General features: G+C 38.5%; 1 protein-coding gene across 1 annotated transcript; it reads left to right on the forward strand.

Moving 5' to 3' along the window:
* Positions 1-66,824: 66,824 nt before the first annotated feature.
* LOC311186898 (zinc finger X-linked protein ZXDB-like) lies at positions 66,825-69,317 on the forward strand (the record flags this gene model as incomplete). The annotated part of the gene is made up of 1 exon (XM_084258107.1): positions 66,825-69,317. Exon 1 carries the CDS (start codon positions 66,840-66,842, stop codon positions 69,315-69,317), a length of 2,478 nt encoding a protein of 825 aa, XP_084114233.1. The 5' UTR covers positions 66,825-66,839.
* Between the last annotated feature and the right edge of the window lie 74,862 nt (positions 69,318-144,179).

Below are 144,179 nucleotides of genomic sequence, written 5' to 3' on the forward strand. Positions count from 1 at the left end.
TTCCAACTATCTTCTCTGATCATAAAGGCATCAAACTAGAAATATATCATGAAAAGAAAACAAGAAACCCTCCCTCTTCATCGAGATTGAAATCCACACTACTGAAAGACCAGTGGATAAAAGAGGAGATCAAAGAAGATATAAAAAATCCTTTGAGTTAAATGACAATAAGGACACAACTTTCCAGAATGTATAGCATATAGCAAAAGCTGTAATGAGGAAAGTATATAGCAATACACATGAAGAAACAGTAAGAATGCAAAGAAACAACTTATTCTTCTACCTCAAAGTGCTAGAAAAATAACAAAAAATAAACCCAAAAAACAATAGAAGAAAGGGAATAATACAAATCAAAGCAGAAATAAACACAATAGAAATTAAATATAAATCCAAAATATCAACAAAACCCAAAGTTGTTTCTTTTAAAAAATAAACAAAATAGACCTCTAGCCAGGCTCACAGAGAAAAAAAGGGTGAAAACACAAATAAATAGGATCATAAATGAAAGAGGAGAAGTTACAAAACACTCAGAAGAAATGAAAAGAATAATCAGATTACTATGAACATTTATATGCAAACAAATTAAACAATCTAGAAGATGTGGACAAATTCTTAGAATGATATAATCATCCAAAGTTACATAAAGAAGAAATACAATACCTAAAGAGACCAAATACAATCAGTGAAATTGAAACACTCCCCCAAAACAAAAGCCTGGGACCAAAGGGCTTGACAAATGAATTCCATCAATTTTCACGAATGAACTAGTGGCTATGCTACAAAAACTCTTTCAAAAATTTGAGAAAAGGGCCTCCCTGGTGGTGCAGGATTTTGAGTGCAGCGATGTGAAGCTGTGCAGCCTCTGCAGCGTAGGTTCGATCCCATGTCCACATGGCGCAGCGGACCACTCCTGTCTCACCCGCTGTTCCCCTCAGCAGTGTATTTCAGTCAGTCTGCCTGTTCTGTTCCCCACTCTGTCTCTGGTGATTCCTCTCAGCCTCCCACACATGTGGCCTATATCCCAGTTCTTGTATGCATAAATAAAATACATAAATCTTTTAAAATTTTTGAGAAAAAATGAATGCTGCCAAATACATTTTATGAAGCCAACTAATACCAAAACCAAAGACAATGCAAAAAAAAAGAGAAGTACAGGCCAATCCCCTATGAACACTGATGCAAAAATCCTCATTAAAATCCTTGCCAACAGAATCCAACAATGCATCAAAAGGATAATACAGGGTTCTCTCTGGTGGCCTAGGGATTAAGTCTCAGCACTATTATGATATCACTGCTGTAGCCTGAGTTCGATCGCCAGCCTGGGAGCTGACCCACATATGGCGCAGCAGACCTCTCCTGTCTCGCCCTCTGCTCCCCTCAGCAGTGTATTTCAGTTAATCTACCAGTTCTGCTTCCCACTCTGTCTTCGTGAATTCCCTCACCCTCCTGCACCTCTGGGCTGCCCCCAGTTCTTCTATGTAAAAATAAATAAAACCTTTTTTCTAAAAAAAAGATAATACACCACAATCAAGTGGGATTTATTCCAGTGGCACAAGGATGGTTCAACAGCTGAATACCAATTAATGCATCCAACACATCAAAAAAAAAAAAAAGAAAAGAAAAAGAAAAAGAAAAAAACTTATGATCATATAAATAGATGCTGAAAAACTATTTGACAAGATTCAACATCTATTTATGATAAACGTCCGAAATTCTCAGGATAGAAGGAACATACCTTAACATGATAAAAACCATATATGACAAACACACAGCCAATATTATTCTCAATGGTGAAAAGCAGAAAGCCTTTTCTTTACCAATGAGGAACAAGACAAGGTTGTTGACTCTCGCCACTCCTTTTCTTTTCCTTTTTTATTTTAATGTTTATCATTTTTTTACATTTTTAGACAATATTTGCTTCCCCCCACCCCTTCAGATTGAGACCCCATAGAATTTCCTTCCCCAAGGCACCCATGCACCATCACCCCAGTCCCCTGTGCTCCTCCCTCCCTCCCTCCCTCTCTTCCCTCTCCCTCCTTCTCCCCTGCAGTATGTCTCTGGTTTATAATTGTCTGTCTTTGCTTTGTTGTGTTTTGTGCTGTTATTATTTTTTCACTGATATCTTATGTGGTTCCTCAGTATTCCTGTTATAAGTGAAACCATCCTATATTTTTCTTTTTCCTTCTGGCTTATTTCACTGAGCATAATTCCTTCTAGCTCCATCCACTTTGCTGTGAATGGCATGAGTTTATCTTTTTTGATTGCTGATTAATATTCCATCGTGTATATCTACCACATCTTCTTGATCCAGTCATCTATTTTTGGGCATTTGGGTTGTTTCCAGGTTTTACCTATTGTAAATAGTGCTGCAATAAACATAGTGTACAGGTGCTCTTTTCAGTCACTGTTTTTGTGTCCTTTGGATAGATCCCTAGCAGTGGAATTGCCGGATCATATGGTAGCTCCATTTTTAGTAGACTAAGGAACCTCCAGACAGCTTTCCACAGTGATTGGACCACTTTGCACTCCCACCAGCAATGTAGGAGAGTTCCTTTTTCACCGCATCCTCGCCAACATTTGTTGTTGCTTGTTTTTTTGATAAGTGTCATCCTTACTGGTGTAAGGTGGTATCTCAGTGTGGTTTTGATTTGCACTTCCCTGATTATAAGGGATGTTGAACATTTTTTCATATGCTTGTTGGCCATTTGCATATCCTCTTTGGAGAAATGTCTTGAGTTCTGCCCATTTCTTGACTGCTTTGTTTATTTTGTTCGTTAAGCTGAGTGAGTTCTTTGTATATCATTGTGATCAGTCCCTTATCAGTTGGATGGAGTGCAAAGATTTTTTTTCCCAGTCAGTGGATGTCTCTCTGTTTGGATTAATGTCTCTTTGGCTGTGCAGAAGCTTTTCTGTTTGATGTATTCCCAGGTGTTTATCTTTGCCTTCACTATCACAGCTTTGGGTGATGAGTCTTTAAAGATGTTTCTGAGATGTATGTCTTGTGGTGTTTTCCCTATATTTTCTTCTATATATTTTATGGTTTCAGGTCATATGTCCAGTTATTTTGTCCATTTTGAGTTGTTTTTTGTGCACAGTGAGAGGTAGTGGTCTAGTTTCATTTTTTTGCATGTGGGGGTCCAGTTTTCCTAGCACCATTTATTGAACAAACTCCCCGAGTTCCATTGCATATTCTTTGCTCATTTGTCACAGATTAGTTGTTCATATAAGTGGGGATTTATTTCTGGGCTCTCTATTTGGTTCCATTGGTCTGTGTGTCTGTTTTTGTTCCAGTACCAAACTCTTGTAATTATTATGGCTTTGTAGTATAGCTTGAAGTATGAAAGTGTGATACCTCCTTTCTCCTTTGTTTTCATCAGTAGGGCTTTGGCTATTCGTGTTTTTTTTGTGGTTCCATATGAATTTCATCAGTATTTGTTCTATTTCTTTGAAGAATGTCATTGGGATATTTTTATTGGAATAGCATTGAATCTGTATATTGCTTTTGGGAGGATGGCATTTTAATAATGTTGATTCTTCCAGTCCATGAGCAGGGGATGCCTTTCCATTTCTTTGTGTCTTCTTCAATTTCTTTTAACAGTGTTTTATAAGTTTCTTTGTATAGGTCTTTCACCGCTTTTGTTAGGTTTATTCCCAAGTATTTGATTTTTGTGGTTTCAATTATAAAATGGATGGTTTTCTTGATTTCTTCTTCTTCCAATTGATTGTTTGTGTATAGGAAGTCTACTGATTTTTGTGTGTTGATTTTGTATCCTGCTACTTTACTGAACAGGATGACTATTTTGAGTAGTTTTTCTGTGGAGTTTTTTAGGGTTCTCTCTATATATTATCATATTGTCTGCAAATAGTGATAGTTTTACTTCTTATTTCCCTATCTGGATTCCTTGTATTTCTTTCTCTTGTCTTATTGCCCTGGCTAGGACCTCTAGTATTATATTGAAGAGGAGTGGTGAGAGAGGACATCCTAATCTTAAACAAAAGGCCTTCAGCTTTTCGCCATTGAGAATATTGTTGACAGTGGGTTTGTCGTACATGGCTTTCATCATGTCAAGGTATGTTCCCTCTATCCCGAGAATTTCAAGTGCCTTTATCATAAATGGATGTTGCACTTTGTCGAATGCTTTCTCAGCATCTATTGATATGATCATATGGTTTTTATTTTTCTTTTTGTTGATGTGTTGGATTACACTTATTAATTTTCATATGTTGAACCATCCTTGTGGCCCTGGGATGAATCCCACTTGATCCTGGTGTACTATCCCTTTAACCCATTCATTGTTGGATTCTGTTGGCAAGGATATTGTTGAGGATTTTGGCATCAGTGTTCATTAGGGAGATTGGCCTGTAATTTTCTTTTTTGTGTGCTGTCTTTCTTTGGTTTTGGTATTAGCGTAATGTTGGCTTTGTAGAACGTATTTGGTAGTAGTCCTTCTTTTTCAAATTTTTGAAAGAGTTTGTGTAGGATAGGCACTGATTCACTGCTGAACATTTGGCAGAATTCATTTGTGAAGCCGTCTGGGCCTGGGCTTTTGTTTTTGGGGAATGCTTTGATTACTGCTTCAATTTTGCTGCTTGTAATTGGTCTGTTTAGTTGTTCTATTTCTTCTTTGTCCATCTTTAGATGATTATATCATTCTAGGAATTTGTCCATCTCTTCTAGGTTGTTGAATTTGTTTGCATATAAGTGTTCATAGTAATCTCTGATTATTCTTTTGATTTCTACTGAGTCTGTTGTGATTTCTCCTCTTTCATTTGTAATCCTATTTATATGTGTTTTCTCCCATTTTTTCTTTGTGAGCCTGGCTAGAGGTTTGTATATTTTGTTTATTTTTTCAAAGAACCGACATTTGGTTACATTGATCTTTTGGATTGTTTTTTTTTTAATTTCCAATTTGTTTATTTCTGCTTTGATTTTTATTATTTCCTTTCTTCTACTGGCATTAGGGTTTTTTTGTTGTTCTTTTTCTAGTTCTTTGAGATGTGAGATTAGGTTGTTTCTTTGAGTTCTTTCTTGTTTGTCATTGTGAATCTGTATTGCTATGTATTTTCCTCTTATTACTGGTTTTGCTGTGTCCCATACATTCTGGAAAGTGGTGCCCTCCTTGTCGTTCAACTCAAAGTATTTTTTAATTTCTTGTTTGATGCCCTCATTAGTCCAGTGGTCCTCCAGTAGTGTGGATTTTAATCTCCATGAAATGGGAGTGTTCCTTGCTTTCTTTTCAGGATTTATTTCTACCTTGATGCCCTTATGATTGGAGAAGATAGTTGGAATGATTTTGATTTTCATGTATCTGTTGATGTTTGTCTTGTGACCCAGAATGTGATTGATTCTGGAGAATGATCCATGCACATTTGAGAAAAATGTGTACTTGGATATTTTTGGGTGCAGTGTCCTATAGATGTCTTTTTTTTTTAAATAATAAATTTTATTTTTATATTCCCCCATACAATTGCAACTCCCCATTCTGAACCCAATCCCTCCCCTCCCGCCCCCCACCCCCCAAAAAGTGTCTCTGGTTCATAGTTTTTTGTTGATTCTGATTTTCACTTTCTTATAGTTATTCATTTTCCTGGTCCCTTATTTAAGTTTTCTAGATTCCTGCTATGAGAGAGACCATCCGGTATTTTTCCTTTTCTTTTTGGCTTATTTCGCTGAGCATGATCCCTTCCAGCGCCATCCATGTTGCTGCAAATTGCATGTGTTTATCTTTTTTGAATGCTGAGTAATATTCCATGGTACATATGATCCAGTCATCTATTTTTGGGCATTTGGGTTGTTTCCAAAGCTTAGCTATTGTAAATAGTGCTGCTATAAACATAGGGGTGCAGGTGCTCTTTGGAATGGATGTTTCTGTGTCCTTTGGGTAAATACCTAGGAGTGGAATTGCTGGATCATATGGAAGCTCTATGTTTAGTAGGTCCAGAAATCTCCACAAAGCTCTCCATAGTGGTTGGACCAGTTTGCACTCCCACCAACAGTGTAGAAGAGTTCCTTTTTCTCCACACCCTTGCCAACATTTGTTGCTGCTAGTTTTTGTAATATGTGCCATTCTCACTGGTGTAAGATGGTATCTCATGGTAGTTTTGATTTGCATTTCCCTGATGACAAGTGATGTTGAACATTTTTTCATATGCCTGTTGTCCATTTGCATTTCCTCTTCAGAGAAGTTTCTTTTTAGCTCTTCTGCCCATTTTTTGGCTGGATTATTTTCTTTATTGTTGCTGAGTCTCATCAGCTCTTTGCAGATTTTTGTGATCAGTCCTTTATCATTAGTGTTGTGTGCAAAAATGTTCTCCCAGTTGGTGGGGTTACTATAGATGTCTTTTAAGACCATGAGTTCTATGTCTTTATTTAGGGCTCTAGTGTCTTTGCTTATTTTTTGTCTCATTGATCATTGGTATGAGTGGGGTGTGGAAGTCTCCCACTATATATGTATTTTCTTTAATGTCTGTTTTCAGAGCTGATAATAATTGTCTAATATATTTTGGTGCCCCTTCATTGGGTGAGTATATGTTGATGAGTGTTATATCTTCCTGATGTATTATCCCCTTGATCATAATGTAGTGTTCATCTGTGTCTCTTTTCACCTTTTGTAATTTGAACTCTATTTCATCTGATGTAAATATGGCTGTTCCTGCCTTTTTTTTTTTTTTGGTCCATTTGCTTGTAGGATTGTTTTCCAATCTTTTACTTTCAATGTATGTTTATCTTTTGTGGTTAAATGTATTACCTGGAGACAGCAAAGGTCGGATATAGGTTTTTATCCAGCCTGCTACTCTGTGTCTTTTTATTGATGAGTATAATCCATTTTACATTTAGAGTTAATATTGATATGGTGGCATCTGTGTTTGCCATTTTGTTTGTCTTTTTTGTGATTTTATTCCTTGCTTTATTCTGTTCTTTTTGTTCATTCCTCTGTTGATTTTGGCTTTAGGACTTCCTGTAAAACTTTTTGGAGTGGGGTTCAGTTATAGTGAATTTCTGGAGTTTCTGTTTGTCTGAGAAGGTCCATATTTTTTAATTGTAGAGGAAGCAGAGCTTTGCAGGGTAAAGTATTCTTGGTTGGCATTTGCTGTTTTGAAGTTTGCTGAATATGTTACTCCATTCTCTTCTTGCCTGCAATGTTTCTTTGGAGAAGTCTGAAGTTAACCTGATTTTTTTTCCCTTATAACCTGATTTGTTTTCATTATTTTTTCCTTGTCTTGGACTCTTGCAAGCTTTACTATTAGGTGTATTGCTGTAGTTTTCTTTTCATTGTGGTAACTGGGTGATCTTCTTGCTTCTTATATGTCTACATTCATCTCCTTTATCATGCTTGGGAAGTTTTCTTCTATTAGCTCCTTGAATAATTTCTCAGTTCCTTTGTCTTTCTCCTTACCTTCTGGAATGCCTATAACTCTTACATTTCCTGTCTTCATGGAGTCTGATAATTGTCTAAGAGTATCCTCACACTTCTTCATTTGCACTTCTCTCTCCTTTTCTCTTTTGGCTCTTTTTATTTCTGTATCTTCAATAGTACTGATCCGTTCTTCCATTTCATTGATTCTGTTTTCATTGCTTTTCCCAGAATTCTTTATCTCCTCTAGTAATCTTTTAATCTCCTGCATTTCTTTCCTTTCCTTTCTAAGGTCTCAATTTCATTCATCAATTCAGTGATCATTTGTCTCAAATCATTTCTTTTCATTTTCTTTCTACTTTTTAGTCATGATTATCATTAATTCTCTGTCTGATAGGCTGAGAATTTCTTCCATGTCATTGTTGAGCTGTGGTATCCATATTTTGTTTTGTGGTGTGTTCTTCTATTGGCTTGCTTGTTTATTTATAATTTTTCTTCTCCCTGTTGTTTGCTTTGTAATTAGTTCTATGCGTTGGGATGTTGTGCCACTGGTGTTGGCAGGCATCTCTTGGGAGTGCTCCTTTAGGGGTGTTGGAAACAGTTTACCAGACTGAGACCAGCACTGGTAAGCCAAAACTCCACCAGGGTGTTGATGCTGTGTTGCTGAGCGCTGTCCCTTATAGTTCCCTCTCTCTGTATTTACTCAGTTCCAACAGGGAATCAGCTAGTTGGTGATTTTTTTCCTGGTCACAAGATGGCGCCAGAGATTCGTACTTGCTGACCTGTGCTATTTTCCAGTGGTTCTCTGAGAAATGGTGCAGGGGAAGTGGGGGCGGGGGTGGGGATGAAGGTGAGCATCTCAACACAGGGCTCTCATTCAAGCTGGGTGCTTTGTCTGCTCCATGTTTACCCGGTGCTGTGCCCGCAGCTGTATGGATCCCGCACCCTGACTTCTGCACTCTAGGCCTCATTTCCAGGGCTATCAGATCCAAATCGCTGGCTGTCACCCTGTGCAGTGCCTGCTGCTATGGGTCGTCCCATGACCCAGATCCTCATCTGGCTTTGAGTTCCAGGATGGGGTCGTGCTCCATGCCTTATTTCCCTCCTTAACCCCGTTTGAGTGGCCCACCCTCTTTCAGAGCCTGAGGGTGTTTTTGGGATCCCTGGTTTCCAGCTATTAGGATGTTGGTGGGTTTTTTTCTGGTCATAAGTTGATGCCAGAGATCTTTCCTACTATCCTTCTAGAACTGTCCCCTCCCCCCACCCCTCCCCGTGGGTCCAGGGGAACAGAGTGGAAGTGGCGTGGAGCGCCTCAATGGCTTGGGGGTGCTGTGTCTGCCCTGTGGGTATCCCATGCCTCGAATTTCATGCCCTGGGTCTCAGTTCCCAAAGCCCTCATTTCCAGGACGTGGGCTGTAGTCCAGTTCAGTGACCGCAGAAATGGTGCTCCCCTCCCCTTCCCCCCATATCTGGGCACCAGGTTTCTTATTGAGGGACATTCACCTCAATGAGGGCTCCCCAGTGTCTCCCTGCAAGCCAAGGTTGCAGGCCGGGGACTTGGCAGCCAAGATCCCCAATCCGTGTATGATTTTCGAGCAAGCAGCTTTTCCGCACAAGCTTACTGGCTGGCCTTGGGCTATTTGTAGGTCTTCATGGAGTCCTTATCTTCTTCTAATGGCATCTGGAGCATTTTGCTCAGCTCCGCAGTGATTCCTGCCTGGTTCTCCACAGTTCCAGTTCACAGGGTGCAGTGCCTGAAATAGTTCCTTTCCACTCACAGTCTCGCTTGATGTGTGGTTTGTTCTTGGTTGTTTTCGTTTGTTTGTTTCTTTTCCTCCTTTCTGTTGGTTAGAGAGTGCCGACTTTGTGGGTGGAGGAGAGTTGCCGGGTTCTGAACTTTCCTGCCTTCTAGTCCTCTTTTATGGCAACTTTCTTCTTCAGGCAGTTTACCAGATTGGCGCCTTCTTCTTTCCTGTCACAGTTCTTGCAGGGACCTCCTGATTTTCCTCCCTATTAACTTTTTTTTTTTCAATGGGAGGACTTACTCATAGCATTTCCCCACCACCATGTTGAACTCTGTTCAACACTGTTTTTCAACATAATACTGGAAGTCCAAGCCAGAGCAATAAGACAAAAGAAAGACATAGAAGGAATCCAAATAGGGAAAGAAGAAGTAAAACTATCACTATTTGTGGATGATATGTTAATGTGCATAGAAAACTCTAGAAATTCTACAGAAAAACTAATCAAAAAAATCAACCAGTTTAGTAAAGTAGCAGGATATAAAATGAACACACACAAAAATTAGTACCCTCCCTATATACAAACAATCAGACTAAAGAAGAAGAAATCAAGAAAACCATTCTTTTTATAATTGAAACAAAAAAATCAAATGTTTGGGGAAAAAACTAACAAAAGTAGTGAAGGACCTATACAAAGATTTTAAAACATTGTGAAAAGGAATAGAAGAAATGGAAAGACATCCCTTGCTCATGGATTAGAAGAATTAACATTATTAAAGTGGCTATTCTACAGAAAGCAATTTACAGATTCAATGCTATTTCAATAAAAACTTCAATGACATTCTTCACGGAAATAGAACAAATATTGATGAAATTCATGTGGAGCTACAAGAAAACCTCAAACAGCCAAAGCTCTTCTGACTAAAACAAAGGAGAATGAAGGTATCACACTCCCAGACTCCAAACTATACTATAAATCCATAATAATTGAAACAGTATGGTACTGGAACAAAAAAAGACACAAAGACCAATGGAACTGAATAGAAAGCCTAGAAATATAGCCACATTTAGGTGGGCAACTAATGTTTGACAAAGGAGCAGAGGATATGCAATGGAACAAAGACAGTTTGTTCAATAAATGGTGCTGGGAAAACTGGACCACCATAAGCAAAAGAATGAAACCAAACATTGCCTCACACCATGCACAAATACCAACTCAAAATGGATAGCAGAACTGAACATAAGAGCTTACCATAAAATAGATAGAAGAAAATATAGGTAAAACACTATATGACTTACATCTCAGTAACATCTTTAAAGACACATTGCCCACAGCAAAGAAACTGAATGAAAAGATGAACAGCTTGGACTACAACAAAGAGCTTCTGTACAGAAGGAGACATTAACCAAAACAAATAAACACTCCACTGATGGGGAGAAAAATTTTGCACTCCATGTAACTGATAAGGGACTGATCACAAATATCTACAAAGAAATTACTCAACAAGATCAAAGTAAACAATCCAGTCAAAAAAAAAAAAAAGGGCAGAAGAACTTAAAAGACACTTTTCCAAAGAGGAAATGCAAATGGCCAACAAGCATGTGAGAAAATGTTCAACATCCCTCAATCCCTCATAATCAGGGAAATGCAATCAAAGCCACAGTGAGATACCACCTTACACCAGTAAGAATGGCACATATTGAAAAAACTAGCATCGACAAATGCTGGTGAGGAATCGTTAAAAAGAACTCTCCTGCACTGCTGGTGGGAGTGCAAACTGGTCCAATCAGTTTGGAAAGCTGTGTGGATGTGCCTCAGTCTATTAAAAATGGAACTACCATATGACCCAGCAATTCCACTCCTAGGAATTTACCTAAAGGACACAAAAACATTAATTCAAAAGGATACCTGCACCCCTATGCTTATTGCAACACTGTTTATAATTGGTAAGCTATGAAACAACCCAAATGCCCCAAAACAGATGACTGGATCAAGAAGAGGTGGTATATATACATAATGGAATATTATTCAGCAATCAAACATGGATGGAGCTAGAAGGGATTATGTTCCATGAAATAAGTCAGAAGGAAAAAGAAAAATATAGGATGGTTTCACTTATAGGGGCAATATTGGGGAACCAAATAAGGGATCAGGGAAAAATAATAATAATAAACAAAGCAAAAAATTAACAGACAACTATAAATCAGAGACATTGTGCAGGAGGAGGGGAGGGAGCGGGATCAAAATGAGTGCCGGAGGGCACAAGAGCCTAAGGTGATGGAGCACAGGTGAATTGCTGGTGGGAATTCTATGGGGACTCAACCTTCAAAAGAAAACAAACATTGCACAAAAATGAACAATGATGGGCCTCCCCAGTGGCACAGTGCGTTGAGCGCAGCGTCTTGAAGCTGTCCGCAGCCTCTGCAGCGTGGGTTGGATTCCTGGCCAGCCAGGAAGATTCCCACATGGCGCGGCAGACCACTCCTGTCTCGTCTGCTGCTCCCCTCAGCTGTGCTTTCAGTCCTTCTGCCTGTTCTGCATCCCCGCTCTGTCTCTGGTGAATCCTCTCACCCTCACGTGCCTCTGACCTGTATCCCAGCTCTTGCATATATAAATAAAAAATCTTTTAAAAAATGAACAGTGATGTAAAATATAAATGAATAATTAATAAATAAAATAAAAATATAAATTGATATTTATTTTTATGTTTATTTTTTCAAATAACCTTATTTTTTTCACAGTATAAAATTTCTTCCCTCAGGTGTGGTCACCATAGTTTTCCCATCACTAGAATGTCCACAGTCCTCCAGTACAATTCACCATGCTGTCCTCCCTCTAAACATTCATTTTTCTCCTCTCCCAGTTTTTTCCTCCTTCCCCTCCTGAGTGACTTTGTTTTTATGTGTATGCCTTGTAACATCTCTTCTTTCATTTCTGATTTTATTTATGTGAATTCTTTCTCTTTTTTTCTTAGTGATTCTTGCTAAAGTTTTTTCCATTCTGGTTTTTTTTTTCAAATAAACATCTCTTAGTTTCATTGATCTTTTGTATTTTCTTTATAGTCTCTTTTAAATTGATTTCTGCTCTGATCTTTGTTACTTCCATCTACCTATTAAATTTGGGATTTATTTTTCTTTCTTTTTCTAGTTATTTGAGGTACAATTTTAGGTTATTTAAAAAATGTTTTTCTTGTTTCTTTATCACTATGAACATTCCTGTGAGATCTGTTTTTTTTGTGTTTTGTTAGATTTTCTTATTCTGTATTTCCATTTTCATTTCCCTCGAAGTATCTTTTCATTTCCCCTTTGACTCATTGTTTGTTCAGTTGTTTGATGCTATTTAATTTCCACATATATTCTACATTTCCAGTTTTCTCTTTAATTGACTTCTAGTAGTATCTTTGTGTTCAGAAGTTATTTGATATACTTTTAACCTTTTTAATTTGTTAAGGCTTCATTTGTGACCTAACATATGATCTATCATTGGAAAGCTACATGTGCACTTTAGAGGAGTGTTTGTTCCATGGCCCTTCCATGAAATGTTCTGTATAGTTTTTAAATTCATCTTGTCTAATATGTTATTTCTTACTGATGTCCTATTTTTCATATCAGTGGGTCATTAAAGAACTCTGCTATTTTTGTTTTGTTGTCTACTTTCATTATTTGATAATATATATTTTTTAATTTAGGTGTTCCTACAGTTTTTCATAAGAAATTTTGATATCCAATAATCAATGTCAAACATTGAGGAACACAGTGAATTATTAAATGCCAATAATACTGTACTATATATTCATTTTTAAAATAAGTTTTCTGAGACTTTGTTGTCAAGCTAAAAATGAATGAAATAAATTTTATTTTTCATTTATTTAGTATGACAAATCCTACTTTGATAATTGTTGCACCTCATTATTTGTAATTAAGTAATCAAATGTTATAATATAATGAATGTTTTATTTATTATTACATCGTCAAATTTATATGTTGTTCCCTCTCATATCAATTGGCAAAAATATTGAAAAAAATAGGGTCAACTGTAGAATATATGGGTATTTTTTACACTTTTCAATGTTCACTTATTCCTAATTTTTTGTGTGTTTCATTAATTTATGGTACATCTATTCTGTGAAATTAGAATCAGTCTTAAAGATGATTTAAAGTTTTATTATAAGAATACTATTATCATTACCATCCTTTCAGCTGCTACTTAGAATCAAGCAGTCTTTTTTTTTTGTGGCACTCCTCATATTTTATTTATTTTTGTTTTTTTACATCATAGTTCATTTTTAAACATTTGCATCCCCCACCCCCTCAGGTGTAGTCCCCATAGAATTTCCTTCACAAATACACCCATGCACCATCACCTCAGTCCACTGTGCTCCTCCCTCCCCCCCTCTGATCCCTCTCCTGCCTCCTCCCCTGCAGTATGTCTCTGAGTTATAATTGTCTGTTTTTGCTTTGTTGTGTTTTGTACTGTTATTATTTGTTTACACTGATGTCGTATTTGGTTCCCCTATATTCCTGCTATAAGTGAAACCATCCGATATTGTTCTTTTTCATTCTGACTTACTTCACTGAACATAATCCCTTCTACCTCCATCCACATTGCTGTGAATGGCATGAGTTTATCCTTTTTGATTGCTGAATAATATTCCATTGTGTATATATACCACATCTTCTTGATCCAGTCATCTATTTTTGGGCATTTGGGTTGTTGCCAGGTTTTACCTATTATAAATAGTGCTGAAATAAACATAAGGGTACAGGTGTTCTTTTGAATCAATGTTTTTGTGTCCTTTGGGTAGATCCCTAGGAGTGGAATTGCTGGATCATATGGAAGCTCCATTTTTAATAGACTGAGGAACCTCCAGACAGCTTTCCATAGTGGTTGGACCAGTTTGCACTCCCACCAGCAATGTAGGAGAGTTCCTTTTTCACCACGTCCTCATCAACATTTGTCCTTGCTAGTATTTTTGATATGTGCCATTCTTCCGGGTGTTATAGTAGTATCTCAATGGGCGATTGATTTGCATTTCCCTGATGTTGAACATTTTTTCATATGCCTGTTGGCCATTTGCATTTCCTCTTTGGAGACATGTCTTTTAAGTTCTTCTGCCCATTTCTTGACTGGATTGTTTACTTTGCTTTTGTTGAGTCATGTGAGTTCTTTGTATATGTTTATGCTCAGACCCTCATCAGTTGTATGGAGTGTAAAGATTTTTTTCCCAATCAGTAGGGTGTCTCTTTGTTCTGGATAATATCTCTTTTGGCACTCTTAATAATAATGTATAATATTTCATGTTATTGAACAATTATGCCTTTAAATGCAATGGGTATAATTAACATTTTAGATATGAGAGAAGACTCAGAGGTACACTATTTTCTAACATTTGGTGAAATACATGGGTGACACTGGACATGAAACTTGTTTTTTCCCAAAAAGTGTCCTCTTATCCTCTAGCAAAGATAAAATAATAAGCTCAATGTATTTAAATATATACTTGTAATTATAAATGGTGAGAAATCAGTATGTTTGGTGGAATTTGATTTTTATTAAATATATGTGCAAATAATGCATCCATTAAAAGTTACTGCTCACAATTCTCCATGTAAAAAATACTAATATATATATATGAATTTGTTATTATTGTTTGTTTCTAAAGGGTCAAGCATTGTTGTATAGTAATAGTTTTTGGTATGTAGCAAGATATTGATATTTAAGCAAATATCAATATAACTAGGAAGGAATATCCCATAAACATGAAAATTGAAACATGGAAAATTTCCCTTCCCTTAACATTAGGATGGTATTGATATATAAGCAGCTGATCAAAGTGCTGTGCCCCAGGTCTTGATCTTACAAGAGGTGCCTAAGTATGCATACACAGGCACTGCTAAATTTTATTGAAATTGGAACAAAATGGGAAGACCAATGGCTTAATTGTAAGTGTTTAGCATCAGTAACATCCAGAAAAACATCAATCATTGTCCAAGGGTAGCCATACCTTTAGTAGTGTTGGACATTCTCAAGTTGGTGATGACCATGGTGAGTTATTTCTGGGGATTCTGTGAGATATCCTGATATCTCCATCTGATAACTCATTCTGTTTAAGAAAACAGAAAGACTGTTATTACTATTCCAATGACTAGATTAATGTGAGGTTTTTTTTGCACAAAAGAACTGGGGTGCAGGCCAGAGGTGTGTGTTGGGGGAGGGGGTGAGGGGATCCACCAGAGAGAAAGTGGGGAGCAAAACAGGAGGATTGACTGAAATTCACCACTAAGGGGAGCAGTGGGTGAGGCAGGAGAGGTCTGCTGTGCCCTATATGGGTTAGCTCCCTTGCCAGGGATCCAACACAGGCTGTAGCAGAGATAGCACTGAGATTACCCCCTAGGCTACCAGGGAGGCCCTATATGGTATTTTATTATTTTCCTTATCTGAAAGATAAGAAAATATAAGTTAATGTAGAGTATCATTGATCAGTAATTCCTAATTTTCTTTTCTTTTTTGTTTTTTTATTGAGGTAACACTGGTTTACAATACTGTATACGATTTAGAGGAATTGGTTCATACTTCCTCAGATGTTTTTCATCTGAGGATGAAAAACAGCATATCTACCATCAAAGAACCTACAGTTATTTACCTTAACATATTGGTCCTCGGGCCTCCCCGGTGGCGCAGTGGTTGAACGCTGGGTTGCAAAGCAGCCCACAGCCTCTGCAGCGACGGTTCGATCCCCGGCTGCTCCCCAGCCACCGGAGGAGGGTCCCACATGGCGCGCAGACCTCTCCTGCCGCCCGCTGCTCCCCTCAGCAGTGTACTTAGGTCCTTCTGCCTGCTCTGCTCCCCACTCTGGCTCTGGTGAATTCTCTCACCCTCCTGTGCTTCTGACTGTACCCAGTGCTTGTATAAATAAATAAATCTTAAAAAAAAACATATTGGTTCTCTTCTCACCTAATTTCCATCCTTACTATAATCAGTGGATGAGTGTGTAAATGTATGTATGTATATAGAGAGATAGATATTGATATACACACAACGGGAAATGTGCATGGCCTTTTATGATAGTAATGTTCCATAATTTATTCCCCTATTTATGGTCATTTTAGCTAGATTACATATATTTTGTCATTATAAATGATGACCGCAATTATTATTGCCAAGTGAGAAATGATGATTATTGAGTATTTAATATATTAGAGCACTAGATACAATTTAATCTTTACTCACCCATTGATCAATATTTAATTTCTATAATTTGACTATGTGAAAATGTGGTATGAACATAGAGTACATATATTCCTTTCAGTTAGAGATTTTTCATTCTTTGGAAAAAAACTCAGAAGTGGAATAGTTGGATCATATGATATTTTGGAATACTGGTCTTTGAGTAAAGATGAAATCTTGCCATTTGTGACAAGATGAATGAACTGTAAGAGTAGCCATCACAGCTCCTGATTTTTGAGCCACCACAACACTTGCAACCCAGCACACGGGGGTTCCGGAGCTCAGTGCATAACCTAGTATGAACCAGCTATGATGGACAACCACATCCAGGCTGGGCTTACAGAAAAGAAGTGGCAGTTTGGGGGACATGCAGGTCAGGTTTAAGCATGATAGGCAGCATTCAGATACAACAGAGCTTGCTAGCCCAGTTCCAGAATGAGAGAGTATAGGGTAGGTTGGATGCACTACTGGGGTTTCAGTTTTGAATCCCCAACAAGTTTTGAAAACAGACCAAACTGGTTCAAGCTCCCACTGGAACCAAACAGGTTCAAGCTTACAATGACACTAATCAAGTCTTAGAAACATCTGGTTTGGAAAATGGACCAATCAGTTTTGAAAAGCTGGTATCCTGGCATGTACAAAAAATATCATGCACCCCCAGGGTCCCATAGCACTAACATCAACCTGCCAAAGTTCCTCTGCCTTCTGGTGGGATTGTCAGTCCAAGTCCATTGGCTTTTTCGTGTGTCAACACTTGGAAATCTCCAAATTGTGGTCCTTTTTCTTCCATGATTCTGCTGCCTCTGTGGTCGTGGGCTGGTCCTTGCAGGCCGTATCATCCTCCACTTGAGGTCTCCTCTTGCAGCTCCCATACCTTGTCCACTCCCTGTGCTCCTGCAGTGTCTTTAGCTTTTCTCAAAGCTCTTGGACTTTCACCACCTCCTGTGCTGCTGTGATGCTTCCAGCATTGTCACGGGCTCACAGTCTGGTACTCCTCATTCCCTCCTGAGGCCTTCGGAGGGCTCCATACCAGTCTGCATCGAATCATCTTGCCCACTTACACCAAATGTAGGGGCAGGAATGCCATAGGGCAGGATCTGTGTGCCCAGAGCAGATGGATAAAGGAGGGTCCTGGAGCCCCTTATGGCTTTTTCAGGCTTTTATTGGGATTTTACCAGGTACATGGCCGGCAGGGTGGCAAGGGGACCAGGAGGCTGGCAGGCATCCTAGCCTCCAGAGAATCTTCACTCTTTCTGGGCTCTCTGGCATTCTCTCATGGTCTCGTTCTCTCTCTTCTGCTTCTCTTTCTGGTCCCATTCCCCTTGATGCCACCCTTATAAGCCCAGTCTCTTGGCTCAGGCGCACCTACCTATGCATTTAATCTAATAGTGGGAGGGTGAAAAAGCCTGATACTTTTTACTTACCCTACAAGGTCAAACAGAGAAAGTCAAATATCATATGATTTTACTGATATGTGGGTAATGTTGGTCACAAAGGAAGTGTAAAGTGAGAACAAAGGCCATAAAAATTGAAGCATATGAATTATCTTCTGGGGGCCTCCCTGGTGGTGCAGGTGGTTGAGTGACGCACTGTGAAGCTGTCTGCAACCTCTGCAGCACTGGTTCAATCCCGGCCGGCCAACGAGAATCCCACATGTCGAGTCAGACCTCTCCTGTCTCGCCCGCTACTCCCCTCAACAGTGTATTTCTTCAGTCTGCCTGTTCTGTTCCCCACTCTGTCTCTGGTGAATCTTCTCACCCTTCTGCGCATCTGGCCTGTACCACGGTTCTTGTATAAAAATAAATGAATCTTAAAAAAAATTAAATATTAAAAATAAAATATTTTCTCTGATCAAAATGTTTTCAAACTAGAATTCAACCACAAAAAGAAGACTGGAAAAACCATAAATATTGGAGACTGAATAACACATTACTGAGTGATTATTGGGTTAATGAGGAAATAAAAAATAAATTAAAAAAACAGCTTGATACAAATGAACATGAGGATACAGCTTACCATAAGCTGTGGGACACAACAAAATCAGTACTAAGAGGGAAGTATATAATAATACAGGCTCATGTAAAGAAACAAGAAGTATCTCAAATAGATAAACTTACCTCATATGAAAAGTAACTAAAAAGATGAACAAAACCAAAAGGCCGTAGAAGGAAAAAAAAAATTGGAGCTGAAAATCAAAATAACATAGAAATTTAAAAACCCAAAAGATCGGGCCTCCCAGTTGCACAGCGGATTGGGCGCTGTGCTGTGAAGCTGTCCGCAGCCTCTGCAATGCCTGTTCGATCCCCGCCAGCTAGCGAGAATCCCACATGGCGCAGCAGACCTCTCCTGTCTGACCCGCTGCTCCCCTTAGCAGTGTACTTCTGTCCTCAGCCAGTCTGTTCCCTGCTCTGCCTCTGGTGGATCCTCTCACCCTCCCGCACCTCTGGCCTGTACACCAGCTCTTGTATAAAAATAAATAAATCTTTAAATAAATAAATAAAAACCCAAAGATTAATTAAACACACTAATGGTTCTTTGAAAAAAATTAACAAAATAGAAAAATTTCTAGCTACCCTCAAAAGACAAAAAGTGAGTTAAAGCCCATAATTTGAATCAGAGATTAAAGAGGGGGCCCTCCCCTGGTGGCACAGTGGTTGAGTGCTGGGCTGCGAAGCTGCCTGCAGCCTCTGCAGTGCCGGTTTGATCCCTGGCCACCTGCGAGGGTCCCGCATGATGTGCAGACCTCTCCTGCTGCCCACTGCTCCCCTCAGCAGTGTATTTCGCCAGTCTGCCTGTTCTGTTCCCCGCTCTGGCTCTGGTGAATTCTCTCACCCTCCCGTGCTTCTGACTGTACCCAGTGCTTGTATAAATAAATAAATAAATAAATAAATCTTTTAAAAAATACAGAGGGGATGTTGTTCAGAAACACAAAGCATCTTAATAGATTATTATGAACATTCTTTTTATTAAAATAAATTTTATTTTTATATTCCCCATACAATTGCAACCCCCTTATTTTGACCCCAATCCCTCCCCTCCTCCCCTTTACCCCCCATAGAGTGTCTCTGGTTTATTATGAACATTCTTGTCAGTAATCTGTCTAACCTAGAAGATATGGAAAAATTCTTAGAAATATATAACCTTGTGAGAATGACTCAAGAAGAAATAGAAAACTTAAACAGACCAATTATAAGTAAGGAAATTGACAAAGTAATCAAAATGTATCTCAAAAAAAAAATAAAAACAAAAAACAAAATTCCAGGACCAGATGGTTTCACTTGTGATTTCCACTGAGACTTTAAAGATGAAAATAAAGAATGTTTCTAAAGACACTTTATGAGACTAACTTTACCTTGATACCTCAACCAGACAATATATATCTCAAAAAAAGAAAAATGTACAACACTATACCTGGGGAAATTAGATCCAAAATATCTTGAACAAATCATAGCAAACCAAATTCAACAATGTTTTTAAAGCACTTCATCATGACCAAATGGGATTTATTCCAGGAATTCAAAGATTGTTCAACATCCGAAAATTAATCATTGCAGTTCTCCATATCAAAAGGAAAGATAAATATCATGATCATATCTATATATACAGAGAATGGATTTGATTCAATACCAATTTGTATCAACAAAACTAAATCAATGGGGATAGATGGGACACATGTCAACATAACAAAGGCCATATGCACAAATACTTTGTTACCATCACTCTCAATGGTGATATAATGAAATCTTTTCTTCTAAGATCTGGTACCTGGCCTCCCTGGTGGTGCAGCAGTTGAGCACTGGGCTGCGAAGCTGCCCAGGGCCTCTGCAGTTACCGGTTCGATCCCTGGCCACAAGCAAGGGTCCCACATGGTGCGCAGACCTCTCCTGCCATGCCGCTGCTCCCCTCAGCAGTGTATTTCATCAGTCTGCCTGTTCTGTTCCCCGCTATAGCTCTGGTGAGTTCTCTCACCCTACCACGCTTCAGACTGTACCCAGTGCTTGTATATAAAAAAAATAAGATCTGGTACCAGCAAGAATGTCTACTTTCACCACTACTATTCAACATAGAACTTGATGACCTATCGTGAGAAATTAGGCAGGATAAAAATATTTGGGAAAGAATAAACAAAATTCTCAGTATTTCCAAGATGACACAATTGTATACATAGGATGCACTACAGTACTAATTGAAACAATCAATACTGCAATGCGGCAGGTTATAAATCAATTTACAAAGATCAGTTGGATTGTTGTTGCAAACAACAAACTAAAAGAGAAAGAAATCAAGAAAACAATACTATTTATAATTACATCAAAAATATTTCAAAACCTAAGAGTAAACTTTAAAAGAGTGGTTTAGGACATGTGCAAAAAACTAAGATATTTTTAAGATATAGAAGAAGATGCAAAAAAATGGAGAGAAGCTTCCTGCTCATGGATCAGAACAATTAGCATTGTTAAAATTGCCATCTTACCCAAAGCAATAATCAAATCAAATGTAATTACTATGCCTGTTTCAATGGCATTATTCAAAGAAATATAACAAACATTAGTGCATTTCATATGGAACAACAAATGATCTTGACTGGCCAAATAAATCCTGATGAAAATAATTAATTGTATTATATTCCTGGACTTCAACCCACAATACACAGCTATGGTAATTGAAACAGGATGGGGCTGGAATAAAAACACAGAGATGAATTAAATAGAATTGAGAACCCACAAAAAACCAATACTTATATAAATAGCTTATTTGTGACAAATGATCCAGCAGCATATAAAGGAGAAAGTGTGGTGAAGACTTTAGGGGCACTTTGCTGATGGGAAAATTATGGTGACTATACCTTTCCAATGAATGAGTAGGCCTATATGGAAATATTTCCCATTTTAGAAACACAACTAATAGCATGCCTAAAAATTCTTTTTTTTTCAGTTTCTTTTTTTTTCAAATAATAAATTTTATTTTTATATTCCCTATACAATTGCAACCCCCCATTCTGATCCCAATCCCTCCCCTCCCGCCGCCCACCACCCAAAAAGTGTCTCTGTTTCATAGTTTTTTGTTGATTTTGATTTTCACTTTCTTATAGTTATTCATTTTCCTGGTCCCTTATTTAAGTTTTCTAGATTCCTGCTATGAGTGAGACCATCCGCTGTTTTTCTTTTTCTTTCTGGCTTATTTTGCTGAGCATGATCCCTTCCAGCGCCATCCATGTTGCTGCAAATTGCATGTGTTTATCTTTTTTGAATGCTGAGTAATATTCCATGGTATATATGTACCACATCTTCTTGATCCTGTCATCTATTTTTGGGCATTTGGGTTGTTTCCAAAGCTTAGCTATTGTAAACAGTGCTGCTATAAACATAGGGGTGCAGGTGCTCTTTGGAATGGATGTTTCTGTGTCCTTTGGGTAAATACCTAGGAGTGGAATTGCTGGATCATATGGAAGCTCTATGTTTAGTAGGTCCAGAAATCTCCACACAGCCCTCCATAGTGGTTGGACCAGTTTGCACTCCCACCAACAGTGCAGAAGAGTTCCTTTTTCTCCACACCCTCACCAACATTTGTTGTTGCTAGTTTTTTTTTAATATGTGCCATTCTCACTGGTGTAATATGGTATCTCATGGTAATTTTGATTGGCAATTCCCTGATTACAAGTGATGTTGAATTTTTTTCATATGCCTGTTGGCCATTTGCATTTCCTCTTCAGAGAAGTTTCTTTTTAGCTCTTCTGCCCATTTTTTGACTGGATTATTTTCTTTGTTGTTGTTGAGTCTCATCAGCTCTTTGCAGATTTTTGTGATCAGTCCTTTATCATTAGTGTTGGGTGCAAAAATGTTCTCCCAGTTGGTGGGGTTTCTCTTTGTTTTGGTTATTGTCTCTTTTGCTGTGCAGAAGCTCTTTAATTTGATGTAGTCCCAGCTGTTTATCTTTGCCTTCACTATCACTGCTTTGGGTGATGTGTCTGTAAAGATGTCTTTGATGTGCAAATCACGTAGTTTTTCGCCTATATTTCCTTCTATATATTTTATGGTTTCAGGTCTTATGTCTAGTTCTTTAATCCATTTTGAGTTGATTTTTGTGTATGGTGTGAGGTACTGGTCAACCTTCATTCTTTTGCATGCAGCGACCCAGTTTTCCCAGCACCATTTATTGAACAAACTTTCTTTGCTCCAATGCATAGTCTTTGCTCCTTTGTCAAAGATTAGTTAACCATAAATCTGTGGGTTTATTTCTGGATTTTCTATTCGATTCCATTGTACTGTAGGTCTGTTCTTGTTCCAATACCATGCAGTTTTGAAGACTATGGCTTTGTAGTATAGATGAAGTCTGGGAGTGTGATGCCTCCATTCCCTTCTTTTTTTTCAGGAGAGCTTTGGCTATTCGGGTTTTTTTGTGATTCCATATGAATTTCATCAATAATTGTTCTATTTCTTTGAAGAATGACATTGAAATTTTGATTGGCATAGCATTGAATCTGTATATTGCTTTTGGTAGGATGGCCATTTTAATAATGTTTATTCTTCCAATCCATGAGCAGGGGATGTCTTTCCATTTCTTTGTGTCTTCTTCTATTTCTTTTAACAGTGTTTTTTTTTTTATAGAGGCATGTTTTTATTTTTATTTATTTGTTTGTTTGTTTGTTTGTTTTGTTTATACATGCACTGGGTACAGTTAGAAGCGCGGGAGGGTGAGAGAATTCACCAGAGCCAGAGCGGGGAGCAGAGCAGGCAGAAGGACCAAAGTACACTGCTGAGGGGAGCAGTGGACGGCAGGAGAGGTCTGCGCGCCATGTGGGACCCTCCTCCAGTGGCCAGGGAGCAGCCAGGGATCGAACCGGCACCACAGAGGCCGCGGGCTGCTTTGCAACCCAGCGCTCAACTGCTGTGCCACCGGGGAGGCCCTCTTTTAACAGTGTTTTATAGTTTTCTTTGTATAGGTCCTTTACTCTTTTGTTAGATTTATTCCCAAATATTTGATTTTTTTTGTTTCAATAATAAAAGGGATTTTTTTTTGATTTCTTCTTTTCAGATTTATTGTTTGTGTATAGGAAGGCTACTGACTTTTGTGTGTTCATTTTGTATCCTGCCACTTTACGGAACTGGTTGATTAGTTGAATTAGTTTTTCTGTGGAGTTTTTGGGGTTCTCTATGTATATTACCATATCATCTGCAAATAGTGATAGTTTGACTTCTTCTTTTCCTATTTGGATTCCTTGGATGTCTTTCTCATTTCTTATTGCTCTGGCTAGGACTTCTAGTATTATATTGAAAAGCAGTGGTGAGAGTGGACATCCTTGTCTTGTTCCAGATCTTAATGGAATTGCTTTCAGCTTTTCACCACTGAGAATGATACTGGCTGTTGGCTTGTCATAGATGGCCTTTATGATGTTGAGGTATGTTCCTTGTATCCCAAGAATTTCAAGGGCTTTTATCATGAATGCGTGTTGCACTTTGTCAAAAGCTTTCTCAGCATCTATTGATATTATCATGTGGTTTTTATATTTCTTTTTGTTGATGTGTTGGATAACGTTGATTGATTTTCGGCTGTTGAACCATTCTTGTGTCCCTGGAATGAATCCTCCTTGGTCGTGGTGAATTATCTTATGGATACATTGTTGGATTCTGATAGCTAAAATTTTATTGAGGATTTTTGCATCAGTGTTCATTAGGGAGATTGGTTTGTAGTTTTCCTTTTTTGTGTTGTCCTTGTTTGGTTTTGGTATTAGTGTAATGTTGGCTTCATACAACATGATTGGTATTGTCCCTTCCTTCTTAATTTTTTGGAAGAGTTTGTGAAGGATAGGCACTAATTCGTCTCTGAATATTTGGTAGAATTCATTTGAAATCCATCAGGTCCTGGGCTTTTGTTTTTGGGGAGGATTTTGATTACCATTTCAATTTCGCTGCTTGTATTTAGTGTGTTTAGGTGTTCTATTTCTAGCTTTGGGTGATTGTAGAGTAGTAGGAATTTGTCCATCTCCTCTAGATTGTTGAACTTGTTTCCATATAACTGTTCATAGTAGTTACTAATTATTCTATAGATTTCTGTTGTGTCCCTTGTGATTTCTCCTCTTTCATTTGTGATCCTGTTTATGTGTGCTTTCTCCCTTTTTTCCTTTGTGAGCCTGGCTAGGGGTTTGTCTATTTTATTGATTTTTGAAAGAACCAGCTCTTGGTTTCATGGATATTTTGGATTGTTTTTTTAGTTTCAATTTCATTTATTTCTGCTTTGGTTTTTATTATTTCTTTTCTTCTACTGGTTTGGGTTTTTTTTGTTGTTGTTCTTTTTCTCGATCTTTGAGCTTCGAGATTAGGTTGCTTCTTTGAGTTCTTTCTTGTTTCTTGATGTGAGCTTCTATTGCTATATATTTTCCTCCCATTACTGCTTTTGCTGCATCCCATACATTTAGGATATTGGTGTCCTCCTTGTCATTCAATTCAAAGAATTTTTTAATTTCTTCTTTGATCTCCTCATTAGTCCAGTGATCTTCCAGTAGTGTGGTTTTTAATATCCATGAGGTTGGAAAGTTCCTTGCCTTCTTTTTATGGTTTATTTCTTGTTTGATGCCTTCATGGTCAGAAAAGATGGTTGATATGATTTCAATCTTTGTGTATCTGTTGATGTTTGTCTTATGGCCCAGTACGTGATCGATCCTAGAGAATGATCCGTGTGCACTTGAGAAAAATGTGTACTCCCCTTTTTTGGTGTTTAGTGTTCTATAGATGTCTGTTAAACCCAAATGCTCTAGGTCCTTATTTAGAGCTTTAGTTTCTTTACTTATTTTTTGTCTTGTTGATCTATCCATTGTTGATAGTGGTGTGTTGAAGTCTCCCACTACGTATGTTTTTTCTCTGATGTCTGTTTTCAGAGAGGACAACAGTTGTCTGATATATTTTGCTGCTCCTTCGTTGGGTGAGTATATGTTAATGAGTGTTATTTCTTCTTGAAGTATTTTCCCCTTGATCATAATGTAGTGACCATTGGGGTCTCTTTTTATTTTTTTGAGTTTGAAGTCTATTTTATCTGATATAAGTATAGCTGTTCCTGCTTTCTTTTTTGGTCCATTTGCTTGTAGGATTGTTTTCCATCCTTTAACTTTGAGTCTATTCTTATCTTTTGTAGCTAAATATGTTTCCTGGAGACAGCAAAAGGTTGGGTTTTGTTTCTTAATCCAACCTGCAACTCTGTGTCTTTTCATTGAAGAGTTTAGTCCATTTACATTTAGAGTTAATATTGATATGTTAGCATCTGTATTTGCCATTGTGTTTGTCTTTCCTTTGATTTTATTTATTTATTCTTTTAATAATTTTTTTTTTCATCTCCTTCTTCATGTTTGGGGAGTTCTCTTAAATTATGTCCTTGAATATTTTCTCTGTTCCTACATCTCTCTCCTCTCCTTCTGTTATTCCTATAACTCTTATATTTCCTTTCGTCATGGAGTCAGATAGTTCCCGAAGTCTTTCTTCGTTCTTTTTCCTTCGTATTTGTGTTTCCTTTTCTGTTTTGGTTCCTTTTATTTCTGCGTCTTCAAGAGTACTTATTCGTTCTTCCATTTCCTCTATTCTGCTTTCATTGCTTTTCCCAGAGTTCTTTAGTTCCTCCATTAATTCTTTGATCTCCTGTGTTTCTTTTGCTTCCCTCTTTACAGACTCAATTTCATTCTTCTGATAGTTGATTATTTTTCTCATATCATTGTTTTCCTTTATGACTTCTGTCACTTTTTTAATCACGGCAATTTTAAATTCTCTTTCTAGAAGTCTCAGAAGTTCTTCCAAGTTACTGTCGTTGTCATCAGGGGGGTGGTTTTCTTTTTGTGTTGTGCTTTTTTCCTGAGGAGTTGTTAGGTTGCGTGTGGTTCTTCTACTCCCTACTGTCTGTTTTCTATTTTGTCGTATGCATTGGGACACTGTGCTGCTCGGACTGGCCGGCATCTTGGGTGAACTTCTCCACTCCCCTCTGGCACATCCAGGAGCCATCTCTGGCTTCTGAGGGAACTTTCTGCTGGTTTCAGGCAGTCTTTACTGAAGAAATGTCCGTGTTCTAATATGGCGACGCGGCACGCAGTCCCTGTGCATCAGGTCTCAGGCACACTCTTCTGCGCTCCCGGTCTGCCCTGGCCGTGGGTGCCTGTTCCCTCTGTGGGCTCAGACTGCTGGTAGGAAGGGGCCTGTCATGGGCTAACTTCCCAGCTGGCCACTGTCTCCTCCGGGAGCCTTCTGCCCTTATCAAGCAGTCTTAAGAAATTTCCCTGTTCTATGGTGTGTTAGTGACTTTATTTTCCTGGTCACTAGGTGGCACCAGAGATCTCTCCTATTGTCCTTGGGGGCCTGTTTTTCGCCCCCACCCCCACCCCGTGGGACAGGGAACAGAGCGGGAATGGTAGGGTAAACCTCAACGTCTTTGGGGTGCTGTGTCTGCCTTGTGCCCCACCGTCTTGGAGAACCCACACCCCGAATTCCATGCCCCGGGTCTCAGTTCCAAAGCCCTCAGGTCTAGGACAAGGGCTGTAGCCCAGTTCAGTGGTGCGGGAATGGCGCCTTTTGCACCCCGCTCCCATGCCTGGGCGCCTGGTTCCTGCTTACTTAGTGAGGGACTTTCACCTTAGTGAGGACCTCCGCGCGTCTCCCCGCAAGCCTAGGTCGCAGGCGCGGGGACCTGGGCAGCCGTGATCCCGATCCACGTTTGCTTTTCAAGTGCGCCAATTGCGCCGCTTTTCTGCGCAAGCTTACCGGCCAGCCTGGGGCTGTGTGCGGGTCTCCAGAGTCTGTTGTTCTCTAATGGCGCCTGGAGCCGTTTGCTCACCGCAGCGGCGAATCCTGCAGGGTTCTCCACAGCTCCCATTCACGGGGTGTGGTGGCTGCAGTAGTTCCTTTCCACTCACAGTCCCGCTTGATGCGTAGTTTGTTCTTGTTGGTCGTTTTAGTTTGTTGTTTTCCTCCTCTCTGCTGGTCGGAGAGTGCTGACTCTGTGCGTGGGGGAGGGGAGCAGGGTTCTGTGCTTTCCTCCCTTCTAGTCCTCTTTTATGGCAACTTTCTTCTTCGGGTAGTTTGCTGGAGTCGTCTGTTTATCTTCCGTGTCCCAATTCTCACTGGGACCTGCCGCTTTTCCTCCCTATTAACTTTTTTTAATGGGAGATCTTACTCGCAGCGTCTCCTTGCCGCCATGTTGGTCCGCCCCTTCCATGCCTAAAAATTCTTAATTATATAAATCATGAGGAAATAAAACTCACTTGCTGCACAAGTCACTCAAACATTGTAAAAACACAAAATCCTAAGTACTACAACTATAGAAACTTTAGAAGATGGGAATTAGATGTTTTCAAACTAATCCTGATTTAAGATCTCAAAACTCATCAAGAGACTTTAGAAGTAATCAGTTTGAAAGGAATCACTATAAAAATAATCCTATATTAAGAATAAACAAGGCATGGTAGTACCACTTGAAGGGGAGTGGGGGAATCCTACAGTTCTATATTGCAAAAATTATGTAAACCAATATTAACTAAAAAATATTAAAAAGAAAAAGTATAATATATTTTAAGGAGAGAATAAACCAAGACCACAAAGCTAGAGTCACAATACTAAGCACAATCCTCAGCAAAAACTGCTTCCTTGCGATCACTGGGTATTTTCAATAGACAATGGGAAGTACCAAATAACCACATCCTGCATAACCATAATAGAAAAAACAGTTGCTTCTCACAACAACAGGAAGGCAATTTCCCTGATGTTGAGCTCAAACAGGGAAACAATTAACCCTACATCACATGGACCATTAATAAACAAATTTCCATAGATACCAATAAAAACACTCTTTTCACTACCTTCTTGTGTATAAAGGCTCCCAATTTTCCTTTCCTTTTATTTATTTATTTATTTGTTTGTTTATTTAATTTATTTATACAAGCACTGGGGTACAGTCAGAAGCGCGGGAGGGTGACAGAATTCACCAGAGCCAGAGCGGGGAGGAGAACAGGCAGAAGGACCGAAGTACACTGCTGAGGGGATCAGCGGGCGGTAGGAGAGGTCTGTGCACCATGTGGGACCCTCCTCCATTGGCTGGGGAGCAGCCAGGGATCAAACCGGGGCTGTACAGGCTGCGGGCAGCTTCGCAACCCAGCGCTCAACCGCTGCGCCACCGGGGAGGCCCATGGCTCCCAATTTTCAATCATTAAAACTCCACTTGTTAATCCTAAGCTAACCCACATAAATATTAAGTGCCTAAGAAGAATAATAGTTAAGGAATATCAGATGTAATTATACACTTTAAAATATCAAACTTGAGAGGGTATTAAACAAATTAATTTATGAAATAGCTTGTTTACATTGGATCAAGTATTACTAAAACTCGGGAATATAAAAATGCCCCAAAGTTTTTCATTCTTGTAATTGAGATTTCTAAGGCATAATGATTTTAATTAAGGTATTTGACTACATATTTGATACCCCTGTAAGAAAAATAAAAAGGGCTTTTAAAATAGTATTGAAAATGATGTGTTTTTGTTAAATGCTAATAACACAGCTGTTTTAGGACATTCTGTCTCCTTTCTGAATGGAAAAGACTATATGGGACAAACTGAGATTTACTTAAAAATACAAAATGTTTGTGGGGAAAAATGTTATATTCAATTAGCCTTACTAAAAATAAATTGTTATTATAAGGGTTTTAAAAATAAACTTTAGGGAGTGGCACCCAAGGCCAGGACAGACTGGGAGCACAGAGGAGTGCGTACCTGCATCGCCATTTTAGAACAGGGAACTTTCTTCAATAAAGACTGCTTGAAACCGGCAGAAGGCTCCTGGCAGAGCCAGAGGTGACCTGGGAAGTTCACCCACACCAGGCCCCTTCTGGCCAGCAGTCCGAGCCCAGGGTGGGAGTGGCACCTAAAGCCTGGGCAGACTGGGATGCAGGGGAGTGCGTACCCGCATCACCATTTTAGAACAGGGGTCTTTCCTCAAACCAGCAGAAGGCTCCTGGCAGAGCCAGAGGTGAGCTGAGAAGTTCTCCCATGCCAGGCCCCTTCTGGCCAGCAGTCCAAGCCCAGAGGGGGAGTGGGCACATGGCGGGGGCTGACCTGGCTCATGCAGGGGAGTGCGTCCCCGCATCACCATTTTAAAACAAGGACCTTTCTTCAATAAAGACTGCATGAAACCTGCAGAAGTCTCCCCGCAGAGCCAGAGGTGAACTGGAAAGTTTGCTCACTACAGGCCCCTTCTGTCCAGCAGTCCTACCCCAGAGGGGGAGCAGGCACCCACGGCCAGGGCAGACTGGGCGCGCAGGGGAGTGCATCTCTGCATTGCCATTTTAGAACAGGGACCTTTCTTTAACAAAGACTGCTTGAAACTGGCAGAAGGCTCCCCGTGGAGCCAGAGGGAGAAGGTTCCCTGCACAGTCAGAGGTGAGCTGAAGGCCCCAACAAGCCTGATCCTGCCTGGCAGGAAGTTGGAGCCCAGAGAGGGATCCAGTTTTTTTGAACCCTGAGTGCAATCCAGCTGCCGCACCACCAGGGGAGTTTGTGGGACTTCAAGACACACCTTTGTAATTAAACACAGAAGGAGGAAATGTTCTGTGACAGCGACCATTAAAATACTCAAAGTACCACTGCCTCACTAGACGTCTGGCATAACAGTATTTGACTCATTTGGACCACCAGTTTCTGAAACCCCACTAAGAGCACACCAAAAAGATGCTGGCCAGTACCAGGTCCACAGTGTCCCAATGCATACGGCAAATTAGAAGACAGGCAGCAGGGAGAAGAAAAACTACATGCAGCCTAGAAACTCCTCAGGAGAAAGACACACCACAAAAAGAAAACCACACACCAGATGGGAACGATAGTGACTTGGAAGAACTTCTGAACTTCCAGAAAGAGAATTTAAAATTGCTGTGATTAAAAAAATGACAGAAGTCATAAAGGAAAACAACGATAAGGGAAAAATAATCAACGACCGAAAGAATGAAATTGAGACCCTAAAGAGGGAAATGAAGGAAATGCAGGAGATCAAAGAATTAATGGAGGCACTAGAGAACTCTGGGAAAAGCAATGAAAGCAGATTAGTTGAAATGGAAGAATGAATAAGTACTCTTGAAGACACAGTAATAAAAAGAACCAAAACAGAAAAGGAAAGAGATGTACGAAGGAAAAAGACAAAAGAAAGACATCAGGAACTATTTGACTCCATGAGGAAAGGAAATATTAGAGTTATAGGAATCCCAGAAGGAGAGGAGAGAGATATAGGAACAGATAAAATATTCAAGGAAATAATTGAAGAGAACTTCCCAAACATGAAGGAGCTGAAAATAGACATACAAGAAGTAAGAAGGACACCAAACTTCCATGATGAAAGGAAAAATACAGCAAGACACATAATAGTAAAGCTCCCAAAAATCCAAAACAAGGAAAAAATACTGAAGCTGACAAGAGGGAAGAAACAGATGACATTCAAAGGAAAACCAATCAGACTGACATCAGACTTCTCCAAAGAAACACTATGGGCAAGGAGAAAGTGGAGGGACATAGGCAACAGACTCCAAGAAAACAAATGCCAACCAAGAATACTCTATCCCACAAAGCTTTCCTTCCTCTATGAAGAAAGAATAAGGACCTTCCCAGACAAACAGAAACCCTGGAATTTCATTACAACTAAACCCCCATTCCAAAAAATACTACAAGGAATCCTAAAGTCAGAACCAACAGAGGGATGAATAACAACGAAAGAAGGCCAAAAAAATGTTATTAAAAGAATAAATAAATACAACCAGAGGAAAGACAAACAAAATGGCAAATACAGATGCTAACATATCAATATTAACTCTAAATGTAAATGGACTAAACTCTTCAATGAAAAGACACAGAGTTGCAGGCTGGATTAAGAAACAAAACCCAACCTTTTGCTGTCTCCAGGAAACACATTTAGCTACAAAAGATAAGAATAGACTCAAAGTTAAAGGATGTAAAACAATCTTACAAGCAAATGGACCAAAAAAGAAAGCAGGAACAGCAATACTTATATCAGATAAAACAGATTTCAAACTCAAAAAGGTAAAAAGAAACCCGGTCACTACATTATGATCAAGGGGACAATACTTCAAGAAGAAATAACACTCGTTAACATATACTCACTAAATGAAGGAACACCAAAATATATCAGACAACTATTATCATCTCTGAAAACAGACATCAGAGAAAACACATTTGTAGTAGGAGACTTCAACACACCACTATCACCAATGGATAGATCAATGAGACAATAAATAAGTAAAGACATTAAAGCTCTAAATAAGGATCTAGAGTACTAGGGCTTAACAGACATCTATAGAATATTAAACCCCCAAAAAGCAGAATACACATTTTTCTCAAGCGCACACTGATCATTCTCCAGGAAGACCACTGGACTAATGAGGAGATAAGAGAAGAAAGTAAAAAATTCTTTGAGTTGAATGACAGGGAGGACACCAATCTGCTAAATGTATGGGATGCAACAAAAGCAGTAATGGGGGGAAATATAGAAATAAAGGCTCACATCAAGAAACAAGAAAGATCTCAAAGAAACAACCTAATCTCAAAGCTCAAAGAACTAGAAAAAGAACAACAAAAAACCCTAAAACCAATAGAAGAAAAGAAATAATAAAAATCAAAGCAGAAATCAATGAAATCAAAACTAAAAACACAGTCCAACAGATCAATGAAACCAAGAGCTGGTTCTTCGAAAAAATAAATAAATAGACAAACCCCTAGCCAGGATCACAAAGGAAAAATGGGAGAAAGCACAAATAAACAGGATCACAAATGAAAGAGGAGAAATCACAATGGACACAGCAGAAATCAAAAGAATAATCAGAGATTACTTTGAGTAGATATATGGAAACAAGTTCAGCAATCTAGAAGAGATGGACAAATTCCTACAACTCTACGATCACCCAAAGCTAGATAGAGAAAAAATAGAACAACTAAACAGACCAACTGAAATAGTAATCAAAAACCTCCCCCAAAACAAAAGCCCAGGACCTGATGGATTTACAAATGAATTCTACCACACATTCAGAGACGAATTAGTGTCTATCCTTCACAAACTCTTCCAGAAAATTGAGAAGGAAGGGATAATACCAAACACATTCTATGAAGCCAACATTACACTAATACCAAAACCGAACAAGGATAACACAAAAAAAGAAAACTACAGGCCAATCTCCCTAATGAACACTGATGCAAAAATCCTCAATATAATTTTAGCTATCAGAATCCAACAATGCATCCATAAGATAATTCACCACGACCAAGTAGGATTCATTCCTGGGACACAAGGATAGTTCAACATAGGACAATCAATCAATGTCATCCAACACATCAACAAAAAGAAATATAAAAAACATATGATAATATCCATAGATGCCGAGAAAGCTTTCGACAAAGTGCAACACCCATTCATGATAAAAGCCCTTGAAATTCTTGGGATACAAGGAACATACTTCAACATCATAAAGGCCATCTATGACAAGCCAACAGCCAGTATCATTCTCAATGGCGAAAAGCTGAAAGCATTTCCATTAAGAGCTGGAACAAGACAAGGATGACCACTCTCACCTCTGCTTTTCAGTACAATACTGGAAGTCCTCGCCAGAGCAGTAAGACAAGAGATAGACATCCAAGGAATCCAAATAGGACAAGAAGAAGTCAAACTATCACTATTTGCAGATGATATGATAATATACATAGAGAACCCCAAACACTCCACAGAAAAAATAATTCAACTAATCAATCAGTTTAGTAAAGTGGCTGGATACAAAATCAACACGCCAAAATCAGTAACCTTCCTATACACAAACAATAAATCTGAAGAAGAAGAAATAAAAAAAATCCCTTTTATTATTGATAAAAAAAGTCAAATACTTGGGACTAAAACTAACAAAAGAGGTAAAGGACTTATACAAAGAAAACTATAAACACTTTTAAAACAATAGAAGTAGACACAAAGAAATGGAAAGACATCCCCTGCTCATGGATTGGAAGAATTAACATAATCAAAAAGGCCATCCTACCAAAAGCAATATACAGATTGAATGTTATTCTAATAAAAATTTCAATGACATTTTTCAAAGATGTAGAACAATTATTGATGAAATTCATATGCAATCACCAAAAACCCTGAATAGCCAAAGCTCTCCTGAAAAAAAAGAAGGGAATGGAGGCATCACCCTTCCAGACTGCAAACTGTACTACAAAGCCATAATCATCATAACTGCATGGTATTGGAACAAGAACAGACACACAGACTAATGGAATCGAATACAAAATCCAGAAATAAACCCACAGATTTATGGTCAACTGATCTTTGACAAAGGAGCAAATAATATACATTGGAGCAAAGAAAGTTTGTTCAATAACTGTGCTGGGAAAACTGGGTCGCTACATGCAAAAGAATGAAGCTTGACTACTACCTCACACCATGCATAAAAACCAACTCAAAATGGATTAAAGAACTAGACATAAGACCTGAAACCATAAAATACATAGAAGGAAATATGGGGGAAACACTACATGATATGCACATCAAAGACATCTTTACAGACACATCACCCAAAGCAGTGATAGTGAAGGCAAAGATAAACAGCTGGGACTACATCAAATTTAAGAGCTTCTGCATAGCAAAAGAGACAATAACAAAAACAAAGAGAAACCCCACCAACTGGGAGAACATTTTTGCGCACAACACTAATGATAAAGGACTGATCACAAAAATCTGCAAGGAGCTGATGAGACTAAACAATAACAAAGAAAATCATCCAGTCAAAAAATGGGCAGAAGAGCTAAAAAGAAACTTCTCTGAAGAGGAAATGCAAATGGCCAACAGGCATATGAAAAAATGTTCAACATCAGTTGTAATTAGGGAAATGCAAATCAAAACTACCATGAGATACCTTCTTACACCAGTGAGAATGGCACATATTAAAAAAACTAGCAACAACAAATGTTGGCAAGGGTATGGAAAAAAACGAACTCTCCTGCACTGCTGGGAGTGCAAACTGGTCCACCCACTATGGAAAGCTGTGTGGAGATTTCTTGACTTACTAAACATAGAGCTTCCATATGATCCAGCAATTCCACTCCTAGGTATTTACCCAAAGGACACTGAAACATCAATTCCAGAGAGCACCTGCATGTTTTTAGCAGCACTATGTTTTTAGCAGCACTATTTACAATAGCTAAGCTTTGGAAACAACCCAAATGCCCAAAAATAGATGACTAGATCAAGAAGATGTCGTACATACACACCATGGAATATTATTCAGCATTCAAAAAAGATAAACACGTGCAATTTGCAGGAACATGGATTGAACTGGAAGGGATCATGCTTAGCGAAATAAACCAGAAAGAAAAAGAAAAATACCAGATGGTCTCACTCATAGCAGGAATCTAGAAAACTTAAATAAGGGACCAGGAAAAAGAATAACTATAAGAAAGAAAATATCAAAATGAACAAACAACTATTAACCAGAGAGACTCTATGGGGGGTGGGGGGTGGATAAGGAGGGATTGGGTTCAAAATAAGGGGGTTGTGATTGTATGGGGAATGTAAAAATAAAATTTAAATAAAAGAAAAAGAAAAATACCGGATGATCTCACTCATAGCAGGAATTTAGAAAACATAAATAAGAGACCAGGAAATAGACTAATCAATTTAAAGTAAAAATCAAAATCAACAAGCAACTATATAACTATAAACCAGAGACACACTATGGGGGGGGAGGGAGGGGTGGGGAAAGGAAGGGCTAGAGTCAAAATAAGGGGGGAGGTGCAATTGTATGGGGGAATATAGCCAAAACGAGAATGCATAAAACCATCCCTGTTATAATTGAAACAAAAACAATCAAATACATCGGAATAAACCTAATGAAACAAGTAAAGGACCTATGCAAAGAAAACTATAAATCATTGCTAAAAGAAACTAAAGAAGACACAAAAACTGGAAAGATATCCCCTGATCATGGATTGGACGAATTAACATTATCAAAAAGGCCATCCTACCAAAAGCAATTTACAGATTCAATGCTATTCCAATAAAAATTTCAATGACATTCTACTTTTTTTAAATGTAAATATTTCATTTTATATAATTCTTATGTCTTTTTTCAACTTTGCACAATGGTATCTCATTGTAGTTTTGATTTGTACTCCCCTGATTATAAGTGATGTTCAACATTTTTTCATATTCTTATGGACCAATTAGTATTTTTTCTTTTGAAAAAGTGTCCTTTTAGTTCTACTGCCCATTTTTTGACTGGATTATTTTCTTTGTTTTTGTTGAGTTGTGTAAGCTGTTTGTAGATCTTTGAGTGTCTTATCAGTTGTATGGTGTGCAAATATTTTTTCCTAATCCATGGGGAGTCTCTACATTTAGGTTATTGTCTCTTTTGCTGTGCATAAGATTTTTACTTTGATATAGTCCCAGCTGTTTATATTTTCTTTGCTTTTGGGGATGAGTATTCAAAGATGTTTCTGAGGTGTATGTCATGGTGTTTTGGCTGTGGTTTCTTCTACATATTCTATGGTTTCAGGTCTTATATCATTTTGAGTTGGTGTTCATGTCTGTTGTGAGGTGGTAGTCTAATTTCAATCTTTTGCATGTGTCAGTGCAGTTTTCCCAGCACTGATTGTGGGAGAGACTTTCCTTAATCCAGTGCATATTCTTTGCTCCTTTGTCTTAGATTAGTGGTCCGTATATGTGTGACTTTGTATCTGGATTTTAAATTTGATTCCATTGATCTGTGTGTCTGTTTCTGTTGTACTACCATTACTGCATTAATAATTAAGGCTTTGTAATATTATTTGAAGTCTAGGAGTGTAATGCTTACATTTTCCTTCCTTTTAGTCAGGAGAGCTTTGGGTAAATGATTTTTTGTGATTTTATATGAATTTCAGCAAAATTTGTTCTTTTTATTTGAAGAATGCCATTGAGTTTTTTTTTCTTGGAATTTCATTGAATCCGAGAGCTGCTTTTGGTAGGATGGCCATTTTTTTTTTTAATTTCAGAATGCTTTTATTCAAGTTAATGACAGTTTATTCTTTCAAAACAATATATTCAAGTATGACACAGAGCTTCCTTTAGTTTCACAATGTTATATGACTTAAGGCCATTGCTGGTCAGTGGTCTGCAGAGTTTGTGGCTGGGTGAGTTCAGGGCTATTTGTAAGACTGAGGTAATTTTTGCATTTTTTAAAAAGATTTATTTATTTATTTATTTATACAAGTATTGGGTACAGTCAGAAGCACGGGAGGGTGAGAGAATTTACCAGAGCCAGAGCGGGGAGCAGAGCAGGCAGAAGGACTGAAGTGCACTGCTGGGGGGAGCAGCGGGCGGCAGGAGAGGTATGCGTGCCATGTGGGACTCTCCTCCGGTGGTGGCCAGGGAGCAGCCGGGGATCGAACCGGTGCTGCAGAGGCTGCAGGCAGCTTCGCAACCCAGCGCTCAACCGCTGCGCCACCGGGGAGGCCCCAATTTTTGCATTTCTAATAAGCAAGCAGTTTCTTTCTTTGATCTTAGCTCTTTTGGATAAATATACCAGAGGATAATTTATGCTGCCTACTAAAATCAAATTTCTGTTCCTCCTCTTTATTTTTTGGCCTGAAAAAGCTTTTTTTTTACTAAATTAATTAATTTATATATATACATATTTATTACATCATGGTTCATTTTTTGTACAGTGCTTAATTTCTTTTCTCAGGTGTAGTCCCTATAGCATTTCCACCACCAATTCACCCGTGGACCATCACCATAGTCCCTTGTGCTCTTCTACCCCTCATTTTAATTCCTCTCCCTTCACTGTAGAATGTCACTAATGTATAGTCTCCTGCTTCTTTTTGATTTGTTTTGGTTTTTTGTTGTTATTATTTTCCCTGACCCCTTATTTAGTTCCCCTATATTCCTCTTATAAGTGAAACCATTCAGCAATTTTATTTCCTTCTGAATTATTTCACTGAGCATAATGCCATCTAACTCTATCCATGTTGCTGCGAATGGCATGAATTTATCTTTTTTGATTGCTGAATAGTATTTTGTTGTGTGTGTATAACTCATCTTCTTGATCCAGTCATTTATTTTTGGGCATTTGTGTTGTTTCCAAATCTTCCCTATTATAAATAGTGCTGCAATAAACATAGGGGTGCAGGTGTCCTTTTGAATTAATGTTTTTGTGTCTTTGGGGTAGATCCCTAGGCGTGGAAATAATGGGTCATATGGTAGTTCCATTTTCAGTAGACTGAGGAACCTCCACACAGCTTTCCATAGTGATTGGACCAGTTTGCATTCCTACCAGAAGTGTAGAGGAGTTCCTTTTTCACCACATCCTCGCCAGCATTTGTTGTTGCTAGTTTTTTTTTTTTTAATATGTGCCATTCTTACTGGTGTAAGCTGGTATCTCAATGTGGCTTTGATATGCATTTTCCTGATTATGAGAGATGCTGAACATTTTTTCATATGCCTGTAGACCATTTGCATTTCCTCTTTGGCGAAGTGTCTTTTAAGTTCTGCTCATTTTTTCACCGGATTATTTTTACTGACTCATGTGAATTGTTTGTATATCTTTGTGATTAATCCCTTATCAGATGTGTGGGGTGCAAAAATTTTCTCCCAATAAGTAGGGTGTCTTTGTTTTGGTTATGTCTCTTTTTCTGTACAGAAACATTTTTTTTAAAGATTTATTTATTTATTTATACAAGCACTGGATACAGTCAGAAGCGCAGGAGGGTGAGAGAATTCACCAGAGCCAGAGTTGGGAGCAGAACAGGCACAAGGACCGAAGTACACTGCTGAGGGGTGCAGTGGGTGCAGCAGGAGAGGTCTGAGGTCTGCACGCCGTGTGGGACCCTCGCTGGCTGCCAGGGATTGAACCGGCGCTGCAGAGGCTGCAGGCAGCTTCGCAGCCCAGCACTCAACCACTGCACCACTGGGGAGACCCTGTACAGCAACTTTTAAATTTGATGTAATCCTAGCTGTTTATCTTTTCCTTGACTTTCATGGGTTTGGGAGATGAGGCTTTAAAATTGTTGCTGAGATGTATGTCTTGTGGTGTTTTATCTATGTTTTCTCTACATATTTTATGGGTTCAGGTCTTATGTTCAGTTCTTTCATCTATTTTGAGTTGATTTTTGTGCATGGTGTGAGGTAGTGGTGTAGTTTTGCAAGCATCATTTATTGAACAAAGTGTCCTTGTTTCATTGCATATTATTTGCTCCTTTGTCAAAGATTAGTTGCATATATGTGTGTGGCTTTGTTTCTGGGCTTTCTATTTGGTTACATTGGTCTTTGTGTCTGTTTTTGTTGCACTACCATACTGTTTTAATTTATCATGGCTTTGTAATGTAATTTGAAGTCTGGGAGTGTGATACCTCCATTCTCCTTTGTTTTAGTTAGGAGAACTGTGGCTATTCAAGGTTTTTATTTTTTTTGTGGCGCCATATGAATTTCATCAATACTTGTTCTATTTCTTAGAAGAATGTCATTGATTGGACCAGTTTGCACTCCCACCAGCACTTCAGGTGAGTTCCTTTTTCTCCACATCCTCACCAACATTTGTTGTTGTTGTTGTTGTTGTTGTTGTTTTAATATGTGCCATTCTCACTGGTGTGAATGGTATCTCATTGTAGTTTTGATTTGTATTTCCCTGATTACAAGTGATATTGAACATTTTTTCAAATACCTGTTGGCCATTTGCATTTCTTCTTCAGAGAAGTTTCTTTTTAGCTCTTCTGCGCATTTTTTTTGACTGGATGATTTTCTTTGCTTTTGTTGAGTCTCCTCAGCTCTTTATAGATTTTTGTGATCAGTCCTTTATCGTTAGTGTTGTGTGCAAAAATATTCTCACAGTCAGTGGGGTTTATCTTTGTTTTTGTTATTGTCTCTTTTGCTGTGCAGAAGCTCTTTAGTTTGATGTAGTCCCAGCTGTTGATCTTTGCCTTCACTATCACTGCTTTGGGTGATGTGTCTGTAAAGATGTCTTTGAGGTGCATGTCATGTAGTGTTTCACTTATATTTTCTTCTATGTATTTTATGTCTAGTTCTTTAATCCATTTTGAGTTGTGGAGACTTCTTGAACTACTAAACATAGAGCTTCCATATGATCCAGCAATTCCGCTCCTAGGTATTTTCCCAAAGGACACAGAAACATTAATTCCAAAGGGCACCTGCACCCGTATGTTTATAGCAGCACTATTTACAATAGCTAAACTATGGAAGCATCCCAAATGCCCAAAAATAGATGACTGGATCAAGAAGATGTGGTACATATACACAATGGAATATTACTCAGCAATCAAAAAACATAAACACATGCAGTTTGCAGCAACATGGATGGAGCTAGAAGGGATCATGCTCAGCGAAATAAGTCAGAAAGAAAAAGAAAAATACCGGATGGTCTCACTCATAGCAGGAATTTAGAAAACCTAAATAAGAGACCAGGAAAAAGACTAATTAATACAAATTAAAAATCAAAATCAACGAGCAACTATAAACCAGAGACACACTACGGGTGGGTGGGGGGGTGGGGAAAGGAAGGACTAGTGTCAAAATAAGGGGGGGGTGCAATTGTATGGGGAATATAACCAAAATGAAAATGCATACATTGTGCAAAGTTGAAAAAAGACATAAGAATTATATAAAATGAAATATTTACATTTAAAAAAAGTAGAATGTCATTGAAATTTTTATTGGAATAGCATTGAATCTGTAAATTGCTTTTGGTAGGATGGCCTTTTTGATAATGTTAATTCGTCCAATCCATGATCAGGGGATATCTTTCCAGTTTTTGTGTCTTCTTTAGTTTCTTTTAGCAATGATTTATAGTTTTCTTTGCATAGGTCCTTTACTTGTTTCATTAGGTTTATTCCGATGTATTTGATTGTTTTTGTTTCAATTATAACAGGGATGGTTTTCTTGATTTCTTCTTCTTCATATTGATTGTGTGCATATAGGAAGGCTACTGAATTTTGTATGTTAATTTTACTAAATTAAATTAATTTTACTAAATTAAATTTTACTTTACTAAACTGGTTGATTGTTCTAATTAGTTTTTCTGTGGAGTTTTTGGGATTCTCTATGTATGTTATCATATTGTCCGCAAATAGTGATAGTTTTACTTCTTTCCTTATTTGGATTCCTTGTATGTGTAGTTCTTCTTATTGCTCTGGCTAGCACTTCAAATATATGTTGAAGGGCAGTGGCAATTGTGGACATCCTTGTCTTGTTCCTGATCTTAAAGGAAAGGCTCTCAGCTATTCGCCAATGAGAATAATATTGCCTGTGGGTTTGTCATATATATGGCTTTTATCAGGTGAAGGTATTTTCTTTCTATCCCGAGATTCTCAAGGGCCATAGTGTTTTATCAGAGAAGTCTGGTATTAGCCTAATCTGTGTTCCTTTATAGGTTATCCCTTCCTTTATTCCATTAGCTAAATTTTTTGTGGTATCTTGGAAATTTTACTATTATGTGTCTTGTGTAGTTTTCCATTTTTCTAGGTAGCTTGATGATATTTCTTCTTGTATTTCTATGTTCATTTCCTTATTCAAGTTTTGGATTTTTTCCCCATTATTTCCTTAAATACTTTTTCAGTTCTCTTCCTTCTCTGATCCTCTTATTAAATTCCTATGACCCTAATATTTCCTTTCCTCATGGTATAAGATAGTTCTAAATGTGTTTCTTCATTCTTTTTTCTTTGTTTGTCTCATACTTTTCTGTCTTGCTTCTTATCACTTTTTCATCTTCCCATTAACTAATTTATTCTTTAATTTGATTTATTCTACTTCCATGGTTTCTGTTGAATTGTTTGCCTTCTCTTGCAATTCTGTTATTTTCTTGAATAAAGTTTCAATTTAGATCTTATGCTTGTTGATTGTCCTTCTCATAGTTTTCATTTCTTTTTCTGAGTAGTCTTTGTATTGTTCCAATTCTTTAATTTTCTTAATCATTGCCATTTTGAACTCTATGTCTGATATGTAAAATAGTTCTTGCATGTTTGTGGTTTTGTTCTCTGGGTTTCTTTTCTCTCTGTGGTGCATTGTTCCACTGAGTGCTTCGCTGGCTATTTGTGTTTTTATATTTTCCCATTGTTCGTTTTAATTTTTATCTGCTGTTGTTGGGGGTTTTGTTGTATCTAAGTCATTCTCTCTCATTAGTCTGTGCATTTACATGATGGTAGGCACAGCTACTAGGGTTTTGCAGGATCTAGGGTGAGGCTAGCGCCTCCACTGAAGGATTTCTCGGCCTAGTTCTGATGACCAGTCGGACTGGGGTTGTGTCGGGTTGTGATGCCATGTCTCTGGGACCTCACTTGCCACTCAGAAGCTGTTGCTCTGAGCCCACTTGTGATGGCTGGGAGGGTGGATGGTTGCTGAATATCACTGATATAGACCAAGCCCTGTAGAGCCTGGGCTGGGCTGTTTTATTTGAAACCACTAGATGCTGGGACTGCAGACAGGGTTATTTACCAGGGGATTGCTGAAGGTCCTTGATATAAAGCAAGGTCCTGCACAGACCAGGCTGGAACATGCAACTGCTCCTGAGGTGTCATTTGGTTGAGATCTGGATGGAATGCACTTCCTGTTTACAACAAGGAGACCATGTTGAAGGGGTAGGTACTTCACAGCCAGGGATGAGGCATGTACCTGCTTGAGAGGTGCTGAAGCTGAGCACTGAGTGAGATGTACTTCCTGAGTATGCGGGTGTGTGTGTGTATGTGTGTGGCATTGTGGGTGGGGGTTGCTGAAGTTCCCTGATGGACAGCAAGGTCCTCTTTGGCCTGGACTATTTCCTGTGTCTGTTCCCAAATCACTGGTGGCTTAGTTTTTACATCTTCTTTTTCAATTTGGATTTATTTTAGAAATTCTCTTTCCTAATTGCTCTAGCTATGATTTCCAATACTATGATTCACAGATAATGGACATCATTATCTTTTCCCCTTATGCTAGGGGAGTAAATTTTAGTTTTTCACACATTGAGTATGTTAGCTATAGTTTTATTTATTTATTTTTTTTTTAAAAGATTTATTTCTTTGTATACAAGAGCTGGGGTATAGGCAGATGCGCGGGAAGGTGAGAGGATTCACCAGAGACAGAGTGGGGAGAAGAAGAGGCAGACAACCGAAATATACTGCTGAGGGGAGCAGTGGGCAGGACAGGAGAGGTCTGTCACGCCATGTGGGAATCTCCATGGCCAGCCAGGAATAGAACCAGTGCTGCGCTCAACCTGCTGCACTACTGGGGAGGCCCAAGCTGTAGTTTTGTAATATATGACCTCTATTTTGTTGAGATATGTTTCTTTTATTCCCTATGCATTAAACTTTGTCTTAAATGAATGTTTGTCTTTTCAAATACATTTTCTACATCTATTCATATTATTATATGACTTTTATCTTTCATTTTGTTGATGTGGTGAAGGTGAATAATATTTGATTTGCATCTGTTGAAACATTCCTACACCACTGGAATTAATTACACTTGTTCATGATGTATGGTTTTCTTAATGTGTTGCTTTGTTCAATTTGTCAAGATTCTCTTGTTTTGGGGTCAAGGTAACATCAACCCTGTAAAATGCATTTGGGATGATCCTCCACCCCTTTAATTTTTTTGAAGACTTTGGGAAAATAGAATTATTTATTATCTAAATATTGGCTAGGATTCACTAGTGAAGCCATCTAACCTGAGATTTTTTTTTTCAGCCTAAGTAAAATTTTGCCTATGCTTTTGATTTCTCTGCTCATGTTTAGTCTGTTCAATTTATTTTGTCTTCATTCAGTCTTGGCCATTTTCATGTTTCTAAAAATGTGTGTATCCATTTCTTCTAGATTGTGTCTTCTCTTATGACTCATTGTAATTCTGTGGTGTCTTTTGTTAATGTTCCTCTTTTGGTTCTGATTTTTCTTATTGTCAATTTCTTTTATTTTTTTCTCATGATAACCTACTTAGGGGTTTATAAATTAGGTTTATCCTGCCATAGAGACAATTCCTTGTTGGCGCCTTGCCTTGTGACATTGGAACATTTCCTCCTTCCGGGATTAGCTGTGCTCCTTTCGGTCCAGTGCGCATGACGACCTCCAGCGCACCAAATAAGGTCATGTGTGTAATCATTGGCTAGGCACTGTTGGCCTGCTTCTTCTGCTTTTCCCCGGCTATAAAGCCCCGCTGAAACTGAAAATAAATGAGACATGCTTTAGCTGAACCGAGTGTACGTGTCTCCCTCCGTGGTGTACCCCTGTTCTTTCAGGCCACTGCTCTCCCCCCGAGAACCTCGTTGATCAGTCCGTGGGCTCGGACAATTCCTGGTTTTACTGATCATATAAAAATATTTTTGGTTACTATTTCATTTATATATGCTCTAATTAAAAAAAAAATCCCTTCTAGTGACTGTTGGTGCCTTTGTTCTTTAGCTTTTTCCTTCAGATAAAGGGTTAAATTGCTTATTTTGGATTTTTCTTGCTTATTTATGAGGGTCTATATTGCTAAGAACTTGCCGTTATACTGTTTTTGCTCTATCCCATAGGGTCTGGTAGTTCATATCATTATTTCAAGGTTAACATCAGCTTTGTAAAATGTGTTTAGGATTGTTCCCCCCTCTGTAAATTTTTTTGAAAACTTTGGGAAGAATAGGTATTATTTCTTATCTAAATATTTGGTAGAAATAACTAGTTGAGCCATATATCCTGGAATTTTTTTAACCTAAGTAGAGTTTTGATTATTCATTTGAATTCTTTGCTCGTGTTTGCTCTGTTCAATCTATCCATTTTGTCTTGATACAGTCTTGGGTATTTTCATGTTTCTAGGTCATCCCATTTGTTAGCATATAGATGTTCATAGTCTTCTATTACAGCTCTTTATATTTCTGTGTCATTTTTTGTAAATGTTCCTCTTTGGGTTCTCATTCTTCTTCTTGGCATTTTCTCTTGTTTTTTTTTTTTCCATGATAACCTACTTAGGTTTACCTTGTCATAGAGACAATATGTTCCTCTTTTGGTTCTGATTTCACTTTTCTTTCAAAAATATCTTCTTGGTTATTATTTCATTTATATAAACCCTAATTAAAAAAATAGTTGTGTCTAATGAATGTTGGTGCATTTGTTCATTTTCCTTTAGATAAAAAGTTAAATTGCTTATTTTGAATTTTTCTTTCTTATTTATGAGTGTCTATATTGCTAAAAAGTTGTGTCTTTTTTAAAAGATTAATTTATTTATGCATACAAGAACTGGGGTACAGGCCAGAAATGCAGGGGGTGAAATGATTCACCAGAAACAGAGTGGGGAACAGAACAGTCAGATTGATTGAAATAAACTGCTGAGGGGAGCAGCGGGCAAGTCAGGAGAGGTCTGCTGCGCCATGTGGGTTGTTCCCTGTCCTGGGATCGAGCTCATGCTGTAGTGGCTGAAGATTGGTTTGTAGGTTGCATCTTAACCTCTTGTGCTACCAGGAAGGCCCGGAAAAGTTGTGTCTTAATACTGTTTTTGCTGCATCCATAGGCTCTGGTAGCTCAAATCATTATTTCAAGGTTTCTAGATGTTACTTTTGTGTTGGGATTTCTTACATAACTCAAAAGTTACTGAGAACATTCAGAACATTTTTTTATTCATCATGTTGTGATTGATTTGTGGTTGATGTAGCATCATGTCATTGTAATTATGAAAGAAGTTTCATATGATTTCAGTCTTCATGTTTATTGAGACTGGTTTTATGTCCCAGCATATAATCTTCCTTAAAAATATTTCATGTGCAGGGCCTCCCTGGTGGTGCAAGGGGTTAAGAAATGTACTATGAAGCAATCTGCAGCCTCTGCAGCAAGAGTTTGATCCCCAGACAGCCAGGGAGCAACCAAAATGGCGCAGCAGACCTCTCCTGACTCGCCTGCTGCTTCCGTCAGCAGTGTACTTCAATCTGCCTGTTCTGTTCTCCGCTCTGTCTTTGGTGAATCTTTTCACTCCCCACATCTCTGGCCTGTACCCCAGTTCTTGTATGCATAAATAAATAAATCTTTAAAAAATGTTTCATGTGCACTGGGAAGAATGTATATTTACTTCCTGGCATGGAAAATTTTACACATGTATATTAAGTGCATCTGGTCCATTACATCACTTATTTTCTTTCCTTATTATCTTTATATGCCTACCCCAGTCTTGCACATTATGCCTAATTTTTTTCAAAAAAAGTCCCATTTAGTGACTGTTGTTGTTTTTGTTCGTTTTCCTTCAGATAAAAAGTTAAATTGCTTGTTTTGAATTTTTCTTTCTTTTATTTATGAGTGCCTATATTGCTAAAAAGTTGTGTCTTTTTCTAAAGACTTTTTTAAAAAGATTTATTTATTTATGCATACAAGAACTGGGGTACAGGCCAGAGATGCAGGGAGTGAGATGATTCAACAGAGACAGAGTGGGGAACAGAACAGGCAGATTGATTGAAATACATAGCTGAGAGGAGCAGAGGGTGAGTCAGGAGAGGTCTGCTGCACCATGTGGGTTGCTCCCTGGCCTCGGATCGAGCTCATACTGTCATGGCTGAGGATAGGTTTGTAGGTTGTGTCTTAACCCCTTGCACCAGCAGAGAAGCACAAAAAATTGTGTCTTAATACTGTTTTTTGCTGCATCCCATAGGATCTGGTAGCTCATATCTTTATTTCAAATTTTCTAGATGTTTCTTTTGTGTTTTGATTTCTTCCATGACTCAAAAGTTATGGAGAACATTCAGAACATTTTTTGTATTCATCATGTTGTGATAGATTTATGGTTGTTGTAGCTTCATGTCATTGTAATTATGAAAGAAGCTTGATATAATTTCATTCTTCATGTTTATTGAGACTGGTTTTGTGTCCCAGCATATAATCTTCCTTAAAAATGTTTCATGTGCACTGGGAAGAATGTATAATCACTTCTTCACGTGGAAAATTTTATATATGTATATTAAGTGCATCTGGTCCATTACTTCACTTACTTTCTATTCCTTGTTATTTGTATATACCTTCCCCAGTCTTTTAAATTAAGTTTATTTTTTTAAAAAAGATTTATTTATTTATGCACACCATAACTGAGGTGCAGGCCAGAGGTGTGTGGGGGGGTGTGAAAGGATTCACCAAAGACAGAGTGGGGAATAGAACAGGCAGATTGACTGAAATACACTGCTGAGGGAAGCAGCAGGGAAGACAGGAGACGTCTGCTGTGCCATGTGGGTTATCTCCCTGGCCGGGGATTGATCTTGTGCTGCGGTGGCTATGGATAGCTTCATAGTGCTGCGACTTAATCCCTTGTGCCACCACAGATGCCCTCAAATTGTTTACATTTGCATTTAGATATGATATGAGTCCTTTGAGTAGATACCCTAGGAGTGGAATTGCTGTATCATATGGAAGCTCCATTTTTAGCTGTTTGAGGAAATTCCACACAGCTTTCCATAGTGGATGGACCAGCTTACATTCCCACCAGGTGTGTAGGAGAGTTCCTTTTCCTCTACACCCTCGCCAACATTTATTGTTGCTAGTGTTTTTGTTTGTTTGTTTGTTTTTTTGATATGTGCCTTTCTCACTGGTGTAAGATGGTTTCTCAATGTGGTTTTGATTTACATTTCCCTGATTACGAGTGATATTGAACATTTTTTCATATGCCTGCTGACCATTTGCATTTCCTCTTTGGAGAAGTGTCTTTTTAGCTACTCTGCCCATTTATTGACTGGGTTGTTTACTTTATTTTTGTGGAGTTTCATCAGCTCTTTGTAGAGAAAAAATTTTCTCCCAATCAGTGGGGTGTCTCTTTGTTTTGGTTAATGTCTCTTTTGCTGTACAGAAGCACCTAAATTTGATGTAGTCCCATCTGTTTATCCTTTCCTTCGCTATCTTTGCTTTGGGTGATGTGTCTTTAAAGATGTTAATGATGTGTATGTCATGTAGTGTTCCACCTATTTTTTCTTTTATATGTTTTATGGTTTTAGGTCTAAAACATTAATTCAAAGGGATACCTGCACCCCTATGTTTATTGAAGTGCTATTATCAGTAAGTAAGTTATGTAAACAACCTATATGCCCCAAAATAGATGAATGGATCAAGAGGATGTGGTATATATACACAATGGAATATTACTCAGCAATCATAAAAGATAAACTCATGCCATAAGCTGCAAAATGAATGGAGCTGGGAGGGATAATGCTCAGTGAAATAAGCCAGAAAGAAAAAGAAAAAATACTGGATGGTTTCACATATGGGAGGAATGTAGAGGATCCAAATAAGGGATCAGGAAAAAAAAGTTATAATAAAGTGACAATCAGAATCAACAAGCAACTATAAACCAGAGACATTCTGCGGGGGCGGGGGGGAGGGGATCAAATGGTTGGGAAGAGCACAAGGGACTATGAAGATGGTACATAGATGAATTGGTGGTGGGAATTTCATGGGGACTATAACTGAGATGAGAAAGCATACATTGTAAAAAAAATGAAGAATGATGTAAAAATATATAAAAAGATAAATAAATACAATTATTAAAAATACAAAATAAATGTGAGATTTCTGCATGGTTAATTAGAATGGAGTAGCTTTTTTATCCAACAAGTCATCCTGTGTCTTTGCTGGGTTCATACCATTCACATTTAGGGTGATTATTAATTTATATAGCTTAATTACCACCATTCTATCTTTTGTTTTCTGGTTATTTTGCCTTTGTGTTGTTTCTTTTTCTATGTGTCTACCTGCCTTTTCATTTTGATGGTTTTCTCTGGTAGTTTTCTCAGTTTCTTCAATTTTACATCTAAATATCTCTGCTCCAGAGTTTTGTTTTTTGGTTTTCATGAGGGTTGCATAAACCTTTCTATATTAACATAGTCTGTTTTTTGTGCTGGTATCAGCTCATTATTATTTGAGTATACAGATTCTATTTTCCCTCTTCTTTGTTGTTCTATTTTGTCCATATTGTTATTTTTTATACTTCTGATATATACTTGTTCATACTTCTGATTCTTTACTTCTATTTATCACTTTGCACAATGGTTTGTGTTCTTTTGTCTTAAGGCAGGTTTGGTGATGGTAAACAACATTAGCTTTTTTTTTTCTTTCCTCAGTAACTCTTTCAATTTCTCCAAAATATTAAGATAATAATTTCTCAGGGTGGTGTATTCTTGTCTACCACTTTCATCTTTAGAATCATGAATATGTGATTCCATGCTATTTTAACCTGTAGGATTTCTGTTGAGAAGTCTGATGAAAGACTGATTGAGGTGCCTTTGTATGTTACTTGTTTTTTCCCCAATAGCCTTTATTTTTTCTTCTTATTGATGACATTTAGTAATTGGAACATGTTGTATCTTGGTAATTGCATGTAGTAATTTGGTTGCTCTATCAGCTTCCTGGATATCTAATTTTAGTTTTTTTTTTTTCCTTTCTTTGGAATAGTTCCCAGCTCTTATTTCTTTGCATGGTATTTCTAGTCCCTTATTTCTCTCATTAACTTCTGGAATACCCATTATTCTTATGTTTCTTCTTGTAATGGAAGTGATGGTTCTGGTAGCATTTATTTATTTATGCTAAGTCTTATTAGTCTCCCTTCTTCCATTTGGGTCATTTGTAAATTTTTATCTTTAATTCCAATGATTCTTATGCTAGCTAAACTCTACTTACTTTGCTTTTCATGCTTATTTTCCTTTTGTTCAGTGTCCCTTTTTGTACCTTTTATTTTTTTTCATTTTTTTTTTTTAGAAAAGAACATGTTTATTTTCTTTTTTTATTTAAAAATTTTCTTTTATATAATTCTTACATCTTTTTTCATCTTTGCACAACGTATGCATTTTAGTTTTGGTTATATTCCCCATACAATTGTACCTCCCCCCTTATTTTGACTCTAGTCCTTCCTTTCCCTGCCCCTCCCTCCCCCCCATCAAAAACTGAATGGTATTGGAACAAGACAGACACACAGACCAATGGAATCGAATAGAAAATCCAGAAATAAACCCACAGATTTATGGTCAACTAATATTTGACAAAGGAGCAAAGAATATGCACTGGAGCAAAGAAAGTTTGTTCAATAAATGGTGCTGGGAAAATTGAGTTGCTACATGCAAAAGAATGAAGCTTGACCACTACCTCACACCATGCACAAAAACCAACTCAAAATGGATTAAAGAACTAGACATAAGATTAGAGAACAACAGAGACTCTGGAGACCGGCACACAGCCCCGGGCCAGCCGGGGAAAAGTGGTGGCTTGAAAAGCAAACACGGATCGCAGCTGCCCAGATCCCTGCGCCTGCGACCTAGGCTTGCAGGGAGACGCGCGGGGGCCCTCACTGAGGTGAAAGTCCCTCACTGAGAATCAGAAACCAGGCTCCCGGACACGGGAGCGGGGTGCAAAAGGCACCATTCCTGCGGCCACTGAACTGGGCTACAGCCTGTGTCCTGGACCTGAGGGCTTTGGAACTGAGACCCGGGGCACGAAATTCGGGGTATGGGTCCTCCACGTCAGTGGGGCACAAGGCAGACACAGCACCCCAAAGCCGTTGAGGTTTTCCCTACCATTCACACTCTGTTCCCTGTCCCACGGGGTGAAAAAACCAGCTCCCAAGAACAATAGGAGAGATCACTGGCACCACCTAGTGACCAGAAAAAAAGTCACTAACACCTTTCTTCAGAAAAGACTGCTTGAAACCGGCAGAAGGCTCCTGGAGGAGCCCGTGGCCAGCTGGGAAGTTAGCCCACCCCAGGCCCCTTCAGACCAGCAGTCTGAGCCCACAGGGGGAGTGGGCACCCACGGCCGGGGCAGATCGGGCACGCAGAAGAGTGTGCCTGAGACCGGACATGCAGGTAGTGAGTTCCGCATTGCCATTTTAGAACAGGGACATTTCTTCAGTAAAGACTGCCTGCAGAAGGCTCACTCAGGAGCCAGAGGTGAGTGGGGAAGCTCACCCAAGCCAGGCCCCTTCTGGCCTGCAGTCCAAACCCAGAGGGGGAGCGGGAACCCACCGCCGGAGCAGACCAAATGCACAGGGGAGTGTGTACCCACATCGGCATTTTAGAACAGGGAACTTTCTTAAGTAAAGACTACTTGAAACAGACAGATGGTTCCTGGAGGAGCCAGAGTGGGGTGGAGAAGCTCACCCAAGATGCCAGCCAGTCCTAGCAACACAGTGTCCCAATGCATATGACAAATAAGAAAACAGACAGTAGGGAGTAGAAGAACCACAGGCAACCTAACAACTCCTCAGAAAAAAAGCACACCACAAAAAGGAAACCAACCCCCAGATTGCAACGACAGTAACTTGGAAGAACTTCTGAGCCTTCCAGAAAGAGAATTTAAAATTGCTGTGATTAAAAAAAATGACAGAACTCATAACGGAAAACAATGATCAGAAAAAGGAAATTGTATCCTTTAAGAGGGAAAACAATGGTCAGAAGAATGAAATTGAGTCCCTAAAGAGGGAAGCAAAAGAAATGCAGGAGATCAAAGAATTAATGGAGGCAATAAAGAACTCTGGGAAAAGCAATGAAAGCAGAACAGATGAAATGGAAGAACGAATAAGTACTCTTAAAGACACAGAAATAAAAAGAACCAAAACAGAAAAGGAAAGAGATGTACGAAGGAAAAAGACTGAAGAAAGACTTTGGGAACTATCTGACTCCATGAGGAAAAGAAATATAAGAGTTATAGGAATACCAGAGGGAGAGGAGAGAGATGCACGAAAAGAGAAAATATTCCAGGAGATAATTGAAGAGAAATTCCCAAATGTGAAGAAGGAGCTGAAAATTGATATACAAGAAGCAAGAAGAACACCAAACTTCCACGACAAAAGGAAAAACACAGCAAGACACATAATAGTAAAGCTCCCAAGAATCCAAAACAAGGAAAAAATAATGAAGCTGACAAGAGGGAAGAAACAGATAACATTCAAAGGAAAACCAATCAGGCTGACATCAGACTTCTCTGAAGAAACACTACGGGCAAGGAGAGAGTGGAGGGACATAGTCAACAGACTCCAAGAAAACAGATGCCAACCAAGAATACTCTATCCCGAAAAGCTCTCCTTCCTCTATGAAGAAAGAATAAGGACCTTCTCAGACAAACAGAAACTCTGGAATTTCATGACGACTAAACCCTCACTCCAAAAAATACTACAAGGAATCCTAAAGCCAGCACCTCTGAGGGACGAATAACAACGAAAGAAGGCCAAAAAAAAAAGTTATTAAAAGAAAAAATAAGTAAAATCAAAGGAAAGACAAACACAATTGCAAATACAGATGCTAACATATCAATATTAACTCTAAATGTAAATGGACTAAATTCTTCAATAAAAAGACAAAGAGATGCAGCCTGGATTAAGAAACAAAACCCAACCTTCTGCTGTCTCCAGGAAACACATTTAGATACAAAAGATAAAAATAGACTCAAAGTTAAAGGATGGAGAACAATCCTACAAGCAAATGGACCAAAAAAGAAAGCAGGAACAGCTATACTTATATCAGATAAAACAGATTTCAAACTCAAAAAAATAAAAAGAGACCCCAATGGTCACTGCATTATGATCAAGGGGACAATATTTCAAGAAGAAATAACACTCATTAACATATACTCACCAAACTAAGGAGCACCAAAATATATCAGACAACTGTTGTCATCTCTGAAAACAGATATCAGAGAAAACACATACGTAATGGGAGACTTCAACACACCACTATCACCAATGGATAGATCAACAAGACAAAAAATACGCAAAGAAACTAAAGCTCTAAATAAGGACCTAGATTATCTGGGCTTAACAGACATCTATAGAACACTAAGCCCCCAAAAATGGGAGTACACATTTTTCTCAAGTGCACATGGATCATTCTCCAGGATTGATCACATACTGGGTCACAAGACAAACATCAACAGATACACAAAGATTGAAATCATATCAACCATCTTTTCTGACCATGAAGGCATCAAACTAGAAATAAACCATAAAAAGAAGGCAAGGAACTTTCCTACCTCATGGAGATTAAAAACCGCACTACTGCAAGACCACTGGACTAATGAGGAGACCAAAGAAGAAATTAAAAAATTCTTTGAATTGGATGACAAGGAGGGCACCAATATCCTAAATGTATGGGATGCAGCAAAAGCAGTAATAAGAGGAAAATATATAGCAATAGAGCTCACATCAAGAAACAAGAAAGAACTCAAAGTAACAAACCAATCTCGAAGCTCAAAGATCTAGAAAAAGAACAACAAAAAAAACCCAAAACCAGAAGAAGAAAAGATATAATAAACACCACAGCAGAAATAAATGAAATTGAAACTAAAAAAAAAATCCAAAAGATCAATGAAACCAAGAGCTGGTTCTTCAAAAAAATCAATATAATAGACAAACCCCAAACCAGGATCACAATGGAAAAAAGGGAGAAAGCACAAATAAACAGGATCATAAATGAAAGAGGATAAATCACAACGGACACAGCAGAAATCAAAAGAATAAATAGTAACTACTATGAACAGTTATATGGAAACAACTTCAACAATCTAGAGGAGATGGACAAATTCCTACAACTCTACAATCACCCAAAGCTAGATAAAGAACAAATAGAACACCTAAACAGACCAATTACAAGCAGCGAAATTTAAATGGTAATCAAAAACCTCCCCAAAAACAAAAGCCCAGGACCTGATGGATTTACAAATGAATTCTACCAAACATTCAGAGACGAATTAGTGCCTATCCTTCACAAACTCTTCCAAAAAATTGAGAAGGAAGGGACAATACCAAACACGTTTTATGAAGCCAACATTACACTAATAACAAAACCGAACAAGGACAACACAAAAAAGGAAAACTACAGGCCAATCTCCCTAATGAACACTGATGCAAAAATCCTCAATAAAATTTTAGCTATCAGAATCCAACAATGTATCCATAAGATAATTCACCACGACCCAGTAGGATTCATTCCAGGGACACAAGGATGGTTTAACATCAGAAAATCAATCAACGTTATCCAACACATCAACAAAAAGAAATATAAAAACCATATGATAATATCAATAGATGCTGAGAAAGCTTTCAACAAAGTGCAACACCCATTCATGATAAAAGCCCTTGAAATTCTTGGGATACAAGGAACATACCTCAACATCATAAAGGCCATATATGACAAGCCAACAGCCAGTATCATTCTCAATGGTGAAAAGCTGAAAGCAATTCCATTAAGATCTGGAACAAGACAAGGATGTCCACTCTCACCACTGCTTTTCAATATAATACTGGAAGTCCTAGCCAGGGCAATAAGACAAGAGAAAGACATCCAAGGAATCCAAATAGGAAAAGAAGAAGTCAAACTATCACTATTTGCAGACGATATGATATTATACATAGAGAACCCCAAAACCTCCACAGAAAAGCTAATTCAACTCATCAATCAGTTCAGTAAAGTGGCAGGATACAAAATCAACACGCAAAAGTCAGTAGCCTTCCTATACACAAAAAATAAATCTGAAGAAGAAGAAATCAAAAAAACCATCCCTTTTGTTATTGAAACAAAAAAAAATCAAATATTTGAGAATAAATCTAACAAAAGAGGTAAAGGACCTATACAAAGAAAACTATAAAACACTGTTAAAAGAAATAGAAGAAGACACAAAGAAATGGAAAGACATCCCCTGCTTATGGATTGGAAGAATAAACATTATTAAAGTGGCCATCCTTCCAAAAGCAATATACAGATTCAATGCTATTCCAATCAAAATTTCAATGTCATTCTTCAAAGAAATAGAACAATTATTGATGAAATTCATATGGAATCACAAAAAAACCCTAATAGCCAAAGCTCTCCTGAAAAAAAAAAAGAAGGGAATGGAGGCATCACACTCCCAGACTTCAAACTATACTACAAATCCATAATCATCAAAACTGCATGGTATTGGAACAAGAACAGATATACAGACCAATGGAATCGAATAGAAAATCCAGAAATAAACCCACAGATTTATGGTCAACTAATCTTTGACAAAGGAGCAAAGACTATGCATTGGAGCAAAGAAAGTTTGTTCAATAAATGGTGCTGGGAAAACTGGGTCGCTACATGCAAAAGAATGAAGCTTGACCACTACCTCACACCATACACAAAAATCAACTCAAAATGGATTAAAGAACTAGACATAAGACCTGAAACCATAAAATATATAGAAGGAAATATAGGCGAAACACTACGTGATTTGCACATCAAAGACATCTTTACAGACACATCACCCAAAGCAGTGATAGTGAAGGCAAAGATAAACAGCTGGGACTACATCAAATTAAAGAGCTTCTGCACAGCAAAAGAGACAATAACAAAAACAAGGAGAAACCCCACCAACTGGGAGAACATTTTTGCACCCAACACTAATGATAAAGGACTGATCACAAAAATCTGCAAAGAGCTGATGAGACTCAACAACAACAAAGAAAATAATCCAGTCAAAAAATGGGCAGAAGAGCTAAAAAGAAACTTCTCTGAAGAGGAAATGCAAATGGCCAACAGGCATATGAAAAAATGTTCAACATCACTTGTCATCAGGGAAATGCAAATCAAAACTACCATGAGATACCATCTTACACCAGTGAGAATGGCACATATTAAAAAAACTAGCAACAACAAATGTTGGCGAGGGTGTGGAGAAAAAGGAACTCTTCTGCACTATTGGTGGGAGTGCAAATTGGTCCAACCACTGTGGAAAGCTGTGTGGAGTTTTCTGGACATACTAAACATAGAGCTTCCATATGATCCAGCAATTCCACTCCTAGGCATTTACCCAAAGGACACACAAACCCACATTCATAGGTTGTTTATTGCTAAATATGTGTGCTTTTCACCTAGGTCATCCAATTTCTTGGTGTACTGCTTATCTCTAATTCTACTCTGTCTACCCTTTTTATGCAAAATTGGAGTGATAATCCACATTCACTTCTGATTTTAATAATTTGAGTCTTCATTTAGTTAACTGAGCTAAAGTTTTGTCAAATTTGTGCTTTTCTTAGATCAACTGTCACTGTCATTGATTGACTCTTTTCTAATTTTTTATATTTTATTTCATTCATGTCTGATATAATCTATGATTTCCTTATTTCTGCTGTGTTTTCCATGTTTTAGTCCCTTTGTAAAATGTGTTTCTTGATTTGGGATCTTTATTCACTTTAAAAATAAATGTTTATCACAATAAGTTGTCTTTCATACTATTGCTTTCTTTTTTTTTGTAAATAATTAATTTTATTTTTATATTCCCCATACAATTGCAGCCCCCCCATTCTGACCCCAATCCCTCCCCTCCCGCCCCCGCCCCCCTAAAAGTGTCTCTGGTTCATAGTTTTTTGTTGATTTGGAATTTCACTTTCTTATAGTTACTCATTTTCCTGGTCCCTTATTTAAGTTTTCTAGATTCCTGCTATGAGTGAGACCATCCGGTATTTTTCTTTTTCTTTCTGGATTATTTCGCTGAGCATGATCCCTTCCAGCGCCATCCATATTGCTGCAAATTGCATGTGTTTATCTTTTTTGAATGCTGAGTAATATTCCATGGTATATATGTACCACATCTTCTTGATCCAGTCATCTATTTTGGGCATTTGGGTTGTTTCCAAAGCTTAGCTATTGTAAACAGTGCTGCTATAAACATAGGGGTGCAAGTGTTCTTTGGAATGATGTTTCTGTGTCGTTTGGGTAAATACCTAGGAGTGGAATTGCTGGATCATATGGAAGCTGTATGTTTAGTAGGTCCAGAAATCTCCACACAGCTCTCCACAGTGGTTGGACCAGTTTGCACTCCCACCAACAGTGCAGAAGAGTTCCTTTTTCTCCACACCCTCACCAACATTTGTTGTTGCTAGTTTTTTTAATATGTGCCATTCTCACTGGTGTAAGATGGTATCTCATGGTAGTTTTGATTTGCATTTCCCTGATGACAAGTGATGTTGAACATTTTTTCATATGCCTGTTGGCCATTTGCATTTCCTCTTCAGAGAAGTTTCTTTTTAGCTCTTCTGCCCATTTTTTGACTGGATTATTTTCTTTGTTGTTGTTGAGTCTCATCAGCTCTTTGCAGATTTTTGTGATCAGTCCTTTATCATTAGTGTTGGGTGCAAAAATGTTCTCCCAGTTGGTGGGGTTTCTCCTTGTTTTTGTTATTGTCTCTTTTGCTGTGCAGAAGCTCTTTAATTTGATGTAGTCCCAGCTGTTTATCTTTGCCTTCACTATCACTGCTTTGGGTGATGTGTCTGTAAAGATGTCTTTGATGTGCAAATCACGTAGTGTTTCGCCTATATTTCCTTCTATATATTTTATGGTTTCAGGTCTTATGTCAAGTTCTTTAATCCATTTTGAGTTGATTTTTGTGTATGGTGTAAGGTAGTGGTCAAGCTTCATTCTTTTGCATGTAGCGACCCAGTTTTCCCAGCACCATTTATTGAGCAAACTTTCTTTGCTCCAATGCATAGTCTTTGCTACTTTGTCAAAGATTAGTGACCATAAATCTGTGGGTTTATTTCTGGATTTTCTATTCGATTCCATTGGTCTGTATGTCTGTTCTTGTTCCAATACCATGCAGTTTTGATGATTATGGCTTTGTAGTGTAGTTTGAAGTCTGGGAGTGTGATGCCTCCATTCCCTTCTTTTTTTTTCAGGAGAGCTTTGGCTATTCGGGTTTTTTTGTGATTCAATATGAATTTCATCAATAATTGTTCTATTTCTTTGAAGAATGACATTGAAATTTTGATTGGAATAGCATTGAATCGGTATATTGCTTTTGGTAAGATGGCCATTTTAATAATGTTTATTCTTCCAATCCATGAGCAGGGGATGTCTTTCCATTTCTTCTATTTCTTTTAACAGTGTTTTATAATTTTCTTTGTATAGGTCCTTTACCTCTTTTGTTAGATTTATTCCCAAATATTTGATTTTTTTGTTTCGATAATAAAAGGGATGTTTTTTTTTTATTTCTTCTTCTTCAGATTTATTGTTTGTGTATAGGAAGGCTACTGACGTTTGCGTGTTGATTTTGTATCCTGCCACTTTACTGAATTGATTGATAAGTTGAATTAGTTTTTCTGTGGAGTTTTTGGGGTTCTCTATGTATATTATCATATCATCTGCAAATAGTGATAGTTTGACTTCTTCTTTTCCTATTTGGATTCCTTGCATGTCTTTCTCTTGTCTTATTGCTCTGGCTACGACTTCCAGTATTATATTGAAAAGCAGTGGTGAGAGTGGTCATCCTTGTCTTGTTCCAGATCTTAATGGAATTGCTTTCAGCTTTTCACCACTGAGAATGATACTGGCTGTTGGCTTGTCATAGATGGCCTTTATGATGTTGAGGTATGTTCCTTGTATCCCAAGAATTTCAAGGGCTTTTATCATGAATGGGTGTTGCACTTTGTCGAAAGCTTTCTCAGCATCTATTGATATTATCATGTGGTTTTTATATTTCTTTTTGTTGATGTGTTGGATAACGTTGATTGATTTTCTGATGTTAAACCATCCTTGTGTCCCTGGAATGAATCCTACTTGGTCGTCGTGAATTATCTTATGGATACATTGTTGGATTCTGATAGCTAAAATTTCATTGAGGATTTTTGCATCAGTGTTCATTAGGGAGATTGGCCTGTAGTTTTCCTTTTTTGTGTTGTCCTTATTCGGTTTTGGTATTAGTGTAATTTTGGCTTCATAGAACGTGTTTGGTATTGTCCCTTCCTTCTCAATTTTTTGGAAGAGTTTGTGGAGGATAGGACTAATTCGTCTCTGAATCTTTGGTAGAATTCATTTGTAAATCCATCAGGTCCTGGGCTTTTGTTTTTGGGAAGGTTTTTGATTAACATTTCAATTTCGCTGCTTGTAATTGGTCTGTTTAGGTGTTCTATTTCTTCTTTATCTAGCTTTGGGTGATTGTAGAGTTGTAGGAATTTGTCCATCTCCTCTAGATTGTTGAACTTGTTTCCATATAACTGTTCATAGTAGTTACTGATTATTCTTTTGATTTCTGCTGTGTCCGTTGTGATTTCTCCTCTTTCATTGATGATCCTGTTTATTTGTGCTTTCTCCCTTTTTCCTTTGTTTGCCTGGCTAGGGGTTTGTCTATTTTATTGATTTTTTCAAAGAACCAGCTCTTGGTTTCATTGATCTTTTGGATTGTTTTTTTAGTTTCAATTTCATTTATTTTTGCTTTGGTTTTTATTTTTTCTTTTCTTCTACTGGTTTTGGGTTTTTTTTTGTTGTTCTTTTTCTAGATCTTTGAGCTTTGAGATTAGGTTATTTCTTTGAGTTCTTTCTTGTTTCTTGATGTGAGCTTCTATTGCTATATATTTTCCTCTTATTACTGCTTTTGCTGCATCCCATACATTTAGGATATTGGTGTCCTCCTTGTCGTTCAATTCAAAAATTTTTTTTTAATTTCTTCTTTGATCTCCTCATTAGTCCAGTGGTCTTCCAGTAGTGTGGTTTTTAATCTACATGAGGTAGGAAAGTTTTTTGCCTTCTTTTTATGGTTTATTTCTAGTTTGATGCCTTCATGGTCAGAAAAGATGGTTGATATGATTTCAATCTTGGTGTATCTGTTGATGTTTGTCTTGTGCCCCAGTATGTGAACGAATCTGGAGAATGATCCGTGTGCACTTGAGAAAAATGTGTACTCCATTTTTTTTGGGTTTAGTGTTCTATAGATATCTGTTAAGCCCAATTGCTCTAGGTCCTTATTTAGAGCTTTGGTTTCTTTACTTATTTTTTGTCTTGTTGATCTATCCATTGTTGATAGTGGTGTGTTGAAGTCTCCCACTACGTATGTGTTTTCTCTGTTGTCTGTTTTCAGAGAGGACAACAGTTGTCTGATATATTTTGGTGCTCCTTCGTTTGGTGAGTATATGTTAATGAGTGTTATTTCTTCTTGAAGTATTGTCCCCTTGATCATAATGTAGTGACCATTGGGGTCTCTTTTTATCTTTTTGAGTTTGAAATCTGTTTTATCTGATATAAGTATAGCTGTTCCTACTTTCTTTTTTGGTCCATTTGCTTGTAGGATTATTTTCCATCCTTTAACTTTGAGCCTATTTTTATCTTTTGTAGCTAAATGTGTTTCCTGGAGACAGCAAAAGGTTGGGTTTTGTTTCTTAATCCAGGCTGCAACTCTGTGTCTATTTATTGAAGAGTTTAGTCCATTTACATTTAGAGTTAATATTGATATGTTAGCATCTGTTTTTGCCATTGTGATTTTCTTTCCTTTGATTTTATTTATTTATTCTTTTAATAACTTTTTTTTTTGGCCTTCTTTCATTGTTATTCATCCCTCTGAGGTTCTGGCTTTAGTATTCCTTGTAGTATTTTTTGGAGTGGGGGTTTAGTTGTAATGAATTCCGGAGTTTCTGTTTGTCTGGGAAGGTCCATATTCTTTCTTCAAAGAGGAAGGAGAGCTTTGTGGGATAGAGTTTCTTGGTTGGCATCTGTTTTCTTGGAGTCTGTTGATTATGTCCCTCCACTCTCTCCTTGCCCGTAGTGTTTCTTTGGAAGAAGTCTGATGTCAGCCTGATTGGCTTTCCTTTGAATGTTATCTGTTTCTTCCCTCTTGCCAGCTTCATTATTTTTTCCTTGTCCTGGATTCTTGGGAGCTTTACTATTATGTGTCTTGCTGTGTTTTTCCTTTCGTCGTGGAAGTTTGGTGTTCTTCTTGCTTCTTGTATATCAATTTTCAGCTCCTTCTTCACATTTGGGAAGTTCTGTTCAATTATATCCATGAATATTTTCTCTGTTCCTACATCTCTCTCCTCTCCTTCTGGAATTCCTATAACTCTTATATTTCCTTTCCTCATGGAGTCAGATAGTTCCCGAAGTCTTTCTTCGTTCTTTTTCCTTCGTACTTCTCTTTCCTTTTCTGTTTTGGTTATTTTTATTTTGTGTCTTGAAGAGTACTTATTCGTTCTTCCATTTCATCTATTCTTCTTTCATTGCTTTTCCCAGAATTCTTTAGTTCTTCCATTAATTCTTTGATCTCCTGCATTTCTTTTACTTCCCTCTTTAGGGACTCAATTTCATTCTTCTGACCATTGTTTTCCCTCTCTAGGGACTCGATTGCATTCTTCTGATAGTTGATTATTTTTCCCTTATCATTGTTTTCCTTTATGACTTCTGTCAGTTTTTTAATCACGGCAATTTTACATTCTCTTTCTGGAAGGCTCAGAAGTTCTTCCAAGTTACTGTCGTTGCAATCTGGGTGCTGGTTTTCTTTTTGTGGTGTGCTTTTTCCCTGGGGAGTTGCTAGGTTGCGTGTGGTTCTTCTACTCTCTACTGTCTGTTTTCTAATTTGCCGTATGCGTTGGGACACTGTGTTTTTGGGACTGGCCGGCATCTTGGGCGAGCTTCTCTGCTCCCCTCTGGTTCCTCCTGGAGCCATATGTCAGTTTCAAGCAGTCTTTACTGGAGAAAGGTCCCTGTTCTAAAATGCCGATGTGAGGACACACTCCCCTGTGCGCCTGGTCTGCCCCGGCGGTGGGTTCCTGCTCCCCCTCTGGGCTTGGACTGCAGGCCAGAGGGGGTATGGCGTGGGCGGACTTCCCCCGCTCACCTCTGGCTCCTGAGGAAGCCATCTTTACTGAAGAAATGTAGTCTTTACTGAAGAAATGTCCCTGTTCTAAAATGGTGATGTGGGACACACTCCCTGCACGTCTGGTCTCAGGCACACTCTTCTGCGCACCTGGTCTGCCCCGGCTGCGGGTGCTCGCTCCCCCGTGGGCTCAGACTACTGGTCGGAAGGGGCCAGGCGTGGGCTAACTCCTCAGCCACTGGCTCCTCCAGGAGCCTCTGCTGGCTTCAAGTCGCTAGGTGGCGCCAGAGATCTCTCCTAGAGCCCTTGGGGAGCTGATTTTCCACCCCGTGGGACAGGGAGCAGAGCGGGGATGGTAGGGTACACCTCAATGGCTTTGGGGTGCTGTGTCTGCCTTGTGCCCCACCGTCGTGGGGAACCCACGCCCCTAATTTCCTGCCCCGGGTCTCAGTTCCAAAGCTCTCAGTTCCAGGATGCAGGCTGTAGCCCAGTTCAGTGGTGCGGGAATGGCGCCTTTTGAATCCGGCTCCCTTGCCTGGGCACCTGGTTCCTGCTCACTCAGTGAGGGCCCCGGCGCGTCTCCCCGCAAGCCTAGCTCGCAGGCGCGGGGACCTGAGCTTGCTTTTCAACTGCACTGCTTTTCTGCGGGATCCCAATTCCGGTCTGCACCGCTTTTCCGCGCAATCCCGGTCCCTATCCGCGTCTGCTTTTCCAGCGGGCGCTTTTCCTTGCAAGCTTACCGGGTGGCAGGGGCTGTGTGCTGGTGCTGGTCTCCTCCTGAGGGGTGGGGGGTGGGGTCTCTCTTTAATGGCGCCTGGAGCTCACCGCCGCAGGGGATCCTGCAGGATTCTCCACAGCTTCTGTTCACGGGGTGTGGTGGCTGAAATAGTTCCTTTCCACTCACAGTCCCGCTTGCTGCGTCTTTTGTTCTTGTTGGTCCTTTTAGTTTGTTGTTTTCCTCCTCTCTGCTGGTCGGAGAGTGCCGCCTCTGTGGGCGGGGGAGGGGAGCACGGTTTTGCGCTTTCCTCCCTTCTGGTCCTCTTTTATGGCCACTTTCTTCATCGGGCAGTTTGCTGGAGTCACCCGTTTATCTTCCGTGTCCCAGTTCTCACTGGGACCTGCCGCTTTTCCTCCCTATTAACTTTTTTTAATGGGAGATGTTACTCGCAGCGTCTCCTCGCCGCCATGTTGCTCCGCCCATTCCTTCATAGTATTGCTTTCATTGCACCCCATTAATTATGATGTGCTGTGGCTTTGATTTTGTTGTCTAAACATATTTTCTAAATTTCATTTTATCTCTTCATTGATCATTATTTGTTTGTGAGTAGTTTGATTTCCTCATACTTGTGAATTTTCCAGTTTTACCTTTGCTATAGATTTCTACTTTTATTCCACTTTGGACGGAAACAATTCTTTGCATGATTTCAAACTTTTCAAATTTATTAAGAGCTTTATACGTTATAACATATGTTCTATTCTGAAGAATGTGCCAAGTGCAGGAAAAAAAATGTTCATCATCATTTATCATCTGGGAAATTGAAATGAAAAACTACCATGAGATACCATCTCACACCTGTGGGAATGGACCCTATCAAAAAGACTAGACACAACAAGTGTTGGGTAGGATCTGGAGGAAGAGGAATCCTCTTACAACACAACACTGTAGGTGGGAATGTGGACTGCTCTAGGCTATGGAAAACAATATGGAGGTCTCTCAAAATATTGAAAATAGACCTAACGTATGATACAGGGATTATTCTCCTAGATATCTACCCAAATTATGCAAAAACACTAGTTTGAAAATAAACAAACATGAAGAAGCATACACAAATATGTGGAACATGCACTCATATGATCATTGTAGTGCTTCTTAAAATAGCTAAGTTATAGAAACAAACGTAGTGACCAAGGACAGAGAAGTGGATTAGAAAACATGTGGTATAAATACACAATGGAATACTACTCAGCTATAGAAAAAGAAGATGCACTCTTGTCATTTGCAACAACAGTGATGGAATTGGGGGAGGGGCATACTGTTAATCAAAATAAGTCAAAAGGGGAAAGGCAAATACCAGATGATTTTATTTATATGTGGAATATAGAGACAGCAGGATGAGGGTAGAAACAAAGACGACAGGGGGTACAGTGGATTATGGTGGAGGGTTTAGGGGTGCCTTGGTGGTAGATGTGGTGTGGTGACATGCATCTGAGAAGGGGTGATCCTTTGCCTTTGAATCACATACAATATTGTAAACCAATGCTGCCTCAATTTAAAAAAAAAAAGATATGCCATGTGTTTTTGAGAAAAATGTGTATTTTTTTGTTGGTGTGTACAGTATTTTCTATATGTCTGTAGATTCCATTATGGCTGAAACCTTCTATAGCCTTATTTATCTTTTGTCTGGTTGCGCCATTGACTAATGAAAGTGGTCTTTTGAAGTTTCCAAACATTACTAAAGAACTGTTTTTTGCTAGTCCTTCTTTTTTGAAAAAAGTTTTATTTTTCGTTTACTTATTTTTTATTTACTTTTATTTATTTATTTTTTATTTACTTATGCATACAAGAACTGGGTGTGGGGGCAGGATGGGCACAGTGCAGGTTTTCTAAGATTCAAGCAGACTGGGGTAAAGGAGAGTCCTGGAGCCCTCGGTGGGTTTCTCGGGCTTTTATTGAGCTTTTACATGTAGTGCAGCAACCAGGTACACGGCAGGCAGAGATGCAAGTCTTCACTCTGGGCTTCTCTGGTGTTCTTTTTCCCCTTACTCTCACCTACCTCTTCCACTTCTTCTTCTGTTGGTGACTATCTCAATAATCCTCCTATGGCTCACAGAAGTAAACAGCACAACAATGTAACAACTGCAGGTACCCCATCAGGCAGGGCAATCCTAATGGTGGGAGGATAGAAAAGCCTGAAAACTATTTACCTTACACTGGGGTATAGGCCAGAGGGGTGTGTGTGTGGGGGGGGGTTTGAGGGGGGTGAGAAGATTCACCAGAGACAGAATGTGGAGCTGAACAGGTGGATCTATTGAAATACAGTGCTGAGGGGAGCAGCGGGTCAGACCTAAGACGCCTGTGGTGCCACGTGGGTTAGCTCCCTGGCCGGGGATCAAACTCATGCCACAGTGGCTGGTGACAACTTGATAGTGCTGAGACTTTAACCCCTGCACCACTAGGGAGGGCCTCTCTCTCTTTTTTTTTTTAATTAAAATGTCCTATTATGGGAAAATTATAATATATTATTGGGGCACATTAAAGATGCTCTTATTAAAAGGAGAGAGAGACCATACCCATGAATCAAGTATTCAATATTGAAAAAACAGTCAAATTTAAAAGTTAAACACAATTCTATTTAGAATCACTAACAAGTTTTTGGTTGAGTTTTCTGATGTATTGATCATGTAAATGGAGTCAAAATGGGCCAAAGGCAGCCAAGAAACTTTTGAAGAACATGGAAGAAACGATCAGTGTTATTCAAATATCAGGATTGACTATGGACTCTGTAGTAATTAATAGAGATACATGATATTTCACATGGATCGATGAGGCCATTGCACTTATAAGACAGCATAGAAACTAGCCATTACATAGGTAGATGATTTATGACATATGAGGTGCTGCATATCAGTTAGAAAAGGGCAGGCTTTTCAATATGAGGTCCATGGAGACAACTGGATATCCACGTGAAAATAAAAATGTAATGCAACCTTACTCAACACCATACACAACCATGACTTGCATGTGGATTAAGATATCAGTGTGGAAGGTAAGACTCTCCCCGTAAATAATTTTAGAAAACAACACAGATATTATTTTCATGGCCCCAGGGTAGAGACAGATTTCTTAAACCGAAAGTGACTATCCACAAGGAAAAGAATGGACATTTTGACTATATTATAGCTGAGCTTGTCCATCTACAAAGCACAGCATAAGCAAGTGAAAATGTTAACAGAAGAGTAAGGGGATATTTTGGTCACACACATAAATACCAATGGACTAGTATTTGAAACACATAAACAACTCACTAAATCAGTAAGTACAAGAGAAAATCGAGTAGAAAAATGATTGAAAGTTTGAACCTGACCAGGTCTTTCAGAGAAGAGAAAATTCAAAAGGCTTGAATGAGAATGTGCATGAGAATGTGCAAAAGCTTAATAGTAACAGTCAAAAAACAAACAAACAAACAATATGGCGATACTTGGTGCTGGTCAAGATGTGTAGTAGCAGGACCTCTCTATGCTACTGGCTGGATTGATTGGAAATTATGGAAAACATCTGCATCATTTAGAAAAGCTGAAGATAGGCATACTGTTTGGCCCAGTGACTTTATGTACAGGTGTCCCATGAGAACTACCCAAGAATGTTCACTGCGGCATTGCTCACAATAATAGTCCAAAACCAGAAATGCCGTAGTGCACGTCCACTATTGAACGGTATAATCGTCATCACTTTGCTAAAATCATACACTGGAATGCTAGCCAACAATGGAGACAAATGATCTACAGCTACTATGAACAACATGGTTGAGTCTCTTAAATAAGTATGATGCAGAGTGAAAGAAGCAAGCCATGAAAGGAAGCACACAGGGTGGTTCTGTTTAAGTAATTTCATATAAACTGTATTGTTTAGGGGTGTGTACATAAGTGGTAACACTACAAAGAAAAGCACTGAAAATGTCACAAAGTCTCGATAATGGTAATATCCATATGGGAGGTTGTGGGCTGTAATGGGGAGCAATACAGTGGCTGGCTGTATTCTGGAAGGCTGTGAATGGTCTATTTCTTGGCCATGGTCTTGGTTACATGGCTATAATCTTTTATAAATTATCAAAACCTGGGCCACCACACTTAAATGCAAGCAGGCACACGGGGATTACTGGACATGGTCAGTTATCTGTGCATTTTTCTCAGGAGAGTCCCTTGCAGTGACTTAGTGTTTAGCCTTAATTTTTCACTGGTACTCACATTTAACTGGTACTCCTCTCCAGAGACTTCCACTGCTAGAGGATCTAGAATAAACTGAGGAAGGTCCTCCTTGGGCAGTGAGATAGGACACGAAATTTACCATGGGGTAGCCAGAGGTGGAAGGGCAAAGTGTTGGTTTAAGTTGTGCACTGTATCGGGAGAACCCAGGAGTTGTTGTGTTTTCCCGATTTCAACATAAGTGGTTTCATCGTCCAGACTTTGCATTTCTAGGCTGAACAGTGGTATTGTGTTTTGGCACTACTTCTTCCTCATTCTGGTCCTGGTTACATGAGTGTTAGCTAAACCTACCTCTGCATCAGTAGGACAAAAATCATTAACTATGTGGCAAATGTTCCTGAGCACCTTACTCAGGACAGTACTGGATATGGCAGTTCGGTGTGTGCGTGTGTGCGTGTGTGTGCGTTCGTGCGTATGTGGATGGGGGGCAGGGCATCATTTTTAGTACGAATTACTAGCACTATGGTAGGTAAATATCGACACAGTGCATTCTTTCAGGAATTTCCTGTCATCAGTCTAGCCCAGAAACAAATTTTAACACAGGAAAAGCACTAAGCACCATGCTTAGCACTGGGAGGGGATGGGGTGGCTTACTTTGGTGTATACAGCGTACATGCCAAGTGTGTTTACCCTTTTAAATTGCATTTAGCAGATAGATACCTAGATATCCCAGCACCATTTATGCTGGAATGAGCTGTCATTTCTCTAGTACCTTAGAAGACCTCCTTGATTTCCTAGGAATATTAATCGTGGCACTTATTTACGCATACCGGACACTGCCTCTGGGCTTTCTATTCTGTTCCAGAGACCCGGTACCAGAATATTTAAATCACTGTGGCGTTAGACACGTTTTAATATCTGATAGGGCCAGTTTCTGCGCATTGCACTTTTTTTTTTCCCTTTCAGGATCGTGTTCAGGCCCGCGGCAGGGGGCGGGGTCGCGCCTCCTCCGCGGCTCTGGTTCCAGCCCAGGCCTCACGGACGCGGAGATGGAAATCCCGAGGCTGCTCACGGCTCGCGGGACACGACGGGGCGGAGGCGCTGGCAGCCCCGCGGGCGGCGGCCGGGTCCACGGAGGCCCCGACCCGCGGGCTGGCCGGGTCCCCGCGCGCCGCCTCCTGCTGCTCCGGGGCCCCCAAGATGGCGGGCCGGGACCGCGGTGCGAGGAGGCCCGCGCGGCCTCACGGGGCCCGGGCCCGGGCCCGGGCCCGAGCCTGTTGCTTCCGAGGCCTAATCAAGCTGGCGGCGGCGGCGGCGGCGGCGGCGGCGGCGGCCGCGACGACTTCTTCCTGGTGCTGCTGGACCCGGTGGGTGGCGACGTGGAGACACCGGGCTCTGGCCAGGCCTTAGGGCCCGTATGGAGGGAGGAGGCTGAGTCAAGCCCAGGGCTCCAGGGGGGTGAGAGCGGCTCAAACCCCGCGGGCCTGCCTGCGCTGGGCCCCCGTTGCTTGTCAGTGGCCCCAGTCCGGGCCCCGATCCCCTCCCCAGGTCTGGGCCCAGCTGCGGCCTTCGCGGGCACCGTCACCATCCACAACCAGGACCTGCTGCTGCGCTTGGAGAACGGCTTCCTCACCCTAGCCACGCCCCCGCCGCCAGCCTGGGAGCCCGGAGTGGCGCCTGCCCTGCAGCCTGGGGGTCTAATCGCTCCGCAAGCAGGGGCCCCGCACGCTGCGCAGCCGGGCGACTGTCCGGACCTGCCTCCCGACCTCCTGTTAGCGGAGCCGGCCGAACCCGCACCCGCCCCGGCGGCGCCTGAAGAGGAGGCGGAGGGCCGGGCCGCCGCTGAGAGTACCCAAGGGCCGCTGGGCCCGGGCCCGGGCGCGGGCGTGGTGCTGTACCTGTGTCCTGAGGCGCAGTGTGGACAAACCTTCGCCAAGAAGCACCAGCTGAAGGTGCACCTGCTGACTCACAGCAGCAGCCAGGGCCAGCGGCCCTTCAAGTGTCCCCTGAGTGGCTGCGGCTGGACCTTCACCACCTCTTACAAGCTTAAGAGACACCTGCAGTCGCACGACAAACTGCGGCCCTTCGGCTGCCCTGCCGACGGCTGTGGCAAGAGCTTCACCACGGTGTACAACCTCAAGGCGCACATGAAGGGCCATGAGCAGGAGAACTCATTTAAGTGCGAGGTGTGCGAGGAGAGTTTCCCCACCCAGGCCAAGCTCAGCGCCCACCAGCGCAGCCACTTTGAGCCTGAGAGGCCCTACCAGTGTGCGTTTTCCGGCTGCAAGAAGACATTTATCACGGTGAGTGCTCTGTTTTCCCATAATCGCGCCCACTTTCGGGAACAGGAACTCTTTTCCTGCTCCTTTCCTGGCTGCAGCAAACAGTACGACAAAGCTTGTCGACTGAAAATTCACCTGAGGAGCCACACGGGCGAGAGACCTTTCCTTTGTGACTTTGATGGCTGTGGCTGGAACTTCACCAGCATGTCTAAGCTCTTACGGCATAAAAGGAAACACGACGATGACCGGAGATTCATGTGTCCTGTGGAAGGCTGTGGGAAATCTTTCACAAGGGCCGAACATCTGAAAGGCCACAGCATAACCCACCTGGGCACAAAGCCTTTTGTGTGCCCAGTGGAAGGCTGCTGTGCCAGGTTCTCTGCTCGAAGCAGCCTCTACATTCACTCCAAGAAACACTTGCAGACTGTGGACACTTGGAAAAGCCGTTGCCCAGTCTCCACTTGTAATAAACTATTCACATCCAAGCACAGCATGAAGACACACATGGCCAAAAGGCACAACCTGGGCCAGGAACTCTTAGCTCAGCTGGAAGCTGCAAATTCTCTTACGCCCAGCAGTGAACTTACCAGCCAGGGACCGAGGGATCTCAGTGATGCAGAGCTAGTGTCTCTCTTCTCTGATGTGCCTAGCAGTAGCTCTGCTGCAGTGCTGGACACCGCATTGGTGAACGCTGGGATCTTGACTATTGATGTGGCTTCTATGAGCTCAACTCTGGCAGGGAACCTCCCTGCTAATAATAATAATAATAATAATAATAATAATAATAATACTGCCTTAGGGCAGGCTGTGGACCCTCGGTCCTTGATGGCCACCAGTGACCTTCCTCAGAGTCTGGATACCTCCCTCTTTTTCGGAACGACTGCCGCGGGTTTTCAGCAGAGCCCCTCAGATGTGGATGATGTCTCCAGTCTAAGTGCAGGGCCATTGGGATCTCTGGGCTCTTTGGCTGTGAAAAACTCCAGTCAAGAGCCCCAAGCTTTGACCCCCAGCAGCAAGCTAACAGGGGACACAGATGCTCTGACTCCTTCAAGCACTCTTTGTGAAAACAGTGTCTCAGAACTACTGACACCAACCAAAGTGGACTGGAACGTAGTGCATCCTGACTCTGACTTCTTTGGACAGGAGCAAGAAACCCAGTTTGGATTCTCCAATCCCCCAGGGAACCATGGTTCTCAGAAAGAAACAGATCTTATCACAGTGACTGGCAGCTCATTTTTGGTATGAACTAACTATTCATTCCTCACCACTTTTATTAATTACACTCAATTTTAAGGATATTCTGGACTGAATGTTTAAAATGCAGTCATTTTTTCATAGGTTTGACAAAGAACAGAGCCCTGGGCTACAAGTTTGGAGATTTAAATTCTGATCTTGAGTCTGGAACTGTCAAGTTGGGTGACCCTGAGCAAGTCACTTAACCTATCTGAGCCTTAATTTCCTTATTTATAAAATAAGGTGTTTCTAATGTCTTTTTCAGCTCTGTACTTTCATGATTTTGTGCTCTTTCTGGAAAAAACTTAGGACATTTTACAGTGATTAACTATTGCATGTGCTTCTAATGTAATGAAAACTGCATTGAGAGTTAATGATCAGAGAACATGAAACTGTTGTTTAACTTTAAAAACTTAATGAAAATTTTACAAAATGCCAAAAGATTTCTAAAATCTAGTCATGAAGCTTGAAAAAATAAGAAAGCTAAGACTATGGGTCGGTTCTTTTTATCTGTTTATGGTTCTGTCCTCTGTTTTGATGGAAGGCTGTGTTGTAGAAAGTGCCAAGGCTTTGAGATGACACAGAACCAGAGTGAAATACTGATTTTTGATGTCAAATAAGTGGCCTTACATAAGTTATTTAGTCTCTCTAAGCCTGAGTTCCTTAGCTGTAAAACAGTCATTGTAATGTAAACATGCCTGGTGCATCTTAGACATCTTTTTTTTTTTTTTTAATCCCAATAGTTAGTGTTGGACAGAAAATATTACTGCTTTGGAATATTTTAGTGAGCCTTTTCCTGCTTCTCTCATTCCTTCCTCAAAGAGGGGAAATTAGCATAATTTAATATCACGTTTGTGCAGGCAGAAAAGGTTTATGAGGGTTAAGAAGCAAGGAAGAGAATCTCTTTCTTCCACAGACTGAGAAGGATTTTCCTCCACACAATTCTTGTGTGATATTGCCCACATGTATATCTAATGGTAGACCAAATTATAGTGTTTTTGCTCTGCATTCAAAGCCAGCCCATGGAGTGACTATAGAGCCTGGGGTTCCAAGAAAATCTGGGAATCAGTGGGCTAGAGTGAGATTTTTCTCACCCAGAGAGCTCACCTGCCTCCCTTCTCCCAGAGTTGGGATGGGAGGTTTTGCTTGCAGTCTGAGTGAATATTTTCTGTCTTACACGAATATAGCATTTTACAGTTTATGTGGCACTTTCACAACTGTTAAATTTGCTCCTCACAATTGTGTCAGAGTTGTGGCAAAATTTTAACTGTAACACATCAAAACTCATATTAAAATCTACTTAGCTCACTTTACAGATGCATTTTGCTAAGTAACACACCCCCCCACACCCACACACATACACATCTGAAAACAAAAAGGAAGTGTTTTCACCTCTCCCATTCTGTTCTTCTGAGTTTCATAATCACATTTGTTTATGACCAGTAGTTCTGTTCCATTTTAATTGGTGTCGGTTACCTTCTTCCAGCTCTGCTCCCTCTACAACCTACCCTCTAGCATGCCAGTCCTTACCATGATCTCTCTCTCTTTTTTTAAAGATTTATTTTATTTATACAAGAGTCGGGGTACAGGCTAGATGCACGGGAGGGTGAGAGGATTCATCAGATACAGAGCGGGGAGCAGAACAGGCAGACTGACTGAAATACACTGCTGAGGGGAGCAGCGGGCGAGACAGGAGAGGTCTGCCGCGCCATGTGGGGATCATCCTGGCCAGCCGGGAATCGAGCCCACACTGCAGAGACTGTGGACAGCTTCGCAGCACTGCGCTCAACCCGCTGCGCCACCGGGGAAGCCCACCAATGATCTCTTTTTGAAACATTTTAATTAGGCGGGACATTTTGGTCATCACCACCTCTTAAACATTTTCCTCTTGCCCATGTGTTGAGTCACAATAGTCTGAGTGGCACTAAGAAATTATTTTTTGAATTTAGATTTCAATGCGTTTATATATGAATCAAGTGGCAATGGGGACCTTTATGTAAGGTTTTAGTGAGACGTGCTTCTTTGACTTTTCTAAATTTTCTTCACCATGCATTTATGCTAACAAACTCTATTAGATGCTCTGAAACCTTCTAGCCGCAGTACTGTCTGCATGTAGATGCTGGTGGATAACAGTTATCACGGCACTTTGGCAGTGTACAGTACAGAAATGCATCTGTAGGGTCTCCCCGGTGGCGCAGCGGTTGAGCGCTGGGTTGGGAAGCTGCCCGCAGCCTCTGCAGCAAGGGTCCCACAAAAAAAAAAAAAAGGCATCTGTACTGTCTCTCTAATTTTCAAATTGGTGGTACTCATTCAGTGAAAAAGTATACCTGAATTTGTAAATAGAAGAAATCCTTGATTGTTTCTAACCATTTCAACAGTTCTCCCTCAGAACTCTGGTAAGATTTTTAGCCCATTTTACAAACGTTTTCTATTAGTTTAGTCCTTTTCTTAAATAGATTATTTTTCCTTTCCTAAAAGTAGGAATGCCGAGGCTTGAGGTGAACTTGTAGGTCATGGGCATCTATTAAGATATGTAACCCCAAAGATATTTTAAAATCCTGTCACTGTTTCTTTAAGCCCTCAGTTCTATTGCCTCCCATTAAAAACGGTCATAAACTATGCCTTTGTTGTGTTATGGAGAATTGTCAAAGGTCAAATTTCATTTTTGTTGAAGATAAAAATTTTGTAATTGTGGTTTCACGCAGTTTCTTTAGGTCAATTTATTCAAAAGGTTGATCTGTCATTACCATTTTTCCAGCACAGTGGTGTAAATTAGTCAGTCAGAAGTGTGACTACAAGCATAATGGTTACATTTCTGTTGGTGTTTGTTACCTCATTTGCCTTTTGTGCCTCCTCAGTCCTTGGTTTATTTAAATTTTGCTAGTCAAAAATGCAGTAACAGAATGCTTTGCAGGAAGTTTTACATCCAGGGTACTTTGTTGAACGTGTTTGTCATGAGTCAAAAATATGTTTAACTTGTTGTTTTTGCCATTATCTCCTAATATTACATAATTGAAAGCCATGAGTAGTAGAAGGGAAACTTGATAGAATATGAGAGTCAAATTTCCCTGTGGATTAAATGCTTCATCTTCCTATCCAGGAAAAATAAAATGTTTTGTTATGACAGGGTATTTTTGACACTTTGTCGATTCCAACTTCTTGAAGCATTAACTCCTGTTTGGGAATACTCACACTCCCTTAGTTATTACTGATATCAAACCAATTCATTTGATGATGTGGTAGTATAATCTCATTTAGATGCAACTCATTGGGCTTATGTAATCATTGAAATAGTAGGCTGAGCTGAAATTTATGTATATATTGTTTTTTAAGAAATAATTTGCTTAGCAATATTTTGAAAATCAGAATATGTGCTGGGGATGTAAAGAACACATTAGCATTTTGTAAGAACACAACTACATTTGAAAAGCATAGCACTCATTAAAATACATTTTTTATATTTTTCAAATCTGAATTGACTGAATGGCAACAATTTTTTAAGTGATGGTTGTCATATAATAGTGATCATTGTCATATAATTCATGTTTATTGATTACAAAATGCAATATAGTGTAATAGGCATATAGGCAAGAGGAGTAATAAATGAACCCCAATTTAATTTTGAGTTACAGGGGACAGGACTTTATTCTGGCCTGGTTGAGAGAAAGTGAAGATATTTAAGAATTAAGTCTAATAATGAATATAGATATTTTAATATAGTAGAATATACAATGTGAATTTGGTGAGATGGGATAGCAAAATCATTTAGGAGTCTAATGTCATTTCATGGTGTTGTGATGATGGCTTGGATTGGAGGGACACTTAGGTATTGAAGAGGTTTCCAAATTAAAGAAATAAATAACATTTTATGTCTCATTGAATATATGGGACATTCATCAGAAAAGGAAGATCAGAAATGACTAAGGATTTCTTGAACACTGAGAAGATTGCATTTCATTAACATGGGCAGGAAGGTTGGTTATAGAAATTTTTTTCAGAAAATATATGGAAAATGTATTAGTTTAGGGCATATATAAATGGGAGGTGAAAAAGCATACCTATCCCTGAGTAAACTATATATATTCTACACACTATTAGAAAGTAGGGGTAACTTCATCTCCCTTGATTTTTGTATATGTTCTCAGATTCAAGTTTCATATTTGCACTCTTATTTGCATTTATGTATTTACAGGTCTCTTCATCCTCATACAACACCACCCAGAATACTCTGCATCAAAATGAGCTATGTCATCTCTGTCGGACATTTCTTTTTTACTATTAATCTTCCCTACTCCGGATATTCAACTGATATTTTATGTGGTATAGTAATATAATCATAATTTATTATAATTTCATAATTTGAGGGATGCTGTTTAATCATTAATCTCAATAGTTCCTCAATAAAAATATTGTTAGATATTTATCTGTATTTTTCTCGGATTGCAAAGAACTGGGATTATCCAAAACTAACTTCTATATTATCCTTGGGACTCCTTACTCATGTCCTCTGTCACTAGAAAATGGTGTTGGAACTCAGACACAGGAATCATGTCCTGAGTTATCTACATACTCTAAGGTATTCTCTCCTTTTTATTACCCTTGCCATTAATGTGATAACTCAGAGTGGAGTGCAAAGTAAAAAGTGAGAGAATAAATAAGTAACATAAATAACTACTTAGCAATTGTATTTTGTTTGATGGTGAATTTGCTAGCCTGCATTGTCAATAGGACACTTCATCTCATTTTATTGTTCTCTGATACACATGAACATGAAAAACATTATCTGTCATTTGGCCTAAAGAAAATTATTTAGTATTTTATACAAAGTGCAGACATTTCTTATAAGCATTAATGCAGTGAATCCCTAAGAATATCTTTTATTGTTACTAGTTTATTAAGTGGTAGCTACTCTGTGTGAGGCATAACACAGAAGTATATTTTCATTAATTCAAACACTTTTTGGGCACATACTTGACAAGTTCTGTCCTTGTACTAACACACATTATGATCTAAACTGAGAAACAAAAAATCAACCAATGAAAATAGTAACAGTTTGGAATAATAAAGATACGAATAGAATAACAGTGGTTCTCAGATTATGGACTGAAAATGGTCATGATGAAAAATTTAATGCACAGATTATTAAAACCTTTTTCAAAAAAGTTCAAGGAATTTAAATTTTAATCAGGAATATAACTATTGAGGTTAAACTATACTAAATTAAAGTTAAACAGATTTTTAGTGATGGCTTAAATAATTAAAGCTAAATCTTCTGTAAAATAAAATTTAAATTATGCTTTATTTAGATGGAATCCTGGATATAGTGTAATATCTATAAATATCCTTTCAGAAAGCATATGAGACAAATACATTATTTTTAAGTGATAAAATTACAGAACACAATAAGTTAAATAAAATTTCCTCTCCCCATATCGGACACAACAGTGAATTTTAGTTTTATGAAACAAACAACCAAAAAAGGATTTTAATAAGAAAATAATTATATAGGAACACCAGTTGAAAATACAGATACATAAATTTCACATGATATTTAGGCCTGGAAACTAAAATTTAGCGTGAATAATCCTGAGAATTCATCAGTCATTTGGAGTTAGTGTAATCATGAAGTAAGCATTTAAGACTGACTAAAACAATAAACACATTTGGAAAGGGGAACATAGTTCACCATAACAAAATAAAACTTTCTCTAGTGACATTTAGTAAAATAAAATGCTCCCTTGTGGCATCTTTCCAAGATTCAGAACAATTGCAAATGGTAGCAAAAATAAAAACATTTCAGCAGGAAGGCATTCTCACTTTGGAACAAAGCCAATAAATGTTCATCAGGACCTTTTTTCCTTTCCTGTTTATACAATGGAGGAATACATCTGCAGTATGAAACTACATAAGGCTGGATGTGAAAGAAAGAAGCCGGTCACATGTCTGTTTGTGGGGAAATCAACCAAAACATAGACCTTAAGTAGAAATTGCACAAGCAATAACTCAGTGAATAGAGTAGCCTTTCATTACAGGCTAGTTCCAGCTTTAGATTATGTGCTGCTGCATGGAGTATGTACCTTCCCCCCCCCCAATTTATGTTGGCATTAGTTATAGTTAAGGCTAAACTTAATAATGGGTGTTTCCAAGGCAATTCACCATTTACTCCTTTACTGTCCTGTGATGTCCCTGTGTTTCTTGGAGCTAAGTATCACTTATCATTAATTGTCAATAATAACATCAATAACAATTTTATTAGATGTCATGATAGGCTAATAGAAAAGAGAGCTGTTATATGTATTATTTTTGTCTCATTTTTCTAAATTTAAGTTAAACTTGCCCCCCCCCATTTTTTTTTTAATGTAGGTCTCATTCAGGTATGTCACTGTGCTTTCTGTATTTAGAAAGCAGTATGAGTTTGGAACATTGTTAGATTCTGTTCGGAAGTATAACTTTAGAAATTTAGCTACCTTGAAAATGGTGAAACTAGGTTAACTGTACTACTTTCACAGATAACAGAGGGCTTATGGAAATGAATGAAGGATAAATTCATTAGAAAGAAAAACAATTCATTTTTGTTATTGAATCATATTTTGTATTTATCAATCTTGCTGATAGGTTTAACCTTGTATTTTAGAATGTTGGTAGTCCATAAGACTATCTACAACATTGAGTATTTAGAGAATAAATTAAAAATTTGGCAAACTTGTATTATGTTTAATTTTATTTGTAGGCTTTGAATAGATGCTAAACCTGTGTACCAAATCTACTGAATATTGTAAAAACTCACTGCATAGAATCTTGTTTGTAAAGTGATTCTGGTAGTCTTTTACCTTAGATTCATTTTTTTTTAAAGATTCATCCATCTATACATACAAGAACTGAGGTACAGGCCAGAGCTGTCGGGGGGTGAGAGAATTCACCAGAGACAGAGTAGGAGCAGAACAGGCAGACTTACCGAAATACACTGATGAGGGGATCCGAGGGCGAGACAGGAGAGGTTTGCTGCGCCACGTGGGTAGCTCCCCACCAGTCAGGGACTGAACTCGCGCCCGCAGAGGATGTGGACAACCCCACAGTGTTGTGCCCAATCCCCTGCGACACCAGGGAGTCCCTATCTTAGATTCATTTTGAGGAAAAATTTCCTCAAAGAAAAGTTGTAACCTGGGTTTATAAAAATCATTGAGAATTCTTCAAAAACCTGGAAATGAGAAAATTTAAATAACAAAAGTTTAAGTCTAAGCTCTGTAGCCAAAGGTTTTGGCTTTTCCTAAGTGTCTTTGGTTGACAACATCTGAATAAAAGCACTATGGCAATTCTGAAACATGCCCAGTATGTTCCAGTTATAATTAGCAATGTAAAGCCTTCAAATACATGTTATTGTCTGTCTAATGTCAGATCATCTAATATCAGGTCATCTTTCAGAAGTTCCATGAAGAAAGTAAGAAGTAAAGAGAAAAGTTTTCCAAATTTAGGCTCTGCCTATATTATGTCAACAGTGGTTCAAATTAGATATCGTTGATTATTTTACATGATAGATAAACTTAGTAGTTGGTGCTTTTAACTATTTTTACTCCAAATACTATTTAAAATATTTTAAAACTAAATGTGAGTGTTCTATTCAGGCCAGTCGAGTTATTTCATTTTTATATGATTTTCCTTTGCAAGACTGAATTATTCAATTCAGTAAGCATTAAGATAACAAGCGTTAAATTAATTGTATTTTATGTTTTCATTATAAACATATATATATTTATGTATTCATTATAATTTCAAAGCCACACTAATTGAATCATAACAGGTTCTATGAAACATTTTAATTTTTAAATTTGTTATTTTTTACATTTTTAATTGAAGCATTATATATATATATATAGGAAATCAATTCACAGATAATTAAGGATATAGCTTCATGAATTTTCACAAAGTGAATACATCTATGTAACCACTACTCAGATAAAGAAATAAAATACTACCAGCAACTCAAAACTCCTTCATGTCCTCTTTTAGTTGCTACCATCCTGAACCACGAGTAAATATTACTTGAATTTGAAAAGTTTAATGTAAGGGCTTTGTTTGTATGTTTTAAAAATATTGTTTTTATTATTATTGATGTAAAATTCACTATTTTAACCATTTTAGAGTACAAATCAATGCTTTTTAAGACATGGCAATATTGTGGAACCATCCTAACTATACTAATTCTAGAATATTTCCATTATCCCACGCCTCTAGCCTCAGAAACCACTGACTTACTTTCTGGATTTGTTTTATGGATTTACTTGATTGATTTGCTTAATCTGCATATTTCATGTGAATGGAATTATAATGTGTCACCTTTTGTATCTGAATTCTTTTAATATGTTTCCAACATGCATTTATGCTGTAGCAGGTATCTATTCCTTTTCTGGCTGATAATTTTCCATTGTATGAATATATCACATTTTGTTTATTCATTTATCAGTAGATGGGCATTTGTTTTTTTTTCTACTTTTTGCCTATTATGAATAATGCTGCTATGAACATTTATATACAATTTTTTTGATAATATATTGAAAACATAGTCAGTTTTCCTTATTTTTAAACTTCGTGGTGTACATTCTTACTGCATTTGGCTCATTTTGTTCAACATTTTGTAAGCTTCAACACCATTCTTTTGCGTGAAGAAATATTTCATTTTTGTTGTACAGAGGTCTGTATACCTGTAATTGCCTTTACATTCTGTTTCTGGGCATTTATGTTGTTTCTAGTTTTCAGCAAGTATAATTATGCTGGTGTGAACATTAAAATGTGCCTTTTTCGGGCCTCCTGGGTGGCACAGTGGTTGAGCGCTGGGTTACGAAGCTGCCTGCAGCTTCTGCAACGCCAGTTCGATCCCCAGCTGCCGGGCAAGAGTCCCACATGGCCTTTGTACTAACTTACACTCCCAAAGCAGTTATGAAAGTTGTAATTATTACTCCACAACCTCACTAACACCTGGTAATGTTTGGGTTTCTCAGTTATCCATTCTTATCAGTGTTTACTGGAATATAATTCTAATTTTAATTTACATCTCTCAACTAAAATGGAGAAATGTTGCATAGATAATTTTTTTAAAAATCTATGGAGCAAGAAAAAGAAGTAACAATAAAATGGCAAGCTGCTTCATAGTGAATTTTCTAGAAGTTTCTATGTTTCAGGGAACTATGACAGCATGCCAAAGAAATGCATGTTAATGTATTTTTAGTCAGTAAAAGTCATATTGTTAATTGACATAGTGACTGAATTTTTATTTTAATTGAGATAACATTGGTTTACAAAACTGTATATGATTCAGAGATATAGGTTCAAATCTCTTCATATGTATGTTACCACATGACACCCATACCAAGGCTCACATAGTTCTCTACCATAGTCCTTCAAGACACCTCACCCATTTGCTCTACACTTCCCCCATCCATCCCTGCTATTTTCAGTGTTACAGTCAGATTTCCAGGATTTGTTTCAGGTTTTGTCTTCTCTGAACTTTTGTTTTTCTATATTCCACATAAGTGAAAACAAAGTATTTATCTCTCTCCTTCTGGCTTATTTCACTTAGTATAATCCCATCCCGTTCTACCCATATCATAAATGGCAAGAGTTCATATTTTTTTTAATAACTGATGAGTATTCCATTGTGTATAATACCAGTTTTTGTTTTGTTTTTACAACACTGTATATGATTTAAGGGAAAAGGTTCAGACTTCCTCAGATCTATTTTACACTACAAACATCACCAAAGCACCCATAAAACTTTATCCTACACCATTGGGCCTGTTTTCCTCTTTGTTCCCACCCACACCTGCCCCACCACTCTAGTAACCTCAATTCTGCAGAAATATTTCCAGGGTTTGTTTTGGTTTAGTTTTGTCACAAATGACAATGAATAGCCAATGAGTAGCCATTTTTAATTTTTTAAAATATTTTTTACATCATTTTTCATTTTTGCACAATGTATGCATTTTCATCTTGGTTATAGTCCCCATATAATTCCCACCCCTGTTGTTTTGATCCTACTCGCTCCCCCCTGTAGTGTATCTCTGGTTTATAGTTGCTTGTTGCTTGTTGATTTTGATTTTTACTTTATTTCTACATATCCACAATGGAATATTGCTCAGCAATCAAAAAGATAAACTCATGCAATTTGCAGTAACATGGATAGAACTGGAAGGGATCATGTTCAGTGAAATAAGCCAGAAAGAAAAAGAAAAATACAGGATGGTCTCACTCATAGCAGGAATTTAGAAAACCTAAATAAGGGACCAGGAAAAAGATTAATTATAATAATGTAACTTTGTTTTTTATTCCTTTATAACCCACATATGAGTTCAGTCATCTAGTTTTTGTATTTCTCCATCTGATTTATTTTACATTTTGCATAATTCCTTCCAGTTTCATGCATGTTGTCACAAATGACAAGAGTTCATGTTTTTTATAGCCTAGTAGTAGTCCATTGTGCACATATACCACATCTTCATAATTTATTGCTCTGTTGATTGGCATTTAGGTTGTTTGCATAATGTGGCTATTGTAAATAGAGCTGCAATGAACATAGAAGTACATATATTCCTTCAAATTAATGATTTTGTATTCTTCAGGTAGAATTATATGGTAGATTGATTTTTAATATTTTGAGGAACAGCCATAATATTTTCCACAGGGCCAGACCAGTATACATTCCCACCAACCTTTCACAAGGGTTACTTTCTCTCCATACCTCACCAACATTCATTGTTTCTGCTTTGTTTTATTTTGTTTCAATATGGGCAATTCTTACTGGAGTGAGGTGGTATTTAATTGTAGATTTGATTTGCATTTTCCAGACCATAAGTGATGATGAACATTTTTCATGTGCTTATTGGGTATCTCTATGTCTTCTTTGAAGAAGTGTCTATTTAGCTCTCTGCCCAATATTTTTTTGTTGTTGTTGTTGAATTGCATGAGGTCTTTGTAGATCTTAGATATTAGCCCCTTGTCAGATGTACGATGTATTAATATTTTCTCCTATTCAGTAGGGTGTCTGTTTGTTTTAGTGATAGTTTCTTTGCTCAATTTAGTCTGATTTGCTTATTTTTGCTTTTGTTTTCCTTGCCACTGGAGTAGAGTCCCCAAGACATCCCTGAGGCTAATGTTATGGCATATATATCTATGCTTTCTTCTTTGTATTTTATGGTTTCTGGGCTTAAATCCAAGCCTTTAATTTTGAGCTAATTTTGTGTGTGATATGAGTGAGTGGTTTAGTTCCATTTTTCTGCAAGTGGCTGCAAGTTTTCCCAGCACCATTTTTTTCCTAAGATTTTATTTACTTATACAAGAACTGGGGTACAGGTCAGAGGCGTGGGAGGGTGAGAGAATTCACCAGAGACAGAGCGGGGAGTAGAACAGGCAGACGGACCAAAGACACTGCTGAGGGGAGCAGCAGGTGAGACAAGAGAGTTCTGCCACGCCACGTGGGTTTCTCCCTGGCCACCTGGGAATTAAACCTGCACTGCAGAGGCTGCAGACAGCTTCACAGCATGGCACTCAACCCACTGCACCACTGGAGAGGCCCTCCCAGCACTGTTTGTTAAAGAGACTTTCTCAATTGTATACTCAACTCCTTTGTCATAGATTAACTGTTCATATAAATGTGGGTTCATTTCTGGGTTCTCAATTCTATTCCATCAGTGTATTTGTCTATTTATTCCAATACCCCAATGTTTTCACTTATATAGTCTTGTCATATAGTTTGGGGTCTGGGAGCATGAAGCCTCCATTTCCCTTCTTTTTTGACAAGATTGCTTCAGCTATTCATTGCCATTTGTGGATCCATATGAATTTCAGTAATCTTTGCTTTATTTCTATAAAGAATTCAATTGACACATTGATCAAAATTGCATTGAATCTACATGTTGTTTTGATAAGATGTCTATTTTAACAGTGTTCATTCCAATCCAAAAGCATGGAATATCTTTTCATTTCCTTGTGTCTCCTATTTCTTTTAACAATGCCTTATAGTTTTCGTTGAACTTATCATTCACCTCTTTTGTTAGGTTTATTACTAGGTATTTAATACTTTTTGATGCTACTGTAAATGGGATTGCTTTCATCATTTCTTTCTCTTCTCGTTTATTATTTGCAAATAGGTATGCAACAGGCTTTTGTGTATTGTTTTTGTAGCTTGTTAATTTACTGTACTGATTTACTGTTTCTACTACTTGGTAGAGTCTTTATGATTTTCTATGTGTATTATCATGTCTTCTTCAAATAGTGATCATATTGCTTCTTTACCAAATTTATTTCCTTTATATAGATATTGTTCTAGCTAGGATTTTCAATGATATGTTGAATAGTGAGAGTGAAAATCCTTATTTTATAAATAATCTTAGAGAAAAGGTTTCAGTTTCTCACTATTGAGTATGATGTTAGCTAAGGGATTGGTGTATGTGGCCTTTATTCTGTTGAGATATGTTCCTTCTATGATTAAATTAAGAGTTTTTTAATCATTAATGGATGCTGAATGTGTCAAATGTCTTCTATAAATCCATTGATATTATCATATCAATTTTTTCCTTTTGTTGATATGGTGAATTACATGATTAAGTTTTTGATGTTGAACCATCTTTGGATCCTGGAAATAAATTCCCAGTTGGTTATAATTTATGATTCTTTTTATTGGATTGTTGAATTCTGTTTGATAAGATTTTTTTAAAGATTTATGTATTTTTTTTATACAAGAGCTGCGGCAGAGGCCAGAGGCACGGGATAGTGAGAGGATTCACCAGAGGCAAAGCAGGGAACAGAACAGGCAGACAGAGGAAATACACTGCTGAAGGGAGCAGTGGGCACAACAGTAGACGTCTGCCACGCCATGTGGGATTCTCGCCGGGTGGCTGAGATCGAACCTGCACTGCAGAGGCTGCAGACAGCTTCACAGCGCAATTCTCAACCCGCTGTGCCACTGGGGAGGCCCTGTTTGATAAGATTTTGTTGCAGAATGCTGTCTTCTGTGTTTATCAGGAATACACTGTGTGGTTTTTTTCTTTTTGTGATGTCCTTGTCAGAGTAATGTTGGCCTCATAAAATGTGTTTGGGAGCAAACACTCTCCATCAGTTTTTTGAAGGAACTTGAACAGAGTAGTTAATAGTTCCTCTTTGAAGGTTTGGTTGAACTTACTAGTAAACCATGTGGTCATGGGGTTTTGTTTTTTTTTTTGGTGACCTTGATTACTGTTTAAATGTACTTGCTGGTAATTGGTTTGTTTATGTTTTCTCTTTCTTCCAGATTCATTCTTAGAAAGTTGTATGCATTACAAGGAATCCAAGTAGGCAAGGAAGAAGTCAAACTATCACTATTTGCGGAAAATATGATAATATACATAGAGAACCCCAAAAACTCCACAGAAAAACTAATTAAACTAATCAATCAGTTTAGTAAAGTGGCAGGATACAAAATCAACACACAAAAATCAATACCCTTCCTATACACAAACAATAAATCTGAAGAAGAAGAAATCAAGAAAACCATTCCTTTTATTACTGAAACAAAACAAAAATCAAATACTTGGGAATAAACCTAACAAAAGAAGTAAAGGGGGCCTCCCTGGTGGCGCAGCGGTTGAGCACTGGGTTGCAAAGCTGCCTGCAGCCTCTGCAGCGCCGGATCGATCCCTGGCTGCTCCCCAACCACCAGAGGAAGGTCCCACATGGTGTGCAGACCTCTCCTGCCACCCGCTGCTCCCCTCAGCAGTGTATCTCGGTCCTTCTGCCTGCTCTGCTCCCCGCTCAGGCTCTGGTGAATTCTTTCACCCTCACACGCTTCTGACTGTACCCAGTGCTTGTATAAATAAATAAATCTTTAAAAAAAAGATTAAAAAAATCATTTATAAAAAAAAGAAGTAAAGGACCTATACAAAGAAAACTATAAAACACTGTTAAAAGAAACAGAAGTAGACACAAAGAAATGGAAAGACATCCCCTGCTCATGGATCGGAAGAATTAACATTATCAAAATGGCCACCCTACCAAAAGCAATCTGCAGGTTCAATGTTATTCCAATTAAAGTTTCAATGCCATTCTTCAAAGAAATAGAAAAAATATTGATGAAAGTCATATGGAGCCACCAAAAACCCTGAATAGCCTAAACCCTTCTGAAAAAAAAAGGGAAGGGAGGCATCACTCTCCCAGATTTCAAACTATACTACAAAGCCATAATCATCAAAACAGCATGGTATTGGAACCAGAACAGACACACGGACAAATGGAACCAAATAGAAAACCCAGAAATAAACCCACAGATTTATGGTCAACTAATCTTTGATAAGGGAGCAAAGAATATGCACTGGAGCAAAGAAAGTTTGTTCAATAAATGGTGCTGGGAAACTGGGTCACTGCATGCAAATGAATGAAGTTTGACTACTACCTCATCCCATGCACAAAAAAACACTCAAAATGGATTAAAGAACTAGACATAAGACCTGAAACCATAGAATATATGGAAGGAAATATAGGAGAAACACTACATGACATGCACCTCAAAGACATCTTTACTGACACATTGCCCAAAGCAGTGATTGTGAAGGCAAAGATAAACAACTGGGACTACATCAAATTAGAGATTCTGCACAACAAAAGAGACAGTAACTAAAACAAAGGGAAACCCCACCCACTGGGAGAAAATTTTTGCACCCAACACTAATGAAAAAGGACTGATCACAAAAATCTACAAAGAGTTGATGAAACTCAACAAAAACAAAGAAAATAATCCAGTCAAAAAATGGGCAGAAGAGCTAAAAAGAAACTTCTCCAAAGAGGAAATACAAATGGCCACCAGGCATGCGAAAAAAAGGTTCAATGTCACTTGCAATCAGGGAAATGAAATCAAAACTACAATGAGATACCATCTCACACCAGTGAGAATGGCACATATTAAAAATAACTAGCAACAACAAATGTTGGTGAGGAGAGAAAGGAACAACAAATGTGGAGAGAAAGGAACTCTTCTGCACTGCTGGTCATAGTGCAAACAGGTCCAACCACTATGGAAAGCTGTGTGGAGATTCCGCAACCTACTAAAGATAGAACTTCCATATGATCCAACAATTCCATTTGTAGGTATTTACCCAAAGGACATAGAAACATTAATTCCAAATAGCACCTGCACCCCTATGTTTATAGCAGCACAATTTACAATAGCTAAGCTATGGAAACAACCCAAATGCCCAAAAATAGATGACTGGATCAAGAAACTGTGGTACATATACACCATGGAATATTACTCAGCATTCAAAAAAGATAAACACATGCAATTTGCAGCAACATGGAGGGAGCTGGAAGGGATCATGCTCAGTGAAATAAGCCAGAAAGAAAAAGAAAAATACTGGATGGTCTCTCTTATAACAGGAATCTAGAAAACATAAATAAGAGTCCAGGAAAAAGATAACTATAAGAAAGAAAAAATCAAAATCAACAAACAACTATAATCCAGAGACACACTTTGGGGGGGTGGGGAAAGGAGGGGTTGGGGTCAAAATCAGGGGGTTGCAATTGTATGAGGAATATAAAAGTAAAAAAATAAATTAAAAAAGAAAGTTGTATGCATCTAAAAATTTTTCTGTTTCTTCCAGATTTTCCAGTATATTGGAAAAAGACTTTCATACTAGTCTTTCTATTTCTGAATGGTATGTTTAATTTCTCAGTCTATGTATTAGAGTTTTCTTCCATTATTTTCCTTAGTGAGTCTAGCTAAGCAATTGGATTGATGTTTTGAACTGTCTTTTGACTTCTATTTCATAAATTTTACTCATTTAGGAAAATAATCCCTACTTCCCCTAGTCTTTGACTTCATTTGTTCTTTTTCTAGTTCGCTAAGGTGTAATGACAATTGTTCATTTCAGCTCTTTCTTAATTCTTGATATGAACCTATATTGCTATATAATACCCTCTTAGTACTGCTTTAACTGTGCCCCATAGGTTCTAATATATCGTGATTTAATTCTCATTTGTATCCAAGTATTATTTAATTTCTGTTTTGAGTCTTGTTCAATATCCACAGAGGTTTTTTGCTGCTTTTTATTTTGTGTTCGATTCTAGTTTAATATCACTGTGATCAGATAAGATATTTAAGATGATTTCAATCTTTACAACACTTGCTTTGTGATCAAGCATGTGGTCTATAATGAAAAAAGTTCCATGTATACTTCAGAAGAAGGTGTACTTAGCATTAGGGTGGTCGAGTGACTTATAAATGTGTAGCAGTCCCATCTCATCTAATTCCTCACTTAAGGATATTGTTTCCATGTTTGTTTTCTCTCTGGTTGATCTATCCATTGATGTAAGTTGGTTGCTGAAGTCCCCTTATTTTGTTGTGACCTATGTCTTGTTTTGTTAAGTTAATAGATATCATATATTTTGGTGCACTTTCATTTGTGGGCATATACATTGATGAATGCTATATCTTCCAGATGTTGAACCATGCTTGCATCCCTGGAATAACCCTCCCTTTGTCATGGTGCATTAACTTTTCTTGCATTGTTGGATTCAATTTGCCAAGATTTTATTGAGAATTTTTGCATCTGTGTTCATTAGGGAGTTTGGCCTATAGTTTTCTTGTTTTGTGCTGTCTTTGTTTGGCTTTGGTATTAGTGTAATATTGGCTTCATAAAATGTATTTGTATTCATCAATTTTGTATTCATCAATGATGTATTCATCAATTTTATGAAAGATTTTTTGTAGAATAGGCATTAGTTCTTTTTTGAATGCTTGGTGGAACTTGTGAAATCATCTGGTCCTGGCCTTCCAATTTTTGGGAGGGTTTTGATTACTGCTTCCCTCTTCCTACTTTTTACATGGTTTGTTTAAATTTTCTTTTTTAAAAAGATTTATTTATCCATACAAGGACCAGGGTACAGGCCAGATGTGTGGGAGGGTGAGAGGATTCACCAAAGACAGAGGGGGAACATAACAGGCAGACTGATGAAATACACTGCTGAGGGGAGCAGCAGGTGAGACAGGAGTGGTCTGCTGTGCCATGTGAGACCCTCACTGGCCGGGATTGAAGTGGTGCTGCAGAGGCGGAGGACAGCTTCACCGCATGGCGCTCAACTGCCTGCACCACCAGGGGAGGCCCGGTTTGTTTCAATTTTCTATTTCTTCTTTATTCATCTTTGTATGATTGTATAGTTCTAAGTATTTGTCTATCCCATCTACATTGTTGAACTTGTTTGCATACAAATGTTCATAGCCATCTCCGATTATCCTCTGGACTTCTGCTATGTGTTGTAATTTCTCTTCTTTCATTTATTAACTTCTTTGAGTTTTCTCTCTCTCTTTTTCTTTGTAAGCCTGGCTAAAGAGCTGTTCATTATTTTCAAAGAACAAACTTTTGGGTTCATTGATCTTTGGATTTTCTTTTACATTTCTATTTCACTTATATCTGCTAAAATTTTATTATTTCCTTTCTTCTATTAGCTTTTTTCCATGGTTTTTTGAGATGGGAGATTCAGCTGTTTCTTTGGGTTCTTTCTTGTTTCTTGATATGGGCCTGTATTGCTATACACTTTCCTCTTTTTACTGCTTTTGCTGTGTACCATATGTCCTGTAAAGTTGTTTCCTCATTGTCATTCATCTCATGGAATTTTTTTAAACTTCTTCATTGATTTCCTCTTTATTCCAATGGTCTTTCAGTAACATGTTCTTCAGTCTTCATGTATTGGGGGAGTTCCTTGCTTTCTTTCCATAGTTGATTTTCATAATAATGTCTTTATCGTCAGAGATGATATTTAGTATGACTTTTGTCTTCATATATTTTTTGATGTCTGTCTTGGCCCAGTACATATTCTGTCCTGCAAAATGATCTGTGTGAACTTGAGAAACATGTGTATTAGGTTTTCTTTTCTTTTCTTTTTTTTTATTATCTGTACTGTAGATGTCTGTTAGGCCCACATAGTCTAGCTCTTTATTTAGGGCTATTGTGTGCTGTTTATTGTTTTGTCTCATTAATCTGTCCATTGGTGATTGTAGGTTGTTGAAGTCTCCCACTACATATGTATTTTCTCTAATGTATGTTTTCATAAATCATATTAATTGCCTAATGTAATTTGGTACTTTCATTTGGTGAGCATATATTAATGTGTGTTATGTCTTCCTGATGTATTGTCTTCTTGATCATTATATAATGACCATCAATGTCTCTTGTCACTTTTTTTAGTTTGACATCTATTTTATCTAATATAAATATGGTTTCCTCTGCCTTCTTTTGGGGACCATTTGCTTGTAGAATTGCATTCCAACCCTTTACTTTCAATCTATGTTTAACACTTAGGTGCTTTCCTTGGAGACAAGAGAAGTTTGGATTCTGTTTTCTAATCCAGTGTACTCTCTGTGTCTTTTTTTTTTTAAATATTTATTTATTTATTTACATAAGAACCAGGGTACAGGCCAGATGCATGGGAGGGTGAGAGGATTCACCAGAGACAGAGCAGGGAACAGAACAGGCAGACTGACGAAATACACTGCTGAGGGGAGCAGCGGGCGAGGCAGGAGAGGTCTGCCACGCCATGTGGGACCCTCGCTGGCTGGCCGGGATCGAACCCACACTGCAGAGGCTGCGGACAGCTTCACAGAGCAGCACTCAACCGCCTGCGCCACCAGGGTAGGCCCGACTCTGTGTCTTTTTATTGGTGAGTTTAGTCCACTTACATATAGTGTGATTCCATATGAGAGTCTGTAATAACCATTTGTTCATTGTTTCTGCAACTCTGTTCAGTGAGTTGTTCGGTTCTTCCTGTTCATCCCTTTGTTGCTTTTGATTTTAAGGTTTCCTGTAATATTTCTTGGAGTGGGGATTTAGTAGTATCAAATTTTTGAAGCTTGTCTTTTTCTGAGGAGGTCTTTATTTTTTTCTCATAAAAGAAACAGAGCTTTGCAAGATAAAGTATTGTGGCTGGCATTTTTTTGACTTGGAGGTTTTTTAATATGTTGTTCCACATGAAGGATAGTTTTTAGTTTCTTTTTGAAGTTTTGGTTGAACTCACTAGTGAAAGCATCTGATCCTACACTGTTTTTTTTTCTAAGAGCTTTTGATTACTACTCAATTTCTTTGCTTGTAATTGGTGTGTTCAAGTTTTCTAATTCTTGCTAACTCTATCTCAGAAGGTTGTGTATTTCTATGAATTGGTCTATTTCTAAGAATTTGTCCACATCATCTACATTATTCAATTTACTGGTATACAGATTATCATAGTAATACCTATGAACCTCAGCATTTCTGAGGTGAGTTGTAACTTCTCTTTTGTTTGTAATGTATTTATTAGAGTTTCCTTTCCTTTTTTTCTTTGTGAGCCTACAGTTATTTATTTCATTTATCTTTTTAAATAATCAACTTTTGGTTTCATTGATATTATGGAATGTATTTTATATTTCTATTAGATTTCTATTTCATTTATTTCTGCTCCAATTTTGTCATTTCACTCCTTCTTGCTTTTTTATTTTGTTAATTTCTCTTTCATTAATGTATAAGTCTAGGATATTTACTTGAGCTCTTTCTTTTTACTATGTTTTACTATGTACTTACATATTAGTACTGCTTTGTTGCATCTATTAGGACCTAGTAGCTCTGCCTTCATTTTCTCTCGCTCCAGGTACTTTTTAATTTCTTTTTTGATTTCCTTACTATCCTAACAGTCATTCAGTAGTAAGTCATTCAGTAGTATGTTATTCAGTTCCCACATAATAAATGTTTTTCTGGCTTTCTATTTCTGATTGATTTCTAGTTTGATACTCCTGTGAACAGTAGTAGAATACTTGAAATGATTTAAATCTTCAAGAATTTATTTGAAAATTGTTTTGTGGTCCAACATGTGATTTATCAAGTATGACTCACATATACTTGAGAAGGATGTACACTCTTGTTTTTGGAGACAGTGCCCTAAAATATCTATTAAGCCTGTGTAGTATAATACCTCTTTCTAGTCTGTGCTTTCTTTGGTGATCTTCTGTCTGTTGGATCTAGCCATTGCTCATAATGAGGTATTGAATACCTTATCACTATTTTTTAGTTGCCAATGCATATTTTCAGGTTTACCTTATATGTTTTGATGTTCTTTTCTTTGGTGAATATACTTTGATGACATGACTTTCTGATGTATTGTTCACCTAATCATTACATAATGTTCACCTCTGAATCTGGTTACCATTTTTTATATTTTGTTTCATTTATTTCTTACATCACTTTTCATTTTTGCACAATGTATGAATTTTCATATTGGTTATATCCCCCATACAATTGCACCCCCCACTTATTTTGACCACATCCCTCCTCTCCCCACCCCCCTAACACCCATAATGTGTCTCTGGTTTATAGTTGCTTGTTGATTTTGACTTTTTCCTTTATTATAGATATACTTTTTCATGGTCCTTTTTTAGGTTTTCTAAATTCCTGCTATGAGTGAGGCCATCTGGTATTTTTCCTTTTCTGGCTTATTTCGCTGAGTATGATCACTTCCAGCTCCATCCATGTTGCTGCAAATGGCATGAGTTTATTTTCTTTCATTGCTGAGTAATATTCCATTGTGTATATGTACCACAGCTTCTTGATCCAATCATCTATTTTGGGGCATTTGGGTTGTTTCCATAGCTTAGCTATTGTAAATTGTGCTGCTATAAACATAGGGGTGCAGTTGCCTTTTTGAATTAATGTTACTGTTTCATTTGGGTAAATACCTAGAAGTGGAATTGCTGGATCATATGGAAGCTCCATCTTTAGCAGGTTGAGGAATCTCCACACAGATTTCATTAGTGGTTGGACCAGTTTGTATTCCCACCAGCAGTGTAGGAGAATTCCTTTTTTCTCCACATCCTCACCAACATTTGTTGTAGCTAGTTGTTGTTATTTTTTTAATATGTGTCATTCTCACTGGTGTAAGATGGTATCTCATTGTAGTTTTGATTTGCATTTCCCTGATTACAAGTGATGCTGAACATCTTCTCATATGCCAGTTGGCCATTTGCATTTCCTCTTCAGAGAAGTTTCTTTTTAGCTCTTCAGCCCATTTTTTGACTGGATTATTTTCTTTGATTTTGTTAAGTCTCATCACCTCTTTGTAGATTTTTGTGATCAGTCCTTTATCATTAGTGTTGTGTGCAAAAATTTTCTCCCAGTCAGATTCCTCAACCTACTAAATATAGAGCTTCCATATGACCAGCAATTCCACTCCTAGTTACTTACCCAAAGGACACAGAAACATTAATTCCAAAGAGCACCTGTACCCCTATATTTATAGCAGCACTATTTACATTAGCTAAGCTTTGGAAACAACCCAAATGCCCAAAAATAGATGACTGAATCAAGAAGATGTGGTACATGTACACAATGGAATATTACTCGGCAATCAAAAAGATAAACACATGCCGTGTGCAGCAACATGGATGGAGCTAGAAGGGATCATGGTCAGCAAAATAAGCCAGAAAGAAAAAGAAAAATACCGGATGGTCTCACTCATAGCAGGAATCTAGAAAACCTAAATAAAGGTCCAGGAAAAAGAATAAATATAAGAAAGAAAAAAATCAAAATCAACAAACAACTATGAACCAGAGACACACTATGGGGGGCGGGGAAAGGAGGGATTAGGGTCAAAATAAGGGGGTTACAATTGTGTGAGGAATATAAAAATAAAATTAAAAATTTTTCTCCCAGTTGGTGGGGTTTCTCTTTGTTTTGGCTATTGTCTCTTTTGCTGTGCAGAAGCTCTTAAATTTAAAGTAGTCCCAGCTGTTTATCTTTGCCTTCACTATCACTGCTTTGGGCAATGTGTCTGTAAAGATGTCTTTGAGGTGCATGTCATGTAGTGTTTCTCCTATATTTCCTTCCATATATTCTATGGTTTCAGGTCTTATGTCTAGTTCTTTAATCCATTTTGAGTTGTTTTTTTGTGCATGGGATGAGGTAGTAGTCAAACTTCATTCATTTGCATGCAGTGACCCAGTTTCCCAGCACCATTTATTGAACAAACTTTCTTTGCTCCAGTGCATATTCTTTGCTCCCTTATCAAAGATTAGTTGACCATAAATCTGTGGGTTTATTTCTGGGTTTTCTATTTGGTTCCATTTGTCCGTGTGTCTGTTCTGGTTCCAATACCATGCTGTTTTGATGATTATGGCTTTGTAGTATAGTTTGAAATCTGGGAGAGTGATGCCTCCCTTCCCTTTTTTTTTCAGAAGGGTTTAGGCTATTCAGGGTTTTTGGTGGCTCCATATGACTTTCATCAATATTTTTTCTATTTCTTTGAAGAATGGCATTGAAATTTTAATTGGAATAACATTGAACCTGCAGATTGCTTTTGGTAGGGTGGCCATTTTGATAATGTTAATGCTTCCGATCCATGAGCAGGGGATGTCATCCATTTCTTTGTGTCTACTTCTGTTTCTTTTAACAGTGTTTTATAGTTTTCTTTGTATAGGTCCTTTACTTGTTTTGATAGGTTTAGTCCCACATATTTGACTTTTTTTGTTTCAATAATAAAAGGAATGGATTTCTTGATTTCTTCTTCTTCAGATTTATTTTTTGTGTATAGGGAAGCTACTGATTTTTGTGCGTTGATTTTGTATCCTGCTGCTTTACTAAACTGATTGATTAGTTTAATTAGTTTTTCTGTGGAGTTTTTGGAGTTCTCTATGTATAGTATCATATCATCTGCAAATAGTGATAGTTTAACTTCTTTCTTGCCTATTTGGATTCCTTGTATGTCTTTCTCTTGTCTTATTGCTCTGGCTAGGACTTCCAATATTATATTGAAAAACAGTGGTGAGAGTGGATATCCTTGTCTTGTTCCAGATCTTAATGGGAATGCTTTCAGCTTTTCACCATTAAGAATTATATTGGCTGTTGGCTTGTCATATATGGCCTTTATGATGTTTAGGTATGTTCCTTGTATCCTGAAAATTTCAAGGGCCTTTATCAGAAATGGGTGTTGTACTTCTCAAATGCTTTCTCAGCATCTTTGGATATTATCATATGGATTTTATATTTCTTTTTGTTGATGCATTGGATTGCATTGATTGATTTTTGGATATTGAACCATCCTTGTGTCCCTGGAATAAATCCTACTCGTCGTGGTGAATTATGTTATGGATGTATTGCTGGATTCTGTTGGAAAGGATTTTGTTGTGGATTTTTGCATCAGTGTTCATTAGGGAGATTGGTCTGTAATTTTCATTTTTTGTGCTTTCTTTGTTGGGTTTTGGTATTAGTGTAATGTTGGCTTCGTAGAATGTATTTGGTACTATTGCTTCTTTTTCAATTTTTTGAAAGAGTTTGTATAGGAGAGACACTAATTCACTGCTGAACGTTTGGAAGAACTCATTTATGAAGCCTTCTGGGCCAGGGCTTTTGTTTTTTTGGGAGTGCTTTGATTACTGCTTCAATTTCGCTGTTTGTAATTGGTCTGCTTAGTTGTTCTATTTCTTCTTTGTCCAGCTAGGAATTTATTCATCTCTTCTAGGTTGTTGAATTTGTTTACTTATAAGTGTTCATAGTAATCTCTGATTATTCTTTTGATTTCTACTGAATCTGTTGTAATTTCTCCTCTTTCATTTATAATCCTATTTATACGTGTTTTCTCCTGTTTTTTTCTTTGTGAGCCTTGCTATAGGTTTGTCTATTTGTTTACTTTTTCAAAGAACCAACTTTTGGTTTCATTGATCTTTTAATTTTTTTTTAAATTTCTAATTCATTTATTTCTGCTTTGATTTTTATTATTTCCTTTCTTCTACTGGCTTTAGGTTTTTTTTGTTGTTGTTGTTCTTTTTCTAGTTTTTTGAGATGTGAGATTAGGTTGTTTCTTTGAGTACTTTGTTGTTTGTTGATGTGAGCCTGTATTGCTATATATTTTCCTCTTATTACAGTTTTTGCTGCATCCTATACATTTTGGAAGGTGGTGTTCTCCTTGTCATTCAATTCAATGTATTTTTTAATTTCTTCTTTGATCTCCTCATTAGTCCAGTGCTCTTCCAGTATTGTGGATTTCAATCTCCATGAAGTGGGAGGGTCCCTTTTTTTCTTTTCATGATTTATTTCTAGCTTGATGCTTTTATGATCGGAGAAGATATTTGGAATGAATTTGATTTTCATGTATCTGTTGATATTTGTCTTGTGGCCCAGTATGTGATCAACTCTGGAGAATGATCCATGTTCACTTGAGAAAAATGTGTACTCAGATTTTTTTTGGGTGCAGTGTCCTAGAGATTTCTGTTAAGTCCATGAGTTCTATGTCTTTATTCAGGGTTCTAGTGTCTTTGTTTATTTTTTGTCTCATTGATCTGTCCATTGGTGCGAGTGGGTGTTGAAGTCTCCTACTATATATGTATTTTCTTTAATATCTGTTTTCAGAGCTGATAATAATTGTCTAATATATTTTGGTGCCCCTTCATTTGGTGAGTATAGATTGAACAGTGTTCTATCTTCCTGATGTATTGTTCCCTTGATCATAATGTAGTGTCCATCTATGTCTCTTTTTACTTTTTTAAATTGAAGTCTATTTCATCTGAATAAGTATGGCTGTTCCTGCCTTCTTTTTTTGTCCCTTTGCTTGTAGGATTGTTCTCCAACCTTTTACTTTCAGTCAGTCTGTGTTTATCTTTTGTGGTTAAATGTGTTTCCTGGAGACAGCAGAAGGTTGGATTTTGTTTTTTCATCCAGTCTGCTACTCTGTGTCTTTTTATTGATGAGTTTAATCCATTTACATTTAGAGTTAATATTGATATGTTGGTATCTGTGTTTACCATTTTGTTTGTCTTTTTTTTGTGATTATATTCCTTGCTTTATTCTGTTCTTCTTGTTCATTCCTCTGTTGGTTTTGTTTTTTTTGTTTTTTTTTTTTTTTTAATAGAGGCATGCTTTATTTATTTGTTTGCTGGCTTGTTTGTTTTGTTTATACATGCACTGGGTACAGTCAGAAGCGCGGGAGGGTGAGAGAATTCACCAGAGCCAGAGCGGGGAGCAGAGCAGGCAGAAGGACCGAAGTACACTGCTGAGGGGAGCAGCGGGCGGCAGGAGAGTTCTGCACGCCATGTGGGACCCTCCTCTGGTGGCCGGGAAGCAGCCAGGGATCGAACCGGCGCCGCAGAGGCCGCGGGCAGCTTCGCAACCCAGCGCTCAACCGCTGCGCCACCGGGGAGGCCCCCTCTGTTGGTTTTGGCTTTAGGACTTCTTGTAGAATTTTTTGGCGTGGGGGTTTACTTGTAATGAATTTCTGGAGTTTCTGTTTGTCTGGGAAGGTCCATATTTTTTCTTTGTAGAGGAAGGAGAGCTTTGGAGGGTAAAGTATTCTTGGTTGGCATTTGCGGTCTTGAAGTTTGCTGAATATGTTACTCCATTCTCTTCTTGCCCATAATGTTTCTTTGGAGAATTCAGAAGTTAACCTGATTGGTTTTCCCTTGTAAGTTTCTGTTTCTTCCCCCTTGCCAGTTTCATTATTTTTTCCTTGTCTTAGACTCTTGCAAGCTTTACTATTAGGTGTCTTGCCATAGTTTTCTTTTCATTATGATATTTGGGGGTTCTTCTTGCTTCTTGTATGTCTATATTCATCTCATTTTTCATGCTTGGGAAGTTTTCTTCAATTATCTCCTTGAATAATTTCTCAGTTCTTTTGTCTCTCCCCTCACCCTCTTGAATGCCTATAACTCTTACATCTCCTCTCTTCATAGAGTCTGATAATTGTCTAAGAGTCTCCTCATAGTGCTTCATTTGCACTTCTCTCTCCTTTTCTCTTTTGGCTCTTTTTATTTCTGTATCTTCGATAGTACTGATCCGTTCTTCCATTTCATTGATTCTGTTTTCATTGCTTTTTCCAGATTTCTTTATCTCCTCTAGCAATCTTTTTATCTCCTTCATTTCTTTTCTTTCCTTTCTTGAGGTCTCAATTTCATTCTTCAGTTCAGTGATTATTTTTCTCAAATCATTTTTGTTCCTTTTCGTTTTCTTTCTGCTTTTTAATCATGATGATTATAATTCTCTATCTGATAGGCTGAGAAGTTCTTCCATGTCATTGTTGAGCTCTGGTGACTGTATTTCTTTTTTTTGGTGTGTCCTCCTACTGGCTTGCTTGGTTATTTATATTTCTTCTTCTTCCTATGTTTGCTTTCTAATTAGTTCTATGCGTTGGGACATTGTGCCTCTGGTGTTGGTGGGCATCTCTTTGGAGTGTTCCTTTAGGGGTGTTGGAAACTGTTTACCAGACTGAGACCAGCACTGGTAGGCCGAAACTCCACCGGGGTGTTAACATTGTGTTGCTGAACTCTGTCCCTCACAGTTCCCTCCCTCTGTATTTACTCAGTTCCAACTGGGAATCAGCTAGTTGGTGATTTAGTTCTGGTCCCAAGGTGGCCCCAAAGACCTGTACTTGCTGATCTGTGCTTTTTCCCAGTGGTTCTCTGAGTAATCGAGGGGTGTCAGAGGGGAGCATCTCAACACAGGGTCTCTTATTCAAGCTGGGTGCTGTGTCTGCCAGTGTTCACCCAGTGTTGTGCCTGCAGCTATATAGATCCCATGCCCTGAATTCTGCACTCTAGGTCTCAGTTCCAGGGCTATCAGATCCAAAATGCTGGCTGTTACCCTGTGCTGTGCCCACTGCTATGGCATGTCCCACACCCTGGATCCTGTGCCTAGCTCTCACTTCCAGGATGGGGTCTTCTTCCATGCCTTATTTCTCACCTTACTCCCCTTTGCATGGCCCACACTCTTTCAGTGCCTGAGGCTGTTTTTGGGCTCCCTGATTTCCAACTATAGGGCGTTGGTGATTTTTTCTGGTTGCTAGGTGGTGCCAGAGATCTTTTCTAGTGTCCTTCGGGAACTTTTTTTTTTACCCTGTAGGTCCAGGGGAACAGAGTGGGAGTGGCTTAGAGTGAGTCAATGGCGTGGGGGTGCTGTGTCTCCCCTATGCCCCACCAACATTGGGATCCCTCTCCCCAAATTCCGTGCCCTGGGTCTCAGTTCCAAAGCTCTCAGATCCAGGATGCGGGCTGTAGCCCAGTTCAGTGTCCACAGAAATGGTGCCTTTTGCACCCTGCTCCCTTGTCTGGGCGCCTGGTTTCTGATTACTCAGTGAGGGACATTCACCTCAATGAGGGCTCCCGTGCATCTCCCAGCAAGCCTAGGTCCCAGGTTCGGGGACCTGGGCAGCCGTGATCCTCGATCCTGGTAATCTTTTCAAGCGAGCTGCTTTTCCGCACAAGCTTGTCAGCTGGCCTTCGGCTATTTGTAGGTCTCCTGGGAGTTTTTATTTTTCTCTAATGGCGCCTGGAGTATTCGTTCGCTCACCTCCACAGTGATTCCTGCTTGGTTCTCCACAGTTCCACTTCACAGGGTGTGGTGGCTGAAATCGTTCATTTCCAGTCACAGTCCCGTTTGATGCATAGTTTGTTCTTGTTGGTTGTTTGAGGTTTTTTTTTTTCCTCCTTTCTGTTGGTCAGAGAGTGTCGACTTTTTGGGTAGGGGAGGGTAGCAGGGTTCTGAGCTTTCCTCCCTTATAGTACTCTTTTATGGCTACTTTCTTCTTCAGGCAGTTTGCCAGAGTCGCCGGTATTTCTTCCATGTCCCAGTTCTCACAGGGACCTGCCACTTTTCCTCTATTAACTTTATTTTTTGTGGGAGGTCTTACTCGCAGTGTTACCTTGCTGCCATGTTGATCCACCTTCCCCCAGTAGTGTGGGTTTCAATCTCCATGAGGTTGGAGAGTTCCTTGCCTTCTTTTAATAGTTATTTGATGCCTTCATGATCAGAGAAAATGGTTGGCATGATTTCAATCCTGGTGTATCTGTTGATGTTTGTCTTGCGTCCTAGTATGTGATCGATCCTGGAGAGTGATCCGTGTGTGCTTGAGAAAAATGTGTACTCAGATTTTTTTGGGTTCAGTGTTCTATAGATGTCTGTTAAGCCCATGGGCTCTAGTTCCTTATTTAGAGCCTTAGTGTCCTTACTTATTTTTTGTCTCGTTGATCTATCCTTCAGAGATGATAATAGTTGTCTTATATATTTTGGTGTTCCTTCATTTGGTGAGTGTTATTTCTTCTTGAAGTATTGTCCCCTTGATCATAATGTAGTGAACGTCTGAGTCTCTCTTTACCTTTTTGAGTTTGAAGTCTGTTTTATCTGATGTAAATATAGCTGTTCTTGCCTTCTTTTTTGGTCCATTTGCTTGTAGGATTGTTTTTTGTCCTTTTACTGTCAGTCTATTTTTATCTTTTGTAGTTGAGTTTCCTGGAGACAGCAAAAGGTTGGGTTTTGCTTCTTAATCCAGCCTGCGACTCTGTGTCTTTTTTATTAAGAGTTTAATAAGTTTACATTGAGGGTTAATATTGATATGTTAGTGTCTGTATTTGCCATTTTGTTTGACTTTTCTCTGGTTTTATTCATCTTATTTAGTAATATATGTATACATTTTTGGTCTTGTTTCGTTCTAATTCATCCCTCTCTTGGTTCTGGCTTTAGGACTCCTTGTATTTTTTGGAGTGGGGGTTTAGTGGTAATGAATTTCTGTTTGTCTGGGAAGGTCCTCATTTTTTCTTCATAGAGGAATGAAAGCTTGTGGGATAGAATATTCTTGGTTGACATATGTTGTCATGGAGGCTGTTCACTATGTCCTTCCACTCTCACCTTGCCCATAGTGTTTTGTTTCTTTGGAGAAGTCTGATGTCAGCCTGATTGGTTTTCCTTTGTATGTTTTCTGTTTCTTCCCTCTTGCCATCTTCATTATTTTTTCCTTGTTTTGGATTTTTGGGAGCTTTGCTATTATGTGTCTTGCTGCATTTTTCCTTTCATCATGGAAATTTGATATTCTTCTTGCTTCTTGTATGTCTATTTTCAGCTCCTTCTTCATGTTTGGGAAGTTCTCTTCAATTATTTCCTTGAATACTTTGTTCCTATGTCTCTCTCCTCTCCTTCAGGGATTCCATAACTCTTATATTTCCTTTCCTCATGGAGTCAGATAGTTCTCGAAGTCTTTCTTCAGTCTTTTTTAATTTGTACTTCTCTTTCCTTTTCTGTTTTGATTCTTTTTATTTCTATGTTTTTGAGAGTGCTTATTCGTTCTTCCATTTTATCTATTCTGCTATCATTCCTTTTCCCAGAGTTCTATAGCTCTTCCATTAATCCTTGATCTCCTGCATTTCCTTCACTTCCTTCTTTAAGGCCTCAATTTATTCTTCTGATCATTGTTTTCCTTAATGACTTCTGTCAGTTTTTTAATCATGGCAATTTTAAATTCTCTTTCTGGAAGGCTCAGAAGTTCTTCCAAATTACTGTTGTTGCAATCTGGTGGGTGGCTTTCTTTTTGTGGTAGCTCTTTTTCTTGAGGACTTGCTTGGATGCAAGTAGTTTTTCATTCCCTGCTGCTTGTTTTCTAATTTATCTTATGCGTTGGGACGCTGTGTTGCTGGTACTGGCCGGCATCTTTTTGGTGTCCTCTTTCTGGGATTTCAGAAACTGGTGGTCCAATTGAGTCAAATACTGTTATGCAAGAAGTCCAGTAAGGCAGTGGTACTTTGAGTGTGCTAATGGTCACTGTTGCAGAATGTCTCCACCTGTGTTTGTTTAATTCCAAAGGTGTGTCTTGAAGTCCCACAGACTACCCTGGAGTTGGGGTGGCTGGATTGCTCTCTGGGCTCCAAATCGTTGGATTGGCCTCTGGGCTCCAACTCCCTGCCAGGCAGGACCTGGCTTGTGGGGGCCTTCAGCTAATCTCTGTCTAAGGGGGGAGCCCCCTTCCAGTTCCAAGCAGCCTTGGTTGAAACAAAGGTCCCCATTCTAAAATGGCAAGTTGGAAGTGCACTTTCCTGTGCCTGAGGCCTGCTGCTGTGGTGGCTGCCCAATCCCTCTAGGGGCTTGGACTGCTGGCCAGATGGGGCCTGGCATGTGGGGGCTTCCCAGCTCACATCTGCCTGTAGGGGGAGCCCTCTCCCAGTTTCAAGCAGTTTTTGTTGAAGGAAGGTCCCCGTTCTAAAATGAAGAGGGAAGGGCACTTTCCTGAACCCGCAGTCTGCCCCCGCAGTGTCTTCCTGATCCCCCTCTGGGCTCAGACTGCTGGCCAGACAGGGCCTGGCTTGCGGAGGGAGGGGGGCTTCCCAGCTCACCTCTGGCTGCTTGGGGAGACTTCTCCCAGTTTTCAAGCAGTCTTTGTTGAAGCAAAGGTCCCTATTCTAAAATGGCGAGTCAGGAGGGTCTTCATCAACATGGCAGCAAGGAAACACTGCGAGTAAGACCTCCCATAAAAAAAAAAGGCAATAGGGAGGAAAAGCGGCAGGTCCCTGCGAGAACTGGGACATGGAAGATAAAAGGGAGACTCTGGCAAACTGCCCAAAGAAGAAAGTTGCCATAAAAGAGGACTAGAAGGGAGGAAAGCTCAGAACCCTGCTACCCTCCCCCACCCACAATGTCGGCACTCTCCAACACACAGAAAGGAGGAAAAAAAAAAACTAAAACAAGCAACAAGAACAAACTACGCATCAAGCGGGACTGTGAGTGGAAAGGAACTGCACCCTGTGAACTGGAACTGTGGAGAACCATGCAGGATTCGCCGTGGAGGTGAGCGAATGGCTCCGGGTGCCATTGGAGAAAAATAAAGACTCCCAGGAGACCTACAAACAGCCGAAGGCCAGCCGGTAAGCTTGTGTGGAAAAGCAGGGTGCTTGAAAAGCATACGCAGATCGGGGCTGCCCAAGTCCCCACGCCTGGGACCTAGGCTTGCAGGGAGACACACAGGGGCCCTCATTGAGGTGAATATCCCTCACTGAGTAATGAAACCAGGCGCCCAGACAAGGGAGCAGGGTGCAAAAGGCACCATTTCTGTGGACACTGAACTGGGCTACAACCTGCGTCCTGGACCTGAGGGCTTTGGGAACTGAGACCTGGGGCACGAAATTCGGGCCATGGGATCCCCACCATGGTGGGGCACAAGGCAGACGCAGCACCCCCACGCTCTCCACGTCACTCCCACTCTGTTCCCCCTACCCATGCTGTTAAAAATGTTCCCGAAGGACACTAGGAAAGATCTCTGGTGCCACCTAACGACCAGAAAAAAAATCACCAACACCCTATAGTTGGAAACCAGGGATCCCAAAAACACCCTCAGGTGCTGAGAGAGGGTGGGCCATGAAAACAAGGGTAAGGAGGGAAATAAGGCATGGAGGAAGACCAGGTACGCAGGGGAATGCTTACCCGCATCGTCTTTTTAGAACAGGGAACTTTCTTCAATAAATACTACTTGAAACCAACAGAAGGCTCCTGGTGAAGCCAGAGATGAGCTGGGAAGTTCGCCCATGCCAGGCCCCTTCAGGCCAGCAGTCCAAGCCCAGAGAGGGAGCAGCACCCAAGGCCTGGGAGTACTGGGCACGCAGGCGGGGTGTGTCTCTGCATCACCATTTTAGAACAGGGACCTTTCTTCAATAAAGACTGCTTGAAACTGGCAGAAGGCTCCCAGCGGAGTCAGAGGTGAGCACGGAAGTTCACCCACGCCAGGCCCCTTCTGGCCAGCAGTCCAAGCCCAGAGGGGGAGTGGGCACCCACGGCCAGGGCAGACTGGGTGTGCAGGGGAGTGCATCCCCGTATAGCCATTTTAGAACAGGGATCTTTCTTCAATAAAGACTGCTTGAAACCGGCAGAAGGCTCCCAGCGGAGCCAGAGGGGGAAGGTTCCCCTGCAGTCAGAGGTGAGCTGAAGGCCCCCACAAGCCTGGTCCTGCCTGGCAGGAAGTTGGAGCCCAGAGGGGGATCCAGTTTTTTTGGAACCCAGAGTGCAATCCAGCTGCCCCACCTCTAGGGAAGTTTGTGGGTCTTCAAGACACACCTTTGTAATTAAACACAGAAGGAGGAAATGTTCTGTGACAGCGACCATTAACATACTCAAAGTACCACTGCCTCACTAGACGTCTGGCATAACAGTATTTGACTCGTTTGGACCGCCAGTTTCTGAAACCCCAAAAAGAGCACACCGAAAAGATGCCGGCCAGTAACAGGGGCAGAGAGTCCCAATGCATATGGCAAATTAGAAGACAGGCAGCAGGGAGAAGAAAAAGTACATGCAACCTAACAACTCCTCAGGAGAAAGACACACCACAAAAAGAAAACCACCCACCAGATGGCAATGACAGTGACTTGGAAGAACTTCTGAGCCTTCCAGAAAGAGAATTTAAAATTGCTGTGATTAAAAAACTGACAGAAGTCATTAAGGAAAACAATGATAAGGGAAAAATAATCAATGATTGGAAGAATGAAATTGAGTCCCTAAAGAGGGAAGTAAAAAAATGCAGGAGATCAGAGAAATAATGGACGTGCTAAAGAACTCTGGGAAAAGCAGTGAAAGCAGAATAGATGAAATGGAAGAACGAATAAGTACTCTTGAAGACACAGAAATAAAAGGAACCAAAACAGACAAGGAAAGAGAAGTATGAAATTAAAAGACCGAAGAAAGACTTCGGGAACTATCTGACTCCATGGGGAAAGGAAATATAAGAGTTTATAGGAATCCCAGGAGAGGAGAGAGATGTAGGAACAGAGAAAATATTTGAGGAAATAATTAAAGAGAACTTCCCAAACATAAAGGAGCTGAAAATAGACATACAAGAAGCAAGAAGAACACCAAAGTTCCATGACGAAAGGAAAAATACAGCAAGACACATAAAGTTATTTTCTTCTTATGATGTCTTAAATTCCCTTGAATTCTCAAGGTGCCACAAATTGAAAATTGTATTTTTCCATCTGCCTATTTTGATGTGTTAGATTTCCCTATATTTTTATATTTAGTATCTTTAGCAGTAATTTAGAGATTTCCACTATGCTGTTTGTCCAGCAGGTGGTGCTGTACTTTTTGCTTGTTTTAATTTTTCCTAACACTGTAAGATTTTATATGTTTGGCTCTTCTGGAGTTTTGGAAGTCTATAAACCTGATCTTGGAGCTACTAAGTCAGAAAGTGGGAGAGGAGCCTGGAAGGTTCAAGAGTCTCTTGGGAGTGTGGGGAATTGGTCACACTGCTAATATTATTTCTTTCTGGAGCTCCAGACTCAAGTCTCTGCGTTCTGCAAGCTATCAGTATGCTTTTACAATGACACATCATTCCTGAATTGTGGGAGAGCTGAAACAGAGATAAACACACTGTACTTGTTCTTTTCACTGGGGATCTGGCCCTCTGGAAGCACCTCAACTCCTCTACCGTTATCTTCCTCAGTCAAGGATGTGGACCTCTGCATTACTCAGTTCTCCCCTCCCTTGAACTGCCAACCAAAGGATAATGATGTGGTTTTTAGGATAGTGTCCTGCCCTAGACCACAGCCTACAGAATATCTTCATCCAGCTATCTCTTATTTAACGGAGCATGAATCCCCTCAAGTCCCTCTGGTGTGTCTAATGTCTAAGAGGTGTTCTACTTTTGCCCTATTTGGCTTAATCTATGGCACACTCTGGATGTAGTGCCAATTTGGGTTAACTTTCAGATTATTCTTATAGGGACAAAGTAAAGAACCTCCTGTTCTAATGCCATCTTGGTCCAGAGTTCCAGGTAGAGTGACATTTTAAACTATCTCTATATGTTGTTGCTGCTCTTTATTAATTCATATTGGTAAAGGGGTTAAATATACTTACTTGCAAAGTTATTGGAGAAATATGCAGATAAATGATCTTCCATGTGTTTTTATTTTTTTTTATTTTTTTTTTATAGAGGCATGTTTTATTTATTTATTTGTTTGTTTTGTTTATACATGCACTGGGTACAGTCAGAAGCGCGGGAGGGTGAGAGAATTCACCAGAGCCAGAGCGGGGAGCAGAGCAGGCAGAAGGACCGAAGTACACTGCTGAGGGGAGCAGCGGGCGGCAGGAGAGGTCTGCGCGCCATGTGGGACCCTCCTCTGGTGGCCGGGGAGCAGCCGGGGATCGAACCGGCGCTGCAGAGGCCGCGGCAGCTTCGCAACCCAGCGCTCAACCACTGCGCCACCGGGGAGGCCCTTCCATGTGTTTTTAAATCCCTTTCTAAGATTAAGAAAACAGTAGCAAGTTCATAAATAATGGTTGAATTGTCATGCACATTTCTGTGTAATGTGAATATTTCCATGTTTGTATACAGTATTTGGTTTGCTCAAAACTGTTATTTACCATCTTCTCCATTTCCTCTATAGATAAAATCCCCTCAAAATATAGCAAAATAAAAGCACAATGCAGAATCAAAATTTGTAAGAGAAATATGATATATTTTCAGAGATTGCTGTCTGTTTCAAACCCAAGCTTCAAATGAGTTCCAGAATGGAATATAAATTTCAATGTAAATAAAGAACTGCAAGGACAATAATAGCTTGAGCAGTAATTATAGTTTAAAAGTTCAAAAAGAAAGTTTTGAAATTGAATGCATATAAAGTTTACATATTTTCAATTCAATTAATTATTATATTTGGTTTTTGTAATTACTTTTACTTGGGTGAGATAGCACTTGTCCCTGGACCTAGAACAGTCTGACTTTTAATCACACTGTCTCTACCAAGCCCAAAGTGTCTAATGGCATAGGCTAAAATCCCAGCTCCACTTCTTATCCATAATGAGACTGTGAACATATCACTTCACCTCCCTATGCTTTAAATTCTCCATGTATAAAACTACATAATAAAACATGGTTTTGAAGATTATATAGGGTTGGATGTATATAAACGCCTTTAATAATCACAAGGTGAACAAATGTAAAGGGAAGCCCAAAACTAAGGATTTTAAAAAAATGTTTATTATTTTCTAATTCTTTCTACATAACAGTGTGGTGTTTGTTTTGTAATGTCTCTTTTGCTGTGCAGAAGCTCTTTAATTTGATGTAGTTGCAGCTGTTTATCCTTTCTTAGCTATCTTTGCTTTGGATCATGTGTCTTTAATGATGTTATTGAGATGTATGTCATGTAGTGTTTCACCTATTTTTCCTTCTATATACTTTATGGTTTTAGGTCTTATGTCTAGTTCTTTAATCCATTTTGTGTTGGTTTTTGTGCATTGGATGAGGTAGTAGTCTAGCTTCATTCTTTAACATGCAGCAGTCCAGTTTTCCCAGCATCATTTATTGAGCAAACTGTCTTTGTTCCATTGCATATTCTTTGCTCCTTGGTCAAAGAATAGTTGACCATAAGTCTGTGGGTTTATTTCTTGGTTATGTATTAGATTCTATTGGTCTGTGTGTCTGTTCTTTTCCAATACCATGCAGTTTTGATTATTATGGCTTTGTAGTATAGTTTGAAGTCTGGGAGTGTGATATCTCCATTCCCTTTTTTTTTTTCCAGGAGAGCTTTGGCTATTCGGGGTTTTTGGTGGCTCCATATGGATTTCATCATTATTTGTTCTATTTCTTTGAAGAATGTCATTGAAATTTGTATTGAAATAGCACTGAATCTGTAAATTGCTTTTTGTAGGATGACCATTTTGATAATGTTAATTCTTCCAATCCACAAGCCGGTGATGTCTTTCCATTTCTTTGTGTCTTCTTCTATTTCTTTTTTTAATATTAATTTATTCATGCATACAAGAGGTGCGGGTGTGTGTGTGACAGAGGATTCACAAGAGAGTGTGGGGACCACTACAAGCATATCTACAGAAACACACTGCTTAGGGGAGCAGAAGGTGAGGCAAGAGAGGTCTGCTGAGACATGTGGGTTGCTCCCTGGCTGGTTGGGGATCTTTTTGTGCTGCAGTGACTGGCAATAGCCTGAGAGTGATGTCTTCAACACCTGCACCACCAGGGAGGCCCATCTTCTATTTCTTTTAACAATGTTGTATAGTTTTCTTTGTATAGGTCCTTCACCTCTTTTGTTAGGTTCATTTCCAAGTATTTGATTGTTTTTGTTTGAAATATAAAAAGGATGGTTTTCCTGATTTTTCATCTTCAGAATGAATGTTTGCATATAAGAAGGCTACCAAGTTCTGTGTGTTGATTTTGTATCCTGCTACTTTGCTAAACTGTTGATTATTTTAATTACTTTTTCTGTGGACTTTTTGGCGTTCTCTATGTATACTATGATATTAATTGCAAATAGTGATAGTTTTACTTCTTTCCATATTTGGATTCCTTGTATGCCTTTCTTTTGTCCTATTGCTCTGGCCAGGACTTCCAGTATTATATTGAAAAGCAGTGGTGCGAGTAAACATCCTTGTCTTGTTCCAGATCTTAAGGGGAAGGCTTTCAGGTTTTCAACATTGAGAATGATATTGGCTATGGGCATGTCATATATGACTTTTATTATGTTAAAGTATGTTCATTATATCCCAAGAATTTCAAGGACCTTTATCATTAATAGATGTTGAACTTTGTCAAATGCTTTCTCAACATGTATTGATATAGTAATATGGTTTTTATTTTTTTTGTTGTTGATGTGATGGATTACATTAATGGATTTTTGGATGTTGAACCATCCTTGTGTTCCTGGAATAAATCCTACTTGGTCATGGTGAATTATCTTTTTGATGCATTGTTGGATTTTGTTGGCTAGGATTTTGTTGAAGATCTGTGCATCACTATTCATTAAATATATTGACCTGTAGTTTTCTTTTTTGGTGTTGTCCTTGTTTGGTTTTGGTATTAGAGTAATGTTGGCTTCATAAAAGGTATTTGGTAGTATCCCTTCCTTTTCAGTTTTTGAAGAGTTTCTGGAGGATAGGCACTAGTTCGTGTCTGAATGTTTGGTAGAATTCATTTGTGAATCCATCTGGTCCTGGGCTTTTTTTGGGGGGGAGGGTTTTGATGACTGTTTCAATTTCACTGCTTGCAATTGGTGTGTTTAGGTGTTTATTTCTTCTTTATCTAGCTTTGGATGATTGCAAAGTTGTAGGAATTTGTCCATCTCTTCTAGATTGTTGAACTTGTTTCCATATAACTGTTCATAGTAGTTTCTGAATATTCTTTTTATTTCTGCTGTGTCTGTGGTAATTTCTTCTCTTTCAATTATAATCCTATTTATTTGTGCTTTCTTTCATTATTTCTTTGTGAACCTGACTAGAGATTTGTCTATTTTGTTTATTTTTTCAAAGAACTATCTTTTGGTTTCATTGATCTTTTGGATTGTTTACTTAACTTCTATTTCATTTATTTCTGCTTTGATTTTTATTAATTCCTTTTCTCTATTGGCTTTTGGGGATTTTTATTGTTCTTTTTTTCAGTTCTTTCATGTGGGAAATTAGGTTGTTCTTTGAGTTATTTCTTGTTTCTTGATATGAGCCTGTATTACTATATATTTTCCTCTTATAACTGCTTTTCCTGTGTCCAATAAGTTCTGGAGAGTTGTGTCCTCATTATAATTCATCTCATTTTTTGATTTTTTATTTTTGCTCTCCTCATTGACCCAATATTCTTCCAGGAGTGTAGGTTTCAATCTCCATGAGGGAGGAGGTTTCCGTTCTTTCTTTTCATCGTGTATATCTAGCTTGATGCCTTCATGATCAGAGAAGATGGTTGATATGATTTCAAGCTTAGGGTTTCTGATGATGTTTGTTTTGTGCCCCTGTATGTGATCAATCTTGGAGAATGATCCATGTGCATTTAAGAAAAATGTGTACTCAGATTTTTGGGGGGTACAGTGTTCTATAGATCTCTGTTAGGCCCGTGAGGCCTAGGACCTGGTTTAGTTGTCTTGTGCCATGCTTAAGTTTTGTCTTGTTGATCTATCCATTGGTGACAGTGGTATGTTGAAATCTCTTACTACACATGTATTTTCTCTAATGTCTGTTTTAGAGATGACAATTATTGTCTGATATATGTTGGTGTGCCTTCATTTGGTGAGTATATGTTGATGGGTGTTATGTCTTCTTGATGTAATGTCCTCTCTTTTTTATAATAAATTTTATTTTTATATTCCCCATACAATTGCAACCCCCTAATTTTGACCCCAATCCCTCCCCTCCCACCCCTTACCCCCCATAGAGTGTCTCTGGTTCATAGGTTTTGTCGATTTTGATTTTCACTTTCTTATAGTTATTCATATACCTGGTCCCTATTTAAGTTTTCTAGATTGTGCTATGAGTGAGACCATCCGGTATTTTTCTTTTTCTTTCTGGCTTATTTCGCTGAGGATGATCCCTTCCAGCTCCATCCATGTTGCTGCAAATTGCATGTGTTTATATCTTTTTTGAATGCTGAGTAATATTCCATGGTGTATATGTACCACATCTTCTTGATCCAGTCATCTAATTTTGGGCATTTGGGTTGTTTCCAAAGCTTACCTATTGTAAATGGTACTGCTATAAACATATGGTGCAGGTGCTCTTTGGAATGGATGTTTCTGTGTCTTTTGGGTAAATACCTAGGAGTGGAATTGCTGGATCATATGGAAGCTCTATGTTTAGTAGGTCCAGAAATCTCCACACAGCTCTCCATAGTGGTGGGACCAGTTTGCACTCCCACCGACAGTGCAGAAGAGTTCCTTTTTCTCCACAACCTCGCCAACATTTGTTGTTGCTAGTTTTTTTAATATGTGCCATTCTCACTGGTGTAAGATGGTATCACATGGTAGTTGTGATTTGCATTTCCCTGATAACAAGTAATGTTGAATTATTTTTTCTGTGGAGTGTTTGGGGTTCTCTATGTATATTATCATATCATCTGCAAATAGTGATAGTTTGACTTCTTCTTGTCCTATTTGGATTCCTTGGATGTCTATCTCTTGTCTTACTGCTCTGGCGAGGACTTCCAGTATTGTACTGAAAAGCAGAGGTGAGAGTGGTCATCCTTGTCTTGTTCCAGCTCTTAATGGAAATGCTTTCAGCTTTTCACCATTGAGAATGATACTGGCTGTTGGCTTGTCATAGATGGCCTTTATGATGTTGAGGCATGTTCCTTGTATCCCAAGAATTTCAAGGGCTTTTACCATGAATGGGTGTTGCAGTTTGTCGAAAGCTTTCTCAGCATCTATTGATATTATCATATGGTTTTTATATTTCTTTTTTTTGATGTGTTGGATAACGTTGATTGATTTTCGGCTGTTGAACCATTCTTGTGTCCCTGGAATGAATCCTCCTTGGTCGTGGTGAATTATCTTATGGATACATTGTTGTATTCTGATAGCTAAAATTTTATTGAGAATTTTTACATCAGTGTTCATTAGGGAGATTGGCCTGTAGTTTTCCTTTTTTGTGTTGTCCTTGTTCAGTTTTGGTATTAGTGTAATGTTGGCTTCATAGAACGTGTTTGGTATTGTCCCTTCCTTCTCAATTTTTTGGAAGAGTTTGTGAAGGATAGGCACTAATTCGTCTCTGAATGTTTGGTAGAATTCATTTGTAAATCCATCAGGTCCTGGGCTTTTGTTTTTGGGGAGGTTTTTGATTACCATTTCAATTTTGCTGCTTGTAATTGGTCAATTTAGGTGTTCTATTTCTTCTTTATCTAGCTTTGGGTGATTGTAGAGTTGTAGGAATTTGTCCATCTCCTCTAGATTGTTGAACTTGTTTCCATATAACTGTTCATAGTAGTTACTGATTATTCTTTTGATTTCTGCTGTGTCCGTTGTGATTTCTCCTCTTTCATTTATGATCCTGTGTATTTGTGCTTTCTCCCTTTTTTCCTTTGTGAGCGTGGCTAGGGGTTTGTCTATTTTATTGATTTTTTCGAAGAACCAGCTCTTGGTTTCTCTGATCTTTTGGATTGTTTTATTAGTTTCAATTTCTTTTATTTCTGTTTCAGTTTTTATTATTTCTTTTCTTCTACTGGTATTGGGTTTTTTTTGTTGTTCTTTTTCTAGATCTTTGAGCTTCGAGATTAGCTTGTTTCTTTGAGTTCTTTCTTGTTTCTTGATGTGAGCTTCTATTGCTATATATTTCCTCTTATTACTGCGTTTGCTGCATCCCATACATTTATGATATTGGTGTCCTCCTTGTCATTCAATTCAAAGAATTTTTTAATTTCTTCTTTGATCTCCTCATTAGTCCAGTGTTCTTCCAGTAGTGTGGTTTTTAATCTCCATGAGGTAGGAGAGTTCCTTGCCTTATTTTTTATGGTTTATTTCTAGTTTGATGCCTTCATGGTCAGAAAAGATGGTTGTTATGATTTCATTCTTGGTGTATCTGTTGATGATTGTCTTGTGCCCCAGTATGTGATTGATTCTGGAGAATGATCCATGTGCGCTGGAGAAAAATGTGTACTCCATTTTTTGGTGGTTTAGTGTCTTATGGATGTCTGTTAAGCCCAAATGCTCTAGGTCCTTATTTAGAGCTTTAGTTTCTTTACTTATTTTTTGTCTTGCTGATCTATCCATTGTTGATAGTGGTGTGTTGAAGTCTCCCACTACATATGTGTTTTCTCTGATGTCTGTTTTCAGAGATGACAACAGTTGTCTGATATATTTTTGTGCTCCTTCGTTTGGTGAATATCTGTTAATGAATGTTATTTCTTCTTTAAGTATTTTCCCCTTGATTATATTGTAGTGACCGTTGGGGTCTCTTTTTATTTTCTTGAGTTTGAAATCTGTTTCATCTGATATAAGTATAGCTGTTCCTGCTTTCTTTTTTGGCCCATTTCCTTTTAGGATTGTTTTCCATCCTTTAACTTTGAGCCTATTTTTATCTTTTGTATTTAATTGTATTTCCTGGAGACAGCAAAAGGTTGGGTTTTGTTTCTTAGTACAGGCTGCAACTCTGTGTCTTTTTATTGAAGAGTTTAGTCCATTTACATTTAGAGTTAATATTGATATGTTAGCATCTGTATTTGCCATTGTGTTTGTCTTTCCTTTGATTTTATTTATTTATTCTTTTAATAACTTTTTTCTTTGGCCTTCTTTCGTTGCTATTTGTCCCTCTGAGGTTCTGGCTTTAGGATTCCTTGTAGTATTTTTTTGGAATGGGGGTTTAGTCGTCATGAAATTCCAGAGTTTCTGTTTGTCTGGGAAGGTCCTTATTCTTTCTTCATAGAGGAAGGAGAGCTTTTCGGGATAGAGTATTCTTGGTTGGCATCTGTTTTCTTGGATTCTGTTGACTATGTCCCTCCACTCTCTCCTTGCCCGTTGTGTTTCTTCGGATATGTCTGATGTCAGCCGGTTTGGTTTTCCTTTAAATGTTATCTGTTTCTTCCCTCTTGTCAGCTTCATTATTTTTTCCTTGTCCTGGATTCTTGGGAGCTTTTCTATTATTTGTCTTGCTGTATTTTTCCTTTTGTCGTAAAGTTTGGTGTTCTTCTTGCTTCTTGCATATGAATTTTCAGCTCCTTCTTCATATTTGGGATGTTCTCTTCAATTATCTCTTTGAATATTTTCTCTGTTCCTACATCTCTCTCCTCTCCTTCTGGTATTCCTATAACTCTTATATTGCCTTTCCTCATGGAATCAGATATTTCCCGAAGTCTTTCTTCATTCTTTTTCCTTCGTACTTCTCTTTCCTTTTCTGTTTTGGTTCTTTTTATTTCTGTGTCTTCGAGAGTACTTATTCGTTCTTCCATTTCATCTATTCTGCTTTCATCGCTTTTCCCAGAGTTCTTTAGTGCCTCCATTAATTCTTTGATCTCCTGTGTTTCTTTTGCATCCCTCTTTAGGGACTCAATTTCATTCTTCTGATCATTGATTATTTTTCTCATATCATTGTTTTCCTTTATGACTTCTGTCACTTTTTTAATCATGGCAATTTTAAATTCTATTTCTGGATGCCTCAGATGTTCTTCCAGGTTACTGTCATTGCAATCTGGCGGGTGGTTTTCTTTTGGTGGTGTGCTTTTTTCCTGAGGAGTTTTTGGGTTGTGTGTGGTTCTTCTACTCCCTACTGTCTGTTTTCTAATTTGTCGTATGCATTGGAACACTGTGTTGCTGGGACTGGCTGGCATCTTGGGTGAACTTCTCCGCTCCCCTCTGACTCCTCCTTGAGCCATCTGTCTGTTTCAAGCAGTCTTTTCTGAAGAATGGACCCTGTTCTAAAATGCCGATGTGGGGACACACTACCCTGTGCACCTGGTCTGCTCTGGCGGTTGGTTCCCGCTCCCCCTCTGGGCTTGGACTGCAGGCCAAAAGAGGTCTTGCGTGGGCGAACTTCCCTGCTCACCTCTGGCTCCTGAGGAGCTTTCTGCTGGTTTCAGGCAGTCTTTACTGATGAAATGTCCCTGTTCTAGAATGGCGATGTAGGATGCACTCCCTGCGCATCCAGTCTCAGGCACACTCTTTTGCGTGCCCGGTCTGCCCCAGCCGTGGGTGCCCGCTCCCCCTGTGGGCTCAAACTGCTGGTCGGAAGGGGCCTGGCATGGGCTAACTTCCTAGCTGGCCGTGGCTCCTCCGGGAGCCTTCTGCTGGTTTCAAGCAGTCTTTTCTGAAGAAAGGTCTCTGTTCTATGGGGTGTTAGTGACTTTTTTTCTGGTCACTAGGTGGCACCAGAGATCTCTCCTAGTGTCCTTGGGGAGTTGTTTTTTTCACCCCGTGGGACAGGGAACAGATCAGGAATGGTCGGCTAAACCTCAACGGCTTTGGTGTGCTGTGTCTGCCTTGTGACCCACCGTCGTGGAGAACCTACGCCCCGAATTTCGTGCCCGAGGTCTCAGTTCCAAAGCCCTGAGGTCCAGGATGTGGGCTGTATCCCTGTTCAGTGTCCGCAGAAATGGCGCCTATTGCACCCTACTCCTGTGCCCGGGCGCCTCGTTCCTGATTACTCAGTGAGGGACTTTCACCTCAGTGAGGGCCCCCGTGCGTCTCCCCCAAGCCTAGGTCGCAGGCGTGGGGACCTGGGCAGCCGCGATCCACGTTTGCTTTTCAAGCGCGCTTCTTTTCTGTGCAAGCTTACCGGCTGGCCTGGGGCTGTGTGCAGGTCTCCGGGAGTCTTTGTTTTTCTCTAATGGCACCCGGAGCCATTCGCTCCCCTCTGTGGCGAATCCTGCAGGGTTCTCCACAGCTCCAGTTCATGGGGTGTGGTGGCTGAAATAGTTCCTTTCCACTCACAGTCCCACTTGATGCGTAGTTTGTTCTTGTTGGTCGTTTTATTTTGTTTTTTCCTCCTTTCTGTTGGTCGGAGAGTGTCGACTTTGTGGGTGGGGGAGGGGAGCAGGGTTCTGAGCTTTCCTCCCTTCTAGTCCTCTTTTATGGCAACTTTCTTCTTCGGGTAGTTTGCTGGAGTCGTCCGTTTATCTTCCGTGTCCCATTTCCACTGGGACCTGACACTTTTCCTCCCTATTAACTTTTTTTTAATGGGAGATCTTACTCGCAGCGTCTCCTCGCCACCATGTTGATCTGCCTCCAGTAATTACCTGTAATGTCCTCTTAATCATAAAAGTGATCTTCTGTGCCTCTCTTCTTTTTTTCAAAGTGTGTCTCTTTTAACTTGTTTTAGGATGAAGTCTATTTTATCTGATATGAGTATAGCTTTTCCATCCTTTTACTTTCATTCTATGTATGTCTTTTGTATTAAAATGTGTTTCCTGTGGACAACAAAAGTTTGGGTTCTGTTTCTCAATCCTGCCTGGTACTCTGTGTCTTTTTATCAATGAATTTAGTCCATTTACATTTGGAATTAATACGGATACACTGGCATCCATATTTGTCATTTTGATTGACTTTATTTGATACTCTTCCTTAACTTTTTCTATTATTCTTCTTCATTCCTCTGTTAGTTTTAGCTTTAGGGTTCTTGTAATATTTTTTTGGAGTGGGCATTTAGTGGTATTGAATTTCTGGAGATTCTGTTCATCCTATAAGGTTTTTATTTTTTCATCATAGAGGAAGGAGAGCTTTGCAGGGTAGAGTATTTTTGGTTGGCATGTTGACTTGAAGTTTTTTGAACATGTCCCTCCATTCTCTTGTTGCCCATAGTGTTTCTTCAAAGAAGTCTGATGTCAGCCTGATGGTTTGCCTTTCTAGGTTATCTGTTTCTTCATTCTCATCGGTTTCATTATTTTTTCCTTGTCTTTATTTTACTATTATGTGTCTTGCTGTGGTTTGTTTTCATTGTGGTAATTTTATGTTCTTTTAGCTTCTTGTATGTCTGTTTTCATTTCCTTCTTCATGCCTTGGATGTTCTCTTCAATTATCTCCTTGAATAGTTTCTCGGTGCCTTTTTCTCTATCCTCACATTCTGGGGTATCTATGACTCATATTTCCTTTCTTCATGGTGTCAGATAGCATTCAAAGTGTTTCTTCATTCTTTTTCCTTTGTACTTCTCTTTCCTTATCTCTTTTTGGTTCTTTTTATGTCTGTATCTTTGAGAGTACTGATTCATTTTTCCATTTCTTCTATTCTATTTTCATGGCTTTTCCTGGAATTCATTAGCACCTCCACTAATCTCTGGATATCTTCCAGTTCCTTCACTTTCTTCTTTAGATCATTAATCGTATTCTTATCTCTTTCTGAATTTTCTCTTACTCTGTGATTGTTTTAATTATGACCTTTTTGAATTCTTTGTCTTTTAGGTGGAGATATTCTTCTGTCTCCATAGTATTGGGTTCTGGAGGTTGACTTTCCTTCTGTGGTTTATTGTTCCCAGAAGGGCCTGCTTGATCATTGGTATTTTTCTTTCTTCCCTTTGTTAACATTCAACTTTGCTCTGTTCATAGTGTCCTGGTACTGCTGGTGTGCGTGGGCATGTCTTCTGCTTTCTCTTCCTGAGGTGTGGTTTTGTTTGCCTGGTTTCTGAGCTATTGTGTCTGGTTATATGCCTGGATACTCTTCTGTTATGGTAGATATTGTTTTGAACTATGCTATGCTCTAAGAGTCCCTGCTTTTCCAGCCACTCCCCCACTGCATAGGACAGACTCCGACATCTTAGTTATTGGTAGTCCAGAATCTTATGTGGAGCCCTGCGCCTCCAGAAACATGCTGAAGCCAAGTCCACTGGGAGGTGCCTACAGGCTGGGTAGGATATATTTCTCTGTTGAGCTGTTAGGTCCCTCCAGGCATGTCTCAGATGAATATTGGGATTTCAGAGAATAAGGAGTGAAAGGAGGGATAAGAGGAAAGAGGAAAATGGTACAGAGATATAAAAGGAACGAAGGTGAGAGAAAAAAAAAAACAAGGGTTATATAGGGGGAAGAGGAAAGAGCTGCAGAGAGAGGAGAGAATGTAACAGAGAGAACTGAAGGTAGTGAAGGTAATTTTAAGGGGTTAAAGAGGAGAAATAGAAGAATCGGAAAATACAACCAGGAAAGACTGGAAGGAACAGCATACAAACAACTGACCAATAGACAAACAGACACATGGACAGATGTGGGGACACTTGCTTCTCAGAACTCTGGTGGCTCTTTGTGATCTCCACTGGGGAGCACTATCTCCCTTGTAATGTTTTAATAAAGGGGAAAGAAAGTAAAAAAGAAAGGAAAGAAGAATGAAAAGAAAAGAAAAAGAAAAAAAAGTAAGGAAAAAAACCCAAAGGTAGGAAAGGAAAATTGTGCTGATTGAACTGCAGTGGTGGGTGTGAGAGTTTTTTTTCAGGGCCCATGAGGCAGTTGGATGGGTGATAGGGCTTCTGACGGCTCCTTCCACCAGAGAGCTTAGGGTACTGAAAGCCCCCTATGTATGAACTAGCCCTATTAGGCTCTCCTGATGTCTTTCCTGCCATTAAGTGTGGACCAGTTAGAAAAAAAGAAAAAAAATCTCGCCAGTCTCCAGAGGGTAGGGGGGATGGGAGGGAAGCACCACAAGGAAGTGGCTTGTGCAAGCACTGTGCTTGCCCCAGGCTCCATTTGCCCACCTGACCTTGTCCAGATATCTCAGGATTCAGAATCCAGTTGTCCCGGGCTTCTTCCCGGTTTCTGGTCTCCTGCTTCTTTCTCCTTTCTGTTTGTTGCAGTGTGCCAGCTTTGTGGCTGGGGGAGGATAGAAGGGTTCTGATGACTTTCTTTCTTCCCACCCTGCCTCTCTAACTTTCTTTTCAGGCAAAATGGCAACTTCGCCCAATTTATCTGACAGGTTCAGGTTCCACTTGCCGTTTTTTCTCCCTTGTCCTCATGTGGAAGCCGGGGCTGTGTCTCTCTGACTGCCCTGCGAAGCCCCAGTGCTGACTGGATACAGTTCTTGCTGCATAAATCTCGAGCCTCACAACTTTGTCTTCCGAGTAAAAATAATCTGCTTAGATGTGGAACTTCTCTCCTGGTCCTGTGAGGAGCAGTTGCTCAGGCAGCTTTCAGGATTTTTTCCTCCGGCAGCAGCTTTTCGTAGATAGCTGCATTTTCAGTGTGTTTGTGAGAGCATGTGAGATCCGGATCTTCTTAGGTCACTATCTTGAAGCCAGTTCCCAGGACGCCATATTGTTTTTACTATTATTGCCTTGTAGTATAATTTGAAGTCTGGCAGCCTGATACCACCATTCTTCAATTGTCAAGATGCTTTGACTTTTTGGAGTATTTTGTGGTTTAATACCAATTTCAGCAAGAAATTGTCTTTTTCATAGAGACAATTCTCACAAGGGTGAGGTGATAAATCATTGTGGTTTTGATTTGGATTTACATGATAATAAATGAAATGAATAATTTTGCATGTGACTTTAGGCCAGTTTTCTTTTTCTTTTTAAAAAGATTTATTTATTTATGCATACAAGAGCTGGGGTACAGGCCACAGGTGTGGTAGGTGAGAGGATTCACCAGAGACAGAGTGGGGAACAGAACAGGCAGATTGACGGAGGCACTGCTGAGGGGAGCAGCAGGGGAGGACAGCGGATGTCTGCTGTGTCGTGTGGGTAGCTCCCTGGCTGGGGATTGAACTCCTGCTGCAGATGCTGCGGACAGCTTCATAGGTTGTGCCTTAACCCCTTGCACCACCGGGGAGGAGCGGTAGGCCAATTTTCTTTAGGAAAGTGTTTATTTAGCAATTTTACCCATTACTTATCAGGTTCTCTGAGTTTTCTTTAATTGTTACTGTTGTTAGATTATAAGAGTATTTATATAATTTGGTTATTAGCCTTTGTCAGACTTATAATGTACAAATATCTTCTTCAAGTCTGTATGTTGCTTTTTTGTTTTGTTATGGTTTATTTTCAGGTACAAAATCAGGTTAGTTTAATGTAGCTATACTTTATTTTTGCTTTTGTTTCCTTTGCCATTAGGGTTGTTTCCTGAAAAATCTGTGGTTGATATTCTCTACTGTATTACCTATGTTTTATTTGAAATATTTTGAGTTTTCAGGTATTTTATCTATATCTTTAATACATGTAGATTTAATTTTGTTGTATGGAGTTAAGTATGGATCTACATTTTTAATTTTCTTTTGGCATCTGACAATGCATGTTTCCAACATCATTTGTTTGTTTGCTTTTAAAATCTCTATATGTGTATATATATATCAGATATATATGAGATACACATATACATATACACATGTATACACATATATACTATGTATATATACATGTATAGTTCTCCCTCCTTAATAGTTACCTTTGTACCTTTTAAAGTATCCTTTCTTCTTTTTTCTCATTTAACTTTTCACCATCCAGTTTGTCAGTTTTCATAGCATACAGTAGTTCCCCATTTATTGCCTGTATAACATTCACATTATATTTTTCTTTTGCTCTATTTAATATATCAGGTACTCAACATGGGTCTTTTTCTTGGAGTCCCCCAGTTACCTCCTGGATGAAAGTCATCTTCCAGTAGATTCGTCAATGTACTGTATTCCCTGAGTTCCTGCATATTTAATTTTTTTTCTCTATGGCTTTGATACTGGCAGGATATAAAAATCTTGGTTCATACTTTTTGATTTGAGTTTTCTTAAAATTTAGTTCATTTGTCATCTTGCCATCTTTTCATATAACTCTTAAGAGTTCTGATGTAACCTAATTCTTTTGCCTTTGGATCTTATTTATTTCTGTGAGTGAAGATCCTGATAATTTTTTATTTATCTTTGAGTTCTAATACTTTTACTTGGATAAATTTTAGGGTTGATTGTTCTGGGTGAGACTTTCAGGTGTCTTGTAGATCCTTTCAGGTTTTCTTATGTTTGTAAAGTTCTTGTGGAATAGTTTTTTTTTTTAATCATTTATTTCCTTGCCTCTGTTAATTTTTGGATAATATTTAATTTCCCCCAATCCTGTTTAGTACCTGTTTAGTCTCCACCATGACATGCGCTCTATAACCACAGTCTCTTAATGATATTCCTTCCTCCATTTTGATGCCTCTTTTCTCTTCCCCTGCTGTATGCCTCAGATTTATGGTCACCTAGCAAGACTTGTTTTTCACTTCCTGACAATTCATTTGGTTTCTCTATATTCCACATATAAGTGAAACCAACTATATTGATATTTTTTCTTCCTACTTAATTTGCTTAGCATAATCCCTTTCAGTTCCATTCCTGTTGATGTAATGGCATGAGTTTATCTTTCTTGATTACAGAGTATTATTCCAAATGTATATATCCCACATCTTCTTGATGCATTCATCTTTTTCAGGTCAATTAGATTATTCCCATATTGTAGCTATTGTAAATGGTGCTATAATAAACATAAGAGTGCAGATTTCCTTTCACATTAGGGTTTTTATGTCTTTTGGGTAGATTCCTAGGAGTGAAATCACTGGGTCATATGTTAGGTCCATTTTAGTGTTCTGAGGAACCTCCACTAATTGGATAAATTGACTTTCTCACCAGCAGTATAAGAGGGTCCCTTTTTCTGCAAATGTGGCCTGCGTTTATTGTTGACAGTTTTTTTAATATGGGGCATTCTCACAGGTGTGAGGTGATATCTTATTGTGGTTTTGATTTGTATTTACCTGATTATAAGTGATGTTGAACATCTTTCATATTCCATGTTGGCCATTTGCACTTCTTTGTTTTTCTTTGTGACATGGACTAGAATTTTATATATTTCTTTCAAATAACCAGCTTTTGGTATTATTGATCTTTTGAACTGTCTTTTTAATTTCTATTTTATTTTTATCTGCTTTACCTTTATTAATCCTTATTATCTTTATTACCTTCTACTGCTTTTTATTGTTGTTGTTCTTTTTCTTGTTCCATGAAATGGAAGATTAGGGTTTTGGGGGGGTTTGTTCTTGTTTCGTGATTTGTGCCTATATTACTATCTATTTTCTATTTTTGTTGTGTTACACATGCTCTGGAATGTTATGCCTTTATTATCATCTATCTCAAGGAATTTTTTAATCTCTTGTTTGCTTTCCTCATTAGCTTAGTGTACTTTCAGTAGTATGCTATTCAGTATCCGCATAATGGGGAATATCCTTTTTTCTTTTGGTGTTAGATTTTTAATTTGGTACCTTTATGGTCAGAGAAGATAGTTGGTATGATGTCAATCTTTATGTACCTGTTGATGTTTTTCTTGTGATCCATATGTGGTCAACCCTGGAGAATGATTGTGTGTACTTGAGAAAAGAGAAAAATCGTTATTTGATTTTGGGGGGATGCAGTGCCCTGTAAATGTCTGTTAGGCCTATGTGTTCTAGATCTTTGTTTAAGATTTTGTGTTGTTTATCATATTCTGTCTCAATGATGTGTCTATAAGAGTGGAGTGTTGAAGTCTCCTACTGCATATGTATTTTCTCCAATGTCTGTTTTCAGTGATTATAGTAATTATCCAATGTTGTATATTGGTGCTCTCTCATTTGGTGAGTATATATTGACTGTGTTATGTCTTCCTGGTGCTTTGTCCCCTTAATCATTACATAATGTCCCTCATCACTTTTTTTTTATTGAGAAGTCTATTTTATATAAATATGAATGCCCCTGCTTAATTTTGTGTGCCATTTGCTTATAGAATTGTTTTCCAACACTTGACTTTCAACATATTCTTGTGTTTGGAACTTAGGTGTGTTTCCTGGAGGCAGCAGAAGGTTGTATTCTCCAACACCTTTTGTTGAGTAAGCTTCCCTTCCTCCGTTGTGTGGTTATGACCTCTTTGTTAATATTTGTGTGAGTTTATTTCTGTGCTTTCTATCCGATTCTGTTGATTTGTGTTTCTGTTTTATTTCCCCCCCCAATACTATGGTGGTTTGTTTACTGTTGGTATGTAATGTGGTTTAAAGTCAGGGGGTATTATTTCTCGATTTTTTTTTTCTCTCTCAGGATTGATGTGTCTATTTGGGACTTGTGGTCCCATATAAATTTTATATATGAACTACTTCTTTAAAAAAATGTCAAAGATTTTTATGGTTTGCATTGCATCTGTGATTGCTTTAGATAATATGCTTTTAAATTTATTAAATAATTGTGCAATTGTTTAATTATATGAGTGTGAGCTATCTTTCCATTTTTCAGTGTCTTATTTCCTTAAACAGAGTTTTATAAATTTCTATATATATATATTGTGAATATATAATAGATATATAACATATAATATAATATATAATATAATATATAATCTATCTATCTATATAATTCACATCCTTTGTTCATTTCATTCTTTTGTGACTGTAATTGGATTTTTTAAAAAAATTCTCTTTCTTATCATTTCATTGAGAAGTTTTCTTTCAATCATAACTGTATGTTTAAAGGTGTTAAATGTTTTCTTGGCATCTATTAAAATGATCATGTGATTTTCTTTTTCTTTTTGTTGGTCTTGTGAATGACATTCATGATTTGTTTGTATTGAACCAGCATTGCATCACTGAGATGAATGTTTATTGATCATGTTGATAATTCTTTTAATATTTTGTTTTATTAAGGTTTCTAAGACCTTGTGGAAAATTTTGGTATCAATGTTCATCAGCAATATTGTCCAATAGTTTTCTTTTATATATTATTCTTGTTTGATTTTGGGATTAGGATATTGACTTCATGGAATGTGTTGGTGAAATTCCCACCCCTTTCAATTTTTTTCAATGATTTTGAGTACTATAGGTAATAGGTCCTCTTTGAAGTTATAGAATTCACCAGAAAAGCAATCTGGCCCTGGGTTTTTATTTTAAGGAGACTTTTTCTTACTCTTTCAATAACTGTGCAGGTCATTGTACTGCCAGAGTTTTGTATTTTGTCCTAGATCAATCCTGGAAGGTTGTATGAATCTAGAAATTTGTCCATTTCTTCTATCTTGTCCAGGTTGTTTGTATAGAAAAGATCATAGTAAGTTCCTATGATGTGAAGCATCTGTTCTAATTTCACCTTTAATTTCTGATTCTATTTAGGGTTTTCCCCATTCTTTAATAGAGCCTAGCTAAGGGATTGTCAATTTTGTGTATTAAAAAAAAAAAAGCTTTTGTGGGCCTCCCTGGTGGCACAGGTGATTGAGCGCAGCACTCTGAAGCTGTCCGCAGCCTCTTCAGCACGAGTTCCATCTGAGCCAGCCGGCGAAAATCCCACATGGCAAAGCAGAACTCTCCTGTCTTGCCTGCTGCTCCCCTCAGCAGTATATTTCATTAGTCTGCCTGTTCTGTTCCCCGCTCTGTCTCCAATGAATCCTCTCACCCTCCCGTATATCTAGCCTGTACCCTGGTTCTTGTATTAAAAATAAATAAACCTTTAAAAAATTAAAATAAAAATAAAAAAGATTAAAAAAGCTTTTGTTTTCACTGAGTTTTTGGACTGTCTTTTTGTTTCTATTTCATTTATTTCAGCTCTGATTTATTTTTCCTTCCTTCTACAGATTTTCAGTTTTCTTTGGTCTTTTTATACTTTCTTCAGCTGTAGAGTTAGTTTATTTGAGATTTTTCTTTTGTCCTGGCCCATGTTGTTATCAACTTCCTTCATTTTACCACTTTTAGACATTCCATAGGTTTTGGTAGACTGTGTCCATTTTCATTAGCCTTCACAGAATTCTTTGATGTCTTTGTTAGCTTAGAGTTATTAAAAAAACACTTTAATTTATAATGCTCCATGTGTATTTTTGGTGGTTATTTTTTAGGTTTTGATCATTTTTATCTGAGATATTGCTTGGTATAATTTCAATTTTCATATATTTTCTGATATATTTCTATATCTCAGTATAAGATGTATTCTTGACAATGATTCATGTACACTTGAAAAGAATGTGTATTCATTTCTTTTGGAATAGAAAGCTCTGGAAATGTTAATTAACTCCATCTAGTCCAATACTTCATTTAAGACCTTTATTTCCTGTTCACTTTCAGTCTAGATGATCCCTCACTTTGTGTTTCTAGTGTGTTGAGGTCTCCAACAAAAATTGTGTTGTGACAGTATTCTGTTTTAGTTATGGTAGTAGTTGCAATATGTAAATAAATACCTCTGTTAGGAGCATAAACACTCATGATAATTATATCTTTTCTTTCTTGAAGAATTGCTCCACTGATCATTGTACAATGTACATATTTTTCTGATTATCTTTTAATTTATTTATTTATTTATTTTAAAGATTTATTTATTTATTTATACAAGCACTGGGTACAGTCAGAAGCGCGGGAGGGTGAGAGAATTCACCAGAGCCAGAGCAGAGAGCAGAGCAGGCAGAAGGACCGAAGTACACTGCTGAGGGGAGCAGCGGGTGTCAGGATAGGTCTGCGCGCCATGTGTGACCCTCCTCTGGTGGCTGCACCTGGAATTGAACCAGCGCTGCTGCAGAGGCTGTGGGCAGCTTTGCAACCCAACGCTCAACCGCTGCGCCACCGGGGAGGCCCTGATTATCTTTTAAAAATAAAGGTCTCATTTAGAGATATCCCAAATCCCATAGGAAAGGAAGCCAAAGTGACCAGAGTCCTCTAACCTTATATGGGACCCTGTCAGCACCTGCCCAGACCAGCAGAGGTCTTGCAAATTTCTTTGAGATTTTTCAGGCCACACCTGGACTGGTGAAACCCAAACCCCCTTAAGGGAGAGAACCCAAGTGACCAGAGACCTCCAAATTTAAGTGGGGCACTGTTGGGCCCCCACCCAAACCTGCAACTGTCTTAGGATTTCCTGTGAATCTCTGTAGGCCCCACCCAGACAGATGAAATGCCAAATCCCATAGAAGAGGAAGCCGGAGTAGACAGAGAACTCTGACCTTACACGGGACACAGCCAGTAACTCTGCAAACAGCAGAAGCTACAAAACCTTATACAGGACTGGGCCAGTGCCTGCTCAAACCACAGAGGCATTTTGGCCTTCTAGAAGATCCCACCAACACCCACATAGAATGATGAGACCCCAGACCCATATCAGGGAGTGAGCCAGAGTAGCCATAGGCCCCAAGACCTTCTGTTAGACCCTACCAGTGGTTTTCCAGATATATGAGAATGTTGATCAGTGAAGGAGGAGTAGCCACACCCAGAGGAAACCCCATATACAAGAGCTGGTTTCCAAATCTTATAATCGACAGAAGGAAAAACCCAACAAATGGCATCATGAGTCAACAAACAAATAGTACAACACAGAAGGAAAAAACAACAACATAGAACCCCAAGTCATAGACATGGTAACTATGTTCTCCCTGATAGATACAGAGCTTAGAATTGCAATGAGAATGATAACAAAATTCAAAGAAGTGGAATAAAACTCAGAAGAACAAATGAATGACCTTAGAAATAATTCATGAACTTCAGTCATGAACTGAAGATGGGAAATGAAGTTCTAAATAAGATAAAAATGGAGTTTCAGGATTTAAAAGATAAATACTGGAGACAAAAAATTCAGGGGAAAGTTGTAGAAGTAGATTACATCAAATGTAATAATAACACAGTGTAATTGAAAATGCAGATGGACAAAGAACCTGGGTAAAGAAAGAAAGTGAGAAACATAAAAAGAAGATGAAGGAGAAGGAGAAGGCGGAGGAGTAGAAGAAAAAAAGGAAAAAGGAGGAGGAGAAGAAGGGAAAAGGAAGAAGATGAAGGAGAAAACCTCCAAGACTAACCAGATCCATGAGAAAAGACAACATAGAATATTCATAAGAATACCAAAAGAAAGGAGTAGACAATGTATTTACAGAAATAATGAAGGAAAACTTCCCAGACCTAGATAAGTGAATACATATAGAAATAAGGAAGCTAAAAGATACCAAGCATACCTAAATAAAACAAGATAATCAGCAAGACATATGATAGTGAAACTTCTAAAACCTCAGGACAAAGAAAGAATACTGAAGTTGGCAAGGGGGTGGAAGCAGACAAGATATAAAGGTACCTAAATAGGGCTCTCATCAGCCTTTTCTGAAGAAAAATTATGATCAAAGAGAGAATGGAATTTTGTCATCTGAATACTTAAAGAGTAAAACTGACAACCAAGAATACTCAGTACTGCAAGACTTTCCATCATATATTAAGAATAAAACCTTTTAAAACATAGAGAAGCTGAAAGTTTTTGCAAACAATAAAGAACAGCACCCACAAAATACTGAAAAGAGATCACACATTGAAACTGAAAAGAGGAACATACACAGATGTTTAAATAAAGCAATAGATAGAACCATACAAATTAAAAGCAAAATGGCAGCAATGGACTATCACATTTCAACATCATCTTAAACATGAATGGACTGATCTCACCAATTAAAATACAAGCATGGATGATGTCACCAACATGGCGACAAAGGGATGCTACAATTAAACTCTCCCATAAAAACAACTGATAGGGAGAAATAACAAAGTTCCTAGTGGGTCCCAGATATATTGGACAAAGTTGGTGATCCAATAGAAGCAGAGGGAAAGTGAAAAAAACAGGTCAAGGGAGGAGAGAAAATCATCCATTGGGAACCCTTCCCCCTACCCCCACCCGCAAAGCCAGCACACTTTGCCCAGGAAAAGAAAAGAAGAAAAAGTTGGGAGGTTGTTGGAGAATCCTGAGACACCTAGGAACTCTGGAAAGTGACAGGTGGAAGCAGGGCAGGCACAGAGCTAGGTGTGAACTCCTTCATTGTGGTACTCACCTCCCCTTCCTTTTTTCAGAAACTTGCAGGAATAAGCAAAGTTCTGAAAGCTTACTAGTAGACATCTCTGGCACACCCTAGTGATCAGAACAAAATCACCAACCACCTACTCCCAAAACCTGGAGGCTATAACTGAGGTTATTCCAGGAAGGACTTATCATTTAACCACCAGTGGGAGGGACATCAGGTAGAGCCTCGTAGGACTGGTCCCTACACTGGAGGGATCTAGATACCACAAGGCCCCAGGTGGAAGGAGATGTCAGGAGTGCACACACTTGCCCAACTACCTCAGAGAAACAGAAGGAGGACCAATCCTCTCAAACTCACAGCTGCAGTGGAGACTATCAGACACTGTTGGACACTCCAGAGTTTATGCCTTGCGCATTCTATATCCTCCTTCAATACACCCCAAGGGAGACAGTGGACTCTGGGAAGACTATCCTACCTAATCCTATGGTGCTCCCTGGAGGACCAGACTAAAACAGCAATGACTTGCTTATTGGGAGCCATGAGATGTCTGAGAAGAAACTCCCCAAACTGTATGTGTGTTTGTTTGTTTATTGGTCATTTGGTTGTCTTTTGCGCCCTTCCTTCTTTATCATCTCAGTTTTCTCTTTCTTCTAGTTTTCTCCTTTCTGCCATTCTTCCTCCTAGTTCCTCTTCACCCTATCTGACCCATACTTTTTTCTTTCTCCTTTGTTCCCTTTAAATTTCTGAATCATCCTCCTCTTTCCTCTTATCCCTTCTTTCACTCCTTATTCTCTTGAAAATCCTGGTATTCTTCTGAGACAGGGCTAGAGGTAGAGGAACCTAGCAGTCCAACAGAGAAATATATCCCAACCAGCCTGCAGGTACCTCCCAGTGGACTTGGTTTCAGGGTGTTTCTGGAGGCACAGGATTCCACAAGAAACTCTTGATTACCACTGGCTGAGATGTTGGATCCTATCCTAAGCAGTGGGGGCTGGAAAAGCTTGGAGCACAGCACAGATCAGAAAAAAAAATTACCATAATAGAAGAGTTTCTGGACATGTACTCAGCCACAGTGGCTCAGACACCAGGCAGACACATCCACACCTCAGCAAGAGAAACCAGAAGTCATGCCTACCAGCACCTGTGGTACAGGAACTCTACGAACAGAGAAAATGCGAAAGCTAACAACAGGGAAAAAATAACAATATGAATGATCAAGCAGGCCTTTCTGGGAACCATACACCACAGAAAGAAAGTCAATCTCCAGAACCTGGTAACTTGGACAAGGAAGACTATCTCCACCTAAGAGACAAAAAATTAAAAAGGTCATGATGAAAAAAAAAAAAAGATTTAAGAGAAAACACAGAAAGAGATAAGAATATAATCAATGAACTGAGGAAGAAAGTGAAGGAAATAGGGGATATACAGAGACTAGTGGAGGAGCCCAGAAATTCTAGGGAAAGCCATGAAAATAGAAGAGAAGAAATGGAAGAATGAGTCAGCACTCTTGAAGATACAGACATTGAAAGAACCAAGAAAGAAAAGGAAAGAGAAACATAGAGGAAAAAGTATCAAGAAACACTTCAAAAACTATCTATACAATGAGGAAAGGAAATATAAGAGTCATAGGTATCCTAGAAGGTGAGGACAGAAACCAAGGAACGAAAAACTATTCAAGGTGATAATGGAAGAGAACTTCTGAGGCATGACAAGGGAAATGAAAATAGACATAAAGAGTGCTAGAAGAACATCAACTTACCATAATGAAAAAAAGCAAATGTAAGACACATAACAGTAAAATTTCCAAAGATCCATGACATAGAAAAAATAATGAAACTGACAAGGGGGATGAAACAGATAAGCTAAACAGGAAAACTGATCAAGGTGACATCAGACTTCTCTGAAAAAACACTAAGGGCAAGAGGAGAATGGAAGAACATATTTAACAAACTACAAGTCAACAAATTCTAACAATAATACTCTGCCTTGCATAGCATTTCTTCCTCTATGATATAAAAATAAAAACCTTCTCAGACAAAATGTCCAGAAATTCATTACTACTAAACTCCCCCTCCAAAAAATATTATAAGTAACAATAGAACTAAAACCAACAGATGAATGAATAGGAAGAATAGAAAAAAGTTAAGAAGAGAATCACAAAAAGGCAGACAAAAGGCATACACAAATATGGATGCTAGTGTATCAATATTACTCCTAAATGTAAATGGACGACATTCATCAATAAAAAGACACAGAGTAGCAGGCTGGGTTGAAAAACACAACCTTTTGCTGTCCACAGGAAACACATTTAACTACAAAAGATAAACATAGATTGAAAGCAAAAGGATGGAAAATAATCCTACAAGCAAATGGACCAAAAAAAGAAGGCAGGAACAGCTATACTTATATCAGATAAAATAGATTTCAAACTAAAAATGGTAAAAAGAGACACAGATGAACACTACATTATGATTAAGGGAAAAATACCTCAAGAATATATAACACTCATCAACATATACTCACCAAATGAAGGAACAAGACAATATATGAGAGAATTATTATCATCTCTGAAAATAGACATTAGAGAAAATACACCATCAGTAGTAGGAGACTTCAACATACCACTCTCAACAATGGATAGATAAATGGCACAAAAAAATGACATTGGAGCTCTAAACCAGAACCTAGACCTCATGGGCTTAACAGACATCTATAGAACACTGCACCCCCAAAAATATGAGTACATATTTTTCTCATGTGCACATGGATCATTCTCCAGGATTGATCACACAAGGCAAACATCAATAGATACACAAAGATCAAAATTATGCCAACTATATTTTCTGAACATAAAGGCATCAAACTAGAAATAAACCATGAAAAGAAAGCAAGGAACCCTCCTACCTCATGGAGATTATAACCCACACTACTGGAAGATCATTGGATCAATGAGGATGTCAAAGAATAAATTATAAAACACCTTGAGATCAATTACAATTACAATGAGGGAAGAAACTCTCAGAATGTATGGGACACAACAAAAGCAGTTATAAGAGGAAGATATATAGCAATACAGGCTCACATCAAGAAACAAAAAAGAACTCAAACAAACAACCTAATCTTCTACCTTAAGCAACTGTAATAAAGAACAACAACAAAAAAAACCCCAAAAGCCAGTAGAAGAAAGGAAATAATAAAAATCAAAGCAGAAATAAATGAAATAGAAGTTAAGAAAACAATCCAAAAGATAAATAAAGCCAAAAGATGGTTCTTTGAAAAAATAAACAAAATAGACAAACCTCTAGCCAGGCTCACAAAGAAAAAGCAGGAGAAAGCACAAATAAATATGAATCAATACACAAATAAATATAAATAGAAAGTAATCAGAGATTACTATGAACAGCTATATGCCAACAAGTTCAACCATCTAGAAGAGATGGACAGATTCATATAACATTACATGCATCCAAAGGTAGATGAAGAAGAAATAGAACATCTAACCAGACCAATTACAAACATTGAAATTGAAATGCTAATCAAAGCCCTCCCAAAAAACAAAAGCCCAGGAACAGACGGCTTTACAAATGAATTCTATGAAATGTTCAGAAATGAATTAAAGTCTATCCTACACAGATTCTTTAAAAAAAATGAGAAGGAAAGGATACTACCAAATATGTTTTATGCAGCCAACATTAATATCAAAGCCAAACAAGGACAACACACACACACACACACACACAGAGAGAGACACACACAGACTTCAGAAAAACCTCTCTAATGAACACTGATGCAAAAGTCCTCAATAAAATCTCCACAATAAATATCCAACAATGCATCAATAAGATTATTCACCATGACCAAGTGGGATTGGGATTTATTCCAGGGGAACAAGGATGGTTCAACATCTGAAAATCAATTAATGTAATCCAATACATCAACAAAAAGAAAAAGAAAAAGCATATGTTCATGACAATAGGTGCTGAGAAAGCATTCAACAAAGTTCAGCACCCATTTATAATAAAGGCCCTCAAAGTTCTCAAGATAGAAAGAACATACCTTACTATCATAGAGGCCATATATGACAATCCCACAGCCAATATCATTCTCAGTATTGAAAAGCTTAAAACCTTCCCCTTAAGGTCTGGAACAAGACAAGAATGTCCCTGCCACCACTGCCTTTTAATATAATATTGGAAGTCCTAGTCAGAGCAATAAGACAAGAAATAGCCAGACAAGGAATCCATATAGGGAAAGCAGAAGAAAAACAATCACCATTTGCAGACAATATGATAATATACATAGATAACCCCCAAAAATGCACAGAAAAGCTAATCAAAATAATCAACCAGTTCATTAAATAAAAAGATAAAAATCCAATGCACAAAATTCAGCAGCCTTCCTATATGCAGAAGAAGAAATCAAGAAAACCACCCCTTAATAATTGGAACAAAAAAAAATCAAATACTTGGGAATAAGCCTAACAAAAGAGGTGAAGGACCTATGCAAAGAAACTATAAAACATTTGTTAATAGAAATAGAAGACACAAAGAATTGGAAAGACATCCTCTGCTCATGGATTGGAATAATTAACATTATCAAAATGACCATCTTATCAAAAGCAATTTACAGATCAATGTTATTTCAATAAAAATCTCAATGACATTCTTAAAAGAAATACAATGAATGCTGATGAAATTCATATGGAGCCACAAAAATTTTGAATAGCCAAAGCTTTCCTGACTATAAAGAAGGGGAGTAGAGGTATCATGTTCCCAGACTTCAAACTATACTACAAAGTCATAATAATTAAAACAGTATGGTACTGGGATAAAAACAGACAGACCAATGGGATGGAATAGAAAACCCAGAAATATAGCCACACTTATATGGACACCTAATCTTTGACAAAGGAGCAGAGACTATGCAACGGGACAAGGACAGTTTTTTCAATATGTGGTGCTGGGAAAACTGGACTGCTCCATGAAAGAAAAAGAATGAAGGTAGACTACTACCTCACAATATGCACAAAAAACAATGCAAAATAGATTAAAGAATTAGACATAAGACCTGAAAGCATAAAATATATAATCCAAAATATTGGTGACACATCACCTAAAGCAAAAAAAAGTGAAGGAAAAGATGAAAAGCTGGGACTACATAAAACTAAAAAGCTTCTATACAGCAAAAGAGACATTAACCAAAACAAAGAGACATCCTACTGTTTGGGTGACAATTTTTTCACACGATATTACTGACAAAGGGACTGATCACAAATATCTACAAAAACCATATGAGACTCAACAAAAGCAAAGTAAACAATTCAGTCCAAAAATGGGCAGAAGATCTAAAAAGACACTTCTTCAAAGAGGAAATGCAAAAGGCCAACAGGCATATGAAAAAATGTTCAGCATCACTTATGATCAGGGAAATGCAAAGCAAACCACAGTGGGTTACGGCCTTACATATTAATGGGCCTCCCCTGGTGACGCAGTGGTTGAGCTCTGGGCTGCGAAGCTGCCCACAGCCTCTGCAACACTGGTTCAATCCCTGGCCACCACGAGGGTCCCACATGGCGTGACAGACCTCTCCTGCTATGCCTGCTGCTCCCCTCACAGGGTATTTCATCAGTCTTCCTCCTGCGCTTCTGACTGTACCCAGTACTTGTATAAATAAATAAATCTTAAAAAAAAAAACTAACAACAAATGTTGGTGAGGAGGTGGAGAAAAAGGAACTCTCTTACACTGCTGGTGGGAATGCAAACTGGTCCATAGAAAGTTGTGTGGAGTTTCTTCAAACAACTAAAAATGGAGCTTCCATATGATCCACTCATAGGTATCTACCCTAAAGACACAAAAACATTGATTCAAAAGGACACCTTCACTTCTATGTTTATTGCAGCAATTTTTGTAATTGGTAAGATACAGAATCAACCCAAATGTCCAAAAATAGATTACTAGATCAAGAAAATGTGGTATATATACACTATGGAATATTATTCAGCTAACAAAAGATATGATATGAACTCATGCCATTTATGACAACATGGATGGAGCTTGAAGGGTTTATGCTCACTGAAATAAGCCATAAAGATAAAGGTAACTATTGAATGGTTTGTTGAGGAGGAATATTGAGGAACCAAATAAGGGATCAGGAAAAAAAAACAGTAAATATAATATATTCAAAATCAAAATCAGGACAATAAGGACTCCACAGAGACCTACAAATAGCCCAAGGCCAGCCAGTAAGCTTGCCTAGAAAACCTGCATACACAAAAAACGTATTCAGATCGCGGCTGCCCAGGTCCCCACACCCACTGCCTAGGTTTGTGGGGAGACATGCGGGAGACCTCACTGAGGTGAATATCCCTCACTGAGTAATCAGAAACCAGGCACCCAGACATGGGAGCAGGGTGCAAAAGGTGCCATTTCTGTGGACACTAAACTGGGTTACAGCCTGTGTCCCGTATCTGAGGGCTGTAGAACTGAGACCCAGAGCACGAAATTTGGGGTGTGGGATCCCCAGGATGGCGGGGCACAGGGCAGACACAGCACCCCCATGCCATTGAGGAGCTCCATGACACCCCCACTCTGTTCCCCGGACCCACCGGGAAAAAAGTTATGGAAAGAAACTAGGAAAGATTTCTAGTGCCACCTAGTGACCAGAACAAAATCGCCAACATCCTGTTAGTTGGAAACCAGGGATCCCAAAAATACCCTCAGAGGGTGGGCCGTGCAAACAGGGGTAAGAAGGGAAATAAAGCGTGGAGCAAGACCACATTCTGGAACTGAGAGCCAGGCATAGGATCAGGAGCATGGGATGTGCCATAGCAACACAAACAGGGGTAAGAAGGGAAATAAGACTTGGAGCACGACCCATTCTGGAACTGAGAGCCAGGCGCAGGATCAGGGATGCGGTGTGTACCATAGCAGTGGGTACTACACAGAGTGACAGCCAGTGTTCTGGTTCTGATAGCCCTGGGACTGAGACCTAGAGTGCAGAATTCAGGGCATGGGATCTATACAGCTGTGGGCACAGCACCAGGTGAACTCAGGGCAGACACAGCACCGAGCTTGAATAAGAGCCCCTGTGTTGAAGTGCTCCCCTCCATCCCCCCTCTGTTTCTTAGAGAACCACTGGGAAAAAGCACAGGTCAGCAAGTACAGGTCTCTGGCACCACCTCATGACCAGAACAAAATCACCAGCTAGCTGATTCCCTGCTGGAACTTAGTTAATACAGAGGAAGGGAACTGTAAGAGACAGTGCCCAGCAACACAGCATCAACACCCTGGTGGAGTTTAGGCATACAGTGCTGGTTTCAGTCTGGTAAACTGGTTCTGACACCCCAAAAGGAGCACTGCAAAGAGATGCCCAAAATACCAGTGGCACAACGTGCCAAAACATAGAACTAATTAGAAAGCAAACAATGGGGAGAAGGAAAAATATAAATAACAAAGCGAGCCCACAGGAGAAGGACACACAACAAAAAGAAATACAGTCAACAGAGCTCAACAATGACATGGAAGAAATCTCAGTCTACCAGATAGAGAATTAATGATCATCATTAAAAAGCAGAAAGAAAATGAAAAGAAAAAAATGATTTGAGACAAATAATCACTAAAATGAAGAATGAAACTGAGACATGAAGAAAGGAAAGAAAAGAAATGCAGAATAAAAGATTACTAGAGGAGATAAAGAACTCTGGGAAAAGCAATGAAATCAGAATTGATGAAATGGAAGAACAGATCAGTACTATCGAAGATACAGAAATAAAAAGAGCCAAAAGAGAAAAGGAGAGAGAAGTGCAAATGAAGCAGTATGACAATTATCAGACTGCATGAAGAGAGGAAATGTAAGAGTTACAGGCATTCCAGAAGGTGAGGAGAGAGGCAAAGGGATTGAGAATTTATTCAAGGAGATAATTGAAGAAAACATCCCAAGCATGAAAAAGGAGATGAATATAGATATACAAGAAGGAAGAAGAACTCCCAGTTACCATAATGAAAAGAAAACTACAGCAAGATACATAATAGTAAAGCTTGCAAGAGTCCAAGACAAGGAAAAAATAATGAAACTGGCAAGGGGGAAGAAACAGACAACTTATAAGGGAAAACCAATAAGGTTAACTTCAGACTTCTCCAAAGAAACTTTATGGGCAAGAAGAGAATGGGGTAACATATTCAGCAAACTTCAAGACAGCAAATGCTAACCAAGAATACTTTACCCTGCAAAGCTCTCCTTCTTCCATGAAGAAAAAATATGGGCCTTCTCAGACAAACAGAAACTTCCAGAAATTCATTACAAGTAAACCCCCACTCCAAAAAATTCTACAAGAAGTCCTAAAGTCAAAACCAATAGAGGAATGAACAAGAAGAACAGAACAAAGCAAGGAATAAAATCACACACACACACAAAAAAAAAAAAACAAAAAATGAAATACACATGCCAACATATCAATATTAACTCTAAATGTAAATGGATTAAACTCATCAATAAAAAGACACAGAGTAGCAGGCTGGATTATAAAACAAAATACAACCTTCTGCTGTTTCCAGGAAACACATTTAAATACAAAAGATAAACATAGACTGAAATTAAAAGGATAGAAAAAATCCTACAAGCAAACGGACCAAAAAAGAAGGCAGGAACAACCATATTATATCAGATGAAATAGAATTCAGATTAAAAAAGTTAAAAAGAGACATAGATGGTCACTACATTATGATCAAGGGGACAATATATGAGGAAGATATAACACTCATCAACATATACTCACTAAATGAGGGGCACCAAAATATATTAAACAATTATCATCAGCTCTGAAAGCAGACATTAAAGAAAATGCATATATAGTGAGAGACTTCAACATCACACTCTCACCAATGGACAGATCAATGAGACAAAAAATAAACAAAGACACAAGAGCCCTAAATAAAGACATAGAACTCACAGACTTAACAGACATCTGTAGGACACTGCACACAAAAATATCCGAGTGCACATTTTTCTCAAGTGCACATAGATCATCCTCCAGAATCAATCACATACTAGTCCACAAGACAAACATCAACAGATACTTGAAGTTCAAAATCATTCCAACTATCTTCTCTGATCATAAAGGCATCAAGCTAGAAATAAATCCTGAAAAGAAAACAAAGAACCCTCCCACTTCATGGAGATTGAAATCCACACTACTGGAAGACCATTGGACTAATGAGGAGATCAAAGAAAAAATAAAAAAAAAATACTTGAGTGAATGACAAGGAGGACACCACTTTCCAGAATATATGGGATGCAGCAAAAGCAGCAATAAGAGGAAAATATATAGCAATACAGGCTCACATCAAGAAACAAGAAATATTCGGGCAACAACAAATGTTGGCTAGGTTGTATAGATAAACTCTCCTGCACTGCTTGTGGGAGTGCAAACTGGTCTAACCACTATGGAAAGCTGTGTGGAGATTCCTCAACCTACAAAAGATAGAGCTTCCATATGATCCAGCAAAACACTCCTAGGTATTTACCCAAATGATACAGAAACATTAATTCCAAAGGGCACCTCCATCCCTGTTTAAAGCAACACTATTTACAATAGCTAAGCTATGGAAACAACACAAATGCCCAAAAATAGAAGACTGGATCAAGAAGATGTGGTACATATTCACAATGGAATATTACTTAGCAATCTAAAAAGATAAACACATACAGTTTGAAGCAACATGGATGGAGCTAGAAGGGATCATACTCAGCAAAATGAGCCAGAAAGAAAAAGGAAAATACTGGATGGTCTCACACATAGCAGGAATTTAGAAAACCTAAATAAGGGACCAGGAAAAAAGACTAATTAATACAAAGTAAAAATCAAAACTAACAAGCAACTATAAACCAGAGACACACTATGGGGCGAGGGGGGGTGAGGAGAGGAAGGATTAGGGTCAAAATAACGGGAAGTGCAATTGTATGGGGAATATAACCAAAATGAAAATGCATGTATTGTGCAAAAATGAAAAAAATATGTAAGAATTATATAAAATAAAATATTAAAACAAGAAAAAAAGAAACAAGAAATAAACATCCTAATCTCAAATCTCAAAGAGCTACAAAAAGAACAACAAAAAAACTCTAAAGCCAGTAGAAAAGGAAGTAATAAAAATCAAAGCAGAAATAAACAAAATGGAAATTGAAAAAACAATCCAGAAGATCAATGAAACCAAAAGTTGGATCTTTGAAAAAATAAACAAAATCGACAAACCTCTAGGCAGGCTAAGGAAGAAAACATGAGAGAAAACACAAATCAATAGGATTATAAATGAAAGAGGAGAAATCACAACAGACTCAGTAGAAATCAAAAGAATAATCAGAGATTACTATGAACACTTATATGCAAACAAATTCAACAACCTGGAAGAGATGGACAAATTCCTAGGACGATATAATCATCCAAAGCTGGACAAAGAAGAAATAGACCACTCAAACAGAACAATTACAAGCAGCGAAATTGAGGCAATAATCAAAACACTCCCCAAAAACAAAAGCCAAGGTCCTGATAGTCATCTGGAAGAATTCTACCAAACGTTCAGCAGTGAATTAGTGCCTATCCTACACAAACTCTTTCAAAAAAATTGTAAAAGAAGGAATACTACCGAATACGTTCTACAAAGTCAACATTACACTAATACCAAAAGCTAACAAAGACTGCACAAAAAAAAAAAAAAAGAAAATTACAGGCCAATCTCCCTATGAAACACTGATGCAAAAATCCTCAACAAAATTTTTGCCAACAGAATCCAACCATGCATTAAAGGGATAGTACACCACGATTCAAGTGGGATTCATCCCAGGGGCACAAGGGTGGTTCAACATATGAAAATTGGTAAGTGTAATCCAACACATCAACAGAAAGAAAAATAAAAACCCTGTGATCATATCAATAAGACACTGAGAAAGCATTCAACAAAGCCCAACATCCATTTATGCTAAAGGCCCTTGAAATTTTCGGGATAGAAGGAACATGCCTTAACATGATAAAAGCCATTTACGACAAACCCACTGCAAATATTATTCTCAGTGGTGTAAAGCTGAAGGCCTTTCCTTTAAGATCAGGAACAAGACAAGGATTATTCAAATGATCCTCTCTCATCACTGCTTTTCAATATAATATTGGAGGTCCTAGCCAGGACAGTAAGACAAGAGAAAGACATACAAGGAATCCAAATAGGAGACCAAGAAATAAAATTATCACTATTTGCAGACAATATGGTAATATACATAGAGAACCCTAAAAAACTCCACAGAAAAACTACTCAAAATCAACACGCAAAAATCAGTAGCTTTCCTATACACAATCTATCAATCTGAAGAAGAAGAAATCAATAACACCATCACTTTTATAACTGAAACAAAAAAAATCAAATACTTGGGAATAAACCTAACAAAATAGGTGAAAGACCTATACAAAAAAATATAAAACATTGTTAAAAGAAATTGAAGAAAACACAAAGAAATGGAAAGACATTCCCTGCTCATGGATTGGAAGAATTAGCAGAAGGCTCCTGGAGGAGACAGTGGCCAGCTGGGAAGTTAGCCCATGCCAGGCCCCTTCTGACCACAAATCTGAGCCCACAGAGGGAACAGGCACCCACGGCCGGGGCAGACCGGGCGCGTAGAAGAGTGTGCCTGAGACCGGAAGCGCAGGGACTGAGTCCCGCATCGCCATTTTAGAACAGGGACATTTCTTCAGTAAAGACTGCCTGAAACCAGCAGAACACTCCCTCAGAAGCCAGAGATGGCTCCTGGAGGAGCCAGAGGGGAGCGGAGAAGTTCACCCAAGATGCCGGCCAGTCCGAGCAACACAGTGTCCCAATGCATACGACAAATTAGAAAACAGACAGTAGGGAGTAGAAGAACCACACACAACCTAACAACTCCTCAGGAAAAAAGCACACCACAAAAAGAAAACCACCCTCCAGATTACAACGACAGTAACTTGGAAGAACTTCTGAGACTTCCAGAAAGAGAATTTAAAATTGCCATGATTAAAAAAGTGACAGAAGTCATAAAGGAAAACAATGATATGAGAAAAATAATCAACGATCAGAAGAATGAAATTGAGTCTGTAAAGAGGGAAGCAAAAGAAACACAGGAGATCAAAGAATTAATGGAGCAACTAAAGAAGTCTGGGAAAAGCAATGAAAGCAGAATAGATGAAATGGAAGAATGAATAAGTACTCTTGAAGACACAGAAGTAAAAAGAACCAAAACAGAAAAGGAAAGAGAAGTACGAAGGAAAAAGAACGAAGAAAGACTTCGGGAACTATCTGACTCCATGAGGGAAGGAAATATAAGAGTTACAGGAATTCCAGAAGGAGAGGAGAGAGATGTAGGAACAGAGAAAATATTCCAGGAGATAGTTGAAGAGAACTTCCCAAATGTGAAGAAGGAGCTGAAAATTCATATGCAAGAAGCAAGAAGAACACCAAACTTCCACGACGAAAGGAAAAATACAGCAAGACACATAATAGTAAAGCTCCCAAGAATCCAGGACAAGGAAAAAATAATGAAGCTGACAAGAGGGAAGAAACAGATAACATTCAAAGGAAAACCAATCAGGCTGACATCAGACTTCTCTGAAGAAACACTACGGGCAAGGAGAGATTGGAGGGACATAGTCAACAGACTCCAAGAAAACAGATGCCAACCAAGAATACTCTATCCCGCAAAGCTCTCCTTCCTCTATGAAGAAAGAATAAGGACCTTCCCAGACAAACAGAAACTCTGGAATTTCATGACAACTAAACCCCCACTCCAAAAAATACAACAAGGAATCCTAAAGCCAGAACCTCAGAGGGACGAATAACAATGAAAGAAGGCCAAAAAAAAAAAGTTATGAAAAGAATAAATAAATAAAATCAAAGGAAAGACAAACACAATGGCAAATACAGATGCTAACATATCAATATTAACTCTAAATATAAATGGACTAAACTCTTCAATAAAACGACACAGAGTTTAACTTTTTTGAATGCTGAGTAATATTCCATGGTATATATGTACCACATCTTCTTGATCCAATCATCTATTTTTGGGCATTTAGGCTGTTTCCAAAGCTTAGCTATTGTAAATAGTGCTGCTATAAACATAGGAGTGCAGGTGTTCTTTGGAATTGATGTTTCTGTGTCCAAAAGATAAACACATGCAATGTGCAGCAACATGGATGGCGCTGGAAGGGATCATGCTCAGCGAAATAAGCCAGAAAGAAAACGAAAAATAACGGATGGTCTCACTCATAGCAGGAATCTAGAAAACTTAAATACGGGACCAGGAAAATGAATAACTATAAGAAAGTGAAAATCAGAATCACCAAAAGACTATGAACCAGAGACACTTTTTGGGGGGTGGGGGGCGGGAGGGGAGGGATTGGGATCAGAATGGGGGGGTTGCAATTGTATGGGGAATATAAAAATAAAATTTATTATTTTAAAAAAATAAAAATAAAATGAACAACTGGCACTCAAAGAAAATAAATAAAATTAAGGCTTTAAAAAAAATATTATCTGGAGGCCAGTGAAATTAAAGAGAAAAGTTAGTACATCTTATGGGGTACAGCAAAAACAATACTTAGGAAAGTTCATAGAAACATAGGCCCACATCAATAATCAAGAAAATTCTCAAATATACAATATAACTCCACATCTTTAGCAACTATAAAAGAGGAAAACACACTAAAAGACAGCAGAGAAAGGAAGTAATAAAGTTAGATCAGAAATAGAAATGAAAAGATAATATAAAACATCAATGAAACAAAGAGCTGGTTAATATAAAGGACAAAATAATTATAAATGCATAGCTAGTTTCACTAAGAAAAAAGATAGTAACCTAAAATTAAAAATATCAAAAATGAGAAAGGCAAAGTTATGTTACTACAAAAATAGAAACAATCACAAGAGACTATCTTGACCAAATAAGATATCCTAGAAGAAATGGATAGATCTTCAGAATTATAAAATTCTCCAAGACTAAACTAAAGAGAAATAGATTAAATAAACCATCCACAACCACAAAAATTGAAAGAGTAATGAAATGTCTCTCTAGGAACAAAAGTCCAAGACACATGACTTTAAAGATGAATTATACCAAACATTCAAATAAAACTAATACTTACCATTCTCAAACTATTTAAAAAATTGTGGATAGTGCAACTTCTGAACACATTTAAAGAGACCAACATTACAAAGATCCCAAACCAGACAGGATAAGAATAATAGTATGTCATAGGACAATATGTCTGATGATAATAGACACAAAAATTTTCAACAAAATCTTGACAAATAGGAACAATATATTAAAGAATCATGCATGATTACCAAGTGGATATCATGCCGGTGATGATAGAATGGTTCAACATATAGACATTAGTAAGTGTCATCCCCCACTTCAACCAAAAGAACTATAAAAGCTACATAATTGTATCAATGTATTTGACAAGAGTAAATACTTATTTCTAATAATTCTCAATAAGTTAGAAACAAAATTAATATATCTCAACATCACAAAGACCACATAAGACAAAACCAGATTTAACACACTAAATGGTGAAAAAGATAAGGAATAAGACAAGATTTCCTATCTTACAACTACTGCTCAACGTATATTTGGAATTCTTACCAGAGAAATTAGGCAAAAAAAGGTAATACAATGAATCCAAATTGAAACAGAAGTAAATAAACTATCACTCTTCGCAGATGACATAACAGTGTACATAGAAAATTATAAAATTCTATCAAACTGTTATAAATAATAAATACTGTAAAGTGAAGATACAAAACCAATATCAAAAAATCAGTTGAATTTCTATATGCAAACATGAATTAGAAGAAAGAAATTTTGAGAAAATAATACATTTTACAGTCACATCAACAAAGGATAAAATACCTGGAAAAGAAAGAGTGTAGACTTAACAGAGAAGGTGATGGTTTTATAAACTGAAAGATGAAATACAATGGTAAAAGAAAAAAAAAACAATTAATGGAAAGGTATTCAGTGTTCTTGGATTGGAAAAACAGACATTGTCAAAATGGCTATGTCACCTAAAGTAATTTACACATCCAACACAATCTGTATCCAAAACCCAATGACATTTATCAATAAATTAAAATAGACAAACTGAAAATTTATATGGGCATTGAAGAACACACAAAATAGCCAATGTAATCATTATGAAAATTAAGAAAAAGGGAGGCATTTTATTTTCTGACTCCAAACTATACAACATAATGATAATGAGTAAGAAAGTACAGTTTTGGAACAAAAACATACCCATAGACCAGTGCAATAGAATTGAAAACTCAGAAATATATCCACACAAATAAGGACTGTTAGTCTATGGCAAAGGAACCAAGACCATATGATTCAAAAAAAGTTGCTGGGAAATGTGGACAGCTACAGGCAAATAAATAATATGAGATTATTATTTGACTCCATACACTAAACAACTCAAAATGGGTTAACACTTGAATAAGAGACCTGAGACTGTAAAATACATAGTAGAAACCATATGTTATACCCTGGGCATCAACCTCAACATGTATTTGGCAATTCAACTCAAACAGCAAGGAGAACAAAATCAAAAATTAATAAATGGACTATAGTAAACTAAAAAGCTTTTTTTTATATATACTAAAGTAAGACAAACTATGGATTGGAAGAAGATATTTACACATTACATGTCCAACAAGGGATTAATTTCCAACAACTAAAAGTCACCTACAACTCAATGGCAAGAAAACAAACAACCCAATAAAAAAATTGGTAGAAGACTTAAATAGATACTACCCCAAAGAAGAAATACAGATGGATGCCCTAGACACACAAACAAATCTTCAATGTTACTTTTAAGAAAAATTCTAGTCAAAGCCATGATGAGATATCACATTACCCATGTGAAAATGGTCTATATTTAAAAATCTGGAAACAAGCAACACATGTTGATGAGGGTGTGGAGAAAAAGAAACATTTATTCATTCTTGTTGGAAACTCAAATCTTGCATAGGGCCTCACAGGTGGCACAAGGGGTTGAGCATAGCATTGTGAAGCTGTCTGCAGCCTCTGCAGCACCAGTTCAATTCCCAGCTGGCCAGGGAGCTACCCATATAGGGAAGTGGACCTCTCCTGTCTGGCCCGCTGCTCCCCTAAGCAATGTACTTCAGTTGGTCTGCCTGTTCTGTTCCCCACTCTGAGTCTGGTGGATTGTCTCACCCCCCTCACCTCTGGTTTATACCCCAGCTCCTGTATGCATAAATAAATAAATCTTAAAAAAAAAAACAAAAACAAATCTTGCATAATCTATGGAAAACTGTGTGGAGATTCATTTGCAAACTAAAAATGGAAATAATGTATCAGCTAGCAATACCACTAATAAGTATTTATCTGTTGAATATGAAAACACTAATGTGAAGATATTTATGTATTCCCTTATTCATAAAAACATTATTAACGATAACCAAGACATGGAACTAACCTAAATGATAATTTACAGATGACTGGATAAGGAAATTATGGTACATATACTCAATATAAAAATATTCAGCTATTAAAAAAGATAACATTATGCCTTTCGGCACAATATGGGTGGGTCTTGAGATGATTATACTAAGTGAATTATGTCAGAAAGTGAAATACAAGTAGCAGAAATTTTTGCTCATTTGTGGAATGTAAATAGCCAAAGAAAACATTCTGTCAAAAAAAATAGACATTTGACATTCTGTCAAAGAAAAAAAAAGGGGGGGAGAACAGAAAAAAATCTGGATTCAGGGGAAAGGTGACAAAGAAACCCACTTAAAAAGACGTCCATAACCCGATCCAATTGGAAATCTAATATTGCTTAAGTTAGCATATCATTTAAAAAGATAAAATAGGGAGGGGTAGTTTAAAATGGCAGAGCCAGAAGGTCCTGAATTAATCTTTCCCATGGACAAAAATAAACCTGCAGCTACTTATGGAATAATTGAAGGAGAATTTTTAACCTTTGAAATACAACTGAGGACTATCAGAACAGTGTGGTCAAGGACAATGTGTAGGATTACATTCAGAAAGGGTAAGAAAGGTAGATACAAGTACTCACAAGATATACCATTCCTGCATAGCAACTCACAGTCTAGGGCAATATCAAACATAGGGTTTCTTCCTGAAGAGTGGAAGAGTGAATGATTTTTGTCCCACATCAGGTGCCCCAACCCCAGGGATCTACACTTAAGAGACAAATCTTCACATCCTGATGTGGAAAAAAAGTGTCATGTTTAAGAAGAAGAATAACTTGTGAGGAACAACAATTATACTCTTAAAGAATTTAGGGTCAGAACTTTTCCTATAGATATCCTGTGTGAAAGAAGCTGGAGGGTGCTTAGACTTTACCTAAGGGAATTCTATTTGCTAAAAATAAAAAATAAGCTGATAGAGTAGGAAAAGACAATCTCTTCTGTGATCAGAGACACTGGTAGGCACAAACAGAATTTCCCATTGTACATGTATTAGTACAGGATGGCTCCATAATTGAAAGTTCCATTTAAGTCACTAAGAATGAAGTATGTAACACCCCTTGTAATGATCCCTGTCTCCCATGGTCCTGGGGATGTTTACTTGGCTCCCTACCATGGTTCATTTGCAAGGCTCAAGTTCATGAGTCCCACAGTTTGTTCCTGACTCACTCTAATGTACCACAGATTAACTCATCCCACAATTCATTACTGTCATTCTCACTACCTTGACACCCACCACCATTGACAAGAATCTACAGGCCACCAATCCACACTTATTTTCATGTTCCAACCAGTCCAACTACTACAACTTTGTAAGCTTCAGTACCTATTATCAAAGACTAGGCACCCTGTGATGATGCCCTACACCCTTCAATTCTAACACAAGGTTAATCTTTTAAGTTTGGGTGAGATGGATTGTTAGCTTAACAAATAAAAGTAAACAGAGCTAAACAATATGAAGCCAAAGAGGAATATGCCCCAAATTACACAACAAAACAAACACCCCCCAACTAATAAAACAGAAATAAATTTTCTGAAGACTTCAATGTAATGTTACAGAAATGCTCACCAAACCTGGGAGAATAATACATGACAATGCAAGAAATACAGCAAAGGCAAAGAAAATATTAGAAAGTTCCAAACAGAAGTCACAGAGCTGAATAATACACCAGGTGAACAAAGAAAATAGAAGAGAGGATCAATAACAGATTACCTAAAGCAATATCTAAAATGAGAAACCTGGAAGACGGGCTAGTAAAAGAATACAACCAGAGCAGACAAAATAGAAAGAATTGATAAAATTGAAATAAATATACAAGATTTTTAATAACATCAAGAAGAATATCATTCACATTATACAGTAACAGAAGACCGAAAGAAAGGGACCAAAGACTCATTTGAAAAATAATAATGGCTAAGGGTTTCCCAAACCTGGAAAAGAATACAGATATCCATACACAAGTTTAAAAAAAAAATCCAAACAAGAAGAATCCAAAGAAATCAACACCAAGACACATTATAATAAGAATAATAAAAATTAAAAATAGAGGGTTTATTACTAGAAAGTGAAAAGATTGTTCCATATAAGATTTCTCAAGAGAAGACTTACGGACTAGGATTTAATTGCAAGATATATTCAAAGCGCTAAAAGAACAAAACTTCAAGGAACAAATATGCATACCTGTAAGTTGTCATTCAGGATTTAAGGAGCAATAAAGAACATTTAAGACAAACAAAATATAAAGGGTTACACCATCACTAAACTAATGCAAATGCTGAGAAAAAAATATAGCCTTACTAAGAAGGAACAAAAAAAAAATAGTAAAAAAAAATCTCTGCCCAAAGTGACCATACAGCATACAGTAAAGATAGGGACAAAAAATGTAAAATGTTTGGAGTATTATTAGAAGACAAAGAACAAAATAAATTAATATCACTATGGGAAAGGAAGGCATAAACAACATAAAATGTGACAAGGAGCAGAGTAGATATATGTGCTATTAGAGTGAATTAAAATAAACTGGTTATCAATTTAAAAAAGGTTTACTAGGGCCTCCCCTGTGGCGCAGCGGTTGAGCGCTGGGTTGCGAAGCTGCCCGCGGCCTCTGCAGCGCCGGTTCGATCCCTGGCTGCTCCCCGGCCACCGGAGGAGGGTCCCACATGGCGCGCAGACCTCTCCTGCCGCCCGCTGCTCCCCTCAGCAGTGTACTTCGGTCCTTCTGCCTGCTCTGCTTCCCGCTCTAGCTCTGGTGAATTCTCCCACCCTCCCGTGCTTCTGACTGTACCCAATGCATGTATAAACAAAACAAACAAACAAATAAATAAATAAAAAAGCATGCCTCTATTAAAAAAAAAATTAAAAAAAAAAAAAGGTTTACTATACACAGACATGTATGCATGAACCTCATGGTAACTGTTAAAAAATGTCTATAGAGGAAACAAAAAAGAAAATATGAATATCAAAATGGCAATACCTATCTGTCAATAATCACCCTAACTGTAAATGGACTGAAAGTCAGTCAAAAGACACAGAGTGGTTGGATGGATTAAAAAGTAAAACATGGGCCTCCCTGGTGGTGCAAAGAGTTAAGCACAGCACTATGAAGTGATCTCCAGCCTCTGCAGCACAAGTTCAATATCCCGGCCAGCCAGGTAGCTACCCACAAGGTGCAGCAGACCTCTCCTGTCTGGCCCGCTGCTCTCCTCAGCAGTGTATTCAGTAGAACTGACTGTTCTGCTCCCCACTGTCTGATGAATCCCCTCACATTTCTGCACCTCTGGCCTGTACCCCAGTTCTTGTATACATAAATACATCTTTAAAAAGAAAGTAAAATGCAAGTCACAGGGGATCAGAATTAAATGGCAATAGAGGAGGTTCCTTGCTTCATTCCTGGGAGAATAATCTGAATGTTAGCCATACCAACGTTGTACCTAGAGATTCCTGTGACTTGGAACAAAACTGGAGCATCTCATGGGCACCAGAGTTCTCCACAGACTGCACCAGAAGGGACACTAAGGAGATTCATGCTTCAGTAAACAAGAAGTGGTTAGAGAGAAATACCTGGAACCTGTGGTCAGGAGTAAGGAAGCTGCACACAAACTGTGATGTTGTCACTAATCTGGCCAGTGGTATTGGGCAGGAGAGAGCTGAGAAGTGTGAGTGCAAACACACTAGATTTAAGGAAAATATGTGTG

Source organism: Talpa europaea (assembly GCF_964194135.1).
Source record: "Talpa europaea genome assembly, chromosome: X".
Taxonomy (NCBI): Eukaryota; Metazoa; Chordata; class Mammalia; order Eulipotyphla; family Talpidae; genus Talpa; species Talpa europaea.